The 122,082-nt window shown below is 42.1% G+C and overlaps 1 protein-coding gene across 1 annotated transcript; it reads right to left on the bottom strand.

Annotated features, from left to right (window-relative positions):
* Positions 1-44,530: 44,530 nt before the first annotated feature.
* Positions 44,531-121,297, bottom strand: LOC307028835 (uncharacterized protein). The gene is made up of 5 exons (XM_079664181.1): positions 120,687-121,297; positions 110,077-110,177; positions 109,619-109,688; positions 45,364-45,507; positions 44,531-45,276 (listed from the first exon to the last, which is right to left on the bottom strand). Exons 1-5 carry the CDS (start codon positions 120,808-120,810, stop codon positions 45,134-45,136), a joined length of 582 nt encoding a protein of 193 aa, XP_079520307.1. The 5' UTR covers positions 120,811-121,297; the 3' UTR covers positions 44,531-45,133.
* Positions 121,298-122,082: the final 785 nt, after the last annotated feature.

Raw genomic sequence — 122,082 nt, forward strand, 5'->3', positions numbered from 1 at the left:
TCAAATGTGCTGGCATGGGACAAAGAGCTGCCTTACAAATAATTACATTTGTGCAACTCTGCTCACACTAAACTCCATTATCCTAATACAACCCATTCCTTAAGCACCTACATTTGTTTGCCTTTTTCTTTTTTCATTAAGCTGCAATTTATACATAACTATTTTGCTTATTTTATTTTATTACCACAGATGACATGGCTTTGTCAGCGACAACAACAAAAATTGAAAACTATGTAAGTAAAGTATCCACTTGAAAATACTAAGGCCACCGGAAGAAATGCGGTAATGAAGACCAAATAAACTGATGGAAAAGATTTGAGTCCAATAAAAAGATTCCACTGATGTCAGATCTAACGCTGAGTATGAAATTGGCTGTGCTAAGTGCGAAACCCTCTCTCCACACTTCTGTTGGCAGGACATGGTGATGGGTCAGAGTAGGCTTAGAGAAGAAAACAGCGAGAATGTTTTGGCAACAGAAGAAATATACCCGCACAGAAAATATACATCTTTAAAAACATTGTGTTGAGGAAAATACTGTTGATTGGTACAGTAGGATTATGGACGGAGCAGAGAACTCTAAAAAATGCCTGAGTCAACCATACATTGAACTACTGTATTGTTGCATACACAATCTGAGTCTACTTATGCACAGTGCTTGAGTTGGAATAAAAAAGGTGCCAGTACTCTAAATCAGCAACAAGTATTTCGCACAAAGTCATAGTATAACCTATAATACTGGTGGGTTTGTCTCTTTACTGTATATTTTAGAAAGGCTCACTGTACTTAAACAAAATGACTCAGGGTGCATCTGAGATTAGAGGGGGTGCAGTGGTAAAGTGCTATTTTTATAAGTGGGGAGTGGACCTGACACCCTCTAGTCTAGGGGGGTCCGGGGGCATGCTCCCCCGGGAACATTTTTTTTTTTAATATTGAAGTTAGATTCATCAATCTGGTGCAATTTGAGAGCAAAATGAAGAGATATATGGATACCTCTCAACATCCATATGAAACAACTGTAAACAGATTTACTTTTTCTTTATGGATATAAAAGAAAGTAAAGCTTGACTCCTACTGGCTGATTAAATGACTCCTCGTCCCTGAGGCCACTACCAGTTTTTTGTGCCAAAGTGATAGCCCTCTAGTTTAAATCTACTACCCAAAAAGAAACATATGGAGATGGGTTACTATTTTAAAAAATTGCAAATCTATTTGGGAACAGTGGGGCCGGGCCTCAAATCCTATAGGGGGGTCCGGGGGCATGCTCCCCCGGTAAGATTTTCTTTTAAATGTTGGACTTAAATGCATCAATCTCGTGCATTTTGAGGGGGAAATAAAGAGACTACACCCATATGAAACAAAAATGTATACATTTAAATAATCATAAAATCATAAGTACATGGCCATAACCAATAACATACAATATCCAATATGAAAAAACATTGAAACTTGTTTATTTATTTGTTTTTGGTTCATTTATAGTTGTGAGTGTGTCTGGGCTCCTGAATCGACCTCTCCTGTCTCCCTCCTCTCCCCCCTGCTCCTCTTTGAGGCAACAGCAAAGACTAGTTTTAGCTCTCAACAAGTTTATCTTACCTTTTTTCACCTAGTTAACATTTTGTTTGTATTATTCATGCATATTTTACTAATCACTACCCCCTCAAATGGGAATATGTGTTTAAATAAACGGTGACCGAACCGTTTGAGACCCACTGAGATAACTTAAACTAAGTTAACTATCTAAAGACTCAGAGAGTAATTTACCTCACCAGAGCTGTAGTTATCAGCCTCTCAGTCTGACAGCAAAGGACTCTCCCTCCACCTTGTTGTTGAAAAAGCTCCTTATATCCGTTAGCGCAGCTAGCTAGCACCAGATGCTAACAACAATACACGTAACCGGTGCGCGCGCTTTCTCGCTCGCTCGCGCCACACATACACCAACACACACCCTCCCGAGCTTGAATGACACACAGAGACCAATCGAGGGCATTAGTATGATTACTGAGTACCGGCACCTTGCCGGTACTCAGTAAGAAGTGCCGGTACCACATGGGTAAAAATCGGAAGTGCCGGTACTGCGTACCGGTGAGTACCGGCCCAATTCAAGCACTGCTTATGCATTCATATCTGTATCTTTATTTAATCATCCCAGTGGACTTTGGACTCAACAAGTAAATGTGTGAATTGATAGAAACTCATCTAGAGGAACATGGGATGAAGTGAAGGATATACTGTTATGACACAATGAGGAAAAATAAGTAATTGCTGGACTAGCAGTCTAATGGGTGCCACTATTGTATATACCACTTTAACTGTAAGGCCAAGGGGACAGGTTGACCCATGTTTGTTTAGTCTTACATGCTTACCCTTGCGTTGATATTCTGAGTAAAAAATTGAAGACGGAGCTAAACTTTTTTATTGCTCAGCTTGACCTTCTGTTGAGTAATGTGTAGGAATATCGCGGTATCGCGATAAATAAACGTCCAAATACCGTCGTGAGACTGACAAAATCTACCGTGATAAAAAAACTTTATTTAACCAGATGGTCCCATTGAGATCATCGATCTCTTTTTCAAGATAGACCTGTCCAACATGGCAGCAAGTAGGTTACAACATGAACATAAAACAACAGAACACAAAAGGACATCGTATTTACAGGGCTTTACATAGAGACATTGACAAGTACCAACTATATATTTATATCTCGTCCTGTCGATAGAGCTCCTGCGGATGATGTCACATATGCTGGTCACGTGACGAGAAACGAAGGGGGCAGCCATTTTGGCAGTAATCGCGTCAGTAAATTCATTGGCAGGCACTGGCAGACTGTCGAGGATGGTGGATAACTGCTGTGCACCAGGTTGCACAAATAGGCGTGGGAAGAAGAAAGGTGTATCTTATTATCGCATTCCAAAAGACGCGGAGAGGAGGGAAAAGTGGATCGCAGCGATTAAAAGAGCCAGGAGCCGTCTGAACAAGACTGAAAGATGGGACCCCCCGGCCGTTTGCTTTCGCTTATGCAGTGATCACTTCATATCAGGTGGGTGAAGGAATACAGTACAATGCTACAAAAAGTTTTCAAAAAGCAAAAATACAAACTAGTTTCAGACGCACTGCAGTAGCTATCCAAGCTAATAAACAAACATGCTAACGTGACACTGCCGTAGCTAGACAAGCTAATAAACAAACAATGCTAACGTGACACTGCCTATCAAACTGGAATAATTTAATACTTACCCTTGCAGTGATGATGCCGAAGTTTTTGGATGTAAGACTCCACAGTTGAATGTTGTTTACGAAGCCGGACTGACACCATTTGTAAGCCTCCAAGCTTTTGTAAGCTCTGAGGGAGTCTCCTGAGTACACTGATGGAAAGCTTACAAGATAGCTGTGGATGTCCGCGTAGCGCAAGTCGGGTACATCGTCTTCAGAGCAGGAGGTTATGCTCTTGAAAAGCACACCGGGTGCATTATATGGGTCGCTTATATTTAATCTTTCTAATTTTGTACTATAAAGCCGAATTTCACTTGAATTAAAATGAGATGTATACTCGCACGGTAGGAAAACGCTGGCGCCGGTCGTCATGTTTACTGCCAAAATGGTGGCTGATAACCAAAAGTCACGTGACCGCAGGAGCTCTATAGCCTCACTTTCTTGGCAAAAACTGTATTGTCACTGCTGTCACCCATGGCCAAAGCACTTCTCTCTCTGTCCCACTGAGGTGGCGTTATACTTTTTCGCTGTCCGTCATTTTGACAGACAGGATCGTAAAATAGTCGGGTCTGAACCAAGGATGCCGGAAGCGGGGGGCCATTGGTCTCCCCACTTTTCAGCCCTGCCCCACATTTTCGCAGCGGCAGATGCCGCTGAACACTGTACAAATCCCATTTAAATAATTCCCCTCTACTCTAAAGTCGCATCTAAAACGTGATCTGATCTAGCTGTGTATATTTTGTATTGTTATATTCAATCTCATTAGCTACAGGCATTTTTGAAGCTTGTAAAGGGAAGACCACAGATCGCCTCTCACTCGCACTCTGTTCTTCCACAGCGCCGCTCCCCCTCCCTCCCGCTGAAATTATGAATGCAAGGCTTAGTAATCATAGATAACACGGCAGGGTCCGTTACAGTTTGTTATTATCTGATTTCAAATAAACAAAGTCTTGACTTTCAGAATATTAAACTTGTTTTGGCAAATTCAGATGATAAACACAACTTTGAAGCTTGTAACGGCATAATTACAAGCGGAGAACGGAGTAACTTAACGTCACAACAGGCATAACAACAGCCGGTGTTTCTCGTGAGTGTTCACCGGGAAACAAACACAATACACACAAACGCAAAAATACACAAACACAGAACACACACACGTATACACACGCACACACACACACACACTCGCGGGCTTCCCCTAGACCAGTAATCCAAACAAAAATATCTTCCCTCCGTACTATTTTGATCATTTGCTCCGCTAATAATCAATCAGATCGATCCAGAGAAGAGGAAACTTTAAAGGCTGACTCTGTGACAGTCATTATATAATGTGACATATTTTTGCTTAATATTTGGAGTACAACAACAACAATCATGATATCATTAGAAAGCTAGGAATCTCCTCTTTCCAACAGTGTATACACCTCAAAATGTGTTTTCGGGTCAATGCGACTGATTTCGATGGAGCAGGTCACTTTGCATTAGGTAGAATAAAGCAGGCAGACATAACAGGAAGAACATGTACATTATAACCCAATCAAATAGGACATTGTCAAACCTTTCAAATGTATCCATGTAAATTATAACCAATAAAAAAGCTTAGATGTGTTTATTTGTTACGTTGTTCTGTGTGTGTCAGCCGTTACCCTAGATAGCAAGAATAGATACACTTGCAAACATGTCGGAAGAACCAGCGCAGAAGAAAACTAAATACAGTCAATCTAAACTTAAATTTAACAACTGGAAGGTCACATCCCTGACATCCACATCTCCGGAGCCTAGACCTTCTTCAATGATAGAACCAGCGAAGCCAGATGAACCCAAAAGCAGAAGCTCTGCGGCCGCAGAGATAGAACCAGCGAAGCCAGATGCACCCAAAAGCAGCAGCTCTGCGGCCGCAGAGACTGTCAAAACCGCCGCCACCACCGCCGTCGTTGAACCGAAACAGGCTGGTTCCGCCTGCATGGAGGTTTGTTGTCGGGACATTGAGACGGGTATGTTTCCCTGCTTGTTATTTAGGCCTAAATACCTTGAACTTCTCTAGGGATAAATAAGTTCTTCAATCCTCTCTTCTTATGCTGCCACAGAGGATAAATTATATACAGATCTAGTTCTTCTTCCTCTCATCATATGCTTTGCATGGCTTTTCCACTTCATCTAGAATCATGGTAATCCCTTTGCTTCTGTGTAATTATCTCTCCTCTAGGCTGATCTCAGTGCTCCTCACCTGCTCAGCCTAGTCATATTACCTCCTCACTTGTATCTATGACTCTTAAAGCTGCTGCCAAGGGTCCTCTTAACTCACCCCACAACTTTTCCCTTTGCACGCCCCTCCCCATCTGTGTATCTCTCTCCTATTCCCCCATGTTTTCACTCTATCCTTCAAGAGGAATGTGATTAGCACAGGGGGGGGGAAACAGTGCTGTACGGCAAATTTGTGTTGCGGGTATATCCCTCATTAATTTCTCAACCATTCTAATAAGTGGAATGAGAAGACAATAATGGAAATATGATTTGCTAAATTGACAAGGAGTCATTTGGGTACCTGGGGGAACAGAGGCTGTTCTTTTCTGTTGTACATATAATCATACCATTCTTGTGGCTGACGCTGACTCAAAGAGAAGATTCCCTCTATTCAAAAGCTCTCAAATTCCTCCTTCTTTTAACCAATAGCAAAGATGATGATAGACAGTTTGAGAATTGAGAAGGATTTTGAATATTTCCTACAGTCATTTTTGTTTTCAGCACCAGGGGTAAGTTATGCTTATTTATTATTATTCGTTTTTCTTTAATTAATAGAGTGAGGGCCAGCAATTACCTTAAAAAAGTGGAAACCTAATTTAAGTTAAAATATTATGTATTTGAAGTGTAATATTTTTAATGCATTTCCCGGGGTTCAGCCTTTGTTTGTTTGTTTGTAGCCTTTATTTAACCAGGTGAAAGTCCCATTGAGATCAACGATCTCTTTTTCAAGGTAGACCTGCAGCACATTGGTTACAAATTAAGAGACTTTAGAGTGTGTTGACTGATGTAAGCATATACGTTTGATGAAAGCAAGCTGTGTTTGTGACTTTTCAATTATCCAACATCTTGTTCAAATGTTTTTTTTGCCTTCAAAAAGTCAAGTTTAATACAACCGTTTTGGAAGTATTTTCAACAATAAGTCGTTGAATACTACATCATACTGAGAGGTGAATAACAGTGCCTGGGAGATTGAGTCTGCATTGACTGGCTGGACTGGAGGCGGAGAGTCTCCAGACAGAGATGGAGTCTGAACTTGGACCCCTCTCAAGCTGAACTTGGACCCCTCTCAAGCATTTATTGATTCCCAATTCTGAACTAATATATGTGAATTTTCTAAGTAATTATAAATATAATATAATTATAATTATATCGTCATTATTTTCTGTTACTTACAGAGCCAAAGAGGACCGATGGCAAATATACTTGTTATTTTCAATAGAAATAGCTAAAATGTAACCTCCAAAACCACTAGGGGCATTTACACAGAAAATAACCCAAATAACAAAGCAAACAACAGACAGACCATAACTCTCTGAAAGTGCTCCTTAGCCATTCAATGTTATACTTTTAATGGAATTATCCAAAACAGGTATATATGTATGTTCAACATGGTACTCTGTGGGTTATTTACAGCAGGCATATCATCTGTAAGAGTTTAATGTGCGGTTGTTTTAGTTTGCGTGCGCATGTGTTAATTATAGTGGTGTTAAAGTTTCCAACAACCTTACACACCTCTGTGGTGCAGAAGGTCTCTCCTCAGGGATAACAGGAAGGGCAGAGGTGTTAATTATTCTACAGATCAGCGATGTCAGCACAACTCTCTCATTGCTTCTAATTGTCCCTATGGGGGCACAGGTCCTCATTATGGGAACACTTTGTGATCCAGTGTTGATGTTATTTTAAAGGAGCATTGTTGCAGCATTTAGACTTAGTGTGTTTTGTTTTTTTCATTCATTGGTGAATCTTCCATTACTCATTTTGAATAAGGATGCCTAGATAACATCTTTTATATTTAGTTACATTTGATATGTATTTATTTTTATTCCAACTTTGCTGTACCATGCTCAACAAGTCAAGAGAGGGAAGCTCAACACTGTGCCCTGAGACTGACTGGAACTCAAATATTACACAAACAGATAGCACCACCTCCCTAAGTGAACATACATGAACTTAACTATAACTTCACCTAAAACAATTCTGAAACTTACTCTTATAAAGAGTTGTTTTAAGTTATTTAAAGGTGCTGCTTTTATATCTTCTATTTTGGTGGGTCTGTAGTGTCGATGCTTTGCATGTTCACAAGATCTTTAGGAAACACTTTCAACCATCATGGTTCTTCTGGCAACATCATGAAAAATACAGGTTTTCAAGGATAGTCATTAACTTGATGGAATGTACCATAAGGCACGTTCATACCGCAGTACTTTTCCCACTTTAGTTCCGATATAGTTCCGAAATGAGCCGGAACTAAAATGTGTTCATCAGAACCTTTTTTACCCCCTTTTCCGTCCCTGCTAGAGAGCAGGTACTTTCGTGGGAGAAAAAGGTTCCTATGTCTGATTGGCTGGGCGGAATGCAAACCACGCCCCGTAAAACTCCCAAAATTTTTTGTGAAGCCGCCATTTTATTATCCTCGCATTAGCATTATTAGCATTAGCATTAGCCCAGCGCACAAACGCAGAGAGACTAACTTATGGCAACACAAAAGAAAACATGGGAGCGGTGGAGTGATGAGGAGGTGTCGGCGTTCTGGCGATTTACTCGGAAGGCTTCAGTAGAAGCTGCTGGGAGTCCCAGCAGCTTCTACTGAAGCCAGTCCCCAACTCCGGGGACTTCCGGCCGGGGACTTCGGGTGGCATTATACGCCGTGAAGTTGTTTGCGGCCTGCCAGTAAACCCAAAGCAGAAGAAGAAGTGACGTCAGCGGCTTTATTTGGCTAATCCTCCCCCCAGGGACTTGAAGAGTTCCCATGAACTAAAGAGTTCTCATGAACCTTTGTGGGAAAATTACTGAGGTGTGAATGCGCCTATTTAGGCAGTAGTCTTTACTTCCTGGTAAGGTGCTGAAAATAAAAACATGTGTTTGCAGGGGTGCCCAACCTTTTTTGAACCAAGAGCTAAAGTTGCCAGTCTGCCGAGATCTACCAGTCCAAATAGAGAGGCGTAGCCATTACTGACAGCCTACTACCAGGTGTCAAGGGGAGAACACTGAGGCATGAACTCAATTGCACGACTCAAAACTCAGACTCAGATAGCGTTTCAAAATAAAGACTTTACTGGAATTTGCACAGTAATAAAACAAGGAAAACAAAAACACTCTTTCGAGGAAAACTATAATGCGATCTATAGCATAGGTCCGTGAAAGGTCCGTGAAAAGGTCCGTGAGGTAAGCCGATACGTGGTCTTCGAGAGACAACGAACTGACAATTAACAGGAGGGAGCTAACACAATATATACACAGGTAAAGGGGACACAGTTGGAAACAATCAGGGCGGGGAAAATAATCAAGGACGCAGGAGACAGAAAAGGGGCGGGGAGCGTGGAGGCCTGAAATGAGAGGAAGAAATAATTAAGGGTATAGACATAAAGCACAAGACAAAGGGACATGACAACTCTAACATAAAGAATAAACTTTCACAATAAGTTTCTTGGACATGACAGTACCCCCCCTTCTAGGGACGGCTCCTGACGGCCCAGGCTCCTCTGAGTTGAGGCGGTCAAAATCCTCAATGAGGCTTTTGTCCACGATGAAGCGGGAAGGAATCCATTGCCGCTCCTCAGGACCATAACCCTTCCAGTCAACCAGTAACTGTCGCCCTCTACCCCTTTTCCGACTAGCCAATAGTGACTTGACCGTGTAAACCGGACCTCCATCGATCATCCGGGGGGGCGGGGGGGGTTTGACGGTGGGAACCATAGCGCTCTCCTTCAATGGTTTTAATTTTCCTACATGGAAGGTGGGATGTACCTTCATGGCCCTGGGAAGCCGTAGTCTCACTGAGACTGGGTTTATGACCTTGGTGATGGGAAAAGGACCCACAAACCGGGGAGCCAGTTTTCGGGAGAGTACGTGGAGGGGAAGGTCTCGTGTAGAGAGCCAGACTTTTTGGCCTGGCTGGTATACAGGGGCTGGTCGGCGTTTTCGGTCTGCTGCTCTTTTAACCAGTTGTGAATTCCTGCAGAGTATCTTCCTAGCCGCAGCCCACACGCGCCGACAACGCCTGACCAGAGCGTGGGCAGACGGGACCGTGACCTCCCTCTCCGTGGCTGGGAACAGTGGCGGCTGGTAGCCATAAACACAGTGAAACGGGGACAGGCCCGTGGCAGAAGTAGGGAGGATGTTGTGTGCATACTCAACCCAGGTGAGGTGCTCGCTCCAGGAGGATGGATTCTGGGACACCAGGCAGCGCAGGCAGGTCTCCAGTTCTTGATTTAGGCGCTCTGTCTGGCCGTTAGACTCCGGATGATATCCAGACGAGAGACTGACCGTGGCACCGATGAGGCTGCAGAACTCCTTCCAGAAGCGTGACACAAACTGGGGGCCCCGGTCGGAGACAATATCCTTAGGGAAACCATGAAGCCGAAACACATTCTGCATCATGACCTCCGCCGTTTCCTTAGCTGAGGGCATCTTTGGCAGAGCAATGAAATGTGTCATTTTGGAAAATCTGTCCACTACCGTGAGAACTGTGGTTTTACCTCTAGAGAGGGGCAGGCCAGTGACGAAGTCCATGGAGATCTCTGACCAGGGCCTGTTGGGAATAGGGAGTGGTTGTAATAACCCTATTCGCGACCTGGAAGAGGTCTTGTTTCGAGCGCAGATAGGGCACGCCTCCACATACTCCTTCACCTCCTTCTCCATCGATGTCCACCAGAAACGTTGTTTAACAATGAACATAGTTCTCTTGACTCCGGGGTGACAGGTGAGCAGCGAAGTGTGAGCCCAGTGGATCACCTGTGGTCGCTCGGCCTCCTGAACAAAAATCCGGTTAGGCGGGCAACCCCTTGGTGCAGGAGCTCCAGCATTGGCACGTATTACCTCCTTCTCTACTGGCCAAGTCAGCGCTCCTACCACCCGGTTCAATGGGATGATGGGTTCCGGCTCCTTGGCTGCAGGCACAGGGTCAAACAGACGGGACAGAGCGTCAGGCTTGACATTCTGAGACCCCGGCCTGTAGGAAAGAACAAAGTCAAATCGGTTGAAAAACAAGGTCCACCTAGCCTGGCGGGAGTTCAGTCTTTTGGCCTTTCTGATGTACTCCAGGTTCTTGTGATCGGTCCAGACCACAAAAGGATGCTCGGCTCCCTCCAACCAATGCCTCCACTCTTCCAACGCTAACTTCACGGCCAGCAACTCACGGTTTCCCACGTCATAATTTCTCTCTGCCGGGGAGAGCTTCCTGGACAGGAAGGCGCAGGGGTGAAGTTTGTTGTCCTTCTGTTGTTGCTGGGAGAGGACCGCTCCCACCCCCTCGTTGGAGGCATCCACTTCCACCACGAACTGGCGAGTGGGATCCGGCATGGTAAGTATGGGGGCAGTGGTGAACATTTTTTTCAGCCGAGAAAAAGCCTCCTCAGCCTGAGGAGACCACACAAAAGGCACCTGAGGGGACGTGAGGACATGAAGAGGGGCTGCAATAGCGCTGAAGCTCCGCACAAAACGTCTGTAAAAATTAGCAAAGCCTAAAAACTGCTGCACTTTTTTGCGAGAGTCAGGGGTAGGCCAACAGGCTACTGCGCTAACCTTCTCTGGGTCCATCATAACCTGACCTGGGGAAATGATGAAGCCCAAAAAAGTGACTGTTTCCACATGAAATTCACACTTTTCAGCTTTGACAAACAACTTATTTTGGAGCAGTTTCTGTAGAACCAGGCGGACATGTTGTTTGTGGGTGTGAAGGTCAGGGGAGTAGATCAGAATGTCGTCCAGATAAACAAAAACGAAACGGTTCAGAAACTCCCTCAACACGTCGTTGATCATAGCCTGGAAGACTGCAGGAGCGTTTGACAATCCAAACGGCATGACCAGGTATTCATAATGTCCTGAAGGGGTGTTAAAACCCGTCTTCCATTCATCGCCCTCCCTGATCCTGACCAAATGATAGGCGTTCCGCAGGTCTAATTTGGTGAAAACCTTGGCTTCCTGAAGCTGCTCGAAAGCGGACGAGATGAGAGGGAGGGGGTACCGGTTTTTAACCGTAATGTCATTGAGAGGTGAGTAGTCGATACAGGGCCTAAGAGACCCATCCTTTTTGCCCACGAAAAAAAAACCTGCCCCTGCTGGGGATGAGGAATGACGAATAAGCCCTGTCTTGAGGGAGGCATCAATATAGTCCTTCATGGCCTCTTTCTCAGGTCCTGAAATTGCATAAAGTCGACCCTTAGGAATGGGAGACCCGGCAATCAAGTCAATAGCACAGTCATAGGAGCGGTGAGGAGGAAGAGCCAGAGCTTTGGACTTACTAAAAACTTCACTAAGGTCGTGGTAGCAGGAAGGAACTGAAAGTACATCCGGAAGATATATTTTTGGGACTGTATCCTGCCTAACACTCCCAGTGTTACCTCCCCTGTCAATCTCTGCTACCTGCTTAAAACAGAGATCAATGCAATTCTTTCCCCACCCCTCCACCCTCCCAGATTGCCAATCTATGTGAGGGTTATGAAGTTTCAACCAGGGAAAACCCAAAATGAGTGGATGTTGGGCTGAGTTAAATAAGTGAAAAGACATTGTCTCATGGTGGTTATCATTACATCTTACTTCTAAAGGCTCCGTTTGGTGAGTCACTTTAAACAACAGCCGCCCATCGAGAGCACTCGCTTCAAGAGGCTGGGGTAGAGGTTTAGTTTTTATGTCCCATTTTTTAACTAAACCCCAATCCATAAGACTTTCGTCCGCCCCTGAGTCAATGAGAACACCATGAGTAACTACATTGTCTCTGATTTTTACCTGGATCCGGGTCAGGGTGCGAGGAGGAAAGTCAGAGGAAGAGATCCGGCTCACCAACGTACTCCTCTTCATTGGTGAGCCTCCTCTTTTACCGGACAAGCCGCTTGTGGGTGTCCGCGCTGCCCGCAGTAGAAACACAGACCTTCCTTGAATCGACGCTGACGTTCTGCCAGCGACAGCTTGGCGCGGCCCAACTGCATTGGCTCCTCCACGGAGCCAGGGGGCGCTGTTGTCCGGAACGCAGGTGGTGAGGGGTGACGGGGCCTCCAAGAAGAAGTAATATCCAGCGGCGAGCGTCTCCTCTGGAGAGGTGGATCAACCGCATCCTTGGATTTATTCCTTCTCCTCTCCGTCAAACGATTGTCTATACGTAAAGCCATGGATATGACAGAGTCCAAATCAGCGGGCAGATCGAGAGGCGCCAGCTGGTCTTGTAAAGAATCCGAGAGACCGCTGACGAAAGCGTCAAACAATGCAGCGGAGTTCCAGCCGCTGTCGGCTGCCTTAGTCCGGAACTCGATGGCGTAGTCAGCCACACTCCGCTGATGTTGTCGCAGCTTGATCAGAGCCCGAGCTGCTTCCCTGCCCGGCGTGGTTTGATCGAAGGTCTTCCTCATAGTGTCTATGAAGTTTTCCAGAGACCCGCAGATAGGCGAGCCTCGGGACCATTCTGCCGTGGCCCACGCTGCTGCTCGGCCGGAGAGATGAGAGATCATAAAAGCCACTTTGGAAAAGTCCGTGGGAAAAGCAGCCGGTTGGTGGTGATAGTGTAACTCACACTGCACGATGAACGGCCGGCAGCCTTCTGAGTCCCCGGAGTACCTTTCGGGTGGAGCCAGACGCATGGAAGCACTGTGCGGCTCAGTAACCCGGTTGGGATCGAATCCGGTCACCGCTGGAACCGGAGGAGTCGTAGGAGGAGAAACAGCCTGCAGGTGAGTGAGCACACGCTGAACCTCTGCTGCCAGTAGATTAACTTGGGTCGTCAACGATGTTTGTAGTTCCCCCTGGCTGCTGGTTAGATCCTGCACTCCCTGCTGCATGGTGGCCATACGCTCCTCTTGTTGCCCAAGACGTTGGCCCTGAGAACGGATAGCGTTCTTAATCTGATCTGAGTCGGCTGAGTTCATTTTGATGGTCAGTTCGTACTGTCAAGGGGAGAACACTGAGGCATGAACTCAATTGCACGACTCAAAACTCAGACTCAGATAGCGTTTCAAAATAAAGACTTTACTGGAATTTGCACAGTAATAAAACAAGGAAAACAAAAACACTCTTTCGAGGAAAACTATAATGCGATCTATAGCATAGGTCCGTGAAAGGTCCGTGAAAAGGTCCGTGAGGTAAGCCGATACGTGGTCTTCGAGAGACAACGAACTGACAATTAACAGGAGGGAGCTAACACAATATATACACAGGTAAAGGGGACACAGTTGGAAACAATCAGGGCGGGGAAAATAATCAAGGACGCAGGAGACAGAAAAGGGGCGGGGAGCGTGGAGGCCTGAAATGAGAGGAAGAAATAATTAAGGGTATAGACATAAAGCACAAGACAAAGGGACATGACAACTCTAACATAAAGAATAAACTTTCACAATAAGTTTCTTGGACATGACACCAGGTAAATACACACTTCTACTTGTAGAAAACTGACCTTTGTACGATTAATACTTCATAAAATACTGCAGATCCTTTATCTTACCTCTTTCTAATCTACACACATACAAGTATTTAACTGAAGTTACACAACAGTGTTGTTGATACAGAGTTGGAGTTTATTCACACGTCACATACTACATTGGGTAATGTTTTCATTGAAAAAGTGCTGCCACATATGACACAGGAAAAAAACAACTATAATCAATTTAAGTTTGCATTCTGATACCATTTTGTACAATAATTATAATTAATGCATTCAAACAAACTAAAACTTACAGCTGATTAATAATGGAATCTAACTTGAGTTTTTATTATATCAAAAACCTGTTGAAATGCCACTGTTATTTTTAATGTCCCCAAAAAGCGCATCGGCAGCCTCCAGGAATGCTTCTTTCACAATTTCGCCTTCTTTGAAAGACTGTGTGAAAGATGTGTTTTGCAAGAACGTGACCGACACGATAAGATGCTATGGTAGCAGCCTTGCTCTTCTTGTTGTTGTTGGACTGCTGTGCATTTAGCTTTCCTTTCAGGTCCCTCACCTTTTGGGAGCGTAGGGCAGAATTGGAGGGAATTCCGTCTCGTAGCGTTTGTGCACTGTTTTGAAATACCGCTCCTAAATTACCCTTCTTCGATCAAGCCACGCTCGCATTGCAGATGAGACAGATGGACTTTGAATTGGAAGAGATACAAAAATAATCATCCTCCCACTCGGAGTGAAAATTATATATTTTGGGCTTTTTTGCTTCTGCCATAATTGCGGTCTTGTGTGTGTGCGGACTGTGGCCGTTTCTCAATCTAGAGGATACTGGCTTCCAAGCCAATATTTCAAGGATGCTACGTCATCGAGTGCCACCAAAGTACTGTTCCAATCTCCAGCTTACTTGGAATTCCACCGAGGCCGCGTCCTTGGTTTGGGAGAAATTTCGAGGCTGCACATGGGTAGACTTCATGTCCTTAAAATCCCCACAATGCTTTGCGCACGGACCAATTTCAAAAACCCTTGCGGAGAATTGCTGAACCGACGCAGCACACATTTAAATGTAAGTATGTAGTTGCGTAGAACATGTGAAGGTAAATATGTCACTTTGTTAGATTTGTTATCACCAAAAATGTGTTTCGTGAAAGTAAAGCAAGTTCATAATTAGATAGACATCATGAGGTATTTATTTTCGGTACAGTTTATGTTGAAACCTTTAGAGAGAGTGGCACACTTGTTAGCCTGTTCCATTCTTCTTCGTTTTCCGAAGCCGTGGCTTGGAAGCATACTTGCTTAGTTTCTGAAGAAAGTGACTTGGAAGTACGCGACCACCAAGCCAGCATCCTCGAGATTGAGAAACGGCCTGTCACTCCTGTTGACACGGACAACGTCAGCGAAATAGTGCCCACTGCCCACCAGCCACGCCCCGACACATGGGGTCACGCCGGCCAATCACAGAGCTTTGATGCGTTCAAGTGCATTATTGTGGCACAGGAAGATTATATTATAGGACATTAACGATAAAACAGAATATTGTTGTTCTATTTTTAGACACATCTCGCGATCGACTGGTTGGGCACCCCTGTGTTAGAGAATTTACTCTGTTCTATGTTTGTAGTTCCACAGCACAGTCAATTTCTCTTACTTAAAGACAGGACAGTAACATTTGTATCATCAACCATTCCTACAGAAGACAGGGACATCTTTTTTTTAATCAAAATGCCATTTGTGCAGATCTCTACATTCGACAAAGACTCATGAAATATATTGAATATGGCAGATTGTATCAATTCAGCTGCCAATTCTTATGTAAAAAATTTCCTGTTCATTCAAAAAGGAAATGGTGATAGAAAAAGTGGCTGACAGAAACAGGATTTTGTTATGGCAATTTGTCAACAGCCTTAAACTCTATCAATCGACTTGTCTAAAATAATTATTCTGCCGCCACCGTTTTCAGATTGTAACAAACTGCTTACATTCTAAATTACTGACAGGGTATTTTTCCTGTTTCAGCAACACTGGGTTAGGCTGCTGGCATATATTCCTGTGATGCATATCTACAGATTTAAAGGCATTCTTCTCAAACCATGCATTTGACAGAATCATTTATTAAAATGTAGGATTGCTCGGTCAGTCCTGCATTGAAATTATTCCCATTGCTCATCCAGATCACACCAAGATAATATGAAAAGTAAACGTCAATAGCCTAGTGTCTATTGAAGCAAACGACAATCCGACATTCATTTTACATAAAGACAGTTAAAGCGCAAAAAAGGGTCACCTACTGTACCCCCACATCCCTCAAACCAACACCCTCATAAGGTCAATGGGCAGAGGACAGTCTTTGAGATGGGGAACTTGAATAGATCATAGAATCCACAGAAACTCAGTGATTGTAGGTTTTACATTTGTGATACTGATCCACCGATGACATCAATGTTTGGACGGGTAACAATAAATCTGTGCTAAAGAGTACGAAGTACTGCTTCATGTGTGATAAAGCCCATATGTTGTTTATGGCACATACTCTTTACCCAACTTTAATATTGAGATCATGTTAAATTTCCTTTTCAAAGCTGTTCAATTGAAACCATTTATCATGTGTGTCTTTGACTTGACTAAACTCTGTTATTTAACCTATCCTAAGGTACTAAGTGCACTTGTAAATGAATGTATTAAGTATTTATAGCGGTTATCTGCCAGTGGGTTATTTTGACCGTATAGACAGAGAGCCACAGTTTCACTGATACAGGTTATACATACATCCTTTATGATTCATATTACTATAATATGTATGCATTATTTTTATAAACCATCCAGGATTCATGCAGCCAGAATGTTTTTACTTACAGCTGTGATTGTTCTGTCAGGACAATACAAATGTGTAATTCTGTAGGAATCTCAGTGTGGAGGGAATTAAATAATAAATGATCTATAATCATTCATATTAACATATATTTTGAGGATTATCATAATGTTATACTCAAAATGTAAGTATCCAATTTGTGTTTTAGCAGGTGACATGCATTTGACATGGCTGAGGATAGATAGAGACCTGTTACCACCTTATGTTTACTTCTACTCAGCTAACCATCCTGCAACACCAGATTGACTTCACAATCCTACTACTCACCTATAAAGCTCCACCGCAGCATGCTGTAACACTACACTCCATCTCCCAAACCTTCTTTTTTTCAATCACTATAAGAGCATTCAGATGATGTCCCTGAGCAGACAAGTTTAAGCTGGTCTAATTTCTCTGATGAACCTTTGATCAAACGCAATGTTGCCTTTACCGTTGAGTTGTGCTGTTAACACTTTCAAAACAGCTTGATGCTTTTAGTCTCTGTTGTAGTGACCTTGTGCTTTGAAAGATAGCCAACAAACCAATGTATTATCTGTGAGGATGAAGCATGCTATTGAGATTGTTGGACATTCTATTGCGGCTATTGATAGACAATTCAAGGTCGATTTTTAAACACATGAGGCGGCAAACACCATTCATGTTAAGTTATTGCTGGTTAAATGCTAAGAAAAGAGGCAAATGTTTCCTCTTGTACTGGTGAATACTGTACACACCGAGTATGGTAAACTGGGAAAGATTATTTTCCATTGCTTTCAACCAATAGCCGTATTCCTATTTGCTCAACCTCTTTCATAAACACTTTCCTCTCTAAAAATCTCTTTCAATCAGAAAACCTCTCTCCATCCCTTAACATATCCTCTCCCTCCATCTCCATCCTCTCTGCAAAAAAGCCTTCCTTTGGCCTCATAGAATCAAGGAAACATATCAGCCACTCTCTTCCTGTCACACCCATTGAAACATCGTTCATCGGTCTGCACAGAAAATAAGCTGTCAAGATGGAGAAAGCCACTTGTCTAAGGATCATATTTATGTAAGAGTTGTGTCTGCTTCCAATTTCACGTAGGCGCAACATTTTTCACCTTCATACTCCACTCCAGGAAATTCATGTATTTTCTCCATGTGATTGCAAATTGCTCCTGCACTCCACGTCCCGCACTCTTATTTCTCCTGCCGCTGATGGATCAGGGCTGTGTTACTGGCAGCTGCATTTTCCATATGGATCAATGGTGGAGTATGCATTGCTGATCACAGATGACTATGAATATTTGATGCTGCAATATTGTTTAGTTTGGAACACATAAATCTCTAGTCAACATTCACACCTCAGCCATTTTGTTTACATAGATTTTGGTTGGGCTTTAGAAAGATGTTTGGATTATTCCTGCAAGTTTTATTACTAGGCTGCTTGTTTGATTAAATAACCTCTGTTTTTTGTCAGCAGTTGAAGGAGTGTGTTGGGACACGCCACTTGAATCTTGCAATGCCTCTAATGCCGTTCTCTTTATTCCTAACATTTGGGGAAAGGGAAACTCTACCAGTCTGATGTGTTTATCGGTTGGGAACGCACTTCCACAGTTGTTTTTGAGGATTGTTTATTAGTTTTATCAGTCTGACATGTTCTGATCTGAGTACTTAACCTGCCATATTCCTGGATTTGGCTCCATTATGACAGGTGTGTGTTGCAGGGGGCTTGTACAGGATGCTTCTTGGTTTGTCACCTTCATGCCCAATTAGTTCCTGTAACATTTTGGAACATCTGACAAGTGGAGACTGCTGCTGGAGAGAGCCAGACAGGTGGTGCATCCCTGGAGGGAGGCATTTGCAGAGGTAAAGCAATGGTGCCTTGCTTTTTCTGGGCTCTAAATGATAAGGATATTATAGATAATTACTTATTGTGTTATGTTAGTGTGATTTTGTAATTTTCATGCAGCCTGTTTTCACACATCTAAAAACAAATGTAGTTTTTTTCACATTTGAAATGATGAGTGTTGCCTTTATTTGTTTATAATTAATTTAATTATTTTCACCCCTGCCTAATTGCAATTTAGTGCCTGTTAACACAGAGAGAAACTCAGGTATGTTAATTTGGAGACATTAGTGCATAAATAAATAAGATTGAGAAAACAGAAAGCAAATGCAATAGGGCATCTATAAGGAATCATTACGTTGAATTATTGTTTTATTTATTTCTCCTGATATTCCACCTTTATTTTCTTATTCTTTTAAATATGTAATCTTTTTTTAAAACCTGATGCATTAACAACCCAAAATCTCTTTGTTAAAAAATGAAGAAAAATGTAGTTTTTCATAAGAACGCCAGAAGAATAACATTAGGCATTTAGACAAAGCAACAACCAAGTGAGGTGGTGTGCTCTAATGCATTATATGTAGGTTACCAAGTTTATGTGGAACTCGTTTCTTCCTCATCGGTCATTAACAACACCAAAGGAACATGAAAAGCAGCACACATTTCATCTGTTACAAGACTTTGAAGTAGTGTTTTGTCATCTCCTCCCAACCCCCAACCCCCATTCTCACTCCTCAACCCATTTTTCTCCTGATAGAACGTAAGCTGTCTCTATCAAAGCAGCTCAGCATGACAGTGTTCTGTGTGTCCGTCGGGACCTTAAAAGCCTTAGCTGGTGTGAATAGTGCAGCCATAGTGGGCAGAGCCAGTGTGTTATGGTGCCGGTTGAAATGCATGTCAGTGTGATGGTGTGAGCTTCGCTCCCCAGGAACTTAAACGACCGTGGCAATGAACTGAACACGCTTTGAAGTTAGCGCTGAATATCGCATTGGAACCATTTTAAAGATTCTCTCTGTCTGTCCCAGCATTTATAAATCTAATGTATTTAGATATTTTCCACTTTTTTAAACCTCACTTATTATTCAAATATCTAGCATACCTTCATGAACAAAATAAACTAATTGAAATACATGTTTTAATTAATCATCCCAGTCGACTATAAACCTTTTGCTTGTGATGGCATTGGTAACAACAAGCCATCAAATATTTGAGTGTGTGTCTCATTTGAGACAAAATAAAGCTGTGCACTGCATTTTGCTCTTTTGCATAATGTGCTGTGGGATTTTCTTTTGCAACACCAAGACATAGTAACAAGGCAAAAATAATTTGAGATCAACAGAGCTCAAATGTATCTAAAATCTGATTAGGAGAAATTCAAAGGAAAGGGCTGTTTTTGCAAGAATATTTAAGTAGGATTAAAGGGCTTTCAGACGCTGTTAATTTCCATTTCATGTTTAGTGGGGAAAGATCACTGAATTTTCAGTAAAGCAGTGTGACCCAAGGCAGCAAATAGACAATGAAATGAAGGCTTACATTTTCAGTAAGAGCGCGGATAACACATGTCATATCACAGAGTCTTGGAAACGATAATGGGATGGTTTTAATGCTGGAAGAGTGTAATGATAGTCCTCTCTATTTCTGACGAAATCAAGTCCAGAAACTTTGATCATGTATTTCAAGTTATAAATATAAAGTCTTGTTATTAACGTATGGAACATAATTGATATGGCATATTCACTATAAAGATTGTGGATGTTATGTTATTCTCTTTTATATAAATAATACATTATTTTATTTAAATAATCATATGTTTACCAGAGAACTGAAGGTGTCCACATGGTTACAATTACCCAACATATTTTGAGCTCCTGTCTCAATTTTACTTTTCCAGTACAACCCTGCATGTTACCAACAAAATCCTACAATACTGTGAAAGCCTGCTTAGTAAATAGTGGTTTTAAGACGTTGGGCTTCTGCCTGCTTTGTCTAGACTTAACACCACTGTGTCATGGACATGAGCACTGTGGGATAGAGACAATCTGAAGCGGGGAGACAGACAGAGGCCAGGAGACAGAGATTAGAAACAGGACAGCGAAGACGGATGCAGTTGGGGGGTTAATCCTGTCTGTGAGTGAGTGATCATGTCCATCCACCCAGCTGTGGCGCCATCAGGGGCCACAGGGCTTGCTGGAAGTCTGATGAGGCGTCACCGCCGTCTGCTGCGGGAGAGATCTCTCACTCGACAGTACCTGTCAGCATGTGGGACTGCAAGCCAGGTAAGCGGGGAGCGATAGGAAAAAGAGAGACACAGACTGTGAAATAGAGCAAGAAAGAACACATCTTTTTTTAGTCATATCTTTTGGGATTATTCTAAATTTTTCCTTCAACTTCTCACCTGTTTTCACAGTGGATTTAGGCTTCTCTGTGAAGGGAATCATGAGGGATGAATTGCCTTTCATGATGAGATAATTAAGGTTGGTGTGATTAATTGCAGTGTTAGGTTATCTGCAATGTCCCTACATAGGCAATAATGAGAGAGTGTCCACGCAGGATATCACACACATGTCACCTTTCACCAGGGAGAAAAGAATCCCCCCTCACTTAAAAGAGAAAATATTCCCCACTTGCACTTGAAGTCACCTTCAAAATGTATTCAAACGACCTTCCTCATAACATTATGTACCAACAGCTCTACAGTATAAACTGGATATTATACATAATTCACTCGTCTAACACATGGCTTTTTCAAGGGTAGGCAAGAGCAGTTGATGACAGAACAACCGGCGGACCATCTCTGTAAATTGGTCATAAATATACTGTTATTGGCATTTACTGTACATTAGGAGCAAAACAAGAGAAAAAACTAAACGTTTTTACAGAGATAAATACCATTTTCAGCATTAAACAAGGCAGAATTTATAATTCAGGCCATTATTGCCTTGAGTGCCCAGAGGAAGAAATTGCAGCTAACAATATTTTTTTCTATTGGAAAATAAATCATATTCCTATTTTTAAAATGACTGAATTGCGAGTTGTTTGTACTAACTTATTAACCCAAACCCAAACCCCTCAGGAGAAACGAGGAGCAAAAGCCAAGATCAATCTGAGACAAATGATCCAGGCGTAAAGAGAAGGGGATAAAAAAGAGAAAACAATCTCTGACGGTTAAAGCTATGAGGCAAGGGAATTGAATCTGCTCTCTGGGGTGATGGGCAGCTGTTTTCTCTCTGTTCACCAACTGTGCTGCTAAACACCGATGGGACTCATAACAATATATACCAGATATGTGTTATGACTCAGAGGTCAGGCCACCAAACTCAGGCTCAGTAAATTAAGGTACATTTGGATCTTCTCAGGCTGGTTCTTTTGTGTAGCTTTAACTAAGAAATATAAGTGCTGATTTGAGTATGCTGTGACAATCTTTAAGGAAATTCAGGCTACAAGCATGGAAAGACAAACAGGTGTTGAAAAAAAGCTGGATTATGTTTAGAAATATATTTTTCTTTATCAATAATGTTATTATTTTAGTACACACATGACATTTACTGTATGGTTAAGGTTAGGCAAAAAAACATTTGGTTAAGCTTTTGGTTGCTGTGGTTAAATATTAATATGCCACAGCAACATTAATTGTTGATGAGAGGCAGAACATGAACCATGGCGTCAGGCATTGAGGTCAGGCACATTAAACTGTTATATTTTCACACTACTTAGACAGAAAAAACAAATCCTGCCCACTAAACATAGGCAAAATTCAGGGGACTGGTCTACAAAAAAACAAGTTAGCATGCCTATAATAATTACAGCAATAATTATACAATAACCTTTGTTTTTCTCCGCTAAACTAGTTGTTTTAAATATGAGGTCTGATTGTATTTCACACTAATATTGTTTTGTCTGGATGATCTTTATTTGCTTTTACAGTATATAGCCTACTGTATTGTTGCTTGGGACTTTTCGTCTCGTATAATAATGTTTGATCAGGCAGAAAAAGAAAGGTTTGAGTGTGACGTCCCCACAGTACCCTCATTCTCTCTCTCCTGTCCAATCATTTATCCATCTCTTCGGTAGCCTTGAGAAAGCTCCATTTCTGTCTGTACCAGAACATCTTTCTGCTCGGTTTCCCTAACACTTTCTGAAGATGTACACATAAATGCCATCAGTGCCCACACGCAGCCAGATTGCCCCTGTCAAGCAAACACACTCAGCCCAGACGTTCTCGCTTTTCAGATGCGACGCAGACTTGAAAAGTGAAACGACTCAGAGATATAAGAGACATCGTCTCATGAAATCTTAAAGGGACATGGTCTTAGCGAGGACATCATTTCAGTTAACTTAGCAGCTCGTTGAAAACTCTTTTATTTTTTAATATCCATACACTATTATACACAAAGGAGTGTATCAAGTTCAAGGCTTTTCTTACTCCGAGCTTTGCAGAATTTAAAGTGAAAGATTGACCTGTTTAAGAGTAGTGGACACAACAGAAGGGTCTTTCACTTGAAATTATACTCAATTATATTTATTTTCAATGTCATAAAAGGTTTAGGTTCCTAATAAGATCCTGAATACCACATTGTTGAATTGAATCCCTGTTGGTAATTCGTTCGCATTTATACAAAACTATTAATAGCTATGATAGCTTCCTGTGCTTTCCCTGCACAGGTCATGGCTCACATCCTCATGCTCTTACATACTTACACATTCAATTGCCATAATATAATTCTATTTTTATTCAAGATACCATATTAATGCATCAATTATCAGATCATTAGTTTTCCTCTGACTCACATTCACCAAGTGTTCCTGCTCATGTTGCCTTTCCAGGTCAGTAAAAGAGGGCCTTCACACAAAAACCCCACTCATTAATTAAATGCGATAGCACCTTTCTCCACAGGATCAATCAGTGTTTCTAATACAGTCATTGACCTAAGACCTTCTCCAACTGTGCCCCCTTTTGTGCTCCCCCTAACCCTCTCCAACAGATTGGATGTAAGCCTGTCAGAGACATTGTGCACACCTTTCCACTAGATGAGATCATATTGGCATGATCCAATATGCAGTGAAGAAGAGGGTGGATTGCAGATGGTTGGCCATCTTGTCTCCGGTGATACAAACAGACATCCACCTCATTATTCCAGATCTTCATAATGAATCTGTTCTCCTCCTGTGGCTATTACTTCTTCTCTCATTTTCTTCACTCATTAAAAGCTACATTTATCCTCCTATTGTCTCCCTATGCTAGCTTTCATCTGTTTGTCTTGCCTAATCTAGGTGAACTCAACCAGAAAACAGACCGGACATGACTCATTTATATCCAGTAATTCTTCTGCCTTTAACAATAATTTGATTCTCTCATTCCTCACAGCAAAATCCAATATAAATCATCGCTTCACTTTAACTCAAAGAGCACCACGAAGTGCAACACCGATTATTTTAGATTCTTTGGAATTCCTTGACACAACTAATGATAATTAAGTTTTGAGAGCAACAAAGCCTGATTTTAGGGTGCTGACTCTTTAAGATCCATCCATAGTATATAATACTGATATTCACATTGACATCAAACTGCAGTAAGGACATACATCCTTACATATAGGCACTTTTAACAGACTTAATCATTTATAATGAACCAGCTTCAAGGATTGTTCATAGCATTTACCATTATTTCTTACTTACTTACTTTTTTCTCTCTTTATTCATTTATTTTTTTCCTTCTAATCTTCTCTTTCCTTCTTCCCACATTCTCTCTTCATGCAGAGCTGACATAGCCAAGTAGACATGTTGAGTTATTGTGCTGGAGGCGATGGTACTCTGCTGTGCTTCACAGATGATCATTTCCCAATTCCACAGCCGAGGAGCGCAGGCCTGCAGTAATTGCTGCAATGCATCCAGCAGCCGGTCCTTATCTGATGCTGTGACAAGAATAGGGCCCATTTTATTGGTCTCACACCCTATGTAATTCAGTAGAACTTGCATCATTTCCTGCAGAGGAGATGACCATGGTGGTGTCACCCTAGGGTGCTTGATGCTGATTGGACGCACAGCGTGGCCCTGAGCAAATAAATCACTTCTCCTCTGTTCAGTGTAGAAACATAAGCCCTATGGGTGACCAAACACTCTCATCACTGAGACACACACACTCACACACACACACACACACACACACACTCATTACATCACACACACATTACATCACACACACACACACACACACACACACACACACACACACACACACACACACACACACACACACACACACACACACACACACACACACACACACACACACACACACACACACACACACACACTACATACACACTCCGATTAGCAAAAACAATTACAGCCTTGATTCCCTAGGCACTAATCAGAGCCAACACAAGGCACATGCAACATACTGGTGAGATCATAATTAAAACCTGTCTCCTGGCATACTATGTGTCATATCCCAGAAGGAAGATTCTGTGACTGTAAATATATATCACACTAAACCACCACAACACCGAGGAATAGTTATTCTAATTCCTACTAGCATGCAGTGTTTTAAATTGTCAGAATCCATTGAAGAACATTTCAAACCGGAGAGACGTGATGTATGGAATACATATTTATTGTTACACGTCATATAAATGAAATGAATGCCATGATAATACAACAGGAGAATGGAATGGTGTTTGGCGATTAGGCACCGGTTTGCAGGATAATCATTCACGAGGGAAAGAACCGCTCCGATGAAAATCCTCGGGGTCTAGACACTGGTGGTGGTGATAAGTAGGTGGGACCGGTCTGAAGGAGGAAGGTTTAGCTTTGTCCTGGAGGAGGCGAGAGGGGTGGAGGAGGGTTGCGTGTGGTCACCTGAAATGACAACTGACAGGAAGGAAGAGCAGGCATTTAAGGAATTTAACATGTGCAGCAATTGGCTGCTGAGGGGTGACGCCCACTTATTTATTGAGGGGGGAGAGAGCAATAGAGTGAGGTGTAAGTGACTCATTGTTAGGTCTTCCTTATTGAACTTGCGCTAAAGCTTTCATAAGTCTTACCTTTTTTCGAGCCTTATACCGCAAGAGACACACATTAAAATGTATTTATTCATAACAAATTGCTTTCGGAACGTATATGGAACAATTATACCATAATGTGTTGTGTAATAAAATGGTTCCTCACATGCAACATAAACTGTGTCAACATACCGGTGGACTTTGTCTTTGAAGAATGTGTATCTGTGTTCAAAAAGGATGATTTCTGAACTAACCATTAACTGCCATTGTTTCACTGAGTCTTTCCAGACTCTTTGATTGTCATAACATATGTTGTGCCATCAACAAGAACGTACGCCCTTTTAACACTGTTAATGTATTTTAATGACAATTTTTCATCCATTCATTTTGCAACATATTCTATTTGAATTCACAAAGAGTGCAAAGCTCAGACAAAGTATGTTTGGATGCACTACCATTGAGATTTCTTCTTCATTACATTAGGAAAAGTCCAATGTTAAAAGACCATTAAACAGATAAGGTTGTTTATTAATGAAGAAACCTCCTTAGTCATAACTTTAGGTGTGACTAAAGATAAGTGCACAACTCCAGTAGCTGGCTGCTTCACTACATTTTTCGAACTGCACATGTTTCAGTAAACTTTAATACAGCACTTGACTTGTAGCATGCAGCACTACCTTAAAAATCCCATGACGTCAAAAAACTGAATACAATTATTTTGGTCTAACAGTAGAGCTTAAGGGCATTTTAACAAGGCTTTAAGTGCTTCAGGAGTAAAGCTCTTGCATTATATTAAAGCTTAAGACTCAAATAATTCAACCTCCCAATTATAATATGGATTAAAGGTTTTTTTTGGAAGCTTGAAGAAGAACCGCAAAATGGCAGCAAAATCTTGAGCACATTAATTAAAGAGGAAAATGGAACTCTGACTGTAGGAAAAAAAGTGCGTATAGGATTCCATAAAAGCATATATTAAGGAGTGGTTGAAAGTTTGTGTGCAGAGTTGAGTTTGGACAAAATCCCATTATAAGTCAAACTAAAAATGAAACGTAGAAAAAAAGTTTGAAAAGGACATATTATTGCTCCTTTTCATACTAGTTGTGATTATACTGTGGCATGTAACCTATAATTTACACATTGTAACATTGATGTCACCACTTAACAAGAAAACAAAGGGTCTAATCGAGGCGTTTAAGGCAGGGGGGAGCAGGAAGGAGCAGGGGGAGCTGTGTATGTGTCGGAGAGAAACTCCCTCTGGCATGAAGTTTGGGATTTTAGCCTTTTGCAGACCTTTAACATGCAAACACACCTAAACAAACTACAGGAATGGGATAACCCCAAAAAGCATGATGCCTCTCTCAAATCTCAAAATATAGACTTTGTGAAAGCAAACTTTCTAATAAAAATGTTGTTGCAAATGAATCATGTAAAGGAAAGAGAGATCTATTTTCTCACAGGATGCAGAACAGACTACTCTTCTTTCTTAATAAGCCTAATCTGCCTTTGTTGAAACAGCATTTGTCAAAGTTGTATGAAAAATAAGCAACCATACCATCAGTTGTAACAGCCATTGTCAACGGAAAATATATATTAGTGCAGTTTCAGAATGACAAGAGATCCTAATTCAAATTAAATAACCAAACAGTGCACTTTTAATGAATGTAGCTCTCTTTTAAATAGTAGCTTTTATGCAAGAAATATAAACCAAGATATTAAATGTTTGTACTGATATATCCTTGATAATCTGGTGGTAATGGCACATGTTAGTTAACAAAAAGAATTTCAACCCTGTCCACAATTGTTATCATTGAATTTCAATCCATGATAACAGTTCAACAGTAGGAAGAACACTTGTTTTATGACATGTACTTTGATAACACTGAAGGTGTTTTAACTGATGCTGCACATTTATATCCATATGACCATGTGTTAGTGTGTTTATTAATCTAAATTAGTACAATCAATCATCAGTGACATGATAGATTATTTCACAAAGGTCCAATAGCATGGTGTAAATCTAAATTACAGCAAACATGCTACTTTCTCAATACACTGGTTTGGTCAGGATGTCATGTTAAAGGTTGTAAGGAAATTGCATTTTTCCTTGATCCGATGTGAGAAGCATGTTTTTTTTCAGTATAAAACAGAAATGCACTATTCAAATTGGCTATTCTGGTGTTCAACAATGAAGTCGCCCGTTTTGTGACACTGATCTACAGCAAAAGTTATCCGAATGACATGTGGTAGAAAGTTGAGAATATACCTTTTGGTCAGTAGCCTATTTTTCACACTGAAAAAAAAGAATCACAACAAGATGAAAGTGAACTCTGATTTGAGACCTAAACTGTTTGGAGCAAGACTTTGCTTTAATGATGTCTCCGGATAGGCAGCACAATTCTTCTCATTAAGGTGGCAACAGAGACAATGAGCGAGAAGGCTCTACTTTTTTTAAAACCTAAGGCTTCTATTGAAGTTGTCAACAGTTAAAAAAGATGCGTGCCTTACTTTGTGTGTGTACGGCAAGTGGAAAACGAAGCAGTTTTTTGCACACTGTAAAGACGAAGTTTAAGTTTGAAAAAGTTTGAGAAACACTGTCGTAAAGATAAAGATTATTGTGCTTTCTGTTATGGATTAAAATGCAGTTATTAAGATTTCATTAGCAGAAAAAGGGATGTTTGTCAAATGTGTGGTGACTAATTGTAGTATTTACTGCAGTTATACTAACAAGTGTAGCAATTATAAATGTAAGAGTTCAATGTAGAACATTTAGCTTGGACATCTGACTGCTGTCTGTGACGTCCATGGCCATATTGGTGGCTTCACTAACCAGCTCAGTGGTCAGAGCTGGTTACCTGTGTTTTGGGGCTCAGTCGCTGATCCAGCCTGCAGTCTCTTTACGTGAGTCATCCCCTCAACACATTACACATACCTGACTTTCTGGTAAAGGCTAGAACACGCCAAAAAAAAACAGGATATAGCTTTTATTGTTAATCTTATGAAAAATACATAGTAAATGTGAAAACACAATCCACAGGAAATAATGTTTACAGATGCACACACACACACATTAATATCTTTGAAAAGAGAGAGAGAGACAGAGAGAAAGAGCGAGAGAAAGAGAGGAAAAAGAAATAGAAAGACAACCGAGTTGAACAGCTGCCCAAAACGCCTAAAGGATTAGATTGCTCTCTTTTGATCCCTCTCTCACAACATGTACCAATGTTAAAATATAATTCTGTTGGATTTGTTTAGGTTTTATCTGTGAGGTCTTCTTGTTCGCGCTTGTTTTTTCATCTGATCGAAAAAGATTATCCCTGTGTCTGAGAGGCTTATCGGGGGTTTGAAAGTGGCTAAAAACAAAAAAGGCCAATTCAAAATGAATCATATAACAAGATATAAACATGCAATTACTATTTGTACCTATAATAACTGAAATAGATAGTGAGATTAAATATGGGATTTTTAATGTATCTCTTGTGCTGCACAGCATGGCGTTTCAAAGAGGTATGTTGCTTGTATAGACTTATTTTGAGGTCACATTTAAAATAACAAACACAAAGAACAGTGAGCACGGACCTTTTTCATGTTTTGGTTCGAAGGATCACGCTACAACAATTAACTATAACGTTTTAGTTAAAGGTCTTCCTTTCTCTTTTAATCTTCATCAGAACCTATGGGAAATACATGTTTAAAATTGCACACAGTAAGTTTGGCTTCTTTGCAGCTTGATGCTTCGAAATGCTCGGGTCAATGCCTTATTCAAGCCTAGACCCTTGTTCTTGTTTAGCTAGGATATACAACTGTTCCCTTTCTCTCCGCGGTGACTACCCTTTTCTCTAATGCATTAGCCGTCATTAGCCTAATGTGGTGGCTCCTGTTCAGACCACCACCAGTTTAGCCAGTTCTCTATACAATCCACCTATCTACGTCTTTTTCTTGTGCTAAGCTCCATCTCGAGGAGTTGGATTAGTTTGATATGTTTCTGTCTTCAACACTAACACAAAATCACACTTCTCAACAAAGGCATTTGGACTTTCTGATATTGATATTGACTGCCAATACACTGATTTCTTATATGATATGACTTGTGAATAATCTTCAAGGTAATGCTTCTCATTGTTTGGGTTGTAAACTGGAGAGAGCAGTACAGTGCATTCCATTATTTTTGCATCTACTAGTTGAACTCAGGCAGTTGCTGACAACTCAATGCTTATCCTTGGTTCACCGCAGACCAAAAACATGACATTGGAAAGGGTCATTGTGAAAACATGAGCCATAGAAGCAGCTGCAGAAAGCAATAGTTAGATGTTGGCTGTACTGCTTATGAGCAACTCACTGGTGATTCTGGTGATCATTGCCCTCAAAGATATTCTAGAGAGAATACTTTAGTCACTAAGGAATGGGGGTCAAGACATTAACCAAGTAGTTCAATAGAGGTCATTCAATCCAGACCTTGACCAATGTCATTGTTGGAAGCTCAAATTAGCAGTTTGGGGAGTTGTACAAATAAAACTCCTTAGAAGCAAGGCACGGGCTGAGTATAAGATTTGTTCTGAAGAAACAGCAGACATTGAGCACAGTTGCTCTGTTGTTGAATGTTGCTTCAATGTCAGACATTTGGAATGGAATCCTTGGATTGCAGATGGGGTGCTGGTCCCCATTTCCAGTTACAGTATGCCAGGTGTTGTCTAACCTTCAAGGACGCACACTTCTCAACCTTCTTATTAATGAATAAGTTACTGGTAAACATAACAATTCTTTGTTAGAATAATCCATTTTTTTAGTAAAATAATTTGCGCAAAATATATGCTTTTCCTAGTAGGCCTAAACTGTATGACTGAAGTACTCTGCTGGGGTGATGGAGAAATCACCCAACAGAGGCTGGTCTCTGTAGCAGGTTAGCCAATTGCTGATTCAAGATATGAACGTGTGTCATAAAATGTAGCCAATCAGTGTCCTCAAAACTACTTCCGGAGGGCCGATTAGTGTGTATCGCCAACACAGTCTCACTCCCTGATAGTCCAATAGCGACGCTTGGTCAGGGTCCTTTGGCGTGCAGTTGTGACGCACCGAGTCTCCTTCAGCTTCATAAACGGACGCAAAGAGCTTTCAACTGATTGCAATGTATTCCCATCGGCGGCGATATTTGACGCTCAGGGAAGCACCGCATCGGTCCAGAGGCGCGGGAAGGTATTTTGAGTGGGGGTGCTGAGGTGCTGGACTCCAGTGAACACTATTACGGGCACTATAGAGCATGCACAAAAGCGCGAGCACCAGGGGCGCTACAGTGGAATGTTCTACTGCAACACTCCCCACACGCAAACACACAGTACACCCGCTACTTTTACAATGAACGCTCGATAATCAGCTCATGGCATATAGGCAGGGGTAAAGTGCTATTTTTTACGAGTAAGGAGCGGACCTCACCTCCTCTAGGGGGGTCCGGGGGGATGGTCCCCCGGGAAGATTTTTTTAAATATTGAAGTTGAAAGCATCAATCTGGTGCACTTTGAGAGCAACATTAAGAGATCTATGGATACATCTTTCAACATCCATATGAAACAGAACTGTAATCAGATGTTCTTTTTCTTTATGGATATTTTACAAATCACTCCCCTTTCAAACTGTATTCTTGTTTTACTGCCATATAGTATTTCATAAGTGTTTTTCATTTATTCTGTTGTTTTTTTTATAACGATAATGATCATATGAAGATGTGCCGCGGAAATAATCTTTTGAATAATTTGTGACCAAACCGTTTGAGACCCACTGAGATAACTTAGACTAAAGTTAACTATCTAAACCCTCAGAGAGTCCTTTAGCTCACCTGACTCTCTCAGTCTGTCAGGAGAGGACTCTCCTCCAGCTTGTTGTGGAACAAACAGCTTCTTATGTCCGTTAGTGCAGCTAGCTAACCAGATTCTCTCTCTCTCTCTCTCTCTCTCTCTCTCTCTCTCTCTCTCTCTCTCTCTCTCTCTCTCTCTCTCTCTCTCTCTCTCTCTCTCACACACACACACACACACACGCTAAATGCACTATTTCCACACACACACACAGAGCCGAGCTTGAATGACACAAGGGTTGCGGTCGGATAATCCAAAAATCAGCCCCTAACATCTAACCCTATCTTCTATTCCTTGACCACTGAGTGAAACATCACCGGGTTAAGGGATAGTGGATAGGAGAATTCAAAAGGATTTAGGAGAAGAGAATCCGACTGCACTTTCATTATCCGACGTATTTATGATGCGCCAGCGGACGTAATTTATGTGCGTCTGCTGCTGATCATTTCAGTAAAAACCAACGTTCATATTTCAATTTTTGATTTTAATACTGATGAATGTTCAGAACAAAGCACTTTGGCAACTTACCCCATAAGTTTTAAAATGCTTAATAAGCACCGGAACTTTCATGATATAATTTCTAGGTCCTAATCGGTTGTTTCCGTGAACGGCCGACTGTTGTGTGACGGCAAATGCTGCGGCCGCAAGGCATTGTGGGGCAGCATTTTCTCCTCTCCTCTCGGTGAGGGAGGTCCAGTAGTTCCTAGGCTAAAGGAGGTTATAAAGGAAGTTTGAAACCTCCTTTCCTATCATCTAGAGAATTAGAACGGCACTGATCATGGCTGCCACTGAGGGACTTCCGGGTCATTTCACTCCGTTAGGAAGGTTCCTAAGCTAAATGGACTATTCGACTTCAGCCATGCACACTTTTATTTCCGTGCAACTCTCTGATTGGTCTGGTGTCTTGCCTCTGTTGCATTCACTGAACACAGGAAATTACAGTCCTGCCGTCCTCTCTAGTGTCATGATGAGGTTCACGTAAAGCACGGTTAATGTATTATATTATTGAGGTAGAATTGTCCGGGGCTACAGAAAAAACATTCGGGGCAGGCCAAAATATTAATTTACCAACAATGTGGAATTTATTGGCTACATATTACACAGATTATGCACAGCGGGAGCAGCAATAACCGTCAAATGATAATTCAGACAGGAGAGCTCCGCACCGCCTGCCTGCCGCTAGGGGGTGCTTCAGCGCCCTCAGCACCCCCCTTCCCGCGCCCATTCATCGGTCCATGTCGGTGGCAGTTAAAGGCAATGTGAGCGTCCATTCCCATTGGATAACGGAGGATTTTACACCCGGCTGGAAGTAAGTATTCTCCTTACTGTCGATTGATTTAACAGTGATATCTGCACTACTCATCAACTCAAAAACACCAGATTATCCTTGTTAATTACACAACATTGATTGGTTTAAATTGTGTAGAATGCTTTTGTATTTTTCCCCTTCGATTCGGAGAAACAAATATTTTTGGAGTGTTTAGGATGGCCGAAGACACTAAACTACCCAGAATCCTCAGCTATCGTTCCGCTTTCCTCAACAAACCCTGTGATTAGTCCTCAAGCTCTGTGATTGGTTGACCTCCAACTGCATTCCGTATGAAAAAAAACGTTTCGTAAAAGATAAAATCATACTTTATTCAGCAGTGCTTGCTTTACTCTTTGAAAGTCATCACATGAATGCATTGTAATAAATGGTTTGGCTGCATTAAATATTACACATCTGTCGTAGTTCTTTATTTATCTACAGAGATCGGGCCTCAGAATAGACCGGAAACTATTCTTTTACCGTTCTATTTTAATTTCACAATAAAGTTAGCAATAATTTGTTTTGATATTATTGTTTTTTGTTAACTACTAGACCGCTGGGTCATGTTAAGACAATTTTTTCTGTGTTGCTGTGGGTTTTTTCCATCGCTTTTGTGTTACAGATATCAAAACAATAACAAACTATATCCGTCGTAAACAGTGGCGGCGCCAGGGTATGGCTGGGGTAGGCTACAGCCATACCAATAAATGGCTTAGCCATGTGTTTTGTATGACAATAGAGACACAGGCAACCTGTTGTGTGCTGTGTCTCTCTCTCTCTCTCTCTCTTTCTCTCTCTCTCTCTCTCTCTCTCTCTCTCTCTCTCTCTCTCTCTCCGTGTCAATTGATTCTACACGCCAACTTTTCTTGTTTCTGCCGCTGCGCATGGGCGGATCTACCGGGGTGGCATGGGGTGGCAACTGCCACCCTAAAAGATAGCCTTGCCACCCCAGCTGCCACCCCAGTTGGCATCTTTGTTTTGAAAGAAAAGTTGTGGCTCATCGGACATTTATGAGAGAAAATCTCTAATGTCCGAGTGCAAGTGAATGCAGCACAAGACGCGAGTCTTGTAACCCCTCCCCCGGCCCTGACGCGAGCTTGGAAATATGATTGGCGGCGATTTCATTTGAACGGGGGACGGCGTAAAACGAGAAACATTCGGACTCAAGCAGACGGAAGGAATGAGGTATTTGTGGTCTACAATGACAGAGAAGAGACTGTCTAGTTTGGCTGCACTCAGCATTGAATCAAAACGCACTAAAGCTGTTGATCTTAATAAGTTTGTGAAGCGTTTTCATGAACAAAATGGTAATCGCCGCATTCAGCTTATAGGCATGCCAACTTGATGCTCTGCTCACGGATGACTCGATGAGCATAAAAAACTGTTAAGATGATGAGCTTATGTGTGTGTATATATTTGTTTCTTTGTGGGGGTCTGCCCCCAAAAAACAGTTTTAAGTCCTGAGAAAGTCAAATAAGACGGTGTGTAAAACTACACCGCCCAGCAAAAAAAAGTAACCACTTTGATTTAACTGGCCAGCAGGTAAGGACTTTCCACTGGATAATAACTGCAGTGATGTATATGTTTTAGCTGAATACACGATTTTTAACCCTAACTGATGCAGTTAGTCACTTCTTTAATGTTTGTTTCTTTCTGATGTAAAGTCAAGGTTGTAACTGCAGTAAAGTTGAGGGGCGCTGAACTGTTCCTTTGAATCTTTTGAATTTTGATACATGATATAATTACTTGTCTTTCAAATTTGAAGGAGGGTGAGCAAGCATCTTGAGGAACATTCGTCATTAACTCCTCCAAAAAATATAGATAATTTAATAATAAATGAATATGTGAATCATAACAGTGATTGACAGCTGATAGGAATAATATGATTGTTAATATTATCATATTAATTCAGACAAACATCGATGAGACAGTTAATTAATGTACTTATTGCAGCAGTCATCATATATTTGGTACCCCTGCTGGTCTAAGAGTGAGACAAACTCCTTCTGTTATTGTTCAGTTAAAATTCATTAAATTATGTCTGCCACCTTATATATTTATATGTAAGGCTTTACTGATGTGCCACAATAATATCACCTAATGTTATTGAGTTAAAATATTAATATTGTGGCTTTCCAAGTTAACATTGATTGATATGACTGCGATTAAATCAGCATATACTTCTGCCAGGGGATACCACCCCTCAAAATCTCCTGCCACCCTCTTGCCACCCCATGAATATTTGTCTAGATCCGCCCCTGCCGCTGCGTAGAATGTTGTAACAACGTGGAATTAGCAGAATAGGCTATTTTATTGTTTTACTCACACCTGTTGCTCTCGATGTAATTTAGCTGATAAAAGGAGACTAATAAAAGCTAATTAAAGCCTCACGCGTGGCGATTCACTGTCAAGGGGAGCGATATAGCGTGTATGTAATTACATTACAAATACTGACTTGAGCCCCACCACTGGATGGGTTAGCCCTACCATAGATTACCCAACAAAAATACTCTGGTGCCGCCACTGGTCGTAAACTAAACCAGAAACAGCAGTATATTTTATTTAGTTAACACTGTAAACTTGACAGCTTTTTAACCCAAACCACCTACTGGTTAACAACGTTATTATACGTTTAGAGTAATTGCAATGCAGGAAGATTGTGTTGCTTTGTAATGACTGTTTTAAAATGCCTTTTTCTTAATGTCTTTCATTTTTATAAAGCACTTTTGAATGTGTTATATTTGATGAAAACATTTCAATATTAAGAGTACATATAAAACAGTGGGAAAGTAGAAAGTCAATGGTATAAATATAGAATAGAAAATATCAAGAAGATACTGTAAGTGATCTCCACAATGAAACCGTTTAGTGCCTGATATTAAAAAAGATATTAATAGGAGGATGTGCAAAACAGACAAACTAATAAGGCTTTATTTAAACATTAAATAATACTTTAAGGTCTTCTTTTAAATAAGAAAAAAGCTTTGGGGGTATCTACAGATAAATATTAAGCCTGACAAAGTACTTCAAATCTATATTGCATGGTTTGTTTTGGAATATGACAGTCAACTTTCCTGCAATGTTAACTATGTTGAAGCACTTATTTTAACCGATATTATACATATTTATTATACTCTTTGTTTGTAGCCTTTATTTAACCAGGTGAAAGCCCTTATAAGATGTATAGATAGAATAAGAAATGTGCAGAATACGACAGTTTAATGGTGGAAGTATACACACATATTGATAGATGTCTTGTAATGCACTGTAGAGGAACCTGTGACCCAAGTTCATTCATTGCATAATTACACCGTAGTTGTGTATATGATATGTCAATAAACCTTAGAAAATCTTGAAATCTTGAAAGGGATTTGCAAAATAGCCATTATATACAGTCTTTAATGAACGATTGGAGAATAATGAGTAATGAATATGCTTTATAGGGATCTGCAATATTTAGTCTTCTCAAGCACCACTACCAAATATCTTGCCTGATTTTTGGCACTTGACAATCACCTTCACTGCATTTTAGGACACGTTGGATTCCTGTTTTGGATAGAAAGCCGTCGATGGGTTTCATTCCATTTCAAAGTGCTGTTTGACGCTCGGCGTAAGCTTTGCGCACTGCCACTCCAACATCCAATCACAGAGCTTGAGGACTCACAGGGTTTGTCAAGCGAAGCACATGCTGTAGTCCCAAACGATAGCTGAGGATTCTGGGTAGTATAGTGTCTTCTGCCATCCTAAACTCCGAACAAATATTTGTTTTTCCGAATCGAAGGGGGAAAATACAAAAGCATTGTACACAATTTAAACCAATCAATGTTGTGTAGTTAACAAGGATAATCTGGTGTTTTTGAGTTGAGGAGTAGTGCAGATATCATTGTAAAATCAATCGACAGTAAGGAGAATACTTACTTCCGGGTGTAAAATCCTCCTTTATCCAATGGGAATGGACGCTCACATTGCCTTTAAGTGCCGTCGACATGGACCGATGCGGTGCTTCCCTGAGCGTCAAATACTGCAGCCGATGGGAATATATTGCAATCAATTGAAAGCTCTTTGCGTCCATTTATGAAGCTGAAGGAGACTCGGCGCGTCACAACTGCACGCCAAAGGACCCTGACCAAGTGTCGCTATTGGACTATCAGGGAGTGAGACTGTGGCCGTTTCTCAATGTCGAGTACACATTCTGCAGAGCCATGGGGTGTTTCTTAATGTCGAGTACGCTTGCTTGTCTTCCGAGCGTCTTGCTTCAGAAGCGAGGCTAGCAAGTGTGTAGGTGTGTTTCATATGAGAGGCCCCGCCTTACATTTTCCGCCACAGATTTGGGGAAATTGGTCCGTGCGGAAAGCATTGTCGGTATTTTAAGACCGCGGAGTCTACACATATGCAGCCTCGAAATTTCTCCAAACGAAGTACGCCGGACTCTGTAGATTTCCAAGTATGCTGGACATTGGAACAGTACTTCGGCGGCACTCGATGACGTAGTATGCTTGAAATAGTGGCTCCGGAGCAGCTTTACTCGCGATTGAGAAACACCCACTATTTCAAGTATACTACGCCATCGAGTGGCGCCGAAGGACTGTTTAAATGCATATTAGATGCCCAGCATTTTGCGCCACTTTATGATGTAGTATACTTGAAATAGTGGTTCTGCAGCATGTGTACTCGACATTGAGAAACGGCCTGTGTTGGTATCGCCCCAAGTAAGCAACTGCTACGCAGCTGGGCGACGGCCACAGGATTGCGGTTAGGAAACACAATGAGGAGGTGGATAAAACAGGCATATTTAATCCAAAATAATGAAGTTTTGTGGGGCTTTTGAGTTGGCTTTGCGTGGGCATGACGAGACTGACTCTTTTCAGGGGATTGGTGGATTTTGGAACCTACAGTAAAGACAACCACCGTTTTTAAAGGCACGTCAAAGACGTACACCACATTGATTTTAAGAATAAGAATAATTATTATTCGTTTGTTACATCTTCAGCTTTTTGAATTACTGTTGATTATACCGTTGTTCTGTAATATATATATATGTATACATATATTATATACATATATTTATTATATATACATCATAAATATATACATACATATATGTATGCAAGTATTGCTAATGCCATTGTTTTTAAGTTTTTGTTCATCTCAAATGCTTAAATTGTTTATAGAGCCATTAAAATGGCTGGTAAATTAACACTGAAAACTCCTGGTTTTTTTTGTATTAAGTCATACTGGGATGTTTGCTGAAATTGATTTTATGTGGCACAGCCCTACCTAGGAACAATTCCACCAGCCGCCACTGTTTTCAAGTAAGGCATAATATACTGTCCAGGATATCTTTTAGCTATGTTAGCCTGAAAGAATATAGTGTGAGGGTCATGACTTGTTGGATGTTCCTGATTTTGATGTTAAGTCAAGAGTACAAAGAAGTTCCTTTGAAAATAGATCAGTTCCCCAAAACAATGGATGTTTCCCCTTTTTCTGTTTTTGATATTTGTGGGCAGTAAATTGGGCAACTCTCTGCTGAGTTTTGAAGGGTTATGTTATAGAGGCATTTTTTTTGATTTTGAAAGTCTGTTTAAATGTGACTGTAATCTATATTAAAAGAGATTGGTCTGTCCTTTTTTAAGACCTCCATAGCAGATAATTGGGAAATTGAATGAAAGGGGAAAGTAAGAGAATTACATTAAAGAACAGATTTAGGGAACCATTAAATCACCAGCAATGAAAGAGTGAAGATCAAACATCAGGTGTTACACTCTAAGTCATCAGTTGGAAGAAAAATCACTCTGACATCAACAAGCTAATGTCCTGCAGCCTCTTCCATCAGAAGTACCTGAAATGTTCCTCTCATGTCTGTGTTATAAACTTTTTATGAAGATGGAAGGAGAGAATTTGGCAAAAAGGAGAGAGGGGAACTGCCAAAAAAAGCCAGATAAATCAAAATTGGAGCAGAACTGAGAGAGAGAGACAAAAGAGCCTTTGAAAATGAAGATAAAGGAGAGGTGAAGGAGGGTGAAATAAATGAAGAGCCCTATGGGATAGCATAACAAATGGGGATGGGAGAGGGAACAGATGCATTCCCAAGGACATATTAATACAATTAAAAGAGAAACAAAGTAAGGGAATAAACAAAAAGTTGGAATGTTAGGTGCAAAAGTGAGGGAGCAGGTTGGTCACTGTATTGCATCTGTTAGGAGCAACCAATCTTCCCAATTCTGAAGTTAGCTACATTAATTGCAAATGTTCTTACCTTTACCCTTTGAACCTCAAAATGGATGCTACTTCAATCCTCCATTCAAAATCCACTTTTCGTTTTTTGTTTGGATCACACAAATGTTACTTGCTCCTAGCTTCCTCAGATTCTTATAGGCTACCAGCTACCATCCACCAACTACAAAGTCGCACAACTAAGAAAGAGGATTGTAGTTTGAAATAGAGGAAATGGTGACCAACACAATACACTTATATGCAACCCGGTAACACGGCAAGACGTGAACATGTGACGATTTACCATGCTGGGAGACGCAAAGATGTCACGATTTCGTCCCTTCAAACGTGAAAGTTACACGGCATTGTTAACATGGCCCAACCACCAGTGGAGATATACCCGGCAATGCCATTTATGCTACCCCGACGGTCGGTTGTTATTGTCAATATTAATATAATAATGATTTATTTTGTAATAGTCACACTCGCTTATGCCGATTTTCTTGTTGCCCCAGCTGGTCGACACCTCTTTTAGCAGAAACAAAGGCTACATTAATGTATTAAATCGATGTTAATCCATGTGTGTGGATGTGGAATTAACGGACGTGACGACGTGTGATTGCATTGCCAGGCAACAGCTTCGGTTCATGTTAATTTACAAACTCTTCCACTAGAACAGTAGTTATATTTAAAAACATTTTAGAAGGCCTCACGAAATACTTTAATGTAAATTACAATTTAAATGTGAAGGAATGTGTGTATAAGAAAATACATCCGTCATTAACAATACCGGAAACTTACGTAGGCAAGATCCTCAGCTCGGTGATTCGATGGTTTAGCCGCAATGCACGTTGAGAAATGGTGTTTATGCGATGTGAAATCCGAACAAATTTTTTCAAAATAAAATACTTTATTCCGAGTGTGCTTGCTTTTCTCTTTGAAAGTCATCACATAACGGCATTGTAATACACGGTTCGGCTGCATTAAATATTACATATCTGCCGTAGTTCTCTATTTATAGAGCCCTGATCCTCGGCTCCTCCGCTCGCATCTCCTGTGGGCGGGACTAAGTCTCGAGGATAGGAGTCGAGGATAGGATTCGAGGAGGGGAGTTTGAGAAATGAGAAAGGGCCCGGGTTGCTTATATGGCCCATTCTGCTAATTAGTTTGCAAATGGCTAACTAGCAGATGCTGGTAAAGAGGGGAATCCTTCAGGAAACATTTATATCAGCTTCTGTGGACACTATTGACATAGTCGTATGAAATTGCATTGTTTCATATGCCAACCATGTTATTTGCAGCAATGTATTTTAGTGCTGTCCTCTACTAAATTATAAACAAAGTTGGATTACAGTAGATAGTGTTAGGATTATGTTTTAAACAGGACCCAGGCGCAGGCAATGACTGAAGATGTTTAAATGGTTTATTGTTTCGGAGACTCAGGCAGGCTTGGTGATTATGGAGGTCCGGAGTGGAGGTAGGCAGTGAGAGGCTGGACTGATTACCAGGCAGGCAGGTAGAATGTAGGCAGGTTGGCTGGAAGCTCTGGTGGATGATGGCCGAGGGATTGCACTGGAAACACAAGAGAAACTAGTTACAAAGAGTACGGATTTACACGCAGACAGGATAACTGAATGGGCAGCCAGGAGGATGTAATACCACTGGTGTAGAAAACAATCTGGCGGTGAGTTGCTGGGAGACTGGAGTAGATAAGCTGTGTCCTGATTAGATGATGAGGGACAGCCGAGTCGGACGGCCAGGTGAGAGCAATCAGGCTGCTGCCTGCAAGGGACACCACACCCTCTCCACACACACACACACGGGAACAAACAGGGACACAGTTTGGACTGTGACAGTACCCCCCCCTCAACGGGAGCCTCCAGGCGAACCACCAGGCTTATCTGGGTGGTCTCTGCGAAAGTCCCGAATGAGAGAGGGACATAGAATGAGCTTGCGGGACACCCAGCTCCTCTCCTCAGGACCATAACCCTCCCAATCAACCAGATACTGGTACCCACGGCCCCGGCGGCGAATGTCCAACAGCCGTCGGACCGTGTAGGCCAGGTGGTCATCAATAACAAGGGTGGGTGGAGGGGAGATGGCTGGAGGGCACAAAGGGCTGGACAACACTGGTTTCAACTGGGACACATGAAAGGTTGGGTGAATTCTCATGGAGGGAGGCAGCTTGAGTCTAACAGCAGATGGATTGATTATGCGCTCGATCACATAGGGGCCAATGAAGCATGGTTTCAACTTCTTAGACTCAGCTTGTAAAGAAATGGTTGGAAATGGGGAGCTGCGGTCCGGTAGCGGTTTGCAATATGCCGATTGCGTTCATCGGAGCGGAGAAGGGCAGAGCGGGCATCCTTCCAAATCCTACGACAACGACGGAGATGGGCTTGGACAGAGGGAACTGCGATCTCATCCTCTTGGGCTGGGAACAAAGGGGGTTGATATCCAAGAGAACATTCAAATGGGGACATACCGGTAGCAGCACTAGACAGTGAGTTATGAGCGTATTCAATCCAGGGCAGATGTAAGCTCCAGGAGGTGGGATTCCGGGAGGTGACACAGCGAAGTGCAGCTCCAAGGTCCTGATTGGCTCTTTCGGCCTGCCCATTAGTCTGAGGATGATAGCCTGAGGAGAGACTGACCGATGCTCCAAGTGCTCGACAGAATGCTTTCCATACCTGAGATATGAACTGTGGCCCTCTGTCGGAAACAATGTCTGTTGGAATGCCATGGAGCCGGACAACATGATTGACCAGGAGGTCAGCAGTTCCAGAGGCTGTGGGGAGTTTAGGAAGAGGCACAAAATGAACTGCTTTGGAAAAGCGATCAACAATAGTGAGAATGGTTGAGTTACCCTGTGAAACCGGGAGGCCGGTAACAAAATCTAGGCCGATGTGACTCCAGGGACGACTAGGGACTGGGAGAGGCTGGAGTAGACCGATAGGAGCCTGGTGTGAAGACTTGCTACGGGCGCAAATCGTGCAGGCCAGCACAAAGGCTCGAGAGTCCGCTTCCATAGAAGGCCACCAGAAGTGTCGTCTCAGGAGGGATAGGGTCCGACTCACACCCGGGTGGCAGGCAAAGCGGGAAGCATGGGTCCATAGGAGAACCTGTGAGCGGACAGAGTCAGGTACAAACAAACGGTTAGCTGGACCCTTTCCTGGATCTGGATGGTCTCTCTGTGCCTTCCTCACTGAGTTCTCAATCTCCCATGTTACAGCGCCCACCACTCTGGTAGCGGGGATTATGGTGTCAGGAGCTATGGGATCCTGATCCACTGCAAACTGCCGGGACAATGCGTCAGGTTTAAGGTTTCTAGAACCAGGTCGGTAGGTAAGGGTGAAGTTGAACCTCCCAAAAAACAATGCCCAGCGTGCCTGACGGGAGTTTAGTCGTTTGGCAGTTTGTATGTAGACCAGGTTCCTGTGGTCTGTCCACACAATGAATGGATGTTCAGAGCCTTCCAGCCAGTGCCTCCATTCTTCCAGCGCAAGCTTAACAGCAAGCAGCTCCCTGTTGCCAACATCATAGTTGCGCTCAGGGGTTGTCAGTCGTCGGGAAAAAAAAGCACAAGGGTGAAGCTTTTGGTCGGAGACTGAGCGTTGTGATAGAACCGCCCCCACACCGGTGTTGGATGCATCAACCTCAACAATAAACTGAAGAGATGAGTCAGGGTTCATAAGAATAGGAGCCGAGGTGAAACGTCTCTTCAGCTCAGAGAAGGCAGCCTCAGCCTGAGTAGTCCACAAGAAGGGGATTGCTGGGGAGGTGAGTTGGTTGAGAGGACCGGCAACACGACTGTAGTCTCTGATGAACCGGCGATAGAAATTTGCAAAGCCCAAGAAACGTTGGAGCTGCTTCCTGGTGGAAGGCTTGGGCCATTGTGCCACTGCTTGTACCTTCTCTGGGTCTGTTCTCAGCTGACCTTGCTCAATGATGTAGCCCAGGAAATCCACTGAATCCATGTGAAATTTGCATTTCTCTACTTTGACAAACAGCTTGTTCTCGAGGAGCCTTTGTAGAACCTGCTGCACATGTTGGGTGTGTTCCTCCATGGTCTGTGAGAATATCAAGATATCATCAAGATACACAAATACTGAACGGTTCAGGAAGTCACGGAGGACATTGTTCACAAGAGCCTGGAAGACAGCTGGGGCATTGGTGAGTCCAAAGGGCATCACTAGATACTCGAAATGGCCTAGTGGGGTGTTGAATGCCGTCTTCCACTCGTCTCCTTGACGTATGCGGACCAGGTGGTAAGCATTCCTGAGGTCGAGTTTCGAGAAAATGGTGGCCTTCTGTAGGGGTTCGAAGGCTGAATTGATGAGGGGCAGTGGATACTTGTTCTTGATGGTGATGTTGTTAAGGCCCCGGTAGTCAATGCAGGGGCGTAGGGAGCGGTCCTTCTTGGATACAAAGAAGAAGCCTGCTCCGACGGGAGAAGAAGAGGGTCTTATGATGCCAGCAGCCAGTGAGTCTTTGATGTATGTCTCCATGGCCTCACGCTCAGTTCGGGACAAGTTAAACAGGCGACTGGATGGGAGAGATGCCCCAGGAAGAAGATCTATTGTACAGTCGTAAGGGCGATGAGGGGGCAGAAAAAGAGCTCGCTGCTTGCTGAAAACCTCTCCCAGGCGATGATAAACCGGAGGGACAGCGGAGAAGTTGAGTGGCTCCTGCTGAACTGGAGGAATACCGACCTCTGCTGGGGGAATTGCAGACCGCAGGCATGAAGAGTGACAAAAGGAACTCCAACTCCTTACTTGATTCTCCGACCAGTCCATGTGGGGGTTGTGCAGTCTTAACCATGGCTGGCCCAGAACTAGGGGTGTGTGAGGGGAGGACATGACGTGGAACTGAATCATTTCATGGTGATTACCGGACAGGACGAGATGTAGGGGTTCGGTGACATGGGTAACGCGTGCCAGGAGCTTCCCATTCAGACCTCGAGCATTGAGAGGAGCTGTCAGAGGTTGAGTTGAGATGCCGGCTGAGGCAACCAGTTGGGCATCCAAAAAACTCTCATCAGCCCCAGAGTCCACTAGGGCAGGCAGAGAGAGAGACTGTTGATTTAACAGCAGTGTGGCTTCAAGAGGCTTGCGGGTCTGGGGGGTTGAAGAAGAAACAGCCTTGCTCACCAGTATCCCCACCTTTACTGGCGAGCACCCTCTTTTGGGCGCTGGGGGCATGTGTCCACGAGATGACCGGAGTGAGCACAGTAGACACAAAGTCCTTCTCTTATTCTCCGGAGACGTTCTTGGGGAGTGAGTCGGGCTCTGCCTAGCTGCATCGGTTCCTCTGAAGACAGGAGAGGAGAAAAGACTTCAGATGGAGCACTAGGACTTGGGAAAGTCTCCGACCTGAATCTTGCGAGAGGAGACGAGACAGGGCGAGAGGGGAGTGACACAGGAGATCGACTTGCTCTTTCCCTACGGCGCTCCCTAAGGCGGTTATCCAGTCTTATGGCTAGGGAGACCAACTCATCCAAGTTAGCTGATTCGTCCCTGACTGCTAACTCATCTTTAACAGAATCAGTTAGCCCGGTTTGAAAAAACCCTTGAAGCGCTGTGTCATTCCACCCCGCCTCTGCCGCTAAGGTCCTAAACTCCACTGAGTATTCGGCTACACTACGGGAGCCCTGTCGCAGTGAGAGGAGGCGTTTAGTAGCGTCCTTACCGCTGACGGGGTGGTGGAAAACTTTCTTCATTTCTTCTGTAAACTCTGGATAAGAATAACAGAGGTTGGACTGACTCTCCCATACAGCTGATGCCCAGGCTAGGGCGCTACCTGTAAGTAAACCTATCATATAACAAATCTTAGCTCTGTCATTAGCATAAGTAGACGGCTGCTGCTCAAACACAAGAGAACACTGCATTAAGAAAGAGTTACATGTCCCTAAGGCACCTGCGTACCGCTCTGGAGTGGGAATGTTTGGCTCACGTGAAGGGAGAGCGGGCTGGGCTGGAACCTGTGCTAACGGAGCTGGATCCTCCAGAGCAGGCGGAGCAAGATGAGTTGAAACCAGGTTGAGGTGATGTCCCATCTGTGCTACATTGGCGGCTAGTGATGCGAGGTTATCCATAACCTCTCTGAGCATCTGGTCATGCCGGCCCACGAGGACGCCTTGGTTGGAGAGAGCCTCACGAATTGGGTCCGGGCCTGCTGGGTCCATGGTGGCCAGATTGTTCTGTTAGGATTATGTTTTAAACAGGACCCAGGCGCAGGCAATGACTGAAGATGTTTAAATGGTTTATTGTTTCGGAGACTCAGGCAGGTTTGGTGATTATGGAGGTCCGGAGTGGAGGTAGGCAGTGAGAGGCTGGACTGATTACCAGGCAGGCAGGTAGAATGCAGGAAGAAGCAGGCAGGTTGGCTGGAAGCTCTGGTGGATGATGGCCGAGGGATTGCACTGGAAACACAAGAGAAACTAGTTACAAAGAGTACGGATTTACACGCAGACAGGATAACTGAATGGGCAGCCAGGAGGATGTAATACCACTGGTGTAGAAAACAATCTGGCGGTGAGTTGCTGGGAGACTGGAGTAGATAAGCTGTGTCCTGATTAGATGATGAGGGACAGCCGAGTCGGACGGCCAGGTGAGAGCAATCAGGCTGCTGCCTGCAAGGGACACCACACCCTCTCCACACACACACACAGGGGAACAAACAGGGACACAGTTTGGACTGTGACAGATAGTTGATGTTACTCTGCAAGTAAAAAGCTGCATAGTTCACTTAATACATAAGCACACTAGTTTCTTTGATTCCACATAAAATTATTCTCTCAACTAAATGCAAAGAGATATTATTAGATGTATCGAGTAGCTTAGTTATTGTTCATTGTTCAAATACAGTGTGATCTCACTAGGTGGCAGGTTCTTACAGATAAGTCTGACTTATTTCTGCGTGTGTCACAGTGGTGACAATAATGGGAAATAAAAGCTTTCTATAAAAGGGAGCTGGGTTCTGAGGATCTTATTCTTATTTTCAACAGGATACAATTCAGATCATTTAGTAGGGATTTTGTGGAAAATGTTGATACAAATATATTATTAAAAACCCAAATTACATTTTTGAAATACAAAAATGTTCCATAACCCGGCTGTCGAGCACAGTTATTTTGAACTTTTCTGAAATAATTTTGAGCAGCAAATTGCTTTCTAGTACTTCAATTTAAATGGCAATCATAAACTGTGAGACTGACTGACTATGACTAATTTGTCTGGACTAAAAATCCGTTTTATTTGGAAAGGCATTACAGCTGGAATAAACCTAATAGTTAACAATTGTTTTTTTTTGTTAAAATTAAAAAAGTATATTTCCAATATTTTATGAATTGCTTCTGATACATTGATTATTAGTTTCTTTAATACAGTGAACAAGTAAACACCAAGGCCATAATGCATAGACTATAAAAAAGAAATATACCTCATCTGTTTCAATACTGCACAAGTTCCCAGGCTTATACCTCCACGATACCTTCCAGAGAGGCAGCAAATAGATAAAAATGACACTCCCCTTAAATCCCCTATGGATGAATGCTTGGTTAAGTGCTCTTTCGACCAGTATATTGTTGCCTTGTAAAGAAGATTTGTTTCATAGAAAACAATTTATACTGTAAGTTCTCCTGCTGTAAGTAAGACGGGAGAGCATTCTCACAATTATCAATTTATTTTGATCAAGTTTTAGCTCCTGCCTGTTTTGAGAACAGAGGCAAAAAAAGAGCTTGACACACTTTCTTGTGTTGCCCTCTATTGAGCACTGCCTACAGCTTTTCTTTCACATCGGATAATGTGAATTTGTTCCGTTCCAAGCATTTCTGGCGACAAACCATTTAGATTTTTCCATGGGCTATTTCTCATCTCCCTGATTTAATGTTATGTTTTAGGCTATGGTATCTCAATTGGCAGTCCATGAGGTTTGACGTACTGTATGTTCAGTATATAAACAATACATTTGGTAATATCATGTATTATCTATGAAATATAAAGTAATATACAGTAAATCTGTAGCTCTCTTGATAAAACACTAAACATGTAGGAAAATCAGGAACAGTAGAACGCTAATAAATCTGGTTTTCCAGTACAATTTGACAGAATCTCTCATACAAAGTTCAGTCTGCAGTCTTTCAGTCTTTTTCAATTTGACTGTCATGCCGTTGTCTATGCTCTTCATCACCTAAGTGATTCTGGACCCAGACCTTTCACGTTATTTGAAAATATAAAAGCCCTATTAACATTTTATTTTTGATTATAAAAATAATGCTTTATTTAACATAAATGTTGTTAGGCTTGAACTATTATGAAATTGGTTGGATGACTTTGATATTTATTTTTAGGTACTTTGGTAACATGAACTTTGACAGATAAGGTAAAATAAATTAATGCACCAGTTCGAATGCAGCAAACTTCTCTGTCTGTAAGGTTTTTCTTTATTTCATTGAGTGATCCCTTAATGCTAAGTTCATTGTAATGCATTGTTCTTTAAGTTAAAGAGAATGGATTTTTGAAATTTAAATAACTTTGCATAGAACTGCTAAAGCAAAATCAAATTTCAGAAATGCAACTATCAATTGTTTGATAATGTAAAGTACTGTATAAATTAAAAACATTCTAGATTTCTATGACTTCATCACAGCACTCTTCCAATAAATAAAGTATTGTAATATGGTGTAGCACAAATTGGATTTCAACTTGCATTGGACAGGGCTCATGCACTCCACATTATTGACTAAGACCCAGTTACAAAATCAAATTACAAATACATGCTTACTTTAGATCCATAGCAAAACAAAAACAGATTAGTGAACAATGTTTTATTGATTTTGTAATAACTAAGAATATAGAGTATATGAATGCATGTGGTGCTAACAGGTGATTTGTAAAAAGCTCTGTTTCAATCAATGTTGCCCTCAAAGACCAAGAGAAGGATAACATTTTAACACAGGAACAGCAACACATATCCACACACATGCACACATTTAACATGCACTCGGTTGATCCGAGATGAAATATTGATCATCACTAAAGGTTCAATCTTACATCTTCATGTGTCCCTGATATGTGTAGCAACCTGAATGGCAAGTACTAGACAGTAGATGTGGTGAATTATTAATATTCACAATGAATACTGGATGGATTCCTTTTCCAGTGAAGTGCTACTAATACCCGAAACAGGGACTTTAGTGCTTTGATCAGGATTTCTGTCTATCCTCAAATGTTGTAAAACCACAGACATGCTGCAGTAAAAAGTCACTTTCTTCACCACTCCAACACTTTACAAATCTTTCAATAATATATAAGTGCCTTTAAATTCTACAGTGGGTGGTCAGCTCTGATCCTCGTTTGTTAGAATGAAACTATGTTTTATGTTTTATAATTTGGAAATAATTGCACTCTTTTTTATATCTCACATTTTGCACTTAGAAGGGACATTATTTCTCTTGATAAGCTTCCCTCAATAACTTTTAAAATGTTCTCCATGGTGAAGTTTATCATTAATATTCTGCCTTTAACCCTTCTTCAGACCTTTTATCTTGGATTAACAGCTATAATAGTAATGGCCAGACGGTGTTAATTTGAAAAATCAACAAATGAATCAGCTCTAGAGGGATTCGCAGGTGGAGGGTGAGACTTGTTTTCTCTGGGCAATGCCTTGCAGTACATTTGGCTGGACAAGAAAATCCCCATGGCAGCACACAGGAGAAGGGCATGATGGAGCAGATGGCTAGCCCTTTATTCTCCTCACTTGAGCTTGCCAGACAGACGATGCTACAGGTGGGACAAGATGTCCAAGCTGGATTAAGGCCCAGTCCCAGGTGTCCTCCCCCTTACTTGCTCCTCAGTCTCTTTTTGCTCTCTGCAGTTCTCTTGCAATCCAACCCCTTTCTCCTTCACATCGCCCCTCTTGTTGTGTTCACTTCCTTAATTCCTTTCAATTCCTCCCCCTCTTGCTTTCCTGAAGCCAAAGATCAGTTGGCTACAATCACAGGCCAGGTGAAGGGAAGTCAACTGCAGCCAAGGAGAAAGCTGACATATCTGTTAGCTGGAGGGGCCTGTCCAGGTGCGTGCTCCAGTAGGTAACAGCCAGTTGCTGACAGGAAGCCTGGCAAATAAAGAGGAGGTGATGTGGCTCTGATGTTTTTCCAAGCCAACATAAAAAATACTCAAAGGAAAGGTTATTGTCACAGTAACATACTGGATTCAATAAATGTCTCTTAGATGCATTTATTAGGCACGTTTTTTTAAATGACAAAATAACTATTTTTGTTCGAATGTCAGCAGGATTTCGAAAGAAAATTCGCTTTTGCACCTAACCTTCCAACTTTCAATTCAATAAACTTGCTGGAAGGATGTTGCATTACAAAATGAGTTCCCAATTGGGAAAATGAACGTAAACAATACATATTTGGGTTTTTCCACTAATATGTAATAAAACAACAACACATCTTCTGTGTAGCATCCATGTTTTTTTTCACATTACAATACATTACCTCCTTCTTATGAGCATCTTAATGCACATTTGGACTTTATTGGAGGTCCACCCTCGGGCGCCCTTTTCATTATTACTATATGAATGATTACATTGAGATTACACAAGATCATGGTGATAACTGTTAATAGGTCATCACAAACAGTGGCGGCTTGTGGAAAATATTTTTGGTGGGGCTATGGAAATGGTGACAAAACCATACAAGGGCGGTCCAGGGGATCGTCCCCCGGAATAATTTTTTGAGAAATGACCCCTTAAATTATGACTTCTGGTGATGTTAGAGGAGAAAGCCACAAATTGAGGCTTAAAAATATGAGATAATCCATCATCTTCAGTGTGGTTAGCTATGAATCTTCCTGTGCAACAGTACAGTAGGCCCACACAAACTGCAGAACACTGGTGCTTTGGGAAGACTCAGATGATTTAATTCCCATTTAAAATCAGGAGACTAAAGACGAACATTGTGTGTTAGGTGTGTGTGTGTGTGTGTGTGTGTGTGTGTGTGTGTGTGTGTGTGTGTGTGTGTGTGTGTGTGTGTGTGTGTGTGTGTGTGTGTGTGTGTGTGTGTGTGTGTGTGTGTGTGTGTGTGTGTGTGTGTGTGTGTGTGTGTGTGTGTGTGTGTGTGTGTGTGTGTGTGTGTGTGTGTGTGTGTGTGTGTGTGTCATACTTGCCACCCCTCCCGATTTTCGCAGGAGACTCCCGCATTTCTCCCGATTTCTGACAAAATCAGATTTACTCACGACTGTTTCCACTCGGACTTTAATACAGCTACACCATTGTTTGGTTTCCATGGTAGCGTGTCTCTTTAGCAGCGTGCGCAACTCAAAGTCTGAGAGGGTGAGGAAGATGAAAACTGAACAAGAATCGACAACTCCACCCTCTACTCATTCCTTTCCTGTAAAATACAGGTCCAGCCCACACTTATGCTCCATGGTGCTACAGGCATTGCCTTGACTACAATAAGCATGTACATGTTAATCTACAGCTCCGGCGATCCACTAGCACCGGTGTCTGCACCTGCAGACAACTACTGTAGCGTCACCTTGGATACGAGTCCAAACAACTCACAGACACACAGACCAGGGCGCTGACAGGGCGCCCTTTGAGCATCAGATCTGACGACGCTGATTGGCTGAAATTATGTTTCGGCGGCATAGTTTACAGATAGCAACAGTCAGCTTGTTGGCTGCTGCTGCTCCGGCTGAGGGCTCCTTTCTACCGCCCGGACGAGAGAGGGTAATGATACACGCGGCCAGGCAGGAAACATGTGACTTATCAGTAACTTTAGACATCGTAAAACAATTTTAAACGAGATTTTATTGTAGATTATACATTTTACTGATACCAACTATATAATATTTACCTTGTTCTTTAAAAAAAATTTAAAATATCTTTTGGAAATATATTTTTTTATTTATTTTACATTTTTAATTACAATAAAACATGTGGGAAGACGGGGGGCGGCGCCCCTAGCGCCCCTATGGGCCGGCCGCCACTGATCACAAAGTATGGTATAAATACAGAAGCAGGTATTATGTTGCAGCTCTCTCTGGCTCTGATATGTTAAACCCTATCATCAGTTGCTAACATGCTCACAATTACTTTAACCACATTTACATGCACACATCATTGTATTTTTGACCATTTGTTCCAAAAAAGGAATTTCCCACGCAGCTGTTTACATGGCTAATGAGAGTCAGAATGATAGAACACCTTTAATAGTTGAATGTGAATATACGATACAACCCTTAAACCTCCTAATAACCTGATCAAGCACACAATGTTGATACTAGTTCTCATTCATAACACTCCGTTCGATGTCTCACTATGGGATGCGCCTCAACGCGTATGCAAACAGAAGCATCAATCTCATTACGCCAATCCTGATTGGCTGGTGATCTTGACGTCTACATCAGGGAATCCACCCACCCTATAAGTAGCTCGCGCTACGACGTAGCGTCATTCAAACACCTCTTCTCGCTTCGGAGCACATCTCAAAATATCAGTAACCAGGCTAGCTTAACTGTCCCCAGACTGAACCCAAGCTAACATTCGATCGACGGGCGCTTGTTACTTTTTGCTTTGCGGAAGATTGAATTAGATATTAACACACCAGTTAATATTAAAAAATCTGCCCGCCGTTTTTCCTTTCGGAATAACAATAAGGTTTTGATTTTTTCTTTCAAACGGTAACATACCTCTTACTAGCGTGTCCCTCCGTGCCGACACCCCGGCAAACGAGGATGGACCCTTCTCTCCCTCACACCAGGGGAGTCGGAGGCTCGGAGGCTCGGCTCGGAGGCTGCGGGTTTAAGATCTCGGGCACGGACTCACACCAGGTCTGCTCGTCCTGCCTTGGGCTGAAACACGCCCAGGAAGCTATCAATAACCCCGGTTCGTGCGGGCATTGTGCCCGCTTCACCGTCAAGAGCCTCCACCGACGGCTAGCGCGCCAAGCTAGCCTGTCGGGACAGGACCCCTTCATGTCCGTTGATTTGCCGGCCGGCAATCGAGACATGGTGGCGACCGCCGCGGAGATTGAGCCCCGCGCTGTGTCAAGCTGGGGCTCAACAACGGCGGTAGCCGCGGAATCGGAGCCCCGCGCCGTGTCAGGCTGGGGCTCCCAACTGGACCTCACCATGGTTCCACCTGCGGAGAATGTCCTGGAGCTGGACTATACGGAGGAAGATGAAGAGGATACCTCTGAGTTCCTCTTATCCGACTCGGATGAGCACGAAGATGACATCTTCGTTTCATCTGCTCAGGCTGCAAAGCCGGAGGTGATGTCCGCTCCCCCGGGTGAAAGCACACCAGCTTCGCCCTGCCTCAGTATGGACTTGCAGGCCGTGTGCCAACGCGCTGCGTCCAGGCTGGACATCCCCTGGCCTGAAGTGGCTAAGGAAACCTCCAGATCTCGCTATGAGGGGAAGACCTTGCCCCAAGCAGCGAGGATGAAGAGGCAGCTTCTCCCAGTCTTTCCAGAGATGCTGGACGAGGTGTCGGTCTCGTGGAGAGACCGCCCTTTCAGCAACAAGGCCCCAATCCAGGGTGCCTCCTCTTTGGACTTTGAGGACATGGAGAAGCTCGGCCTGCTCCGCAGGCCGCCCATGGAACCGCTGGTGGCAGCCCACCTCCAACTGCGGCTGGCTTCGGCACCGAGCTGGAACCCCAGGCTGCCGGCAAAGGCAGACCGTTTCCAGTCAGCAATGACCGAACGAGCCTATAAAGCCGCAGCTTTGTCCGCCAGGGCGCTCAATGTCTCCTCGCTGCTGACTGCCTACCAGGCGGAGCTCTGCGAGGACATGACGAACAAACCTGAGCCTGCCGTGTGGGACGAAATCACAGCGATCACGGACATTTGCCTCCGTGTGCAGCGCTGGGCAGTCCAAGCCATGGGAAAAACGCTGGGGATAATGGTGGTACAGGAGAGAGCCAGGTGGCTTAACCTGACGAACCTTCCAGACCGGGAAAAAGATGACGTCTTGGACATGCCTATGGTTCGCGAGGGCATATTTGGCACCGCTCTGGCTTCAATGCAACAGCGCTGTGAATTCAAAAAGAAGGAGGATGAGGCTCTCCGGCTTTGTCTTCCCCGAAGTGTCCAGCCGCCGCCTTCAACGGCCCCGCGGCAGTCCTTCGCTAAGGCTGCCTCACGTCCTGCCCGTTTCAAGATCCCGAAACAGCAGGGGCCACAGCCCGCCCGAGTCTCCAGCCCAGACTCGAGGCGAGGACGAGCTGGCCAAGAAAGTCTCCGGTTCCGGCAGCTGCCGCTCAGGCACAGCCGGCCCAGATTTTCAGCCATCAGGCGAGGAAGAAGAAAAGAGCTGCCTTGACAGCCTCCTCTCCTCTCCTCGATAAAGGAGCTGGAAGTTCCCTGTTCTCCAGCTCCAGAACACGTTCCAGTGTTAAATGCTCATGTGTTTCCGGGGTGCAACCATGCCCCCATCTTCCCGCCGCCTCGAGTGATGTCAGAACGTCATCCTCGAGTTCGCGCCATGAGGGAAATGGACTTAACATCAAAGACAGCAAGCTCCGCTGCTCGTTTAAGTCACACAAACACATGTCATCACTCTTGTTTCTCAATAAATCATTTTCCACTGTCGTTTCCAGGCTTAAAGCCAAGGGCGCAGTCAATAAAAATGAAAAGAAAAACAACAAAAACAATAAACAGTCTGATGTCTTTCCCCCTTCTGAGAGCGGCTGCTGCCTCTCTCAGAAGGCGGACGATGGATGGGGCTGTGAAGGCACCACCGCCACGCGCATGCGCAGTGTCGACCGAGGTTGCCAACCTGGGGTACCACCGTGTTCAGACACTAGAGGGCCCCATAACAAAACAAATAAAGACACAGAGAGCAGACGTGACATCTCCACCCGCTTTGAGAAGCGAAAAGTGGAGGAGGCTCACAGATTCTGCTTGGGTTTTCAAGACAATAGCACGGGGTTACAGGCTCCAATTCGCTGTCACCCCCCTCACTTTTCGGGCATTCTGCATTCGCAAGCCCGGGGAGAGTCGGCCCATATTCTGGAGCAAGAGATTCTCTCGCTACTAGAAAAGAAGGCTGTATCTATAATACCCTCCGAACAGAGTCAAAGCGGCTTTTATTCCAAGTATTTCCTCGTTCCCAAACGGGGAGGGAACGGAATTCGGCCTATACTAGATTTGAGGGCTCTGAACAAATATCTCAAAAGATACAAATTCAGAATGCTTACTCACACATCTCTGTTGCGTCTCGTGCGCCAAAACGATTGGTTCACATCAGTCGACCTGAAAGACGCGTATTTCCACATCCCAGTATATTATCCACACAGGAAATATCTGAGGTTCGCCTTTCAGGGTGTCTGTTACGAATACAGAGTACTTCCCTTCGGTCTGTCTCTGAGCCCACGAGTGTTTGTACGGTGTCCGGAAGCCGCGATAGCCCCGTTAAGACAACAGGGTATTCACCTGGCAACTTATCTGGACGATTGGCTCCTTCTTGCACAGTCGGAGCAAGAGGCTATTACGGAGACGAATGTCCTCATAAAACACATGCTCGACCTGGGTTTCGTAATCAACACAGAAAAGAGCATGTTGTCCCCAGCCCAGACTGTACTCTTCCTGGGCCTACGCCTGAATTCGGTGCCCTTTACAGCCAACCTGTCAGCAGAGAGAGTGAAAGCCTTCAGGGCTTGCCTCGCTCATATGTTCTCTTCAGATCATGTCTGCGGTTACTGGAGCTCATGGCGTCTCATGACTGGGACGCTTACACATGAGGGAGTTTCAGCGCTGGGTAGCTGCCCTCAGACTGGACCCCGCGCGTCATGGCGCGCGGAGAGTGATGGTCACTATGAAATGCGTAATGGCACTGCGCTACTGGCTGCACCCGACTTTTCTAGTACGGGGCGTGACTATGGGTGCTGCCCTATCGCGGAAGGTGGTCACCACAGACGCATGTCACATAAATTATCTGGAGATTTTAGCGGTGTTCCTCACCCTGAAACGCTTTCTGCCTTTTCTCAGAGGACATCATGTCCTCGTGAGGACAGACAACACAACCACAATATCGTATATAAACCGCAGAGGGGGTTTGCGTTCTCTCCAGTTACACATGCTGGCACGCAAACTGATCTTATGGAGCTGCGGACGTCTCCTCTCTCTGAGAGCGACGCACGTACCAGGAGCGATGAACCTCGGGGCAGATCTGCTGTCCAGAGTTGCTGAAGCCCAACCCTGCCTTTGTACCTAAGGTGGTTGGCTCATATACCCCCATTGACATTGAGGCATTTCCTCCGCCGGTGTGTTCTTCTGAGGGACAGCGGCCGAATTTGCTGGGCCCAGTCCGTGCTTTACGCACCTATATGGACAGGTCAAAAGAATTTTGATGCAATGACCAACTCTTTGTATCCTCGGGCTAACCCTCATAAGGGCAAGCCCGTTACCAGGCAACGGCTCTCCCACTGGATTGTGGAAGCGATTGCTCTCGCTTATACGAGTCAGGGTTTGCAGGCACCAACGGGCCTGCGTGCTCATTCTACTCGTGGACTGGCTACATCCTGGGCTTTGTTCAAGGGTGTTTCCATCCAAGACATTTGTGCAGCAGCGAGCTGGTCCTCACCGCTCACTTTTGTTCGCTTTTACAGGCTAGATGTCTCTGCTCCAAGTGTGGCCCGCGCAGTGCTGGGCCCCGTGCTGAGACAGGGTTCTACCTGTTAAGTTCTGGTTGTTTTGGTGATTTTCGAGATAAGCATGTCTAGCAATACGGGAGTTTCAATATCCCATAGTGAGACATCGAACGGAGTTTTATGAATGAGAACTATAGGTTACTTACGTAACCCCAGTTCTCAGAGTAAAATGAAGTGAGATGTCTCACCAGACGGCCCTTCTTGCTAAGGCGAAGCGAGAAGAGGTGCTTATTTTGAATGACGCTGCGACGTAGCGCAAGCTACTTAAAGGGTGGATGGATTCCCTGACGTAGACGTCAAGATCACCAGCCAATCAGGATTGGCGTAATGAGATTGATGCTTCTGTTTGCATACGCGCATCCCATAGTGAGACATCTCACTTTATGTTAGTCTGAGAAATGGGGTTACGTAAGTAATAGGCTTGGGCGGTATGACGGTATTACGGTATACCAGGGTATTTTGAAATCCCGTCGGTATGATTTTCAATACCGTGACGTCACAGACTGTGCGCCAAATCACAGATGCGTTTCATTCTATTACACTGACACGGATTTTTGACAGGGACGACATTGGTTGTAATGCACAGCACGCGCCAGCAGAGGGCAGGGGAGGGCAGTCCGTCTTTCCCGCTCTCAGAGCTCAGCACAGAGCTGAGCTGAGCAAGATGGCGGCAGCATTTGCCGGCCCCGAACTCTGACAACTAGTAAAAAAGAAAAATGCCTCTGCGCCTGTTTGGGACTATTTTGGGTTTACTCGTCGCCAGTGACTTCATCCAGCACAACGAGAGACAGAGGCACTTCTTTGGGAATGTTTAAGACGTGGTGAGTGAGTGTTGACATTTTTTAATCCTATGCAACTGGTTGATGGTTTTGTAGTCGAGGTTGGACGGTTTTAAAAACGAAAGCATTTACGTGCTAAACATTCACGCGAGTAATCCAATGAATCAAATGGAAATAAGGTTTTTAACACATGCACGCAATAATATTGCCAAACTACTTAGTGAATATAGCAAACTTGATTCAATAACTCAAGTATTTACTCCCTGAAAATGTTTATGTTTGATGATATATTGTTAACTTAGCTCACTATGGAAACAACGTCGGACATCTACAAACGCGTCCTGTATCCGATCTCAAAATGTGCCATTTGCACAATGTGTCATGTATGCAGCCCTTGTTTTGCACTTGCGCGCACGTCGCGGCACTTTGCGAGCGTCTACCGGCTCGGGCTGCATTTTACACCGAACATGTAATATACCGTTCGAAACATCTATTTGCCGCCGAACGCCACCTCACTCAAGTCGACCCAAGTCATAACGTCAGTGGCGGCTGGTGGAAAATATTTTTGGTGGGGCTGTTGATATAGTGAGTGAAACATTTTTTTTTGGGAGAAATGACCCCTTAAATTGGGACTGATACCGTCATATACCGTATACCACGGTATGATGTCAGCAAGGTATGACGGTATGAAAAAAATGATACCGCCCATGCCTAGTAAGTAACCTATAGTTTTCTCAAGTTTCTATGTTGTATATTAGTCTACACAGCACAGTTTATGGTGGCATTTAGACTGAAGATTAAAGAAAATGTAATTCAATTGCTGTGACATCGTGAAGCCTTTCAGACTATATTGTGTGCAGAACACTGTCCAATAAAAATATATTGGGTCCCATTTTCATGCTGGTGCAAATCAGCTGCAGTGACCTTGCACTGGGGAGGTATCAATTTCATGGGCTAGAGCAGATTCTTCTTGAGTTGACACCCACTTGGTTATTTTATGATACTGTTTGCACCAACATAGGCAAAAGATAGTAGAATATGTATTTCCAGGGGGATAAATGTAGCTGAATTCATGTTCAAGATTGATGCCAGCCCACGCCCACTCATGGTTCATTTTTACTGAAACCATGTTTACCGACCATGTGGTGCTCACACTTAAATGAGCCTGAATATGATCCTTTTGCCATTGCCAGTGCTTGTGATTTCACAGGCAATAATAGGTGAAGATGTTTTACAGTCCCACCAGATGTTAGAGTAAAATGAGATTAAGGAATGATCTACACTTATTCCTGACACTGATTTTAGTCAAGCTACATGTCAAAGGAAGCAAGAAACTACACACTAACATCATTCTGTATGTATCTGTGTGATTGAGAGAGAAGTGAGCAGAACAGAAAGAAAGTTGTCAAGAGAAGCCTGCAGGAAGGATAAAGAAAAAAAAGGTAAATATACTCTTCATGGGATACTGAGGGAAAATGAAAAAAGTGTATTTGTTTATGGTATAAACACTGCTGGGGTAATTGTTCAAAAAAACGTTCTACATCAACAGTGTAATGTCAGACTTAATGCAATGAAAAAATACAAGATAATTCATACAGAAACAAAAATTCTGGCTTCTCACTTTTATCTATAGTTGTTACAAGCTCAAGGGAATTTTTATATTCGGCAATTCATTTTATATTAAATTACAAGCCAGCTCAGACTAACATATCACCATGGTCTCTCTTAACGGGCTGAAACCCTGCTTGGTCTTGTAAAGGAACTGACTAGTGGAGGCACATTGAACCCCAGGGCACTTGAAATGGCAAGTACCGCTAACAAGGTTGAACAACATAACAGTAGTTGGTCCTCAATGAATCCTGGAGTGTAATTTATGTTAAATTATATGCAGCAAGCATGGTGCATAAAAAATTTTTTTCTGGTCTCCTTCGATAGTTGTACTGTAATCCTCAGATTTAAAAGAAAATTAATGTATGATTTGTTTTCATATATACCTGTTATATTAATGTAAGAGTGTGTATTTGAAAGTGGTTTAGTACACAACATGGTGCCTGCTAAATGAATATGCTAACCCTATTCATGTATATATTATATTCTATATATAATTGACTATTCTGGTCAATTTGGACATTGAGCTGTCTGTTGTTGCTAAGGACGCGATGCTCAACGGTTAAACAGTTTGCACCCCATGTCATTGGTACACACAAAGGAGGATTCATTTCAAGGCAGAATGGCTTGTTATTTTTAAGCATGCATAACTTCATCCATAATTCAGTTTTCAGTCTTTCTTAATTCAAACAGATGTTCTTTTTAAGAATGTTGGTGCCCTCACATTGCGCAGTGGCTTTATTGATTCATCTGTCTCTCTTAGTAGAGCTGGGATGCCGACTGCTGCCAATTTGATTGCTTAATTTCATTAAAAAGAGACATTCTCGTCCGAAAACTTGCACATCCCGCAAAAGGGTAACTCCTTACCCATTCACATACAGTATGTGTTCTCAGTGAAAGGGCATGGAGTTACTGATAGAGGACACCTACTTTGATTCACAAGGGTCCTTATTTTCGCCCCACATTTATACTGTGGGGCCAAAACAAGGACCCTTGTCATTGTAAGTCCCAGGATAGCCTATTTTCCTCAGGCATGTTCTGTCATTGAACTATTTTATTCCACCTGCCAAAACATCTTGGATACTGTCACTTCATTTAAAATCATGCGTTCTAAATCTTGACCTGAACAATCTTTGATTGACACTAATCGTGCTGTTGGACGAGTGTGCAGGAGAGCTGAATGCAAGAGGAAAAGACAAGTTGCATGTGTCATTGACCTTTTAAAGGACAGGTATCAGAAAATGGTCTGTCTACAGCCATGGATTAGGAAGTACAGAATCACCAATACAAAACATTTCTATGGCATTTAAAAGTTCTTTGAATGAGGGATTGGGATTTTCAACCTTTGTAAAGGGAGCATTTTTGGTGTGAGCCATTGACTGGCCACACAATTCTAAGAGACGGTTCTGTCCTTAGGGTTCAAAAGATATAGCTACAAATGACCTTGGTATCATATACAAAAACGAACAACTATCAAGGTATGGGAGGACAGTCATGCTTTCTAAAAGTTATAAGGCTGCTGTCACGCACCTGTAAAAAATGCAAAGGTAAGTTTTTCTCCTAAAAGCAAGACATTGAACTGAAACAAATAGCACTGGAAGAACCATTTGCATCGTGGAGCAATCTGTGCGCTTCCTTTAGGTCCACAAATTCCCCATATGCCTTGTCACTACCGGCTGCCCAGGAAATGAAACACCTGAGCACCAAAGCAGCAGAAGATGCGTTCTGCACGTATGTCAAACGAAAATACATTTGAAGCCTAAAAAGATTCTTCAGGGAAAAGTTACATAACTGCTGTCAAGTAATGCATCTCTTCATCCCTTCCTCCCTGCATCCTTCATCCCTTCCTCCCTACATCTCTGTATCCCTTTCTCCCTACATCTCTGTATCCCTTTCTCCCTACATCCTTCATCCTTTCCTCCCTACATCCTTCATCCCTTCCTCCCAACATCCTTTCACCCTTCCTCTCTACAGATTTATGAACAGACATCAATAAATACTGATTATTCCTTAGACAGTTCAAGTGGAATAGGTAGTGTTAACTGCACAGTTCCATTATGAAATGAACTGATCAACACGTTTCCCTTATAGTCCGATAGACGTCCAGCTGTTCTGGATCTTTTTTATTTTGAATGCTGAAAATAGCTGCTTACAAATATTAATTTAATATGGACTTTGAATATGTGTCTCTTTTAGAAAGAAAATGGTGACAAAATAGTCAGTCTGATATTGCTATTTGTTTTGACACGATTTAAGTTGTTTGGGTACTTGTAAAAGTAAGACATATGTATTATATATTACATTTAGAATATAAAAGTTAGTTCTTCACTATAAAGGATTTGTGCAACATGTCTATCCATTTGGACAAAATGAAAAAACGTAATCTTTGTTGGTAGCCATATAACTTTAAAATGTAGAATGTGGTGGTGTTTTGATGTCAGACCAATTCGTAGATTAATAGAGACACTCTCAGTCTGATTACATTATGTCCATAGTAACCGTAACAGGCAAGCATCGATAGGCATGAAGCAAAGTGCTGCAATACTATACCAACATCTGAGACCTTTATCTCATCATCTCTCCTTATACTGTATCTACCCCATTGAGTATCAAATGTATCAAACTACATATACGTTATGCAGTCCCTAATGAAAACTCAACCTACCTAGTCCATTTTTTATTTTATTCAATTATTGATTTATGCATGATTGTTTTGTTTCCGCACAGCCCGTCACCTCTTACCTCAAGTGTGAATTGAGATGCACTTAAGTTAAACAACCTCAGAAAAGAGAGACCCTTTTATTTGTTCCTATAATTGTGCAGTCTGTTAGGGAAACACGAGGGAGAAGATTTGCAATATATGTTTTAGAACACTTTGGGATGCCTTTTGATACATAAAGGTTATCTGACAAATGTGTTTTGTATATATATATATATATATATATACAATATTAAATTCATAAAAAATGACAGTATCAATAATGTATGAATTGTGTTGCATTATAGAGTGCATTATAGATTTAGAAAAAAATGCAAGAACCAATTTACATGTCTTTGTACATGGCATTTTGACAAGCTAGCAAAGCACAGGAAGAGAGGTTTTAAAGGTTAATTTTTTTCAATGCTTTTTATTTCAGAAAATAAATGACAGGGATTTCGACATTAGGGCATAGGTGCCCGAAGCGTTTATATGGGTTTAAAAAGTGCAGCAGACAAAACAGTGAAAACGAGGGAGCAAGGTTGAAATGAATTGAGATGATTTTTACTTGAGTAATAATTTGTCCATGCATGGATTGGTTTAATTTTTAAACAGTCCAATGGGCTAAACAATTTTCAAGGTCCATCACTGGGTCTTTTTTTACAGAGAGTATGAACTCATCCGCATTCATAAATGTTTAATATTAAAATACAGATGGGAAAAAAGGGAAAATAAATATGTGCACCTTTATGTAAAAGCTTTTTGATTGGCATCAGCTCTATGCAAAATGGTTGCATCAATACAAACAGTAAAGTAACACCACCATACTCAAAGGGAGGGGCTTCATGGTTGGATCAGCTGTCCTGCAGACATTGCCACAAAGAAATCTGATATCCCTGTCCTTGATAAAAGAAGACACAGATATAACCTCAACTTCATTATGAGCTGCTGGAGCCCTCCATGGAAAAAAAACGATTGCGTCTGGCCCTAATGGAATATTCATGGGCCTGACGTCAATGAGTGTATCCTTGGGCAAGCAAGTCTTTGCTAGTCATATGGACACATGTTTAATAAGATACTGTATCTCTCATTCATCTCTTTCTGTATCTCTTGCTTACAATTGCATTAGAAGACACCCAACAAGATGTTTATTCTCAACATTTGTTGACCCATATTTTATTTTATATATAATAAACACATGTTTTGTTTTTTGCCTATTTATTGGAAACTTCCCATGTGGGATTTTGAGATATATTTCCCACAGCTCTTCACTTCCATTTGGGCAGATTGGATGCAATGGTTACACTGAGCAAACAGAAGATAGTATTTGACATTTATTCAGGGGCATTGCAGTGTGAAGGTTATCGGTTAGATTTTTTAGGCTTGTGCCATATCTGATGTCTTTCTCTCTGGTAAGCCTTGCATTTGAGTTGAAAGGCGTGTTCCTTCTTGTAGTTATCCGCTTTTTTCTGTTTCACTGGACTGGCAAATGTCTGTAAAGCTGCAGATAATATATATCACCAAATTACATTATAGTTATGTGATGCTTTTCATCTACATGCTTCAGCTTGGTTAGTTGTGGGGGAACATTGTCTTCATTAATGAGTTTAAGAATGTTTTCTGATAGTTACATTATTGTCTGTATTTTAATAAGGAACCCTGGTTATTTTCTGCCAATTTGGTGGCAGCAGAAACCAGTTGAGAACAATTATATATATCAATTGATATATTTTATCTATTTATTTATATTTTGATGCTGCAAACAATGGCCTATTCAACATCCATCAGGTATGGAGGATTGATTCATTTGAAGTTGTGTAGCGTGTCTTTCTGATAAATGTAAGCCCGATATTCAGGCCATCTTAGCTCTTTTTTATTTTCGACCTGACTCGTGAGGAAAGTATTGTTCTCTTAATCTGCTAAATGCTCCACCATGTTCTCCAGTGAAAACGGAGGTATTTATTGCTGCATTTTTTTATTATAAACAGAAATCTTTTTGATAAGCAGATACAAATGCCAATGGTCAAGGGGAAATCCTTTTTAGAGCCATCATCATGTGAAACCCTAATTTACTGCTTTGTCCAAACAGTGTTGGCAGCCGGATTATTGCTAATTAAAAAAAACATATATTCAAAACAAACATCTGTTATAAGTGGCAGAATAATGATGTTCAAGTTATTTCAGGACAGGTTGTGGTAAATATAAATGCAGGAGTAATAATAGCAGCTTAATTCATTAAAATAGTATCATCAGGGATTTAGTGTAAGGCTAACATACTAACATGACAGTTAGTAACAAATCAACATTAACTGATACAAGCAGTAAATGAATCCTGACAAGTGAAAAAGTATCATGGTAACCAGTTCTGTTAGAAATAGGATTCGTTGTCATAAACCAAATGTTAAAATATTGGATTATTTTTTTAATCATTTAGATACGTGAAAAAGGTGATACAAATAGTCTTATGTCAGTTATCAGAGAAGATGAGTAGCTGTGATGAAAAACAAAGACACTATAGTCAGAATGCAGACATTAGTTTTTCTGTTTGTGGGCCTCGTTGTGCTGTATCGACCCATACATATAAACATCATATATCCACACATGTAGTCACAAAAACACGAGCATTGTAGAGAAAGTCAAGTTTTCTTAAATGTGTATGAAAAAGACAGCTGCACATCAGCCGTGCACAGAAGGCTTTCATCATGAATACAACACAGCAGTACATCCAGGTCTGCTGTCGCCGTCACATCTTTAACACTGTCTTTTGTCCCTCCTCCTACCTCCTAACCTCGAGCTGATCGAAACCAATTAAAATAATTATTAGGTTGAAATTCTTTTTTAACTCGGCCTTCGGCTCGGTCATCTTTGTGTTCATGCTTAGTGACCTCCACCCAGAGTCCCTGAATGAATGCCATTGCATTTTCACTTTTTGAGACCGACTCTGTTGAGAACTCTGTAAAACTTTTCAGAGATAAAAAGGGAATGGTCAGTGTATAGGATAACCAATCATTGGTATATGAATGCAGTAAGGGCGATAATAATAATAATAAAGATGCGTGTAACTTTTTTATAGAAAGACGAAGTCTGACTACACATGTGAGCCCCCTTTCAGCTTTACGCTCAGTTGCAAGCTGATTGGACATGCTTTGACATGTCATCATCACATTTTGTTTAAGTTTAGCGGTCATGGGTCAAATCTGTTATTTAAACATCACCACATAACTGTCAGTATGACATGCCTTGGTTAACATTTTTATTACAGCACAGAGTAATGTTCAAATGTTTCTATGCTAAACTACCAGCAAGAGAGTAAATCATCCAGCCAGTGTAATGCCACGCCCATGACAATACTATAAAAACCACCACTCCCAACGTGCGTCAGCTCTTGATCATTTGTGAAACAAGAGAAAAATATTATATATAGATACATGATATATTCAAACTATTGATGGACTAACTGTGCTTTAGAAAAAATGTATGTTGTGGATGAGTAAGAAATACACTAATACACTCCTAGTTATGGAAAGATGGAAAACATGTTTCCCTTATTATATTTCATACTTTATTATTAACAAAACGGAACTATTAAATGACACTGTAAGCTAAAACCTTAAAGTGTAAGGCATTTTCCGCTTGCAAACGATGCAGGTTTGTTATACAACAGGACAGGTATAAAAGTTGCCTTGTGGAAAAGTTTTTATTTGATAGAGAAACGTTTGGATTATGCTTGAACTCATATTTCTCCTGGGGTAAATTCAAAGGGAACCAAATGGGAAACTGACTGACACATGAAATATGTTCTTTGTTTGTACAATCCTAAATCTGTCTTTAGACAGTAAAATAGTTTTATCCGTTACCAGTCGGTCATTCTGATGAAATGCTTTCCTTTTTCTTCTTTTTTGTAGGAAAGAGAGAAATATATGTTGCTTGCAACATATGACAGCCCGCTGGTTCAGAAAATGTCAAGTCTTTTACTTTCCCCTTGGTTTGCTGGGCTTATCGTGTTGAGAAAGCCATGGAGAGGGGGGAAAAAAGTGGTTTTAAAAAAGCCATTACTGTTGCACAAATTGTGTGTCACTGTAATGACAATTCTTAATGAAAAATATAAATTGTGCCATCAAGTCTTCTTACCTTGCAAGCTAACTACTGTTAAGCTTTGATTCAAGAACAACATGTGTTGTTTGCAGTGTGCAGTTACTGGTGCTTAACTTGCTTTTGATTGTCAGTAAATACCTTCAGACTGTAGAGGGGCTGCTTGTCAAGGCACAAAGAAGTTATAAAAGTACATTGTTATGCACCCCAATTGACATCTCTATGTATAATGGGATAAACAGTTATAGCGTATTGAATAAGTTTACATGTAGGGCTCAGTTACCTATGTGTATTGTTAGGAATCACATTGGACCACTTGGGAAACAAAAAGTAAATATTTCTGTGTGTGGTGGAATTAAATGATGCTTGTAGGAAATAAGATGATTCTATGGCCTATTTCTGTATTTTTTATGAATGAATCCGTCTCGTGCTTTTGTCATACAGAAGGCTGACGCAGTGTAATGATCAGCAGGCCTGACATGTTTGAACATCCGCAAATGAGTACGGCCAGCACTGAAACAGTATATAGAGTGTAGTTCCATAAGCAAAACATCATGATCATATTTTTGCTAATTACCATGTTTCTAGGGTTGATTTTAAATCAAATGTGTGCATGAACACATAGTCCCACTGAACCACACACATATATTATGAATCAGAGATATGGTTAAGTATTTATGTTTATGTTTATTAAGGATCCCCATTAGCTCTTGACAAAAGCTACTCTTCCTGGTGTCCGACACTTAAAACAATACAACAATAATACAGCAACATTCAGGACATAAGTCCTGACATCATTAACAACATCAACAACATTAACAACAAGTGTTATTACCATAGTCAGCTCAATAGTAAATACATAGGGGCCAGTTAACACACAAACTACTGTAGATGTTAAAGCACAGCTAAAGAGTTGCCAGCAATGTGTTATAAATTGTTATAACATAACATGGATTGTGTTACATTGAGAAAAACACTCTGACAAGCATTTAATGGCATTTAATGTACCTATTGATGTTACAACTATATTCAAACTATTGAACTGATTCATAATGACATGAAATACATGCCCATGTTCAGTGCAAAAGGAACAATTGCAAATAGAGTAATTGAGGTGAGCCAAACAATCACATTGTGAGTTGCCATGGTGAGCTGAAAACATGCTTTCTGTGCCTCAAAGCAGCCCATTAGTGAGGCAGGAGAGTGTCCAATTGTTCTGTCCACACTCCATTTCCAACCCTTTACACTGACAAGACATGTCCATGTATCTAGCGTTCTCTCATGCCTGCATGTCACATTAGGTAACTTTGATTCTGAACAAGTGCATATATCCTGTATCTTTTGTAATTACACAAATATAAAAGCTGACTTTAACATTAAAAACATCCTCATCATATGACTTCCTATAAGGGCGTGTCCAACGATTGGGTTCATCCACCTTGCACAACTAACCATTTACTTATTGAGGTAGGATTTAAAAACAACCTAGGGGAGAGAACTGTTCTGATTCTGAGCCGGGACAGAATGGACATCTAAAGTATCTTTAAAATGAGACGTAGTGTATATGACATGTGAAAAATAGTGTTAAGCCTGTTAATGTTACTTTCGGTTTTACAGATTGGACTGAGTCACCAACCGTGAGCTTGCTTCCGGTTTGATCATCTGTTTCATAATATAGTATTCTTTTCAGCAAGTTGTTTATTACAACCATAAAACGTCTATCGACATAAACTGTCAAGCACATGCCCATGACCAGGACACCGCCCCTTACTGAAAATACATTCCTTTGTGCATGGTAAAAAAGGGGTTTAATGTACTGCACACACAGCTACCAGTACAGTTTTACCTCAGTAATGTATATGTAGTTGTCCAAGTATGGAGGTGGGCACTTGTGTTAATATTAACATCAAAAGTAAACATAATGGTTTAAAAGGCTGAAATCTGTCCAAAAGGGCCTTGAAGACAGTCTTACATATACGTATGGGTAATCTGAAAAATAGAGACTTGTAGTCAAAGATGTTCAGAGACTCTGAATATTGTAAATCATAATGGGAAAATGTACTGGCCATAAAATGGTTCCCTTCTCTTATAAACCTTCAAGTTATGTGAGCATTTACATACAGTAAGGAACATTGGTTTTCTTTAAAGCCTTCTACCGTACAGTCTTTTCTTTGGCTTACGCACATCCTACCCTGTGGGAATGCATTATGTTTGTCACAGTCCAAACTGTGTCCCTGTTTGTTCCCCTGTGTGTGTGTGTGTGTGTGTGTGTGTGTGTGTGTGTGTGTATGTGGAGAGGGTGTGGTGTCCCTTGCAGGCAGCAGCCTGATTGCTCTCACCTGGCCGTCCGACTCAGCTGTCCCTCATCATCTAATCAGGACACAGCTTATCTACTCCAGTCTCCCAGCAACTCACCGCCAGATTGTTTTCTACACCAGTGGTATTACATCCTCCTGGCTGCCCATTCAGTTATCCTGTCTGCGTGTAATTCCGTACTCTTTGTAACTAGTTTCTCTTGTGTTTCCAGTGCAATCCCTCAGCCATCATCCACCAGAGCTTCCAGCCAACCTGCCTGCTTCTTCCTGCATCCTACCTGCCTGCCTTGTAATCAGTCCAGCCTCTCACTGCCTACCTCCACTCAGGACCTCCATAATCACCAAACCTGCCTGAGTCTCCGAAACAATAAACCATTTAAACATCTTCAGTCATTGCCTGCGCCTGGGTCCTGTTTAAAACATAATCCTAACAGAACAATCTGGCCACCATGGACCCAGCAGGCCCGGACCCAATTCATGAGGCTCTCTCCAACCAAGGCGTCCTCGTGGGCCGGCATGACCAGATGCTCAGAGAGGTTATGGATAACCTCGCATCACTAGCCGCCAATGTAGCACAGATGGGACATCACCTCAACCTGGTTTCAACTCATCTTGCTCCGCCTGCTCCGGAGGATCCAGCTCCCTTAGCACAGGTTCCAGCCCAGCCCGCTCTCCCTACACGTGAGCCAAACATTCCCACTCCAGAGCGGTACGCAGGTGCCTTAGGGACATGTAAATCTTTCTTAATGCAGTGTTCTCTTGTGTTTGAGCAGCAGCCGTCTACTTATGCTAATGACAGAGCTAAGATTTGTTATATGATAGGTTTACTTACAGGTAGCGCCTTAGCCTGGGCATCAGCTGTATGGGAGAGTCAGTCCAACCTTTGTTATTCTTATCCAGAGTTTACAGAAGAAATGAAGAAAGTTTTCCACCACCCCGTCAGCGGTAGGGACACTACTAAACGCCTCCTCTCACTGCGACAGGGCTCCCGTAGTGTAGCCGAATACTCAGTGGAATTTAGGACCTTAGCTGCAGAGGCGGGGTGGAATGACACAGCGCTTCAAGGGGTTTTTCAAACCGGGCTAACTGATTCTGTTAAAGATGAGTTAGCAGTCAGGGACGAATCAGCTAACTTGGATGAGTTGGTCTCCCTAGCCATAAGACTGGATAACCGCCTTAGGGAGCGCCGTAGGGAAAGAGCCAGTCGATCTCCTGGGTCACTCCCCTCTCGCCCTGTCTCTTCTCCTCTCGCAAGATTCAGGTCGGAGACTTTCCCAAGTCCTAGTGCTCCATCTGAAGTCTTTTCTCCTCTCCTGTCTTCAGAGGAACCGATGCAGCTAGGCAGAGCCCGACTCACTCCCCAAGAACGTCTCCGGAGAATAAGAGAAGGACTTTGTGTCTACTGTGCTCACTCCGGTCATCTCGTGGACACATGCCCCCAGCGCCCAAAAGAGGGTGCTCGCCAGTAAAGGTGGGGATACTGGTGAGCAAGGCTGTTTCTTCCTCAACCCCCCAGACCCGCAATCCTCTTGAAGCCACACTGCTGTTAAATCAACAGTCTCTCTCTCTGCCTGCCCTAGTGGACTCTGTGGCTGATGAGAGTTTTTTGGATGCCCAACTGGTTGCCTCAGCCGGCATCTCAACTCAACCTCTGACAGCTCCTCTCAATGCTCGAGGTCTGAATGGGAAGCTCCTGGCGCACGTTACCCATGTCACCGAACCCCTACATCTCGTCCTGTCCGGTAATCACCATGAAATGATTCAGTTCCACGTCATGTCCTCCCCTCACACACCCCTAGTTCTGGGCCAGCCATGGTTAAGACTGCACAACCCCCACATGGACTGGTCGGAGAATCAAGTAAGGAGTTGGAGTTCCTTTTGTCACTCTTCATGCCTGCGGTCTGCAATTCCCCCAGCAGAGGTCGGTATTCCTCCAGTTCAGCAGGAGCCACTCAACTTCTCCGCTGTCCCTCCGGTTTATCATCGCCTGGGAGAGGTTTTCAGCAAGCAGCGAGCTCTTTTTCTGCCCCCTCATCGCCCTTACGACTGCACAATAGATCTTCTTCCTGGGGCATCTCTCCCATCCAGTCGCCTGTTTAACTTGTCCCGAACTGAGCGTGAGGCCATGGAGACATACATCAAAGACTCACTGGCTGCTGGCATCATAAGACCCTTTTCTTCTCCCGTCGGAGCAGGCTTCTTCTTTGTATCCAAGAAGGACCGCTCCCTACGCCCCTGCATTGACTACCGGGGCCTTAACAACATCACCATCAAGAACAAGTATCCACTGCCCCTCATCAATTCAGCCTTCGAACCCCTACAGAAGGCCACCATTTTCTCGAAACTCGACCTCAGGAATGCTTACCACCTGGTCCGCATACGTCAAGGAGACGAGTGGAAGACGGCGTTCAACACCCCACTAGGCCATTTCGAGTATCTAGTGATGCTCTTTGGACTCACCAATGCCCCAGCTGTCTTCCAGGCTCTTGTTAACGATGTCCTCCGTGACTTCCTGAACCGTTCAGTATTTGTGTATCTTGATGATATCTTAATATTCTCACAGACCATGGAGGAACACACCCAACATGTGCAGCAGGTTCTACAAAGGCTCCTCGAGAACAAGCTGTTTGTCAAAGTAGAGAAATGCAAATTTCACGTGGATTCAGTGGATTTCCTGGGCTACATCATTGAGCAAGGTCAGCTGAGAACAGACCCAGAGAAGGTACAAGCAGTGGCACAATGGCCCAAGCCTTCCACCAGGAAGCAGCTCCAACGTTTCTTGGGCTTTGCAAATTTCTATCGCCGGTTCATCAGAGACTACAGTCGTGTTGCCGGTCCTCTCAACCAACTCACCTCCCCAGCAATCCCCTTCTCGTGGACTACTCAGGCTGAGGCTGCCTTCTCTGAGCTGAAGAGACGTTTCACCTCGGCTCCTATTCTTATGAACCCTGACCCATCTCTTCAGTTTATTGTTGAGGTTGATGCATCCAACACCGGTGTGGGGGCTGTTCTATCACAACGCTCAGTCTCCGACCAAAAGCTTCACCCTTGTGCTTTTTTTTCCCGACGACTGACAACCCCTGAGCGCAACTATGATGTTGGCAACAGGGAGCTGCTTGCTGTTAAGCTTGCGCTGGAAGAATGGAGGCACTGGCTGGAAGGCTCTGAACATCCATTCATTGTGTGGACAAACCACAGGAACCTTGTCTACATACAAACTGCCAAACGATTAAACTCCCGTCAGGCACGCTGGGCATTGTTTTTTGGGAGGTTCAACTTCACCCTTACCTACCGACCTGGTTCTAGAAACCTTAAACCTGACGCATTGTCCCGGCAGTTTGCAGTGGATCAGGATCCCATAGCTCCTGACACCATAATCCCCGCTACCAGAGTGGTGGGCGCTGTAACATGGGAGATTGAGAACTCAGTGAGGAAGGCACAGAGAGACCATCCAGATCCAGGAAATGGTCCAGATAACCATTTGTTTGTACCTGACTCTGTCCGCTCACAGGTTCTCCTATGGACCCATGCTTCCCGCTTTGCCTGCCACCCGGGTGTGAGTCGGACCCTATCCCTCCTGAGACAACACTTCTGGTGGCCTTCTATGGAAGCGGACTCTCGAGCCTTTGTGCTGGCCTGCACTATTTGCGCCCGTAGCAAGTCTTCACACCAGGCTCCTATCGGTCTACTCCAGCCTCTCCCAGTCCCTAGTCGTCCCTGGAGTCATATCGGCCTAGATTTTGTTACCGGCCTCCCGGTTTCACAGGGTAACTCAACCATTCTCACTATTGTCGATCGCTTTTCCAAAGCGGTTCATTTTGTGCCTCTTCCTAAACTCCCCACAGCCTCTGGAACTGCTGACCTCCTGGTCAATCATGTGGTCCGGCTCCATGGCATTCCAACAGACATTGTTTCCGACAGAGGGCCACAGTTCATATCTCAGGTATGGAAAGCATTCTGTCGAGCACTTGGAGCATCTGTCAGTCTCTCCTCAGGCTATCATCCTCAGACTAATGGGCAGGCCGAAAGAGCCAATCAGGACCTTGGAGCTGCACTTCGCTGTGTCACCTCCCGGAATCCCACCTCCTGGAGCTTACATCTGCCCTGGATTGAATACGCTCATAACTCACTGTCTAGTGCTGCTACCGGTATGTCCCCATTTGAATGTTCTCTTGGATATCAACCCCCTTTGTTCCCAGCCCAAGAGGATGAGATCGCAGTTCCCTTTGTCCAAGCCCATCTCCGTCGTTGTCGTAGGATTTGGAAGGATGCCCGCTCTGCCCTTCTCCGCTCCGATGAACGCAATCGGCATATTGCAAACCGCTACCGGACCGCAGCTCCCCATTTCCAACCAGGTCAGAAAGTTTGGCTTTCTTCAAAGAATATTTCTTTACAAGCGGAGTCTAAGAAGTTGAAACCACGCTTCATTGGCCCCTATGTGATCGAGCGCATAATCAATCCATCTGCTGTTAGACTCAAGCTGCCTCCCTCCATGAGAATTCACCCAACCTTTCATGTGTCCCAGTTGAAACCAGTGTTGTCCAGCCCTTTGTGCCCTCCAGCCATCTCCCCTCCACCCACCCTTGTTATTGATGACCACCCGGCCTACACGGTCCGACGGCTGTTGGACATTCCCCGCCGGGGCCGTGGATACCAGTATCTGGTTGATTGGGAGGGTTATGGTCCTGAGGAGAGGAGCTGGGTGTCCCGCAAGCTCATTCTATGTCCCTCTCTCATTCGGGACTTTCGCAGGGACCACCCAGATAAGCCTGGTGGTTCGCCTGGAGGCTCCCGTTGAGGGGGGGGTACTGTCACAGTCCAAACTGTGTCCCTGTTTGTTCCCCTGTGTGTGTGTGGAGAGGGTGTGGTGTCCCTTGCAGGCAGCAGCCTGATTGCTCTCACCTGGCCGTCCGACTCAGCTGTCCCTCATCATCTAATCAGGACACAGCTTATCTACTCCAGTCTCCCAGCAACTCACCGCCAGATTGTTTTCTACACCAGTGGTATTACATCCTCCTGGCTGCCCATTCAGTTATCCTGTCTGCGTGTAAATCCGTACTCTTTGTAACTAGTTTCTCTTGTGTTTCCAGTGCAATCCCTCAGCCATCATCCACCAGAGCTTCCAGCCAACCTTCCTGCTTCTTCCTGCATCCTACCTGCCTGCCTTGTAATCAGTCCAGCCTCTCACTGCCTACCTCCACTCCGGACCTCCATAATCACCAAACCTGCCTGAGTCTCCGAAACAATAAACCATTTAAACATCTTCAGTCATTGCCTGCGCCTGGGTCCTGTTTAAAACACAATGTTAAGAATCGGAAAAGCCATTATTGACAAAGATCCCTCAAAAGAGTTAGAAATCTGAAATGTAAGTCTGACATTTGGTACACTGTGTGAAACCATCTTGAAAAGAGATAAAGGATTTATTTCCTTCACAAAGGCACTGAGAATAAAATAAAAATAAATAAATAAAAAAGTTTTTTTATGTTTTATAAAGCTTAAAAAGCCAAATTATTATTCCTTTTTGATGGAATACTATATATTTAAATTGGAAAGAGAAAATACTGATATGTCTTTTTCTTAACATTTTCTCTTCATATAGATGATACGGCATACTATAAGCAGAACATGGCGTTTCTGGGTGTCTAAAACACTAAAGCAAGTATGATGCAGTAGATAAAACATTACTAGCCATTAAAGAATATTTTCCAAAAAAATCCTTATTTTTAATATACTGTGTTTGAACTTATAAGAGAACACGTTTTCCAAGTCACCTTAATACACCATTAAAATGTAGGTTATGCAAATATTTGAGATTTCCAGAAGAAGATTTCTCGACAGGTTGACAACTGTATAGAAAGTTTGTAATTGTTTCCACTTGCAAAACAAATGTTTTATGCCTGCTTTATTTAAAGTTCCTGACTCTGCCCTAGGGGAGATATAACAATTGGTGATTATATGCTGCACACAAAGCATAGCAATAAAACTGTCATGATTTTAGTTGTTTTATTTTGAAATGTATTTTCTCCTTGTCCTTTATTTCTTCCTGTGTTTCAGCTCCCCTCCCCAGCTGTATCTTGTCTTGTGATTAGTCTTGTGTGCATTTAGTCTTGTCTTCCCTTGTGTTCTTTGTTCGTTGTCATTCCTATGTTTTGTCCTGTCTGTTTTTTCCTGATCCTATCTCCTCCGGTTATTAAATGTTTAGTTTTTTTAAGTTTTTCTTTTTTATCAGTTTTTTGTGAATTAAAGCTCACTTTTTGTTAAGAACATTGATTTCTTATTTTTGTACGGCCCTTCCTGTCCAAGCCTGACATCCTCAGTGTTTCATATATTGACCAAGAAAGCCGAGTTCTCTGCTTGTGGAGCCTTGTCGTTGGTGCCTGCTTATAATTACTAGATTGCATTGTGCATGACACCAAACAAAACAAAGTATCACCAAGGGACAATAATAAATAATAATAATAATAATAATAAATAATGAAGTAAAAACATTACATAACAATAAGCCACGATGGGAAATATAAGGGACAGTGGACATACTTCCAAACCATTGTTCTGATTTCCTTTAATTCTCCCCACCACTACATTTATAACAATTACATGTTTTTTTACATTTAAATATAATGTATTTCTTGGCTTTAAAAACTATGAATTCCTTCATGTTGCCAAGGGTTAGGAAACTCTTTAAATAGTTAAACATGCAAATAAATAATAAAATGAGAAATAGGTGTTTGTTCGCTTTGTTCCCACCTTCTTTACATATGATTGCAATATTGCATGTTGGATGAATCAGAAGCAGCGCAGTGCGCTTAGTCAGAGGAGAAAGCTCCAGGCTAAAGCACGAGATAATCCAGACTGTCATGTTGCAGGTGCTTTGCCTTCTGCGATCATAACGTTACGAGACTTGCCTCTGAAAATTGAAGAAATTGAACACAAACATGTTACGACTTTATGTACGTGTGTTAATTTATCTAGCAGACAGACTGAAGTGACATTTTCAAAACATTACTCAATTTAATGATCAAATAACAGCGGTACACAAGTTAACATCTAAGCGTGTTGCTCCTTTTCCATTGGAGAGAAGTCATCTTTTGGCTGCAGTGGTCTGAGTGACTGCAGTGACTCACGTCTCTTTCCTCCTGCAGGAGCTTTTCAAATTGACACAGTTGATTTCTTGGAATCTTTATATCCTGCCAGGCTGCTTTGTGAAGTGGCAAAACTGTGAAAAATATTATTTTGAAAGTTAGACTGCTGTAATTGGTGGGGGGACAAAGCTCTTCAAAAAGCTCCCTGGTAACAGAGTAATTCTCGACTTCACACAACAGTCAAAGCTAACCCTATAGTTTTTCTCCATCTCCCTTGCATACCTTTAAAATGAGCCAATTATTCTGCTCAACCGTTTGTGTCAAGTATATTCTGGTACATCTGAAAAGGGGTGCAATTTACTTGTGTCCAGCGCCATCATGATGGGCATTTATAGATGATCATCTCCAGGCAGTAAAGTGTGCAGTTACCTATGCTTTTGTCATCTCCAAGAATAGATTCAATCATCTTCTTTACACATTTCTCACGATCCCAGTTCTTATGATATCTTCCACTATGTCTACATCATTTTCCACTTTTTACTTTGCAACTAGAGAGCTATAGCCTCTGATCTTTCAATCCTATGTACGTACAGTACTGACTTCCTTGCCTCATGAGCGTTCAACTATTTCTGTTTCAATTACATTTTTAGCTTTCCTTATTTTTTATTTTGCCACTCTTCTTTTAGAAATTAATTAAGCTGTTGTATCATCTCAAGTAAGCTCTGAACTGATTCGATTTCCCATTGCTCACTTACACAATGGTCTTTCTGGTAGTGTTTGCCCAAGGCCTGCCCTTTACGCCGTCCTTGGGTGTCTATGACCTACTCCACCATCCACTGTCATTCGCTTAAATTGAGACTTAACAAATATATTGCTTGACAACCAATGCTTTCCACAGTTTGTTTTGAAAGTAATCCATCAAATGCAACCTGCTATTTTTATTTGTTACTTTTTTATTTGTTGCATTGTTAGAGTGCTCGAGAAAAAAGCGATCAAACAAAAAAATGTACTGCCTTAGTTTTCTGATTTAAATGTGAAAATATACAATATACAATGCAAAACTTTCAATGCAAACAGTCTTTCATTTACAATACAACTCTGGGAGCATTTAAATGGTGGATTGTGGTGTTGAGGCAGTTCATGCTTCAATATGACTGAGATATTCAGATGTTTTTTAACAGCTGACTTGTAATGTCCAATCTTAATTAATAAAGGAATTATTATAACATCTCTCATCTGAGCTCTAATAAAACGGCCTCTCCATCTCAGAGTCCAAGGCAGAATTCCAGAACTTGTACATCCCTGATGAATAACCCCCAGTTGGTATCATGAGGTTTAATAGTTACAGAAAAAGTATGACGGACAACGTTAAGATTGTGGGAAAAGTGAACATGTAAACAAGAGATAAGCAGGCTAACATCAACATTTGTGGAATCAGTAGATAATATTTACAACCATCACCACACATTGGCTAAGCTCAGCTGTGCTGTCTGGGTTGGTTTAAGATGAAATAATAACCCTAGGCAGTATGTGTTTGTCTCGAATTCATGCCAGTCTCGAATTCATGCCAGTGTAAAGCATATTATACTTTTTTTTTGTGTATTGTTTTCCCTGCCATCTCAAACCTACCTAATACATTTTCTAAACCCCTTATACTGCTCAGGGTCATGGGTGGTTAAAGTCTCACCCAGCATGCAATGGCAATAGCACATGTATTTATAAAAAATATTTTAATACATACATTTTAAATCTTTTAAATTAAAGGAAAAATATAAGATCATAATAATAATTATTATATAAAACAACATAAATACCAGAACACAGTAGTATACAAGCAAATACAACAGTAAAAAAAACAAATAACCATCACAATGCATGAGAAACCCCACATCTGGACCACAGTAACTGAATGCACCCTCATAGGCCCTGCATCTAGCTCTGAAGACCTTTGTCTGGCGACCTGAGAGGCCTGAAGGGTTATAGTCAGTGAGCAAATCATACTTTTGGCGAGGAGCCAAACCATGAAGTGATTTACTGACTATGAGCAGAAATTTGAAAGTGATGCTATATTCTAAAAAGAGCCATTAAGGTGAATTCAGTACTGGAGTAATATGTTCAAATTTTAGTGTACCTTTAAAGTCTGCTGCTTTCTTAATGAAATGGAGCCATCTTACTGTTTTCCCATCTTTTTTGACTGTTTCTCCCAGATGGTTTTAGTGGTCCACGTATCTCCAATCTCCATTCTTGGCAGGAGCAACGTGAACAACGACCTGAGACAATGAAGAAATTATTCGCCCAGGCTTCACATGATAGCAGGGTGGGTATTGAAAAATTAGATAATAGATATAAATGCCAGACAGATTACTTGTGCTGTATTTCATTCTTAAGTAGGTAGTGTGCTAAAACCTGAACATTAAAGCTTTAGACATACATCAGAATTATGAGTTCCAGTTCATTTTTTGTAAATGTACATTTTCAGTGGGTCTGAACAATGTTTGGCCACACAGCAAACATTTGTAATGAAAGGCCCACCAGCAAGACAGTAAGGTTAAAAAGGTTACTCAAAAAGACTGTCAGATAAAGTTTGGATAGTTGAGGAAGTGAACCATGTAAACGAAGAGATAAGCTGGTTAATATAATATATAAATATGACTTATGACAGCTGTGCGGTCTGGGTTGGTTGGTTTAGGATAAAGAAATAAAACTGGGGAGTGTTTGTCTGTAAAGCATAATAAACATGTATCTTGTTTGTGTATTGTTTCCCCTGTCAAGAACTTTCCAACTATTAATGCTTTCCTTTTCTAAACCGCTAATCCTGGGTCATGGAGGGTTGAAACCTATCCCAGTATGCTATCTGGGAGAGCATGGTTGCATGCTGGACACAATGCAAACACAGAAACAAATGCAATGCATGCCTCTGGATTGCACAAGAAAACCCTATGCAGACATTTCTATTTGTAATTTCATAACAAACACAGAATGATAACAGATAAATACTCACACATACGATGGAGACTTGTCCATGGTGTGAGTGTGTTTTGCCTCTTACACATGTGTGTGGGAGTGCTTGTGTCAATCATTGAATGTTAGATGAAATGTGTGTTAAGATAAAGCTGCTCCCAACAATAAATGTACAACCCCTTACTATCTCGAGAGCGAAATTACAGCGTAATGTCTTAAATGCCCTGCCAGTTAAAGAAAGAAAAAAACAGTTAACAAGAAATTGTAAACATTTCGAGAAAGGGTTGTTTGGGACACATAATAGGAACATGAGTTCTGTGTATGAGATATAGGAAAGGTTTTGTCATTATTACATATGACTGCATACTAGGAGTGGAGGTGTAATTATGAAAATACAAGTCAAATTATAAATGATAAACCTATAACAGCTCAAGCTATTCCTTCCATTCATACAGTTCTGTGGATACAATTACAAATCCTTTGACCATCATAACAGTGATATTACATTACATTGCATTTAGCTGACGCTTTTATCCAATGCGACTTACAATAAGTGCATTCGACCAAGAAGATACAAACTTGAAGAAAACAGAATCATATAAGTACATCAGGTTTCATGGAGCTAAAACATTTCAATATGACAACAAATACACTAATCTGGAATACAGAACAAGTATTAATTCAAAAAGCTCTACCTGAGTAGATGTCCAATGATGCACACTTTTGTGAATTGCTGCTAAATTATAAATTATTATTATTTATGTTATCAAACAACAAGTACAGTAGCGATTAGTGAGACAAGGTTTGGAGGAAGGATAGCAATAGAGTTAAAGTTATGACTTCTTAAACCCTGCCGAAAGATCCAAATGTTAAACCATTTCTGAATAGATGTGCGGGTGTAAAATAAAGCTCAGTCTCATGTGCGTATGCTTGTGACATGTTTATTTAAGAAATCAGAGGTGCACATACAATCTAGATAAGGATTGGCAAAGGTAAAACACATTGAGTAAGGAAAATATCAATACTGCCCATATTATATCAGAATGATCACCAGTTTGATAATATATAGTGATTTGTTTATAAAGCAAAATGAGCTGACCATTTGGCGCTGGGATCCTTTGATCTCATGGACAGCGCTGATGCTGAGCAATAGTGCTAGCCCTGTTTGCATCTTTACAGTCTTCAACCTGATTTGGACGGACACTTCTGACTGTGGCAGTTTCATTGCTTTAACTACTACAGCCAGTAATTGAATCGTTTCCTAGAAATGTTCCAACAATTGGGCATTTGTGAAGGCAGGAGAAGAATAAGGGCGTAAAGATAAATGGGATTGATGGTGGACAAGAAAACGGACAGCGTATCGAAGAAGATGTCATTTATCACCAAGAACTAAAAAAATACACTATTTGCTACTTGAAAGCAGTGAAGCACAAGTGTAATCAGACCAATTTGCCATCATTTTCATCCAATGCTGGATGACCTTAAAACATCAATTTTTAGAGCTGGGCAGTGAAATAATGAGACATGCACTTGAGTGCATAGGGTGAAGGCGCAACAGACAAGTCAGTGAAGCAGTTACAAGAAGTAGGAAGAAGAGCACTGAATAGGGGGAATAAGTAAAGAAGAGAAACATGTAAATGACCACTGGCACATGAGGGCACAACCAAACAACATTTCCATGATTAGCTCTTCATTTGAAAAATAAAAACGCTCTTCCACAAAGGATCACGCTTTTCCCTCAGATGTGTGGGGAATACAGAGGGGGAAGCTGTCAAAGTTGTTTTTTCCTGACAGTAATTGAAAAAATAATCACAGGCAACGTGGGTGGATGAATTGGTCATATAAAGGTTGGCACCATTTTTATTTTAGTTTTATGAAAGCAACCAATATCAATTATATTTTATGTCAACCAAACATCAATTATTCATGGCTTTAAAAATGCGTTTTATTAATTATTATCATATTTACTCTGAAGTAAGCAAGAAGATAACATATGAGTAAGTAACAAGACAGGGAGGAAAGCTAAATGTCTTTTTTCATCATATGTAACTCCAGTTTTGCCAGATCCCTTTGCTCTGACTGGAAAAGTCGCTTTTACCACCAAAATCTTATGGCAGCCATGTTTTTACCTCTTGGCCAGAAAATGCCAGTTTTGCAGATGGAGAGCATTCCGCAGTCCGAACACGTTCAATGAGACATTACTGAGAGAAGTAAGAGACAGAGGAAGCTATTGAAGGGAAAAAGTATAAATAAATGGATGGGATGGGGATAAGGTGAGTCACGGAAAGAGGTTTTGAATAATGTTACTTAAAAGGAAGACACAAATACATTACTATCTGCTTTCTCAGTTAGATATTTTCAAGCAAGGATAGAAAAACTTAAATTGTATAGGTAAGGAATATTTCGTTTTCTTCCTCTTGTAGCAGCTTGCAGTTAGACTCCATTAGTCCAAATTAATGAGCTCCCTTAAAAAAACTGCCATCAGTCTTAATCTCTCTCTCTCTCTGTTTCCCCCCTTTCATTTGTCAATATCTTTCGATTAATCTTGTAGGACTTAAATATGCTATCATTTATACGCTACTTAGACTGGAGGTACATGTCATCAGGGACAAATTAAAGCTCAAATTTCTAAATGTATGAATGTTATATTCGGATAGTCGAGAAATGTACTCCGCAGTCAAAGACAGAACATTTTTTCATGCATGAATAATATTAAGTTTGCTGCTTAATAAACTCTAAACTGGACACCGAGAGAATCGGTCAAGTGGTTAACAGAAGTAACAGAAAGGGATATTTCTGAAGATCTAACTTAGCGGCCCCGAAGCGTCTTCTTTGCTTTAAAATTGTTTATATGTAAGGAAATACCTTCATGGTTTCATTAAGCCCTAAAGTTGTCATCCATCCTCATAATTTGTCCGACACAATTGGAATTGAATACCGTGTTTGTGTGCCTTAGCCTCAACCATACTGTCAGGCCATAACATTTATTTCTTATTTTTTTCTACAATTATTTGTATGAGTTTAAGAAAGCACGTCCACATGATAAACCATGCTGATGGTCGACATTAGATCAGTAAACGCTCACATGTGTTGTTGTGGAAACAAAGTATAGAATGTTTATTAGTTTTTTATAGAAAAAGGATGTCTTGATATTGAACTTATCTCCAAACTCTTATCTGTCAACGCAAAATGCATTTACTGTATCTGCAAAAAGCAACTAATGCGATAATGAGAGAAGAAAAAACATTGAGCAAACAAAATCTCTGTTCCCTACTGTCAAAGAAGTTCGTTTTGTATGCTCAACCCTTTACCTTCCTGCCTCCTCCGTATGAGTACAGATATCTCCTAGAATCCAGAAAGCAGTCATGCTAAAATGGATACATGTATTTTATTCAGAAAAAGGTTAGTAATTGTGACATCTTTGTCTTTATATCTTGTATCATCCACACATTACAGAATTGGCTGCACCTATTTTGGATATACATTTTTTTGTTCAGTCTTCTCTTTTACCCTCCCTTCACCCTCACTGACACTCTCCCACCCCATCAACCTTGTTACAATCCTACAAATCATCCACTGAATGAATGGGAGTGTCATTTACCACAGATGATGGAAACATCTGTACGGGATATGGTTACATCCCCCATGGAAATCGAACAGGTGTCATGCTTTCCTAATCAACTTTCCGAAATAGGGAAAAAAGGAAAACACATTATTCCCTATGCAGATTTATGCACTCACTCAAACATTTTTCAGATCCCTTAAGAAAAACCGCCTTTCCCAATAGACACTGAGCTCTGTTGATTTTAAATGCTGAAGAAGATTACTATGAGAGATGTCAAGACAGTAAACTAAGACAGGCCTGCCATGAACAAAAAAAAGTGAATGTTTTGACAGTGGCTGAGCATTTGGCTGCTAGCTGGTGAGAGTCGACAAATATTGATATCTAATAACTAACCAATTGTATGGTGTTCAGAGGTTTCAGAAAGTGTATTCTCTTCTATCCTAAGCTTCCTGATCTACACTGATCAACGTGGAAATGGTCCGAGGGTCTGTATTATGGACCCAGGAAGTACTCACATTCCCTATTAGGATTAAACGTTTTGCAAAAGAGGACTGCTCTGCCCTAAAAAATAGTGTGCTAGTGCTGTTCTCTGGGTCCTTGGAAGCTGGTTTACCTGCAGGGGAGGCTCTTTATGGTGGCAATGGATCATTCATCCCTCCATTGGGTGCTAAAACCATTAACAACCCAGCACCCAATGTGGTCTCTGAGGGTGCAGGATTTCACTTTTAACACAAGATTTTCAACAAAAGACCTTTAAATCTTTGTTCAGTCAATACTGGAAGCCCAACAGTAGGGTTTTGAGGGCCAGGCTCCCTACTAAGCCCTTACAGATAAAGGAAAGTCATAAGATACAACAGCAGAGAAAAAGAAACGTACTAAATTCATCATTTTGAAAGACACAAGGATTGTGGAATTATTAAGTGTTGATGCCTGAAGCTCCACATCCACAGCTCCTCCAGCTCTTCCATCAAGACCCGCTGACTGTGACCTTTACAGATACAGTTCAGACCTACAAAGACAGACTAAGCCTTATTTATTGGCCCAATCTAGCAGGGGCTGTAAAGGAAAATGTCAAAGATTGTGAGTCAACCCAAAAACAATCAAATAAAATTGAAGCTACAGTACAGCAAGCTACAGTGCACCAGCCTGCTGTGAGTATTGGTGAGTACCAACAAAATGGTGTTCTACCTTACATGTAAGTGTATACTTCTTTGTGTACCAGATTTTTTTTTCAAATTAGGGTTTCAACTTCTTTGTTAAGTCTTTGAAGCAACCTGTAAAACTGACGGTTGATTGATCAGTCAAGTTCTAAAATGTATTTCTCTTATTTTAGAAAGGTCTGGAAACTCACACCTATCAATCTGAGTTAAACATGAAATACACTTTAATCTCTTCTGTCAAACAGATCAAGCTAATTTGAGAAAACTTCAGAAACATGAAAAAAACATATAGAATGTTATCAATCAAATGTTTTTCCGCTAATTTTACATTTCACATTATTTATTCAAAATATTATTTTCTTAATAAGAAAAAAGAGGTTTACCTCCTTAGCTAATCAAACTGCTAGTTCGGTAAGCCAACTAAACAACCTATATTGTATTCATATGCTGGAATTTCAAACATGTTGTTTTTATTTTTACTAATCATTTCATATCATTGGCGGAAAAAATCTCAAATTATCCTGCAGTTAAACTTTGAATGTGTTATTTCTGAAAGTGTTAGATGCACCATCAGAACATCAATCATGTTTAACATTAACGAAACATTTAGACAAATTTACTTTTGATGTTACTTACAGTAAGAAAACAGTGTTAATCTTGTTTGGCAACATCATTGTTTGTAAGATCTTCCCTTCAGCTTTGCATGCCTTACTGCTTAGAAAATGTCTTACTTGATTATATTAGCATGGTATTTTATAACTGTACGTATGTTTTAGTAAGGGAGGCCTGAGAGGTGCGAATCAGGTTTCTAGGGCAACAGTGTATTTGATTTATGACGGTAATCAGTTTAATGAGTCATTGAACCTGTTCATGCTCGTACAAGGAGGGGAAGGTACGAAGATGTAGAACATGAATGTAAGGGAGGGAAAGGCAATTGAGCAATAAAGGTTAACCTGTTAAGGATACAGTACAACTGAACCTAAAAGAAAACATGACATATGAAGAACATTCTTTTTTTATTATTCTCAACTGAAAATGCTGATATCATAATTGTACCAACTGTGAAGTCCTGTGAAGTTCTGTGAGAAGTGGTTGTATTCACTTCAGCGTAATGCTCACACTTTCAGGTGAAAACAGCAGTGCTTTAATAACTATGATAAAGGGTGATGACAGAATAAAAAATACAAATGTGAATCCAAAAGTTTTTATGGAAAAGCAGTTTGTACATTGCCTGTAGAAAATTGGAAAAATCTGAAATGTTTAAAAACATAGATTGCATTGTCTGCTTGTGCAAATTCAAATGTATTAACACAAACCTGAATGCATAATTGTGTGTGTTAATTTTTCAACTTCTGAATGTCAGCTTTTTCTCACACACCACAGCCCTTCTGCTTCTTATAGACATCTGCTTCATTCAATCAGGGTGTCAAGGGGTGTGGATAAGTTAATCATCATCCCTATTGAAGCATATAGTGTTGCCAAACTGAGAGTAGTCTCAAACTGGTATGTCCCAGAGTGACCTCTGTGTGTGTGTGTGTGTGTGTGTGTGTGTGTGTGTGTGTGTGTGTGTGTGTGTGTGTGTGTGTGTGTGTGTGTGTGTGTGTGTGTGTGTGTGTGTGTGTGTGTGTTTTTGTGTGTGTGTGTGTGTGTGTGTGTGTGTGTGTGTGTGTGTGTGTGTGTGTGTGTGTGTGTGTGTGTGTGTGTGTGTGTGTGTGTGTGTGTGTGTGTCATAGTGAAGATTGTTCCGGTCAGTTAATTGATGCCGTGACAGGGAACATGTCAGAATACAGTGTCATCTGTCTGAGACAGCTAATTAGATCGCACTGTGGGCTTTTTCCTTCTCTTTTTTCCCTCCATACGCCCTGCCGCCCTCTCTTTTTCTCTCTCTCTCATCTCTTTCTCAATTCTCAGGATAATTTTTCCCCTGCCTGCTTTAAAGTAACACCAGCCATGAAAAAGATAAGACAGCAACACAATTATGAATATATTTGCATTTTCTTTTTAATTAGCACTTTTGTAATTGCGGGAGCTAACCTATTTTGTATTGACAATTTCAAAAGTTAAATTAATTTGAACAAGCATGAAAGTGGAAGAAAAGTAACAGCCGTGCCTGAATAAATAAATGAAATCGAGCCACTTGAGTTTTAATTATAAAAGGCATCACCATGTGTCATTTGAAATAAAGGCTTTTGAGAGATTGTTGTGATAACAAGACAGTGCCACATTCATGCAGCTTTGCTCTCCCTTCGCAGTTCAAGGACCATTGCCTGATAAAGCATCTGTATAGATGTGTTGACGGATGTCCGTTGCTTCGTGTTTCTTTAACAATCCCTTCTTAAGAGGGGAAGTTACATGTCTTGATTTGCATGTTAATAGTTAAAAAAAAATGATATGCACACAATGTATGTTCTCATATTAATGAAATGTCACATCAGAGGCACAAGAGGTTTGGCGGAGTTGTACTGTACCAGAATCCCATGCATAATTCACTAACCTATATCGATCAGGGGCATTTGGTTCAGCAAGCGGTTTGGCGTTGCATGCCTCTTGACTATTTTTAGCATGGACAATGCTCCCAAAATAAACGTATTGATTTTTGATTGGGGTAACAGGCAAAAACCAAAAATAGTTCCAAGGAAGGAATCTTTGTTAAATTTAGGTTAGAAAAATAAGAATGGATGTCAAAGTATCCTCTAATGTGACATGCGTCTTGGAAGGGCACAATGTAAAGTTTTTTTGAAAAGCACTGAAACAAGTCGTCCAATACAGCATGTGTGTCCAATGTGTGTGTGTGTGTGTGTGTGTGTGTGTGTGTGTGTGTGTGTGTGTGTGTGTGTGTGTGTGTGTGTGTGTGTGTGTGTGTGTGTGTGTGTGTGTGTGTGTGTGTGTGTGTGTGTGTGTGTGTGTGTGTGTGTGTGTGTGTGCGTGTCATAGTGAAGATTGTTCCGGTCAGTTAATTGGTGCATACTGTATAAAACATGAGGATGTAAGTAGAGTTAGTTATAGCGGAAAGAAACCTCTGCATTGCTGACAGCATAGAATATAAAATGTTTATTATCTTTGATGCTGATAAGTTATTGTCAAACAAATAAAACTAATCAGCTTCAACAACATTGCAGAGAAACCAAATGAACAATACCAAGAAGGTTAAAGAGAATTGACAGTATATTCCATCTTGTGCCCATCATTAAAGAAAGCTAAAGGTTACTTACGTAACCCCAGTTCTCAGAGTAACATGAAGTGAGATGTCTCACTATGGGATGCGCCTCATCACGGAGCAAACAGAAGCATCAATCTCATTACGCCAATCCTGATTGGCTGGTGATCTTGACATCAGCGTCAGGGAATCTAACCCCTATAAGTAGCTTGCGCTACGCCGCATGCATCATTCAAAATAAGCACCTCTTCTCGCTTCAACATAGCAAGGAGGGCCGTCTGGTGAGACATCTCACTTCATGTTACTCTGAGAACTGGGGTTACGTAAGTAACCTATAGTTCTCATTCGTAACACTCCGTTCGATGTCTCACTATGGGATATTGTAGCTCCCGTATTGCCAGACGAGCTTATCTCGAAAATCACCAAACCCAACCAGAATTTAACAGTTAGAGCTCTAACTCAGCAGGGGGCCCAGCACTGCATGGGCCACACTGGGAGCAGAGACGTCTAATCTGTAAAAGCGGACAAAAGTGAGCGGCGAGGACCAGCTCGCCGCTGCACAAATGTCTTGGATGGAAACACCCCTGAACAAAGCCCAGGATGTAGCCAGACCACGAGTCGAATGAGCACGCAAACCCGAAGGTGCCTGCAGACCCTGACTCATGTAAGCCAAAGCAATTGCCTCCACAATCCAGTGAGAGAGCCGTTGCTTAGTAACAGGCTTGCCCTTCTGAGGGTTAGCCCAGGACACAAAGAGTTGGTCATTATGACGAAACTCTTTTGATCTGTCCATATAAGTGCGTAAACCACGGACTGGACATAGCAGATTCGGCTGCTGTTCCCCGGAGGGACACAGCGGCGGAGGAAATGCCTCAATGTCAATGGGGGTACATGAACCAACCACCTTAGGTATAAAGGCAGGGTTGGGCTTCAGCAACACTCTCGTTAACCCTTGGGCGAACTGAGTGCATGAAGGATGTACAGATAGCGCATGAATGTCATTGACTCGCTTGGCGGATGCCAGGGCCAGTAACAGCACTGTCTTGAGTGACAGGTGCTTCATGTCAGCTTCTTCCAGGGGTTCAAATGGGGCTCGAGTGAGCCCATCTAAAACCATTGTCAAGTCCCATAAGGGCACCAGTGACCTGGAAACAGGAAGGAGCCTGCGAGCTCCCTTCATAAAACGGCAGACCAGAGGATGTTGGCCGGCCTTCTTACCCTCAAAACCCACATGGCATGCAGCAATAGCAGCCAGGTAGACTTTGATCGTGGAGAAAGCTCTGTGTTTATCAATTAGGTCCTGTATAAATGATAAAATCACCCCCACAGGGCATTGAAAAGAGGTGTGCCATTTTTGAAGGCACCAGTCCTCAAACACCCTCCACTTACAGTCATAGAGAGACCTGGTGGAGGAAGCTCTCGCACTCTGAATAGTGTTTATCACCTTCAGTGGGAGACCCACTGCATTCAGATTATACCACTCACGGGCCAGGCCCATAGGGCCATGCGCTCCGGATGTGGGTGAAAGATCATCCCCCCCGCCTGAGACAGTATGTCTCTGCGTAGGGGGAGCTGCCACGGCTGACCGCACAGCAGCTGATATATCTCCGCCAGCCAGTACATTGCAGGCCAGTGCGGAGCTATCAGGATCATTGTGTGTCGCCGTTCCCTCACTCTGGCCGGAGTTGGGGGTATCAGCGCCAGGGGTGGGAACGCGTACAGGAGGACCGGAGGCCAAATGTGCGCGAGCGCGTCCACGCCTAATGGTGCGTTTTGATCGCGCATTGAAAAGAAAAGCTGACAGTGAGCATTTTCTTTTGATGCGAACAGATCTACCGCGGCTCGGCCGTAACGCACCCACAGCTGACTCACAACATTTGCATATAGTGGTACACCTCTGGACAGCAGGTCTGCCCCGAGGTTCATCACACCCGGTACGTGCGTCGCTCTCAGAGAGAGGAGACGGCCGCAGCTCCACAATATCAGTTTGCGTGCCAGTATGTGTAACTGGAGAGAACGCAAACCCCCTTGTCGGTTTATATACGATATTGTGGTCGTATTGTCCGTCATCACGAGGACATGGTGTCCTCTGAGAAAAGGCAGAAAGCGTTTTAGGGTGAGGAACACCGCTAAAAGCTCTAGGTAATTTATGTGCGACCGCTGGAGGTCTCTGCTCCAGAGACCCCTCACCGGACGACCTTCGTAAATACCTCCCCAGCCTGTCAGACATGCGTCTGTGGTGACCACCTTCCGTGAAAGGACAGCACCCATAGGCACGCCCCGTACCAGAAAAGTCGGGTGCAGCCAGTGGCGCAGTGCCATTACGCATTTCACAGTAACCATCACTCTCCGCGCGCCATGACGCGCGGGGTTTAGTTTTAGAGCGGCTACCCAGCGCTGAAACTCCCTCATGTGTAACCGTCCCAGTCGTACAACCAGGATGGCTGACGCCATGAGCCCCAGTAACCGCAGGCATGATCTGAAAAGAACATGTTTGCGCAGCTGGAAATGAGCGAGGCAAGCTCTGAAAGCTTTCACTCTTTCCGCTGACAGGCGGGCTGTAAAGGGCACCGAGTTCAGGTGTAAACCCAGGAAGAGCTGTGCCGGGCACAACATGCTCTTTTCTGTGTTTATTATGAAACCCAGATTGAGCAGGTGCTTTACGAGGACATTTGTCTGCGTAACAGCCTCCTGTTCCGACTGTGCGAGAAGCAGCCAGTCGTCTAGGTAGGTTGCCAGGCGAATACCCTGTTGTCTTAACGGGGCTATCGCGGCTTCCGTACACCGTACAAACACTCTTGGACTGAGAGACAGACCGAAGGGAAGTACTCTGTATTCGTAACAGATCCCCTGAAATGCGAACCTCAGATATTTCCTGTGTGGGTAATATACTGGGATGTGGAAATACGCATCTTTCAGGTCGACTGATGTAAACCAGTCGTTTTGTCGCACGAGACGCAGCAGAGATGTGTGAGTGAGCATTCTGAATTTGTATCTTTTTAGATATTTGTTCAGAGCCCTCAAATCTCGTATTGGCCGAATTCCGTTCCCTCCCCGTTTGGGAACGAGGAAATACTTGGAATAAAAGCCGCTCTGACTCCGCTCGTCGGGTATTATAGATATAGCCTTCTTTTCTAGAAGTGAGAGAATCTCTCTTTCTAGAATGTTGGCTGACTCCCCTCGGGCCTGTGAATACAGAACGCCTGAGAAGCGAGGGGGGTGACAGTGAATTGGAGTCTGTAACCCCGTGTAACTGTCTTGAACACCCAAGCAGACGTTGTGATTATCTTCCACTGTTCGCTCCTTAGAGCCAGCGGAGATGTCACGTCTTTTGCCCTCTGAGTCTCTATTTGTTGTGTTATGGGGCCCTCTAGTGTCTGAACACGGTGGTACCCCGATTTGACAGTCCCCACCGACACTGCGCATGCGCGTGACGGAGGTGCCTTCACAACCCCAGCCGGCACTGCGCCTGCACGTGACGGTGGTAGCTTCACAGCCCCAGTCGTTACTGCGCATGCGCGTGGCGGCGGTGCCTTCACAGACCCGTTCATCGTCCGCCTTTTGAGAGAGGCCGTAGCTGCTCTCAAAAGGGGAACAAATGGCGGGCTGTTTATTGTTTTTATTGTTTTTATTGTTTTCTCTTTCATTTTTCTGAGCTGCGCCCTCAGCCTGAGGCCTGGATGCGTCAGCGGAAAATGCTTTATCTGAAAAAACAGAACAATATTGTGACATGTGTTTTGGTGCACTTGAGGATGGCTTTGAGGCATCTCTCGAGGCAGCGGGAACACATCTGGAGCTAGGGAACCTTCCAGCTCCGTCACAGAGGGAAGAAGAGGAGGCTGTCAGGCCGCCCGCTTCTTCTTCCTCGCCTGCTGGCCGAAATTCCGGGTTGGCTGCGCCTGGGCTGCAGCCGGAACCGGAGATTTTCTGGGCCAATTCGCCCTCGTCTCCTGCCTGGGCTGGGGACTCGGGGCGGGCCGTGACCTCTGCTGTTTCGGTACTTTAAACCGAGCAGCTGAGGTAGCTTGGGCGAAGGACTGCCGCTGTGAAGGCAGCGGCTGGACCCTTCGAGGAAGACAGAGGTGGAGGGCCTTCCTTCGTCTTCCTTCTTCTTGGACTCGCATCTCTTCTGCATAGAAGCGAGCGCAGATCCAAAAATCCCCTCGGGAACGATGGGCATGTCCAGCACATCCTCTCTTTCCCGGTCTGGGAGGTTGGTGAGGTTGAGCCATCTAGCTCTTTCCTGCACCACCATGATTCCCATTGCCTTTCCCGTGGCCTGGACGGCGCAGCGTTGAACGCGGAGACAGATGTCCGTGATCGCGGCTATCTCGTCCAGTACTGCCGGTCCAGGATTACTCGACAGATCCTCGCAGAGCTCCGCTTGGTAAGCGGTTAGCAGCGAGGAAATGTTCAAAGCCCTGGCAGACAATGCTGCGGCTCTGTAGGATCGTTCAATCATGGTTGACTGGAACCGGTCCGCCTTTGCCGGCAGCGTGGGGTTCCTGCTCGGAGTAGTCGCCATCCTCGGGAGGAGGTGAGCTGCCACCAGCGGTTCCATCGACGGTATGCGGAGCAGGCCGAGCCTCTCCATACCGTCGCAGTCTAGGGAGGAGGCACCCTGGATTGGGGCCTTGTTGCTGAAGGGCCGGTCTCTCCATGAGACCGACACCTCATCCAACATCTCCGGGAAGACCGGCAGGAGTTGCCTCTTTGTCCTCGTTGCTTGGGGCAAATTTTTCCCCTCGTAACGGGACCTGGAGGTCTCCTTGGCCATTTCGGGCCATGGGATGTCTAGTCTGGCTGCGGCACGCTGACACACGGCCTGCAGGTCCTTACTCAGACAGGGCGAAGCTGGTGTGCTATCGCCCGGGAGAGCAGCCATCGCTCCCGGCTTTGCAGCTTGAGCTGATGACACGAAGACATCATCGTCTTGCTCATCAGAGTCGGACAGGAGGAATCCAGAGGTTACATCCTCTTCATCCTCCATGTAGTCCAACTCCAGGACATCATCCGCGGGCGAGACCATGGTGAGGTCCAGTTGGGAGTCCCAGCTTGACACAGCGCGGGGCTCCGCTCGCACGTCCCTCGCTGCCACCGAGTCCCAGCCTGACACGGCGCGGGACTCCGGTTCTGCAGCTGCCACTACTGATGAGCCCCAGACCGACACAGTGCGGGGCTCCATCTCTGTGGCGGACGCCCCCGTGTCCTGATTTCCGTCCGGTAAATCAGAGGACATGAGGGAGTCCCGACAAGCTACCTTGGCGTGCTAGCCGTCGGCGGAGGCTCTTGATGGTGAAGCGGGCACAATGTCCGCACGAGCCGGGGTTGTCGATAGCCTCCTGGGCGTGTTCCAGCCCGAGGCAGGACGAGCAGACCTGGTGTGAGTCTGTGCCTGATATCTTCAACCCGCAGCCGCAGAGCCGAGCCTCCGAGTCCCTGACTCCTCTGGTGTGAGGGAGAGAAGCGTCCATCTCGGTCGCCGTGGTGACGGCGTGGAGAGGACCCGCTCGTAACAGGTACGTTGCTGAGAAAAAATCCTTCCCCCCCTGTCGTTAATCCGGAGAAAAAACGACGGTGTAGAATTTTATTCTCAAAGAATATTAACTGGTGTGTTAATACCCTTTTTATCTTGCCCTCCTCTGGTGTGAGAGAGAAAAATAAAAAAAAACGTCCCCGCTACCTTGGTATCGGTAGTGAGGAAAGGCAAGTTAGTAACAGGTGTGTTACCAGCTTGAAAAATCAAAACCTTACCTTTAATTCCGAAGAAAGAAACGGTGAGGTAGATTGCAACACTAACTGGTGTGTTAGTATTAACAGTCTTCTTGCAGAAGTATATTTAGAAGTAGCCGGCGAGCGCCCGTCGACCGAAGTTAGCTTGGATAGCTTGGTTCCGTCTGTGGACTGTGTGAGCTCGCCCGGCTAGAGATGTGCTCTGAAGCGAGAAGAGGTGTTTGAATGATGCATGCGGCGTAGCGCAAGCTACTTATAGGGGTTAGATTCCCTGACGCTGACGTCAAGATCACCAGCCAATCAGGATTGGCGTAATGAGATTGATGCTTCTGTTTGCTCCGCGATGAGGCGCATCCCATAGTGAGACATCGAACGGAGTGTTACGAATGAAAACTTTCTTTATTACACCTGATGTGTGGCTGTACTGAGTGCTGACAGTTAATGTGTGTTTTACCAGCTTTTGTGTTTGTTTGTAGGATGGACATATGTTTTAGCTGATTTATTTTTAGAGGCAGCATGTTTAAAACAGGAGTGTAATGTATGTGAGTCGAAAAGCTGGTAATATGGAGGTGTGCGATATGTTTCCTTTCATTTATACTACGTATTATATTTGATTGAGTAAAGCATATTGAACTCTGTTCAATGTGAACATGTAGTTTACTTAGTGATTTTGTTGAATTTGTTCACACCAAGCATGTAGTCTATGACTTTACTCTATCATAGTCCGTAAAATGTTTCAAAAATAAATACACTGTTATATGCAGATAACCATAACCTATTTTTCTGATTCTTGTAGAAGTGTGATTTCCTCATACCACACACATATCCTTTTCATTAAACTGTAAAGGAAGGTTCTGTGTGTTTTCATTAAAAACATCTGAACCAGTTAATCACACTGACAAAGAAGATGTGCTAAACCATCGGAATTGAAATCATTGAGCAGCCTCTCCATCGATCCCTTTTAAACGGTGTAAAATCTGATTTTCCACACAAAATTGGCGATCCTCTTTAATCTGTTATGGATTGCCTCAGCAACCCTGCTTTAGTGTGAGGCCACTGGGGGGGAATGGGCCTGAGCATTGGGAGGAGTTGTTTGCGTTCCCCCTGAGAGTAACACCTGGGGGCAGGCACACGTAGACATCAATGTGTGGGGGAAGGACGATGAAAGGAAGTGATTATGTTTAGTGTCTAATGGATCTTTAAAGGATTGTAATCAAAGGCTGACCGTTTTTCATCAAACTAACTTCTCCATCTCAGGAGCAATTTGGAAAAGAGATGTTCACATGTTCATGCAAATGAAAAATTGAATTGTTCTGGATTGTTTTTTTGGATTTAATCATTGTGGGTTGTGTTGCTTGACAAGTAAAAAAAAAATGGCTGGACTTGCTCGAGTAATTCAAACAAAAGAACAGTTGAGCAATTCAGGATCTTGCTGTGATTAAAATCCAAAATTAATGGTGTGGTTTCATAACTTCAAAAGCATCTCAGCTCTCTTTCAGTGGGAGAAGTATGGAGTTAAAGAAGTAGAGCCAAAAGCATAAGGGAATATGTTTAGATCAATAGGCGTTATGCATGAAGGATCTTAAATTGTGTGAGGGAACAATTGAAAAATGTGGGCTTTCTGCTTGTTCCTAGGTGACATCAAAAGCAAATATGCATGACAGCTAATCCTAACCCTCAAACCAGATACTGACTGGTTTTCGGACCCCCCCAGACCCCCCCAATAAAGCAAAAATGCATGTTTCAGAGTGGCCTTTTATTGTGGCCAGCCTAAAGCACACCTGTGCAATAATCATGCTGTCTAATCAGCATCTTGATATGCCACACCTGTGAGGTGGGATGGATTATCTCGGCAAAGGAGAAGTGCTCACTATCACAAATTTTTTCAGATGTGAACAACATTTGAAAGAAATGGTTATTTTGTGTATGTAGAATTTTTTTTAGATCTTTGAGTTCATCTCATGAAAAATGGGAGCAAAAACAAAAGTGTTGCGTTTATATTTTTGTTCAGTGTATATCTTATAATAGAGAAAAATATTTGAATCAACATTGATTGTTTCAAATGTTACCTCTTAGAAATGATTAGGTCAAAGCAACATGTAAGCAAACAAATGGTGGAATGATAATGGGTGCACACAACACACACACACACACACACACACACACACACACACACAAACACACACACACACACACACACACACACACACACACACACACACACACACACACACACACACACACACACACACACGTACACAGAGGTCACTCTGGGACATACCAGTTTGAGACTGCTCTGATGAATGCACAGCTTTCACCTATTATTGATTTATTATTATTTGAGTTTGCACAGAAAATGTGATTTACTAATTATTCTAGATTTGTTCCTCCACTTAACACAGATTATAAATTGAAATTATAAAAACAAACAAACTTGGCATTACCGCCAGCAGTTTCCATAGACAAACAACAGCAGCACTGATGCAGTGACACAGGTTCAGTGCATTCTGCTATATCACACCACTTACTCAATGCAATCATGAATTCTGATATGTCTTTCTGAGTAAGGTTTTCACTAAGGGTGATCCTTTTTCTCTATTTCTCCTGGCTCTTTGGAGCAGAATTAAGGCAATTGAGATATCATTTATGATAGTGGACCTCATCAATTTCCGAGGTTCATTGGAGGACAGGGCAGAGAGGGGAAATTAAATGACATGCACCTTCAGTAAGAAGTAACAGGGTTCGATGTCTTCAGTTGTCGCAGGAGCACGTACTCAAGGTGGAACAGTTACGTACACTGGTGCTTTTATTATAAATAAACAACACAACCAGGTTTTTGGGCACTCTGCTAGACAATAGCGCAGGACTTGAGGCTCAGGGAGCATGCTGCTGGCATATTTACTGTAATCACGAGGACAGCGAGCCACACTGCAGGGGAGATAAATAGAGAAGATTACTAATTACCAATTTACCTGCAGCTGTGAGAGCCGCACTCTTCCTCCACTGATGTCTTCTACCAAGCCAGATTCAAAAGCCACACCCTGCAGACATAGCATTATCTGTCGATGAGTGAAACCATTACGGCCAGGCAGTCTATTTTCTGTCTGTGTTGGGGAGGAAGGGAGAGGCATATGAGGACGATACTTGTGATTAATAGAGTGGGGCTCAAAATATAACATTTTGGAATATTACAAGAAATTAGTTCTGATGATGATACCAACATTGAGGATGCACTGAAGTGCTGGGTGAAATCATGTCAGGAACAAAGAGAATGAATACTGCGAGAAATACTAAGAATAACCTCGTTCACAGTTTCTATGAAGACTTAAATAATTGTGTTTTCCAAATAACAGCATCCCGAATCCCAATAATCAATCAGTAGAAGGATCTTTGAATGGAGATACTAAACCTGGTAATATCTTCAAGCCATTCAAGGATCACTTCAGAAGTACATTATGCCTGTGGGAGGAGAAGGTATATTCTATTACCCTGAAACTGCGTCCTTGAAGTGCATCTTTGATTGCCTTCTGATATTGTAGCATTAGATCAGAGTATCAAACCTTATGACTTTCTTTTATCTGGTTTCCTGCCACTAACTGCAGAATGCTCTCATAATGCCTTAGGCTTAGAGCATAACCACAAACCCTGTACCAATAGACGCAATATTTATATATTATACGTAGATGCACACAGGGAAGGGCAGCAGGTGGTGAAGTGTGGAAGACATCTTCCTTCAAATGGAGAGCCCGGGTTTAAGCGTGATAAATGACAAGCATACATCCTGCTGAAGTGCCCTTAAGCAAAACACCAAATTACTACCAGCGTTGTGGGTGCACTTGTTTAACTGACCCAGCATTCTGACTTGCCTGCAGAAAAAGGTAAGCAAAAAGAGAATTTCAATAAAGAGATCAATAGAGTGCAGTGTAATTATTACACACACTGACCTTTGGCCTGATTGTTGTTACCATAGGGACAAGGAAAGTATCTAGTCAGACAGCTTTTTCTGTTCAAAGTGCCGGGTACTGCAAGAAAGGCTTATTGCATCTATACTTTTGACTTTTTAGCAAGTGCTAAAAAGTAAAGTTGAAAAATAAGCCTTTTGAGGAAAACAATGTAGATAAGTTATAAATAAAAATAGACACATGCAAATATTGAATTGATTGTAAATAATTGTCAATGCATGCAGTATAATTTATGACATACAAACAAAATGTATGTTCTATGACCTCAAAATGTCATAAATGAAATGGTAACACTTTTGGCCACTAGGGGGCAGCAGAAACAAGCTGAGACACAATATTAACATATCACCTTATAAAGTTGACATAACTCAAAATTGCTTAGCACACATCCTGCAGTTATGGAACATCTGTTTTAGGCCACCTCTCGACTGTAAATCCAATATTTACTTTTTTTTCCCACTTTTTTTGGTCTTCACCAACTCCTTTTTTAGCTGATTAATTCTCCAATGTTCATCAGGTTGTTGTTAACTCTGTCTGGCTGCCATCTGATGGGCATATACAGTATACTATTTAGCTTTTCTGCTGAAAACACCTATAACCTGTCTACTGTGGCTTAAAATGTTGCTAATTAAAGAGTTGAGAGCGAACCAAAACATAAAGTTGTTACCCGTTAAAAAAACTAGGATAAGACAATGAATTAAAGCTATATAAAGGTTTTTAATATCTGACAGAAACAGAGAGTCAAGTAATGATATTATGTGGGTAAGTCATTACGAGCAGCAACTTTCATATGCACATCATTAATTTGATGCACTGCTAATAGAAAGAAGAATATTTTATTGGAGCAGCTATAGATTTAATGCTAACACATTTTTCCAAACACTCAGGTCAGTGTTTAATGTTTGTTGTTCATCTCTATTCCTTAGACTTATCAAATAATTCTTGACAGTATGGGGTGGAATACAATTGCAATTTTTGTAATTGGTGAATACTGCACAGACCTGTCAAAATTCCCTGCAGTATATCTGGCGGTTGAAGAAGCAGACCAGTGGTAATGCCCCGGGTGTTAGGAATCACTGATGCAAGTTGAGCTGTTACTTGGGTGAATAAAGTGAGTTTCTAATGGGTCACTCTACTGCATCACCTGAGGCCATGTTAAACATACAAAGGGAATGACAGGGGACAAGGACAAAGACACAGAGAGAGAGACAGGGTTACACTTATTGCTATAGCCTAAGTGTCCTCGTGCCCTAAGGCTACAAGTCGCAGTTCCTCAAAAGAGAAAAACGAAACGATAGATACTGATGCATGCATGCCTTTACATTTATCGAATTGACAATCTACTGTAAAGAATACATCCCTGAAAGGTTGTCTCGATTGTTTTTAACTCAAGGGTTATTTATGTCACTCAGAGCATCACTGTGGTCACGGATATTAGGAAACTCGAAGTGGTGGAGGTAAAAAAGGAAAAAAATTGCACTAGAGGCAATGCTACACTACACAAGTGGACATTTGTTTCATTTTTCCCTATCCCCTCAAACCTCCTTCAGACTATCACTCCCGATATTCTACCGTTTCTCACCCATTTCATCAACACTTCTCTAACTTCTGGTCACTTTCCAAACAGTCTCCAGGAGGCAAGAGTAAACCCTCTCCTAAAGAAACCCACTCTCAACCCGTCTGATGTTCTAAACTACAGGCCTGTCTCTCTCCTCCTGTTCCTGTCTAAAACACTTGAACGCGCTGTCTTTAAACAACTCTCCTGTTATCTCCATCAGGACAACCTTCTGGATCCGCACCAGTCTGGTTTCAAGGCAGGTCACTCAACAGAAACTGCTCTCCTTGCTGTCTCTGAGGAACTGCACACGGCTAAAGCAGCCTCCCTCTCCTCTGTCATCATCCTTTTGAACCTGTCTGCTGCATTCGACACAGTGAATCATCAGATCCTCCTTCGCACTCTCCAAAAACTTGGAGTTCCAGGCTCTGCTCTTTCCCTCCTCACCTCATACCTCAAAGACCATACCTACAGGGTTACTTGGAGAGGGTCCGAGTCCGACCCTTGTCAATGAACTACAAGGGTCCTTCAGGGCTCTGCTCTTGGTCCCCTCCTCTTCTCCTTGTACACAAACTCGCTCGGATCTATCATTAGCCTGCATGGTTTTTCATACCACTGCTACGCTGACGACACCCAATTAATTCTGTTCTTTCCCCGCTCAGAGACCCAGGTCGTCGCACGCATCTCTGCTTGCCTAGCAGACATCTCTCGGTGGATGTCTGCTCACCACCTCAAGCTCAACCTTGACAAGACTGAACTGCTTTTCCTTCCGGGAATTTTTTTTCCCACTCTTGACCTGACAATCAACATCGGCACCTCGATTGTTTCCCCGACTCAGACTGCAAGGAATCTGGGTGTGACCCTAGATAACAAACTGTCCTTCACTGCAAACATCGCTGCTACAACCCGCTGCTGCAGATACACGCTTTACAACATCAGGAGGATGCGTCCCCAGCTGACCCAGAAATCAGCGCAGGTTCTGGTCCAGGCTCTCGTCATCTCACACCTAGACTACTGCAACTCCCTCCTGGCTGTACCTGCATGTGCCATCCGACCTTTGCAGCTCATCCAGAATGCAGCGGCTCGTCTGTTCTTCAACCTTCCAAAATTCTCCCACACCACGCCGCTCCTCCGCTCCCTTCACTGGCTTCCAGTAACTGCTAGAATCCACTTCAAGACAATGGTACTTGCGTACCATGCTGCGAATGGATCTGGCCCTTCCTACATCCAGGACATGGTTAAACCATACACCCCAGCACGTGCACTTCACTCTGCATCGGCCAAACAGCTCGCTGCACCCGCACTGCGAGGGGGACCCAAGTTCCCGTCAGCAAAAACACGTGGGTTTGCTATCCTGGCTCCAAAATGGTGGAATGAGCACCTCCATTGACATCAGGACAGCAGATAGCTTGCACATCTTCCGGCGCAGACTGAAAACTCATCTCTTTAGATTCCACTTCGAGTGATACAATTACTAACAAAGCACTTATATACTAATAAAGGGCTGGCTTATCTAAAGCCAGTTGAGTAGCACTTGAAATGTTTGGCTCTATGAAACCTGATGCACTTATATGATTCTGTTTTCTTCAAGGTTGTATCTTCCTGGTCGAATGTACTTATTGTAAGTCGCTTTGGATAAAAGCGTCAGCTAAATGCAATGTAATGTAATGTATTTTTACAAGAACCTTACAGTGATTCTTACTTTATTCCCCTTTACCCCTCCGCCACTGCTCTATTCTGCTTTCAAAGTGTTTTTTCTTCCTTCGTTCACTTCTAAATGCAGGCCCCTTTTTTAAGATGACCCAAAACGTTTCTAATTATGATACTCTCCCAGAGGAATAGCTGGCTGCCAGGAGCTGGTAGAGTTCACTGAACCTGCAAAGTGTACAGCTGTTATCTTTGACTGGTGTCCAAAAACAAAATTGCTGCCCTGGTATAAGGGAGTTGTAAACTCTGTATGTACACTTGCTATTTTCTTTCTTTCTGTCTTTAAGTCATATAATCTGACTACAAACAATAACAATAACATACAATATATTTACCATTAGGGGCTCAGTGAGAAATATTAAAGTTAACGATCAGAAACATTAATATATATCCTTTATTTAACCAGGTAAAAGACTCATTGAGATTAAATTAATTAAGTTGGCTTGAACACACACACACCATCAGAAACACTTAAAAATGCCCAAAATACTATAAAAGTGTTAACTGCTGAGGTAATGCCATGTTCGACGTCACTTGATGTTTAGGAAAAGTGTGCAGCAATGTAAACTCCAGAAAGGCACTGATTGTCAAAGAACGTGGGCTTCCAAATTATGCTTACATTATTCATGCTCAAATAGCGATTTGAGAACTAGGAATCATTCAGCATTTTATATTATTACATTACAGATTAAAGGTCCCATCCCATGTCATGGCCATTTCTACTGATCATATTTCCATTTTTGAGGTACACTGGAATAGATTTAAATTGTGCAATGTTCCAAAATCACATTGGTTTCTCATACAGCATCTACTTGTATTCACTCTCTGTCCTAAACGGCTTGTTGGAGCTCCTGCCCCCCCCTCCCTGTGAGCCCAGTGTGCTCTGATTGGTCGGGACGTTGCGATCATTGCTGCTCGCCGCTGCTGCGAGCTGCTGCGAGGAGCGGACACGTTTCCGGGTCGGCAATACAGCGAGAACAAGCGAAACTCATCCTGAGCACACACAAACACTCACAGCCGAAGTAAAAACAATAAGTGTGGCTTGATATTGAATAAGAAAAAGGTTTATAACGCTGTGAGAAAGGGTCTGCGGGGAGCATTTCTCCACCATCCCAACTCGTCTATTACCAGCGTTCAGGGAGCTCTATGCAGGTCAATGGATACTCCCTGTTAGTTAGCCAAGGGATCCTGCTGTGTGAGGTGCTCAGCGGATTTGTCCATTTGGGAAAATCCGGTCATTTGTTGTTGATTTGGGTGTTCACACGTCACAGAACCCAGGAAGCAAACAATGAAAAATGAGAAATCTCCAATGAGGCTTTTTGGGGCAGGTCTTTTCTGTGTTAGAGTTTTACTCGCTACAGGGTGTACTTTGAGGGTTTTTGACTCTGCAGAACGTTTACATGCAGAAAAACCTTCATAACACACAAGGGGACGGGTAATAACCGGAAAAGCATGACATGGGTCCTTTAAGTCTTTTGTAGAATTATTTCTCACCAAAACTCTCCTTCGGTATGAAGTCAAATAACATAATAGATATGCATGCTGTTCACAAAGGGGTTATCATCAAGCTATGCACAAACAGTACACTAACACGATAAGGAAATGTTTGTTTTTCATCTGTTGATTTTCAACATCAGGTGTGAGTTTTTTCACAATGTTTAAACAGTGGTTTGACACAATAGTTTCTGTCATCAGCTGGACTATGTGTTTACTGTATAATCTTTATTTATTTTTAGGCTACAAACTATTCTTATTATATTTTTAAACATTTAACACATTTTAAGGCTGCGGCGGAAATTATTACTTTAATAAAGTAATAAAGAAAGTCTATATATAATTGAAATCGATCTCAAATGCAGGAACAGAGCAATTTCATCCTCAAAGGATAAAATGGCTTTGCACCCAGAACACAACATACAGTCAGTAGAGAGAATAGCCAACTGGTCCCACCCATCAATTCTCTTAGGCATTATCTAAACATCCCCACCATCAAACTATAAAACCCCACAGCCCTTAACCATTTGCAAATCCACCTTTTGCCCTTCCTGAAATGTCAACCCATATGTCTCTGTTAAACACATAAAATACTAAAAATACAATTTAAACGAGTAAAAGGCAATCAGAGTATAAGACATCATCTATATATATTATTTAAATGATTATATGAAAATGTGACAAGACAAAGGCCACATCACCAGATAAAAAGCTGCTGCATCCTCTTCACAGCTGCCCTGAGTGCAGCGTCTACATTCTGTCACACACAATATGTATCTTGATGGAAAACACAAATAAACACTTTGGCAACCTTCATGGCGAGCACGCATGCAAACACCTTGACCTGCTCGACCTCTGTCATCCCCGCCCTGATCCTGGCAACTGTACTCCTGGGCAACATAATCAAGATTATAAAAGGCATATCACAGGCGCAGTGTTAAGCTTCTGTGGGATGCAACAGTGTAGTCAAGGTGATTTTTCTATGTCTATTTCCAACTGTGCCAAAAAGTAAACAGGAACTGAGATGATCGCTCATGTTATCTTGGTGCCAGATCAATTTTACATACATACATTGAAACAGTTGTTTCACACGAATACACTCCCCATGAAAGTGTTTTCCACAGAGTCAGGAGTGAGTGTTGCTGCTCTGCGGTGGTCTTGTCACATCCGGCTCTGGATTTAATCACCAGGGCTAACGGCATACATGGAACAGAGCAGCAGAAAACCCACTAACTAAAGGTTTGGCTTTTCTGTGCTGCATTTTTCTATTTAGTTGTTATTGTGTGAGCCATCAATCTGTCTGAATATGTTTTTTTTTGTTGAGAATTATAAGTGCTCTTCCCTTTTCAATGTTTTATTTCAGTTAGCTGCTTCAATCATAAAAACTACCTCCGCACAATAAAACGGTCGCTTAATGCATCTTTTATAAGCAGAGAGCATACAAGTCAGATAAACTAAACCGCTGTGCAACCGAAGCCAGAGGTCCACAACTCGGATGAAAGGGGGGAAAATATTATTACATTTTTTTCCCATGGTACAAATGAACACTTCTTCAAAACAGTATATCTGGTTTATATTTGCCTCAAGGAAAACATGTTTTCTCCTTTAATACTGATGGCAATGGTATTGTATGCCCATGTTGTATGTCAATACTTTAGCCATCTATATTTCAGTAGCTTGTGTTTTTGTCTTCTTTTGGCTTTTACTACTACAGAGGCACATGTTGTCACGATTTTTAGTTGTGTGTGTTTAGTTTCCGGTTTTATTTTGAAATGTTGTTCTCCCTATGTCTGGTCTTCCTTCCTGGGTTTGCCCTCCTGTGTCTGATTGTCTCATTGTGTTCACCTGTTGCCCTTGTGTTTCTGCCTCCCCTGCCCAGCTGTGTCTTGTCCTGTGATTACCCTTCTGAGTATTTAGTCTTGTCTTCCCTTTTGCTCCCTGTTCGTTCGTCATGTTTTCGTCAATGTTACCTACCTGTCTGTGAGTTTGTTCTTGTTCCTTGTTCCACCCGATTAGTGTTTCTTAGTTTTTCTTTGTTTTGTAATCAGCTTTTTTTAATAAAGCTCGCCTTTTTTGTTATTACTTCTTGGTTCCCTTTTCTACTGCGTTTGGGTCCTCATACCATTACCCTGACACATTTACCCAATCGTTGAGACAAACAACTGGAAATCGCTAAACCAATCCCAAAATGGTCATATAAAAGCCACTAATATTTGCTGGCTAAAATTGATAGTATATAACAGTATGAAGAGAGAACATACAGCAACATCATTGCAGCAAGAAAATGACTTGTGAATAATTTTATAAATGCTGTCTATTGCTGAGACACTTCTTTTCAATTCATTTGAGAAGAGAACTGGTATGAAAACCCTATTTCATTTTCCTGAGCTGCACACCTGACAGCTATGACCTCTTCTCGAAGCTTGCATTGCTCATGTTGCAATCTAACCTTTATGAGATGCCACTTTTCTTTGTATTATCAACATGACTGATGCTGACGGCCCACAGCCGCCTGCTGTCATTCATTTCATGCAACATTCAGTTCAAAACACATCCTGGACGCTGCCGGTGAAAGCACTTTTTCCATGCGTTTGTGCAAACTGGGTAGTTCTGCACTGCTGTGTCTTCGGTCAACTCCCTTTGGAAGTGTTCTAGGCTTGCCTGAATGGGAGGAGACCTCGGGGTAAAGTGAGGCCACACTAAAGGGACTATATCTCCCAGCTGGCATGGACGCACCTGGGGATCCCCCTAAGTGTGGCTGCATGGAAGTTACTGGGGAAAGTTTACCTGATTGCCCTGACTGCCAACTGAAACCTGACCTGAATATATGGCTGTCACATGGATGGATGGATGGATGGATAAATGGATGGATGGATGGATGGATAGATGGATGCTGTTATGGATGGATGGATGAATGGATGGAAGGTGATACAAATGGATGGAAGGATGGATGGATGGAAGGTGATACAGATGGATGGATGGATGGAAGGTGATACAAATGGATGGATGGATGGATGGATGGTGATACAGATGAATGGATGGAAGGTGATACAGATGGATAGATGAATTGAGAATTTGGATGGATTGAAAGTGTTTTATGTTATTAATAGTACTGCCTTATTACAATAAAAGCTGCAATGCTTAAACTCAAGTATAACTCCCAACTTGATGGACAGGTTTTTCAAAACATAGACTAACATAACAAAACAAAGACACATTATTACTAGTGTAAACAATAATTTAACAGCATCACAGAGCATTAGCACAGTGAACTAATCACTCTATTTTAGTATTCTTAACTAGCAAAGTTAATTTATATTTATAAATATTTATTTTCTGCTGGTCTGATTTGACTGTTTTTTTATGCAAAACATCTAAATCTAAAATAAAGTATTCATATTAAATTGAATAATGGCGCAAGTCCTTCAATAAAGGTGCATGTGTGCAGGACAGGTCAATGACTATAGAACAGGTCGGTTCTTAGGTGTAAAACAGGGGGACGTGCTCTCCCATGCTGCTTGCTATTGAGGCAGCTTCAGCGATCAGATTAGGTGGCACTCAACTACACAGTATGTAGATGGTATAATCCTCCTTTCATAGACTTAAAAGTCATCAAAGTTTGTTGAACAATGTTTTACTCAGTTGTATACATTCTGTGTGTGTGTCCTATTCTATATTGCGGTGCAGGGGTATAAGTTTATTAAATGTGACACTTTTGCTTAAGAATAAAATGCGCCTAAAACTTGCAACAGGTGGTCACATAGGGATCTTGCACAGGTATTTAGCAAGGCAGAGCTTTTCTATAATATATATATATATATATATATATATATATATATTTATATATACATATACATGTCACTTAACCTGACAAAAGCAAAAAAGTCAGTCTTTGCAAAAGAAAACGGTTGTATTCATTTCCAGAGAAATAACAAGTGTCCCCTGTGTGGGATGGAAAATGAACCACACTTTTTATTCTACTGTACATTATATCAAAATCTTAGATACAGGCTTTCTTTAAAGTGTCTTCAGAATTTCCTGATTCTGTTTTTGATATGGATGATAGACATTAGTACCTGTTTCAATCAGTTTGTGTTAAATGCCAACCAACAGTGTAGGAGGACCCTTTTTGTTTGATGTGTGGTATGCACAGCTTGTGACTCACAAGCTATTTTGTATAGCTTTAATGTCTACGGAGATTAATTGTGCTCACATTTGTTTTGACATTGTTTGACTTTGTTTGAAATGAATGGAGGTGTATTAAATGTATTATTTCGCTTGTTATGTTTTTGCTTCCATTTTAGCAAGGCACCTTTGGGTGCATGTTGCTTTGAAAAAATAAACTACTCAGTTATACTTATTGCATCGTAATTGGTCTGCTTGTTAGAAGCTATCATAAAAGGTACATACTGTAAGTGAGATGTTATATGTACAGGCTACTGCTTCATTTTGTTGTGTCACAATCCAGTCAAATGGATGCTGTTAAGTGAGGAAACACATTAGAATTATAAACCTAATGCACATTAACAAAGGATTGTCTCTTATCTGACACAAATTTGTTCCAGCTATTCTAACATAAATGCCGGATGAGCTACACGTGCATGTTACGAAGAGGGTATTTAAGACGAATGTGACGTTAAGTTTTAATCAGTACAGACTGTTCTCCTGAAACAGTCTCAGGCAAATCATATAATTGCTGCACCACGATACCAAACATTTGAAAATATCTTCCTCTCTTGTTTGCTGTTCGCAGTAACGTACAGTCCTTTCAGTAAAATTGCCAGACTTGTCTCTAATGCCCATGAGATTGTACTAAAATATGCATCCAACTGAACAATCAGCTTAAAAATAGATACATTATACAGCAGATGACGCTGTTTGGGTGAACTTTAAAAGATGATGAACGAGGGAATTGGTATATTCATCAAAGTGTTCAGTGATTGATAATTTAAGGGTTTAAGCGACACACAGTTTATAATAGGAAGCAAATTCAAGAGGAAAACATGTAAGTGCATTTTATCATATCATTGTTTTGTAAGGGACACTAGTTATGCAGATATTATGCATTGTCACTCAAAAAAATCATCTTAAAATTATGATTTTATGTTAATGAAAAAAACTGCAGAACCATTCCCTGTCTGCAATTGTTTTACCTAAAAAAAGGTGATTGGGTTGGAAGTCAAACAACGGTGAGACGAGGAGAGGAGTGGGAAATACTGAAGGGGAGATGTTTATCCCTACCCACACACATGTCCTCTACAAAGGAAAGATAAAGAGTGATACATAATCTAATGGATCCTGAGCACAGAAAATGATTTTTCTTTGATTTATTGTGGCTAGCAGGGGTTCAATGGAGGAAAAGGGCCCTTACTTTGTTCATCTCTTATTTAGACCAGCAGTTGTCCTTCACTAAGCCCCACCCCCCTAAGTAACTGTTACCATGCCCATCAAACGTTCCATTCTAGAACGGCATGTGTCCATTTCACCATGATAATGATGGACAATTTACAACTATGGATTTATAGTGATTTTTCAAACAGTGGGTGTTTGTTTTCACACTAAAGCAATCCAAACAACTGCTGATTTGATCAGCTGTGACTTGATAAACACTGATTACGTTTCCAGTGTTTTGTTTTTTTAACAAAAACATTGCAAACTTGTTTACACGGCTACACATATTCTGTATTCCATGTTATGGTCTTGTGTGAATCGTTTTATTTTGACGTTTTATATCTTCCATACACATAAAGCTACAATGCATGCTTATCATTGATGTCACCTCATGATGTATTTCATACTTTTATACTGTCACGGTGCAAAAGAACAAGTAATTTGGTCCGTTGTCTGTCCTAAGAAAAACATTTAGTTGACACCATGTCCAAGTATCTCTGTGAGGGTTCAGAAAAAACTTGATACAAATACCTGCTGTGGTGTTACAGTCAGGTTGATCGTCAGTGCTTAAACATCTAATTCTTAGATATCCAAGCAATGTATTAGTGCTGGGTTGTATATGTTTGATATTGCACTGACTGTAAGACTTTTGTCTGTTATTAATTCATAAAACTGTGGACAGCACTGAGGTTTTTTAAATGGTCAATGAATATAAAGATATAGACTTCATCTCACATTGTTCAAGGACAGCCACTTGTTTCACAGGGTAACTTTGAAAATGGTGGATTACTGAGCACACAATTAACCTGTGTTCCTGGTTGTTTTATGTATCTATCATTGTTGTTGTTCTTTTTCTGGGCATGAGTTTAAGAGGGTCTGTGTTGACCCTGACAGCAAAAAAAGGCTTTAATAACAGACATCTAACTCTGGAGGGAGCTTCTGTTTGATTTCATTGCTTGAGGCAAAGCTGTCTGAATATTACCCCAACTCCCCCTGAGCCAAGGCGGGAAGCTCCATCTCACTGTCTCCATTCTTCATATTTGTATTGGCAGCAGTAGATCAGGGCTTTTGAGTGAAACTGGATGTGCGCTTTTGTGCTGGAGTTGCGTGACTTGAAAGAGGTTAGGCTGAGAAGGGTGAAGCACTGTCTGCAAGGGGTTGTGTGTGTGTGTGTGTGTGTGTGTGTGTGTGTGTGTGTGTGTGTGTGTGTGTGTGTGTGTGTGTGTGTGTGTGTATGCGTGCGTGCGTGCGTGCGTGCGTGCGTGCGTGCGTGCGTGCGTGCGTGCGTGCGTGCGTGCGTGTCTACATGTGGGAGGAAGTCTTTCTCACTATCCAGCTGGCTGAGTGGTCAGAATATAAAAATGCATCTGTCCTTTGACCGCAGAGGTCGGGCCCTCGCTGTGGAAACTCTCTCCTTGGCCAGGGCAGGAGAGACATCGCAGTCCGACCAGCCTTCATAACAACTCTGCTGATTTGTAGCAAAATCCCCTGCCTCAATCGCCTCATCAATCAAGGCTGCAGCCCTGCTGATGGAAACACAAGCACTCAGAGATCCTATGCCCTCTCATGCAGTACACGTAGCATTATTGCACGGGTATTTTATTTACGCCCACTAAAGGTTTACACACCCTAGACCTTGGGGAGGATAATGTCCACCTGGCTGTAATTCTAATATGATTTTGAAAGGCAAAAGCAAACACAGTGTTTCGTCAGAGGACCATTCAGGATCTCATAAGTGGAACAGTTAGACATATACAGGACAGTATACGTGAATATTGGTGTATGTGTTTGTGTGTAGCAGAGCAGATAAAGGGGCACTTCATGGGATGGGAGATCAATAGCACTATGATGTACAGGAAGGCAGCCTTAAAGAGTGTGTGTGTGTGTGTGTGTGTGTGTGTGTGTGTGTGTGTGTGTGTGTGTGTGTGTGTGTGTGTGTGTGTGTGTGTGTGTGTGTGTGTGTGTGTGCGTGCGTGCGTGCGTGTGTGTGTGTACATACTATAGGATTAGGTGCTAACAAGATACCAAAGAGCTCAAATTTGAAAGTATTTTGAAAGCTGGAGAGTTTAATCCTCTTCTTGTCTTTGTCATGACCCTAACCCTCATATTGTGACTTGGTTGTAGAGCTTTCCTCAAGAACTGTGGATTTGTCTGATGAAATTGTTTAATAATCGAAGAGCATTGTACCTCAGAAGCGTGTTAAGGGGCCTGTGTTGTTCGATAAAAGACAGAAAATCATTGATGGGACCACCAATGAAGCGGAGATATTGAAAGCTAGACTCTGTTCTCCTGACATTACCATGTTTTTTTCTGTGATAATACATTATTTTCGGTCCAAACTTTAAGTGTAAAATCAGGAATTTTAGAGCTTGTGATTAACACAACTAAGTAATGGCTATTTTATACTAGTACTGTTTGCCACAACAACCCTGTTTAATTTAGCGGTTTTGAGATGTCAGGATTAAATGCAGTTACTGGTCTGTAGTGGGAAGGGGGCAGTTTGCTGTGAAATTATTGGTAAACAAGTTTTTGTCGAACTGGAATGAAGCTTGTTTGTTTCCCTTATTTTTCTACCTCCCAAACATGTTAGCATAACAATATCGAAATACTTATGTTAGTTACTCCAAGCAGAACATTTTCATTGATTAAATATAACTTTTAACCTTTACTATTATGGTGCAAAAAAGAAACTAATAGCAACATAATCCCAGTATTATTCATCAGCTAAAGTTGGAGGAAACTTCTTTCTATTCATATACATGAGACCTTCAGCTACATTAGCAGCCCTGTGCAGTCACGTTACCTGAACAATGTTTGTCAAATATTGTCTCACCTTCTTAGCCCTAGTTTAGCCCACCAAGTACTGAGAAAAAACACTGTTTCTTTTACTGCGTGACTTATTAGGTAGTTATTCAACTACGGCTCTCTGCCGTGCTGGGCATTAAAGGCACACTTTAGTTTGCCTCTAGCTGTTTTCTGAAGATGGCTGCCTTGGGCTTGAGGGGTTTCTGGGATTCAAACACTCAAACAGTATAAATATGATGAGAGCCACCACAATACATTAAAAGAACAGCTGCAGAGCTGAGTGCTAAAGCAGCTCTTGAGAGAGTTCTGCACTTCCATATTATTCAGACCTTTTAATTCAATGTTCATATAAAAACTGGTTGATGTTGTTTAAAAAACACGGAATTTAATACATGGGTTAAAAAAGCAATTAAATACCGTGTATGTACTCCCCCCCCCCCCCCCCCCCCACTGATCATATGCATTACATTTCCTTTTACATTTGTATTTCAGTTTCCAACTTACACATGCACAGATACAAGGTTTTATTGTCACTCTGCCTCATCACATTGAGGTCAGATTAATGTGTGTATCTGGTCAAATGAAGTTTAGATTCTTTATGCTGTTCATTTAAATGCAGCAGATAACTGTACAGATATTCATACAATATACCAAAACAACTTAAATATTGTCCTATTCCTTCACAAACTGGTTGCCAAGGTCCATGTAAATTAAAAATCAAAAAGCTATTTAAATACACACAATATTGATTGTGATGTTGAATAATTGCTGTGATCTTGGTTTCTGTGGATTATATAGGTGCAACTACATTCCCTCTGCTAACGATGAACCTTTTATTTTGGAAATGATTGTGTTTTTACAAGAAAAGAAGGAACAACAAGTGCCACAGTACATTTGTATCCAACTTTCTTAACTACGTTGACCTATTTAGAGGCAAACGTTCCTCTCTCTCTCTCCAGAAAACTCATTAACCTCTTGTTAAAGCTTTTCTGGCCTTGAGTTTAGATAGGAGTGCAGCAAATCGTGTCTTCATACGCTTTCTTTCCCTTTCTGATCTGCCTGTGATCTGTTGGTTTTCTATCTGAGGTGGCCTGCTCTAATAAGAGCCTCGTATTATATTGCACACATACGAGGTATCAAAAGCCATTTGATACTACACAATGGTTAACTCTAAGCCGGCAATCAGTCTTCACCCAGCGAGGCAATGATGGTTTCAGTTAGCTGCCAGACATTGATGTGAAATGCTAGTACAAAAAAGGCTCGCACTGAAATATTAAAATGCATGTGTCAAAGTGTATGAGTGTAAGAAGAAGTTCATTTTACAGAAAGCACTAAGCCTGGTGGGTAATAAATACATGCAACATAATATTAAATATAAATCCTATTGTTCCCCCTCAATTCTATTTTTCCCATTGACTTGATCTATTAGGCAACAATAAAGAAAAGGAGACATATTTTTCCACTCTATGCAACGTATTACAAGACCATTTTTATCTGTTACCTTAAAGGTGACCTATCATGCAAAATGCCCTTTTGTACATCTTTTATACATGAATATGTGGCCCCGGTGTTCCAGGGAACTCACAAAGTGTCAGAAAACACAACCCTCTCTATTTTCCTCCATACCCAAATCTCTTAAAAAGGGGCTGCAACGGATCTGATACAGACTGATCCAGATTTGAACACTTCTATGATGTCACAGAAGTGGCGCTACGGCTATTGTGCCAACTCCACCAATCAGGAGGAGACAGCCACGGACATTGCCGTTGGAAAGCACTGGACACGCTGTAGTACATATGCCAGGCCTGTAGATGGTGCTGTTCTCACAGAATCAGCCCATGAAAAGACAGTGTGTCATTGAGCGAAATAAGGAATGGCTAAAATGCATGATCTGTTTGGTATTTTGAAAAATAAAAAGTATAAATATGCCTTATATAGGTATGGTCCTACACTATATTATTCAAATATAGCATGATAGGTCCACTTTAACAACACACAATTGTGCATGAAGTACACTTTGGGCATTATTCTTACCTTGGTTGATTCTTCTAGGAGTAGAAAGTCTCTCTTCCTCTCCCTCATACACCCTCTGACAATCATCACTCTGTTGATACAGTCACTTTTACTTCAACATTTTTCAATGTATAAATAGCCACTTTTATCAAATGTGGAACATAATAGAAACACTTTGCAATGCATCTTCACAAAGCTGAATGAAATTATTATTTTATTGGTCCTTTTCAAAGAGACCCGTCTTTCTTGTCTCTTTATAAAAATGTGACGATATTCATGGTTGTAATAGACAGTCTATTATAAGAAACAACATAACAGAATACATGGAATGAAAATCTATATCTTCCATTGGATGTTTTCTCCCTCCCACAAACCAACCAACATATGCATTCCTTTCTGTTTAAGCACTGGATCTACCTTTTAATTGAAAAATAAATGACTGAGTGCACCATTGAAATGAGAATAATTGAGATACTCACATAAGCCTTTAATTCAATAACATGGCCGATTATAGAGGGCTTAAATTCCACCTTGGCTTGTACTGCTCCCGGTAGAGAATAGATCCACTTGACCTGTAAACCTGCCGATGGCAGAAAAAAGCAGTTCTTAATAACGCCACAATAACCCCTATGAAAGGTTAAAAAGGTACACCAAGTTATATTCAGTAAGCTATATCTTGTGTAAAAATTAAACTCTATAGTGTGATCAGGATTCTAACAGTGCTTAAGGTACTTAGATTGTCTTGATGCATTATTAAGGAGATCAACATAACAATATGTAAAAACCATGCAATGAGAGTTTTAGAAATGTATTGTAAGATGTGCATGACGTTGGTATGTTTTGTGCGTAACACTCTTAGTTTTATGTTTCTGAGATGATATCTTGTGTCTCTTGCTGTTACTGATAAGCTCACTTGGCATCACTATAACAAGAGCCATATACCAGCATCAATCTTTAGTACAAAATGGAGCAATTTGAAGAGTTTGCTGTCAAAGATTTGATACATTTATTTCAGTGCATTAAAGCTCATGAAAAAACAAGATACTTTTTATTTTCTGTGTGAATTATCTTCAATGTCTTATTTTACAACGGATCCCCGTGTGAATTACGTTCTATCTAAATGACTGGCGAAATGACTGATGTATATGAGCAGTATAAAAAGTAGCACTAGCATCTGGTGAGCCTTAACACAACACCTTCCACAAATATAGCACATAACATTATTTCCAAGGCCCCCTATCAACATTCCTATCCCACACACAAGTGGAGGTATACAAAAAGAAAAGAAAAGAGGATGACCTCTAAGGTTTTTAGTTTGTAATGACTATATAAATACTGAATACACAGTCATACTAATCTTAGCCAGATAAATATTTCACATTCATCTCTTTATAACTTTTTTAAATGTGTTTCTCTTCATGCAGCACTCTCGTTTTCCACAATCACACAGCATAATAGGGTTTTTTAAGGGACTTACATGTTCATGCAAGTTTAACATCTCTGCAGACTTCTAGTATGTGCCACAGATTTGAAATAATTTAATTCATGAGAATTTTCTTCCAGCTTCATATTACTTGTCTTAATACTGAAATTGTCTGCATACTATTGCAGCAAGTCACACATAAACTGTAATAATAAGATACGTGTGTGAGAGTGGGGGAGTGTGTCTGTGTGTGTGTGTGTGTGTGTGTGTGTGTGTGTGTGTGTGTGTGTGTGTGTGTGTGTGTGTGTGTGTGTGTGTGTGTGTGTGTGTGTGTGTGTGTGTGTGTGTGTGTGTGTGTGTGTGTGTGTGTGTCACAGCTAGAGGCATTTGTCCATGTACCTGTCTTCCTTAGGGCCTGAGCAAACACAGATAAAGTCAATCAGTGTTTCTAGTCTATGGCGTTCTCAGAAGTACATGCCACCTCGCTGCCACTCTGTGGAATGACCAGGCAGAGGAGAAGTGGGCAGCTCCAGCTCCCATAAAATGCTCTTTATGCTGTGTATGTAATGCCAAAGAAAATGTATTACCAGTATCCATGAAAAGAAGACACACAAAGAAAACACGAGGTTTGAAGAGATGGCTGAAAGAGTTTTTCTGGCTTCAGAATATGTGACCGACTCAAGGCTGAACATAGCTACCTGGTCAAATATAATTGCAAAGCTTTTGCATGCCTTCCTCAAATATGATTCACGAGGCAGTTGCACATTTTTGAAGGTTTGTCTTTCAGACAGTGGAATGAGTTCTATTATACCTTGCGACCACTTTGAGAGCCTGGGGGGGGGCACACATCCTCTAACCCTACCCAAAAAAGGTAATTGCAAACCTTTCCCCCGACAATCAAATACAGGACATTCAAAAAGAGTATACCTTTTAAATGTGTGTGATGGTCAGGAAATGGACTGAGTATTACAGCACTTTGTTTTGTAATATACAAATAAAATGGTAAAGCCTGTTTTGGCCACACTGTCATGCTACCTGCGGCTTTGACTCTATCTAGAATGCCAACATCACCACACAGCCTTGAGCTGTTCCTGGAGGCTTGGCGAGAGCCCAGCGCAGACTATCATGCATCACAATGTGTGCAGGGTTTTTAGGAGGGCGAGGGCAGCAATGTTTTCTTCCCCAGGACGGTGAGGGCAATGGGGTGCTTGTTTCTCTCAGCAGGTTGTGAGAAGAAGTTTTGGAGAAACAGCAGATTGGGAGTACAGCAGGGACAGGTAAGGAAAATGAGGAACTACAGTTTATGATGGAAATTGACAAATACGAGCTAAATATCTGTAAAGATATTGAATACTTAATGTGGTGTTTTCAAAAACACTTCATATAATTTTTAAGGCTAAAATACTGCTTGCAGCACCTTTCAGGTGACTTGTAACGTTTGTTTATTTGACACTGTTCATAAAGTTATTTGAATGTATCATTTCCTTTCAATCTTGCATCACTTCCTGTCATGCCGTCAGAAAATTGTAGAATCAGCACCATTCCGCCATATATATATATTTTATATTATAGATTTCTCTCTATATGGCGCTGGGTAGAATCTCAAGGAAGCCACATGTTTAGTCGCTGTTAGGAGCCATTTGCATCTGCATGAAAAGACTGATCAATCAATGTCGTAAGTGATTACATTTCATTGTTATCATGTTTTAGTTATTATATCAATGCTCATTTGATGGAAAGAGGTTTAAGAAATTGAGAAAAATGTAATGTTATATTGTATAAATTTACAATGCAACTAAGGGTGGTTGAATAGACAACACAAGACTAAAATTGATTTGCATTCTATATTTATTGTTACAGTTTTCACTCCATGTCATGGTGAAGGAGTTACCAGTAAAGTTTCCCAACTATAACAATTACTCTTTTTTTTCATTTTGAGTGGAGTTTAACTTCGTTTTAAGTCTGCGGCTCTTATTTCCGGATAGGAACATTATACTTAACATCTTTGTATGTCACTTGAATTTTCTTTCCATCATTATTATTTTTGTTTATTTACTTTTCTTATTTTCTAAGGTCATCTTTATTACTTTTCTTTTTAATTTTGTTTTAGCAATGGAGTGGTACTCTGATAATAGTGGTTGAATAATACTCAAAACCTATTCAGGATTGTATTGATACAACTGGAAAATCTGAAAATGTGACTGAAATATATATTGTATTCTATTATTGTTTGAAACAAAAAAATAAAGTTCTAAAAAAATGTATAATATTGAATACTATAGGCCATTAATATAACAAATAATCTATTGATTATTGATTACCAAATAGAAAAAAATCTCACATTTTTAGAAGCACTCAGTGTCACGATTCTCATGTTATGTCACGTTTATAGTTTTTTAGGTTTGGGTGTTTTTGCTGTTTTCCCTGTCATGTTTTCCTTTGGGTTATTGTCTGGTCCTTTTCCCTGTGTTTTCCTCTTGTCATTAGTTTCCCTGGTGTGTCTAATTGTCTGATTATGTTCACCTGTGGCCCTTGTGTTTTCTCCTCCCTCCTCACCTGTGTCTTGTTGTGTGATTAGCCTTGTGTGTATTTAAGTTATGGGTTTTCTGTCTGTCTTCGTCGATTCGTCTTGTGCCATGACTAGTTCTGCGGTGAGTGTTCTGTTTTGTCATTGCTTATATCATAGCCTTGAAATAAAGGAGTTTTTTCAGTTTATATCTGCATTTGGGTCCTGCTTCCTTCATAAACCGTGACAGAACGAACCGACCAAAATATGGACCCAGCGGATACAGTATGGAAGATTTTGACTGGGATCTGTTCGATCTAGACTTTTCCCTTCAATGTTTTCATGCCGAGTGGAAAGGAAGTTCCTCTAGAAAGGACAAAGAGGCTATTCTCGAGAGAGCACGAATGGAGGTGGCCGAAATACCTTGATTGAGAAGTTCGTTGCCGGATTGGTTACAGCTGTTCACAAGTTGTCCTGAGGATTGGTCCGACGCTTGTAACCCTTTCCTCGGATCCAACTACGGTCCTGTTGGAGGTCCACAGAGTCTCCAAAGAGCCTCTAGGAGACGCAGGGCCAGGATTCCAGCCCGTGCTCCAACAGCCATGATCCCGGTGTGGGATTCCCGGCCTGCTAGCCCCAGGCATGCTAGCTCCCTGTCTCCCAATTCCCAACCTGGCACCATACGCCTTGGTGGGATCCGTCTGAAGTCAACCCATGCTTCTGCCCCAGTTCCTGCTCCTGTTCAGGAGTTGTATGATGGAACTCGTCTGGCTTATGGAGGTCCACGGAGTATTCAGGCGGCTGCGAAGAGGAGGAGTCGCAAGGCCAGGCTAGCAGCCCGAGCCCCAGCAGCCATGGTTCCGGCTACAGAACCGGCCCACACAGCTTTGCTTCCATACTCCATTACCTGGCTTACACAGCCAGGGTCCAGGCTTACGCTCCGCGCCCAGCAGCCATGCTTCCGGCTCCAGTGCCGGCCCCAGCAGCCATGTCCCCTGCTCCAGAACCGGACCTTACAGCCATGTTTCCGGCTCCAGAACCGGACCTTACAGCCATGTTTCCGGCTCCAGAACCGGACCTTACAGCCATTTTTCCGGCTCCAGAACTGGATCTTACAACCATGTTTCCGGCTCCAGAACCGGCCCCTGCAGTCATGGTCCCGACTGCGGCTCCTCGTCACCTGTTGACTCATCGGCCGACGCCAGCCCCCCGTGTCCTGTCGGCGTACCGTTCGACTCCAGCACCAGCACCTCGCCTCCTGTTGGCTGTTCAGCCGAAGCCAGCTCCCCGAGTCCTGTCGGCGTACCGGCCGACTCCAGCTCCTCATCTCCTGTTGGCTGTTCAGCCGACGCCAGCTCCCCGAGTCCTGTCGGCGTACCAACCAACACATGTTCCTTCTCAAGACCCATCTCAAGTCCCCTCTCGAGTTCCCTCTCAAGTCACCTCTCGAGTCTCCTCTCGAGTCTCCTCTCGAGTCCCCTTTCGAGTCCCCTCTCAAGTCTTCTCTCGAGTTACCTCTCAAGTCCCCTTTCAAGACACTTCTCAAGTCCCCTCTCGAGTTACCTCTTGAGTCCCCTCTTGAGTCCCCTTTCAAGACACTTCTCAAGTCCCCTCTCAAGTCCCCTCTCGAGTCCCCTCTCAATTCACCTCTCGAGTCTCCGATCAAGTTCCCTCTCGAGATCCCTCTCAAGTCAACTCTCAAGTTTCCTCTCAAGTTCCCTCTCAAGCCCTCTCTCGAGTTCCCACTCAAGTCCCTACTCAAGTGCCGTTGGAGGTTCCGCTGGGGGTCCTGCCAACTCTATGTCCTGTGCCGTTGGAGGCCCTGCCAACTACTCTTCTGCCGGGGGTCCTGCCAACACTATGTCCTGTGCCGTTGGAGGCCCCGCCGACTACTCTTCTGCCGGGGGTCCTGCCAACCCTATGTCTTGTCCCGTTGGAGGTCCTGCAGACTGCTCTCCTGCCGGGGGTCCTGCCAACCCCATGTCCTGAGCCGTTGGAGGTCCCGCAGACTGCTCTTCTGCTGGGGGTCCTGCCAACCCCGTGTCCTGTGCCGTTGGAGGTCCCACAGACTACTCTTCTGCCGGGGGTCCTGCCAACCCTATGTCCCATGCCGTTGGAGGTTCCGCCGACTGCTCTCCTGCCGGGGGTCCTGCCGGCCCTGTGTCCTCTTCCGTGGGGGATCTTGCCGACACCGGCTCCTGCCCGACCTCCGGAGCTGTCCGGTCTTCGCCCTATGGCCCGGTCCCCTGAGTTCGCCCGCTGTGGTCTTCACCCCTCCTCGAACTCTGCCTTGCCCCCGGGCCGTCCGCCCGAGACCCCCTCCTCGAACTCTGCCTTGCCCCCGGGCCGTCCGCCCGAGTTCCCCTTTTGAACTCTGCCTTGCCCCCGGGCCGTCCGCCCGAGTTCCCCACCTTGGTCTCTGCCTTGCCCCCGGGCCGTCCACCCGAGACCCGTCCTCCAGACCCCCTCCACCCACCCTGCTGGACATTGTTTTTTTGGGACATCTGGAATCCGTCCCTTGAGGGGAGGGTTATGTCACGATTCTCATGTTATGTCACGTTTATAGTTTTGGGTGTTTTTGCTGTTTGCCCTGTCATGTTTTCCTCTGGGTTATTGTCTGGTCCTTTTCCCTGTGCTTTTCCTCTTGTCATTAGTTTCCCTGATGTGTCTAATTGTCGGATTATGTTCACCCGTGGCCCCTGTGTTTTCTCTTCCCTCCTCACCTGTGTCTTGTTGTGTGATTAGTCTTGTGTGTATTTAAGTTATGGGTTTTCTGTCTTTGTCGGTTCGTCTTGTGCCATGACTAGTTCTGCGGTGAGTGTTCTGTTTTGTCATTGTTTATATCATAGCCTTGAAATAAAGGAGTTTTTTCAGGTTATATCTGCATTTGGGTCCCGCTTCCTTCATAAACCGTGACACTCGGCTCATTTTGGTATTTTTGCTTGAAAATGGATTCGATAATTGAAATAGTTGCATTAGAAAAATAATTATGTAAACCACTTATCTTATATAATCTAATTGTGGGGACTGTTTAACCAGACGCCTCTGGAAGATGCTCTGAGCCCCTCTAAACATGTACGGTGAGTCTCTGGTCTTCCCTTTAAAACCAGTTAAGCCCCGAGCCTGCTTTTCAGGTCTCAGGCTCGAAAAGGACATTCCCAGAACAAATGACTATATCTTCACTTCGAAAAGGGGTAAATTAAGAAAGAGAATTCTCAAAGTAATTATAAACCTGTGAGTTGGATGTAGAAAAGTCTAAATCAATATAGATTTTTTTTTTTATTTTAAAGTAAATTCAGATTGAACATAGTAAACATTTTTTAATTATAGTGTCCGTCAAAAAAAAAAAACATTACTTATAGTGAAAACCACTCTTGAATGATGGGATAGTAGACTAAAAGCTTTAGGAATCCAAACTGTAACATAAGTACCCTGTATCAAGAGTGATGCAAAACAAGTTACATTTGACCTTTTTAGAGAGGTTTAGCAACAAAAAAAACACTTCTAGGGTCATTTGTGTGGATTTGCCATATCTCTGGCCTACCCTGTCTCCTAAAAATTACGTTCCCACAGAACTAAACTGCATTATCAATTACGTTTAGTTAGAAACATATTTTCTCCCACGCTACGTTCCTTATGAACGTATCTTAAATACGTTTATTTTCTACATATCTTTGCCATTTATTGTCTTGCTTATAATAATGATAGTCATTTATAAATATCATTTTAGAACACATTTGAAATCGGTAGGCGAGGCTGTAATTTCGCCAGCTGTTACTCTCAAGAGCGAGACAAATAATAGTTTGAACATGCCAAAAAGCTGCTGTCATTTATTGCACCTCAAACATTAAAACAAATCCAGAGTCACGTGTTTCTGTACTTCCTCTAAGAAGAAAGGACAGTAACAGAAGATCTCTGTGACGCCAGATGTGCTGTTGTTAATGCGATATCCGGAAACAAATTCAGTTTAGGATGGCCGAAGACACTACACTACCCATAATCCCCAGCTATCGTTCGGGACTACAGTCCCGTTGACAAACCCCGTGATTAATCTTCAAGCTATGGGATTGGATGTTGGAGTGGCAGTGCTCCAAGGTTGCGCAGAGTGTCAAGCTCTTTGAAATGGAACGAAACCACGGCAGACTATTCAAAACTGGACTCGATGGCACGTCTCTACTGGGAAATGTAGTTTTAAAAGACGTTTTCGTTTTTCCCAAAATTAGAAGTTGACAGTATTAAACTGTGTACAGCCCTGGAGGTTTAGGCGATAGGAAACAAATTGGTGTGTACAAATTTAAAACATGTAGGACTTACTAAATGGGTGAGAATCGCTTGTATACATAATGGGGAGCATTAATATATACCCACATGACAGCTCATTGTTACTTTGTAATTCTACTCCACTACAATTCAGAGGTTAACCTGGCATTTTTACTCCACTACATTTATTTTGGTTACTTTGCAGATTCTGATTAATGATTTGGAATATAAACAACCCTTGAATCAGACTTTAGTTACACCTGAGTAAAACTCAGGGAAAGGTGATTGTCAAGTGCCAACAATCAGGAGAGATATTTGATAGTGCTTGAGAAGACTAAACATTTATCTGCAGATCCCTATAAAGTATATTAATTACTCGTTATTCTCTACTAATAGTTAATTAAAAACTATATAATTGCTATTTTGCACATCCCTTTCAAGATTTCAAGATTTTCTAAGGTTCATTGACAAATCATATAAGAAACTACGGTGCAGTTATGCAATGAATGAAAAACTTAGGTCGCAGGCTCCTCAACAGCGCATTACAAGACATCTATCAATATGTGTGTACCTCCACCATTAAACTGTCATATTCTCCACATTCCTTATACTATCTACATACATAAGAGTATAATTAATGTGTATAATATCAGTTCAAATAAGTGCTTCAACATAGTTAACATTGCAGGAAAGCAATATATTAGACGTTAAGTACTTTGTCAGGCTTAATATTTATCTGTACATAGATACCCCCAAAGCTTTTTTCTTATTTGAAAGAAGACCTTAACCTAAAGGATTCTTAATGTGTTAATAAAGGTTAATTAGTTTGTCTGTTTTGCACATCCTCCTATTAATGTCTTTGTACATCCAGCACTAAACTGTTTTATTGTAGAGATCACTTACAGTATCTTCTTGATTTTTTATATTCTATATTACTATCATTGACCTTCTACTTTCCCCCTATGAAAGTATGTACTCTTAATATTTGTTTCATCAAATAACATTATTCAACAAAAATAACATTATTCAACAAAGATAATTCAATAATGTGCTTTAACCACTAGGCGGTGCACACAAAGTACACACAGCATACTAATAATAACTTTGTATTATTAGTTTAAGACACTTATGTATGTATAACATCTGAAGATGTGTAGTTTTATTCATGTTTTTACATAATTTTACAGGATATTATTATACTATTTCTCATGTTTTACTTCCACACATTAATATCTGATATGTAAAACATCACAGACAGAAAGGCATATCCGTCATTTAAAGGTAAGCTATTGAAATTGTGATTCCATAGATGTGTCTCCCATCACCCAAAACCCCTGACTATTCTTTCAACTCAGTATTTACATTCTTATATTCAAAGAAAATCAGTAATATCTTCAAAAACTACAAGTCCTTTTCTATCAGCTGTGCACCGTTATGGTGTAAATATAACCTATCTACCAATTGGATCAAATATAAAAGTCAGCCGAATTACTATTGACACTGCAAGGAGACGTATTTTGTGAAAATAAATGCAAGATGTTGTTTAATTATTGATATATTTATGATCCACGTCATATATTCAGTTTTGGCGGCAGTTCTTCAAGTTTGTCCAGAAGTCTTCTCATCAGGGCTCTATAAATAAAGAACTACGGCAGATATGTAATATTTAATGCAGCCGGACAGTGTATTACAATGTCGTTATGTGATGACTTCCAAAGAGAAAAGCAAGAACACTCGGAATAAAGTATATATTTTTTTGTTTGAAATGTTTTCGGATTTCATATCACATTAACATCATATCCCAACATGCATTGAGGCTAAAACATCCAATCATACGAGCTTCAAGCTGAGGATCTTGGGTAATCTGTTCAGTGGGTTTTTGGTGTGTATCGTTCGAAATGTCACTTATAGGCCTACGTCTGTTTCCGGTGACTTTATTTACGGCTAAAAAGCATGCTAAAAAGCCCAAGATTATAGAATTAAACGAATAAATAAAACAAGGATAATTGTGTGTTATTGTTGAGTAAATAACAGTGTGTTATATAGAAAAGAATAACAAATTAGAAGGAAAAAAAGATTTTAAAAAATACAGATTCCAGTATTTTGAGGCTCTAAGCCCCATTTCTTTTCCTCACAGACGGGAAAAAAAGTCAGACATTATACGATTTAAAATAAAAACAAATAAATAAAAAGATAAAACACTGGAACGTCATTTACGTTAGAACAAATAGAATGGTTTTGAATAATAGATGAGAGTAAAATCTACGTCACTTTACAGCCCCGTCCACTTTTGGGGAAACCAACGCTGTCATTTGAACGGCGATCAAGCCTGAAGCCACAGAGATCTTCTGTTTCAGTACTTTCTTCTTAGAGGAAGTACAGAAACACGTAACTCTAGATTTGTTTTAATGTTTGATTAAACGACACAGCAGCTTTTTGGCATGTTAAAACTATTATTTTAGAAATATTCCACATAAATCCATTAAAAGTGTTGAGGCCAAAATTGACCACCCAAAAAACAGTTAGGAGCACGTTTCAGGCAATTTGGATTCGATTGGTAGTACTTTGTAGTGGAACTATTTTGGGTCCCTAACATTACAAACTAACGACAGGGAGGAAAAACACAAGAGAGAGGGACCAGACCAGTGGCGGCTGGTGGAAAATATTTTTGGTGGGGCTATGGAAATGGTGACAAAAACGTGTGTGTGTGTGTGTGTGTGTGTGTGTGGGTGTGTGTGGGTGTGTGTGTGTGTGTGTGTGTGTGTGTGTGTGTGTGTGTGTGTGTGTGTGTGTGTGTGTGTGTGTGTGTGTGTGTGTGTGTGTGTGTGTGTGTGTGTGTGTGTGTGTGTGTGTGTGTGTGTGTGTGTGTGTGTGTGTGTGTGTGTGTGTGAGAGTCATACTTGCCAACCCTCCCGATTTTCGCGGGAGACTCCCGCATTTCTCCCGATTTCTGACAAAATCAGATTTACTCACGACTGTTTCCACTCGGACTTTAATACAGCTACACCATTGTTTGGTTTCCATGGTAGCGCGTCTCTTTAGCAGCGCGCGCAACTCAAAGTCTGAGAGAGTGAGGAAGATGAAAACTGAACAAGAATCGACAACTCGACCCTCTGATCACTCCTTTCCTGTAAAATACAGGTCCAGCCCACACATATGCTCCATGGTGCCACAGGCATTGCCATTACAACTACAATAAGCATGCAAATGTTAATCTACAGCTCCGGCGATCCACTAGCACCGGAGTCTACCTGACGCAGCCATTCCCTACTGTAGCGTCACCTTGGATACGAGTCTAAACAACTCACAGACACACAGGCCAGGGCGCTGAAAGGGCGCCCTTTGAACATCAGATCTGACGACGCTGATTGGCTAAAATTATGTTTCGGCGGCATAGTTTACAGATAGCAACAGTCAGCTTGTTGGCTGCTGCTGCTCTGGCTGAGGGCTCCTTTCTACCGCCCGGACGAGAGAGGGTAATGATACACGCTGCGGCCAGGCAGGAAACATGTGACTTATCAGTAACTTTAGACATCGTAAAACAATTTTAAACGAAATTTTATTGTAGATGATACATTTTACTGATACCAACTATATAATATTTGCCTTGTTCTTTAAAAAACAAAAATAAAAATAAAAAATATATATTTTTGGGAAATATATTTTTATTTATTTTTAAACTTTTGATGACAATCAAACATGTGGGAAGAAGGGGGGCGGCGCCCCTATGGGCCGGCCGCCACTGGACCAGACAATACACCAGGAGGAAAACATGACAGGGAGAACCGAACAGCAAAATACACCCAAACCTAGACATACAAAACTAAAAACGTGACATTCGGATCTCCGCAAATCTCCTCCGAATCTCGCATCTCATGTGTTAGCCTTGGAAAATAACTAATGGAGTGGGTTTATCACATTCTCTAGCTGTATGGGGGAGACCGGTGAGTCATGTTCCTATATATATATATACACGTCATAAAAATGCCTGGGAATAACTTGTGGAATGATGTGCATCTAGAAACAGATGTTTGAAATGTTACCTATGACTGCATCATTTATTAATATTCCTCATATTTGAAACATATACAATATCTCTGTCGCCCCTCTTTTTTTAAAGAAATGGTACCTTCCAATGGGAACCGCGAAAAGCCTCCGTTAAGGGCGTGTGTTCGGTCAGGTGCACACTGCACCTAGCTTCAGGGTTGCTGGCTAGCTTTCCTTCAGGCAGAAGACTGAACCTCCGTGATTTCACATTTAACTACGCCATGCCTGAAAATGGAAGAGATATCACAT

This window comes from Notothenia rossii (genome assembly GCF_949606895.1).
Source record: "Notothenia rossii genome assembly, chromosome: 2".
Taxonomy (NCBI): Eukaryota; Metazoa; Chordata; class Actinopteri; order Perciformes; family Nototheniidae; genus Notothenia; species Notothenia rossii.

Excerpts from the sequence above, each read along its gene's own strand:
- LOC307028835 (XM_079664181.1), bottom strand. The coding sequence starts at position 120,810 with ATGGAAACCAAACAATGGTGTAGCTGTATTAAAGTCCGAGTGGAAACA. Across the intron at positions 109,689-110,076 it reads TTATTGAATTAAAGGCTTAT|AGTGATGATTGTCAGAGGGT; the intron begins GTGAGTATCTCA and ends CTGTATCAACAG. Across the intron at positions 45,277-45,363 it reads GATTGTTTTCTACACCAGTG|TGCAATCCCTCGGCCATCAT; the intron begins GTATTACATCCT and ends TTGTGTTTCCAG.